The 144,179-nt window shown below is 36.7% G+C and overlaps 3 protein-coding genes across 5 annotated transcripts; 1 reads left to right on the top strand and 2 right to left on the bottom strand.

Annotated features, from left to right (window-relative positions):
• Nucleotides 1-2,703: 2,703 nt before the first annotated feature.
• Nucleotides 2,704-16,716, top strand: LOC128022093 (ETS domain-containing protein Elk-4). Of its 2 annotated transcripts, none has more exons than XM_052609332.1 (6): nucleotides 2,704-3,549; nucleotides 4,643-4,959; nucleotides 6,118-6,825; nucleotides 7,096-7,299; nucleotides 8,686-8,802; nucleotides 12,067-16,716. In XM_052609332.1, the coding sequence occupies exons 2-6, from the start codon at nucleotides 4,720-4,722 to the stop codon at nucleotides 12,121-12,123; spliced, it is 1,326 nt and encodes a 441-aa protein (XP_052465292.1). In that variant the 5' UTR covers nucleotides 2,704-3,549; nucleotides 4,643-4,719; the 3' UTR covers nucleotides 12,124-16,716. The 2 variants fall into 2 exon arrangements, with proteins under 2 accessions (XP_052465292.1, XP_052465291.1); XM_052609331.1 differs by having other exon boundaries at nucleotides 2,705-3,549; nucleotides 10,916-16,716.
• A 681-nt stretch (nucleotides 16,717-17,397) lies between these two features.
• Nucleotides 17,398-31,409, bottom strand: LOC128022092 (major facilitator superfamily domain-containing protein 4A). 2 transcript variants are annotated; one of them, XM_052609330.1, is made up of 10 exons: nucleotides 31,088-31,409; nucleotides 25,624-25,822; nucleotides 24,493-24,681; nucleotides 21,151-21,316; nucleotides 20,869-20,984; nucleotides 20,595-20,768; nucleotides 19,032-19,179; nucleotides 18,188-18,258; nucleotides 17,978-18,098; nucleotides 17,398-17,694 (listed from the first exon to the last, which is right to left on the bottom strand). In XM_052609330.1, exons 1-10 carry the CDS (start codon nucleotides 31,321-31,323, stop codon nucleotides 17,579-17,581), a joined length of 1,536 nt encoding a protein of 511 aa, XP_052465290.1. In that variant the 5' UTR covers nucleotides 31,324-31,409; the 3' UTR covers nucleotides 17,398-17,578. The 2 variants fall into 2 exon arrangements, with proteins under 2 accessions (XP_052465290.1, XP_052465289.1); XM_052609329.1 differs by having other exon boundaries at nucleotides 24,445-24,681; nucleotides 31,088-31,407.
• A 921-nt stretch (nucleotides 31,410-32,330) lies between these two features.
• On the bottom strand, nucleotides 32,331-97,238 carry LOC128022096 (cyclin-dependent kinase 18). The gene is made up of 16 exons (XM_052609336.1): nucleotides 96,900-97,238; nucleotides 72,381-72,516; nucleotides 56,851-56,978; nucleotides 54,908-55,033; nucleotides 53,461-53,517; nucleotides 51,403-51,517; nucleotides 49,709-49,803; nucleotides 49,462-49,524; nucleotides 48,451-48,574; nucleotides 48,132-48,252; nucleotides 42,946-43,043; nucleotides 41,833-41,938; nucleotides 41,592-41,634; nucleotides 34,425-34,515; nucleotides 34,209-34,286; nucleotides 32,331-34,033 (listed from the first exon to the last, which is right to left on the bottom strand). Exons 2-16 carry the CDS (start codon nucleotides 72,496-72,498, stop codon nucleotides 33,999-34,001), a joined length of 1,398 nt encoding a protein of 465 aa, XP_052465296.1. The 5' UTR covers nucleotides 72,499-72,516; nucleotides 96,900-97,238; the 3' UTR covers nucleotides 32,331-33,998.
• Between the last annotated feature and the right edge of the window lie 46,941 nt (nucleotides 97,239-144,179).

Below are 144,179 nucleotides of genomic sequence, written 5' to 3' on the forward strand. Positions count from 1 at the left end.
ATTAGTATGTTTTTTTTTTTAATGTTAATTTCATTTAAATTGTATACACATTTTGTCATATATATATATATATATATATATATATATATATATATATATATATATATACCGGTAGTTTTTTTGTTAGTATTTCTTTTTAGCTTTATTTTTATTTCAGTTGTATTTTTTAAGTCATTTTACTACAACTTATTTCAGTTAGTTGTTACATTTTCATTTAGACAATTTAAATGATTTATATCATTACAGCATTTTAATTCATTTTTTTTTTTTATATTTTCAGCTTTCATTTTAATTAGAATTTTTATGCTTTTGTCATTTTATGTTTAAATATTTCAAAATTAGATTTCAGTTCTTTTTCAGTTTTATTTTTTGTTATTTTAGTACTTCATATTATTTTATTTCAGTTATAGTTGCAAAGGCAACATTTATCCAACTGTATAGTTTTAGATTTATTTAACAATAATGATGCAAAGTGCAAAGATATCAGCAAGAGAGGAATTACGGTAGTTATGCGTAACCAGAAGCTTTATCAGCCTATTTTAGACAAAATTAAGACTAAAATTAAAGATTAATTAATAAACATTTTTGTATGTACAGGTGCATCTCAAAAAAATTGAAATATCACGGAAAAGTTTAATTTAATTAAAAAAAGCAAACTTTCTTATATTCTAGATTCATTGCACACTAACTGAAATATTCAATATATAAAAAAAATAAAAATTCAGTATCTCAATTTTTTAAAATATTTTTTCAAGATCAATCAAAAAATGATTTACATAACAGAAATGTTCAAGATCTCCAAAGCAGGTTTAATTATCTCAATACTTGGTTGGGGCTCCTTTTGCCCAGGTTGCTTTGATAGTGGTCTTCAGCTCCTCTGTATTGTGTGTCAGATGTTTCTTATCTTCCTCTTCACAATACCACATATATTCTATAAGGTTCAGGTCAGGTGAGTTGGCTGGCCAATCAAGCACAGGTCATCAAACCATTTGGAAGTGGTTTTGGCTCTGTGGACATGTGCTGAAGTCCTGCTGCAAAATGCAATCAGCATCGCTATAAAGAATGTCAGCAGATGAAAGCATAAAGTGCTCCAAAAACTCCTGGTAGATGGATAAATTGACTTTGGACTTGATAAAACACAATGGAGCACCACCAGCAGACGTCACAGCACCCAAATCATCTCTGACTTCAGAAACCTCACACTGGACTTTGGATTCTGTGCCTCTCCAGTCTTCCTCCAGACTCCAGACCTTAATTTCCAAGTGAAATGCTAAATTTACTTTCTTCTGAAAAGAGGACTGTGGACCACTGAGCAACAGTCCAGTTCTTTTTCGCCTTACCCCAGGTGAAATGCTTTTGATGTTTTTTCTGGTTCAGGAGTGGCTTGGTTCTGTGGATTTAACAGCAGTAGCTCTTTTCCTGAAGACGTCTGAGTGTGGTGACTCTTGATGCGCTGACTCTGACTTCAGTCCACCCTTGAATCAACTTTTCCTGACCATCTTCCCAAGGCTGTGGTCATCCCTGTTGCTTGTGCACCTTTTCCTACCTACCACAATTTTTCCTTCCAGTCAACTTTCTATGAATGTATTTCAATACAGCACTCTGTGAACAGCCAACCCTTTCAGCAGTGACCTTCTGTGGCTTACCCTCCTTGTGGAGGGGGTTGATTGTCTTCTGGACAACTGTCAAGTTCAGTAGTCTTTCCCATAATTGTGCTTGCATGTTCTAAACTAGCCCAAGAGAATCCCAGTATTTATACTCAAAATTAATCAAACTAATCAAGCTCAAAATGAAATATTACATTTTTTTAGATAATGATTTTTTTTATTTTCCTAAGCTGCAAGTCGTAACCATCAGAATAAAAAAAAAAAAAAAAAAACTCTTGAAATATTTCAGTTTGAGTGCAATGAATCTAGAATATGAGAAAGTTTTTTTTTTTTTTTTTTTTTTTTTTACTTTTCCATGATATTAATTTTTTGTAAATGCACCTGAAGTCACAGATGAACATTTCTTTAAAGAAAAACAAAAAACCTTGATGTTTTATGGAAAATTGTTTGTAAAGAAGTGATTATGCTTTTTATGTTTCCCATGATTTTCTTTTCTGGATAAAGGCTTATTGTTGCCATTAGCACTCTTTTCTGGAGAATAACTGTAAAGAATCATCCACAGAAACCTTCTAGTAAAAGCATCAGTCACTGATCTTGTAGGAATGCTGGGTTTGTGCCTGCACTTATTTCCCATGTTTTTTTCCCGCAGCACTGGAATCTGTTTGGAAGGTGTGGTGGCTGGAACTGGCACAAGGCTAAAATTACACTTTTAATCTGCCACTCTTTCCTACGCACAAGGCAAATAAGTACAAATGAGACAAAGTTATAAATAAATGACAGCGGTGTCGGAAGGTGTGGTAAATTTAAATCCAATTGCATCAGAAGAAGATGTTTACATGTGTATATGTGTTGTTAACAAGTGATCCCACATGTTTTTGGTAAGGACAATATTATATTTTATGACAAACTTGTTCTTCTGCGCTTGCCATTTTTTATTAACCTTTTAACTTTTTGTTACGTCTCTTCTAATCTATCTGTCTGTCTATCATCTACTTTGTGTCATTTATCTAAATGTCAAGTGTAATGGAATTGAATGGATGTTATATAAGAGTTTATTTTCACTTAAATAGTATTTTATATGTATTGATAGGTTAAATAACTTTATTGTGGTCATAGGTGAAATGAGACAGTCCATCTTGAGATGATCTACAGTGCATATAGAAAAGAATCAGCCCCCTTTAAAATAATCACATTTTGTTGCTTTGCACCCTGATTTGAAGACAGACACAGTTTTTGTTTTATCCAGCTGTATTTACTCTGTGCAACATATAACATCCGAGTAAACGATATAATACGGTTGGATAAATCAAAAACTGTGTCTATCTTTGTTTCAGGCTGCAAAGCAACAGAATGTGAGGGCTGATTCTTTCCTACTGTACATGCTTTCAATGCTCTTCTCTGGCTACCCTGCATTTCTCATGCTGAATTTACATCTGGAGGATATTAACGCGATTCAAACTGGAGGGACCTCACTGTTTTATAGATGCATAAAATCCGAGCCTTTGTTGTGGAGTTTTATTGCTCGCTGTTGGAGTTATAAGTATTTAATCTGGTGGGCTTGTTGCTTCCTGTTTTGTGTTATTGTGGTTGCAGCTAAAAATATGAGTACGTTACGTGATATGCAGATACTTTAGCGTTTCCTTTCCTCCTTCTCTGCCAGTTTTTTTTTTTTTTCGTTTACACTGTAACGTAAATAAGGCGAAAAACCGCTTTAAATAACGTTAGTCGAATTACTATCAGCTCATGTTTAATGAGTCTAGAATTCGCTAACACTCCGTTAGCTGGCGGACTAGCATGCTATGCTAGCTGACCAACAAATAATTTTACACGATGTAAACGTCCAAGAAAACAGTCAGCATTTTTTGTTTTATTTTTTATTTTTGTTATTAATCCGTCGAAAAACTCTTTCAGGACCGATTCTGGAGAGCTAAACGCTTCTCAGGTGAGTTTGACAGACATTAGCTCGATGCTAACGAGCGAATCTTATTATTATCCTATAACAGGTTGTAGCTTATCATTTTTGGACGTCCGATTATATTTTCAATCACGTTATAATTTGTTAACTTTATAAGTATTGTAGAGGAATTTGAAAAGTAAAACGAATGATAAATGATGTACTTTGACCAGTTTGGCTTTGGACAGTTAAATGTGGTCGAGTTGACGTGGAGGTTTGCATAAGTTACAGCAATCCACAATACATATAGTTTTATGTGATATTAAATGCTTAAATACACATTTAGGATTTATTATCACAGTTTTGATTTATACAGTATTCTATATGGATGAAATTTGTTCTGAGATGAGAACTACAATCAAAACCATTCAGATTTATTTGTACATTTATTTATTTATTATTAACGTGCTTCATTACCTTGTTTTGTACTTAAAGTGTAATTAAGGGTCATTTAGATCTTTAATAATTGGAGAGAAAAAAAATATGCATTAACAAAATATACATCAAATTGTAGCCATTAAATTAAAGATGCACAAGTTTCACATTTACAGTATGCAATCACTGTCATCATGCAACAGGCCACAATTTTGAGCTATATTTAATTCCTGATGATATCTATGTTCATTTTGTCCTGAACTTGTGTAGTTTGAAATTCCCAGACGTGGTCTCCTACAGTCTGAGGAAAGCTGTCATGTCTCGTCTGTCTGTTGTCTCTATATTTGTGTGTTTGGTTCTGTCAGATTGTATGTGGGAGACTTTTTTCGCTCTCTTTGGCAACTACCAGCTGGATATCGGATGAGTCAAGGCAGATTTATTTTTAATTTAAGCTTCTTACACACACACACACACACACACACGTCCTGCACTCTATGCATTGCCAGGATTACACTGTCCAGTACCATTTGGTTTATAAGATTGTGTGTGTGTGTATTTACCATGTTTTTATGAATTCAAGAAAGGTCGATCTACGTTTATTAAAAAGTAAATGATAAACATACGTGGTTGATGGTGGTTGTGTCAGGCAATGGCATGTATATGCACTCATCTAATTGATGGAATTGTATCTTGATTTTAATTTCAGCCTCTGTCGTGATATTAGCCGGAATATGGCGTGACGTGTCGGTCAGGCTGTGAGACCGAACAGGATCCCGTCAGGTAATGTTTACCCCACGTCTGCAGATAGAGAAGGATATGGACAGCTCAGTGACCCTGTGGCAGTTCCTGCTGCAGCTGTTGCTGGATCCCAGCAATGACCGGCTGATCTGCTGGACCAACGAGGATGGAGAGTTCAAACTGTTGCAAGCGGAAGAGGTGGCCAGATTATGGGGCGTTCGCAAGAACAAACCCAGCATGAACTACGACAAACTTAGCCGGGCTCTGCGTTACTACTATGACAAGGTGTGTTTTGTCAAGCATCTGGAACATCTCAGGAGCCAGCAGCATCTCATTCACTCACCCTCATGTGTGTCCAAACCATTACAACTTACTTTCCTGCATTTTGATGAATGTATAAGCCATGGATGAGTTAGTCAAAATACCATTATAAAGGTTATTATGTAATTCTGTAAGTCTTTTAAAGCTGTTTGACACATTTGTATGTGGAGCAGGCTCCCAGTTTTGTCAGTTTTCCTAGATAGTGATGCCTTCCATGATCTTTGCCTTGTATAAGAACAGTATTGTTTATCAGCTGACATTAGTGATTTTTTTTTATCATGCAAAATAGAACACATTTAATTTGTTTACCTTTTATTAGTTAATATATTAACATGAAAACTGTTTATACAACGTTTATACCATTTTATGCAGTTTTTTGTCGTCATGTAGCTTGGAGGAGAATCATACAAGTGTGAATGTTCTGCTAAACTCTTTTACACAATATGCAAATATTAATTAGAATTTAATTATTAAAAAAAATCTAAATAAATTTATTATATTGAGTTATATATAAATATAATATCATATAAAAACTATAAATTATAAAATAATTATAGATAATTTATTTTTTATTATTGGATGAACTAATCTTTTAGGCTTTTCAGATTTTTCCCGATAAACACTGTTGTGCTCGTATATTTAAATCGATGTGTATTATAATTGCTAGCTTTCAGTCCTCTCATCGCCCCCACACCCCTCCATAGTTTTGTTGTTCTAAACACACAATCAAGTCACTCTGAGTCTGAACTGAAGCAGAAGGGTCACTGAACCTGTTAGTGCAGTAAGGAAGTAATGGCTCTGCCAGGAGTTTATTCTCGAGTGGGAACCACGTGTTTGAGGTTTTAGTGCAGTAGCTTTTTAAGCCTCATCTTGGCACCACAGGGCAAGAGGTATTGTTTTCTGCATTCTTCCTGGTCTCTTAACATGGGTTCATTTACTTAATTGCATGTAATTTTCTGAGAGCGAGCGAGCATAGAGGAACGCAACAGACTGGATTTTAAAAATGTACATGCAAGGCATTTTAGTTGATTTCTTTGGGTGATTGCATAGATATTTTTAGTTTTATGTAGGAGAAAGTCAGCTAAAATAAACATGGATTTTCTCAAATTTTCTTCCTTGCAGAACATCATCAAAAAAGTAAATGGGCAGAAGTTTGTGTATCGTTTCGTGTCGTACCCTGATATCCTAAAAGGAGAAGTCATAGCCAGAACGGAGGGTGCAGACGGCGGCTCAAACGGACCTCTGCCTCTCTCTGACAAACCTGCAAACATCTCCAGGGATAAAGACGACAAAGCCATCCCAGACCGAGGTGCAGGAACACCAGCTCAGTCCAAATCGTCCAGCCGGAATGATTATATCCACTCAGGCTTGTATTCTTCCTTCACTTTGAACTCTCTGCAGTCAGGAACGCAACTTTTTAAATCCATTAAGATTGAAAATCCAGGAGAAAAGCTAATGGAGAAAAAGGCCGCCCAGGAGTCGCCCCAGCCACCCACCGTCATTAAATTTGGGACCATGCCACAGAACAGACAGGGCACTCCGTCTGTTATAGAGAAGCCTGAACTTCCGGCACAGCCCGCCCAAGCCCCACCACCCGCTCCGGCAGAACCTGAAGCCAAACAGACGGCCGTCTCACATGTAGTGTGTGCGTTTGTGGAGAATCCCACCTCGGAGAATGCCATGACGGGCTTCCCGCTCTCAAGAGTCTCTCCATCGCCGCTCCCTCATTCCAAGTCGCCCTCCTCTTCACCGATGACGGATTCCCAGGAGCTGGTGATTGACAGTGAAATCGAGTCCCTCTCCTCACAGCCCTCAGAGTTACAGCTGCAGGTATGACACTTAGTGCTGATGCCCTCTTCTTCAGTACTTCCACTGGGAAAATACAATCAAATATACATGATATTGGAAGGAAGGTGGTGGTTAAATCCTAGAAGATAAGCTAGCAGCGTTGAGGCCTTTTAAACTCCACATTTACTTTTTTTCTATTGTTTTCTGAATGTAGAATAATGCCCACCTTTATCCTGTTCAAATTCTACAATGTATTGAACCTCGCAAACATAGTAACATGTCCATCTTTGTCTTCCTTTCATGATCTGTCAGGACCAGCCCATCTCTGTTTTCAAGGACTCTGTAGCAGTGTTTGAGATGTCTGAATCTCCACCCCGCAGTCTCAGTGGAAAGTCGAAGAAACCCAAAGGCCTTGAGTTGATGCCGACGCTGGTGGTGACCAGCTCTGACCTCAGCCCTTTCAATCTGTCCAGCCCATCCCTCCCTACGGCTTCTCTCACCCCTGCCTTCCTGCAGGTCAGTCCCCTCCAGACCTCCACATTACACATGTACAATGCTGTCATTGATTTGTTAGAATCATTAGACCGTCAGCAGATTTGTGTCTGGGTCACATTTTCTGTCCGTCTCACTAGAGGCGTATGGTATCCTCTTGTGCAGTTATTTACTGCTGCCGCTTCATGTATTCAATGCTTGTTTCACACACAATCACCCAAAAATGATAAATTAATTTTAAAGAATGTTGGTAAACTAATTTGTTTTGTATTGTTATCCATACTATAGAAGTCAGTGGTTAGCGTCAACTGTTTGGTTACTAACATTCTTCAAAATGTAATCTCTTCTGTTCAACAGAAGAAAGAAACTCATACAGGTTTGGAACAATTAGAGGGTTAGTAAACGATGTCAGAGTTTTCATTTTTGGGTGAACTGTCTCTTTAAGATTTTGTGTTCAGAGTTTCCATCGGTTCAAAATTATTAATTATTTTGCAGACAAAAGTCAGCAAGCAAAGCATAAATAGGATAGTCTAGTGCAGGAGAAAGAAAAATAAGTGATTTTTGTTAACTGCAAGCTGTGATTGGACTTTTTTTTTAAACCTTATTGGCATTTGAAATTTGCATAGAGATACTTGAATGTATTCTAATGCATTTAATTCAGAAACATTTTTTTAAATATTTGCAACTTTTATGTCAAAATAGCTTGTGAACCTGTTTTATATGCATGCATAAAATGCTTGCAAATGTAAGCAGGCTGTTGTAAAAATACAAAAAAGAAAAAAATACCAATGATGATAAAAATAATCAGTGTCTCTGAGAGTGTGATGTTTAAAAGAAAATTATCATTTTACAACCAACATATTTTTTTTTTTCTTAGAAATGTGTGGTAGTCCTAAACGGGAATATGATGAAGTCCTTTTGGTAATTTGATTGCATTGATGTAATTTGAAGACTCTAGAGGGCAGTAGTGCACCTCTTAAACTGGTGATGATGTGCCTTGGAGACACTCATTGGCTGTTACATGATCGTCATCATATGGTGAGGTTTAGCTGGATGCTACTTTGATGGATCACCTCGTTAAGACTTCACAATCTTTGCATTTATGAGCACTCCAGAGGATCAACCTCCTGCTGTCTCTTCAGTGCGATGAAAGATGAAATATACTATAATTCAAATCTATTATTTATGGTTTTGGGGGGAATGCAGCACCCTTGGCCTGTGATTAATTCTTATTGCTTCTTAAAGTCTCATTAAGCCACTTTTAATTAAACATTTATATTTCAGGGTTATACCTCCTGCAAATGCTTTGTGGTGTGATGCTCACAAGTATTTTGGAAGGCATCTTTAATGAATGTAAGCTGGAAAGAGATTCACTTTGAGCAAAACTGAAAAAGTTCACATTTGTTGCAGACTCCCCTGCTGCTCACACCCAGTCCACTTCTGTCCAATATCCATTTCTGGAGCACACTCAGTCCGGTGGCACCCCTCAGTCCCGCCCGGAGACAGGGCACACACACCCTCTTCCAGGTGAGTCACTTCAAATGATTTACTAAGCTGATGGCCTGGGTCTAAACCCACATTTGATTCCACCCTACTTAAGATTACAATCGCATGTTATTATTTGGATTCAAATCACGTCATCTGTGAGGATCATAGAAATTATTTTTCACTCAGTATGGTGCTTGTGCTCATACTAGCCCACATTTCCACTGAATTGAGCAAGACAAAAATCATAAGCAACTCGATACGATGCTGTTAAAAATAATGGGAGTGATCTCTTTCAGCAAGGTTTTAAGTCGGTTCAGAAAGTTGTTTGGGATTCAGAGAATTGTTTAGGATTCCCACAGGCCTGGAAAAGCAGGAAACATCAGATAATTACAAAAGTTTGTTTTTCAAGCCTTGGGGGGGGGGGGAACAAAACATACTTATGTGATCTTATAGTAGTAATAGTAATAGTAATTTTAGTAATAGTAATTTTATTTATTTATCTTGTAGTGAAATTTGTTTTTATAACTAAATATATTATTTATATAAAAAAAAACATTTCAATATTTTAATTATAATATTTATTATAATCATTGCTTTAAAGTTGCTATTAAAATTTATTTTATTATTTGGTATAGTTATTGGTTATTAATTATTGGATATTAATGGATGATTTAATTGACGGCATCTTTCTTATCAACTTAAACTATTCACAGCAGAATCATTTGGTGTGAAAGTCTGAAAACTTGTTTTATATAAGTACTGTTTATATTTTATTATTATTATTATAGTATTTATTATAATTTTTTTGTTTTGTTTAATTATATCTTAAGTTTTAGTAACTTTGTTATATGCTTTTTTGTTTATATATATTTCTGTTTAGCTTTATTTAATTTCATTTAACAAACTTTATTTAATTCTCATTAAATTTTCTCTTAAGTTTTTCATTTAATATTACCTTTATTTCAATTAACAAAAACAATTTTAATAGTTTTATTATTAATTATTGATAATAACACAGGTGAAAACACCTTTAGACACATTGATTTGTTTACATTAAAGGGGTCATATGATGCTTTTTTAAAGATCAACAGAATATGTTGACATGCTTTAATGTTCAAAAAACACATTATTTTTCAAATCCTGTACATTATCGTAGGTCCTCTATGCCCCGCCTCTCTCAAACGCATCGTTTTCTACAAAGTCCCTCCTTCCGACAAGCGCAGTCTGCTCTGATTGGCCAACTGACCTAGTGCATTGTGATTGGCTGAACACCGCAAGCACTCGTCGGAAATGTAATGCCCCTTTCCATAATCGCGAGCTTCATCTTTCAAAATAAATGTAAAGACAGTTAATAATGTCCTTAGTTTAACCATCAGTTCATGCCCGAAAGAGGAACAGAGTCACGAGACAGACACAGTGGTGAAACTCCTATGTGTTTGCAGTACACAAGCCACGGACGGTTAAAACAGCTGACTCCACTGTGTGACCGTCTCTCTCTCTCTCACACACACACACACACACGCTCTGTCTCTCACTCACACACACACACACCACACTCAATGCGCTAAACTCAGCATTTGACCATTCAGTAGCAAATACTTAAACTAATATCAAAACATACTTACAGTTGCTGATCCAGAAGCGCCAGATTGTCGTAGCAAAGTCAGAAGTACCTCCTCTATTAGGTTCACGAAATAGTCATCCATAAAATTACTTCTGTTGTAAGTAATCTTAAAGATTCTTAAATGCATCTACTTTCGGAAGGCCAAATAAAGTGCTTTTGGTTCTGCCTCGATGCACACAGCATCTCCCTGACATGACTGCTTCAACACTAACTGTAGTTTCTGAAACCACGGCTTCTTTCTTCGCGCAAATATTTCCACATAGTGACGTAGAGATGTGCGGGTGTATTTGAATGAGCCGTTTAAGGGGTGGCGTGGCAGAATCTTAACTTTGATAAAGAATATCTCTTTGGATTTGAGACTTTAGTCTTTGCCACTTTACAGATCATCTTCATGTAACAATAGCTTGTAACATTCCAAAGAGAAAGGAAAAATTGAAATCGCATCATATGACCCCATTAAAATAACAATGTCCCAGAACGGATGCTTTCATTTTTTTTTCATTCTGTTTCTTTTTTTTATTTTATCAGTTTCCTTCTGTCCTGAGTTCCACCCAGTTCTCTGTTCCCGTGTATAATTTAGACGGCACCAACACGCCCGGCCCTCTCTCCCCCGACCCACAGAAGACATAAGAGAGGGAGAAAGACCGGCACACTTCATCTTTGCCTCATGTTTTTGATTGATAAACAGATCAACCTCATTCTGTTCACCTGATCTGACATCCTTGAGGTAACGAAGATTTGTGACCAGCCTTTAAGCGTCAAGAGCATCCGTTTGACCCTTGAACCTTTTTGATGTCCATACGGATGTATATCAAGCCATATAGTGTCTGCAGGACACTGTAAATCTTGTTTCTGTTTTTAATGCACTGCTCTTCAGGGATTGGCTGCAGTAAGACTGAAGCAGATGGCTGTTGATCTGCACAGCTGCCAATATGCGAGCTTATCGTAAAACAGCCATCGCTTGATCATTTGATTAGGATCCTGATTGAATTTCCTTGTGTTTTGCTTCTTGTGGAGTCTTGTGGACTTCGATCAGACACAGAAGAGATTCTCACATGACGTCGGCACCATGTGTTTGTATAGCATTGGATAAAGAGATAATTTTGTACATAATCCAACAAGTTCGACTCATTTTTGCCTTTTGTTTGGGAAGTCCTCAAACAAACCGGCCTTGCTAAGCTAAACCACCCCTTTGCCTTGTGATTTTGATAAAGGTGACCGCCGTTTTACCTTGTATCTTTCTTCATGCTGCACTTACTGCCATGTATTTCAAGTGTTCTGTCACAATAACCCTACAAACAGCACTTGGATGAAAACAAGCTGCACTTACTAGGGCTTTTGCGCCTTTTCATGTTTACTAGCCATGCAGATAAGAAGTAGTGAACTAGTTGGCTTATTTTTCAAAACTAATGTCACCCAGCTCTCTGGGACGCAGTTGTGTACATGCCAATTTTCATTCTATTATGTCTACATCTACAATTCAGTGCATCACCTAGTAAAGCTAGTTGGTGCAACCCTCAAAAACGTTCCTGACAACATTTTTAATGTTCAAGAGCCACATGAACGCAATCGCTTTATGTAATGATTGTGATCAGAGTCAGCAGAAGTCAAGTTTATTTTGTATAGCTCATCAAATATGAAAATTCTGCATGTCTTTCTATTTTTTCTGAGGAACGCAGTCATTTGGAGAATATCCATGCAATGGAAGTCAACAAAAGAACACTGAACCCAGCTGACCTTCACACCACATACATATTTTGTGTTGAACAGAAGAAACAAAGTTTTAGATATTTCATTCATTTTTGGGTGAACCATCTCTTAATGAATATAGAGGCTAACAATCAGGAAGCCAGGAACCTTTCTGGTGCTTTGACCATGATGCACGTATTTGAGAGGCTGTTTAGTAGGCTGAATTGGCATCATCCTCGTTCCAATGCTTGATGGCGACTGTCTAATGAAGCGTGTTTCCACACACGCCCCAACGCCATTGAACCATTACCGTAACACCACCAGATATGCCACTGCAGCCATGCTTATCATGCAGATCTACTCCTCTAAACCATTTCCCCTCTCTGAAAGACTGGAAGCCATTAGGAATGATTTCAGTTGAGTGGAAAAACCCAAGGACTTCCAATAGACTGCAGATTCACCATTATGCTGATGGAGCCTAGACAGCATAAAATGGAATGGAATGGCACCGGCTAAGTGCTTAAAGCCTCATCCCACCATTAGGATGGTCGGATTGGTGGAGATCAGTTGGATGTGTACCGTAACTGGATTGCTGTCTGTAGAGTCCAGGCCAAATACTCAAAACCATTCCTGCATTTGTCAGCTTTCCCAGTGTTGTGCAAGATTCAATCCCCCCGCACAATACAATCTACCTCGACAACAAGGCAAAGCTGTTTGTAATGCCCAGTCAGAAGTGTCTGTCCTTGTTGTAGCTGGTTTGGCTGGTTAGCATGGTCCAGTTAACACCTGCTGGTAGATTATAACACATATTTTTCTCCGTTTATGCTCACTCAGAACTGGCATGTGTTTTGTAAGCATCAAATTTATTTCCAATATAACTGCATTATGGTAAATACAAAGTTACATTATCATTTAAAAGTTTGGGGTCAGTAAGTTTTTTTTTTTTTTTTTTTTTTTTTTTTTTTTTTATATTAATACTTTTACTCCTCAAGGATGCATTTGATCGAAAATGTGAAAAAAATATTTATAATGTTACAAATTATTTCTATTTCAAATAAATGCTGTTCTTTTGATCTTTTAGTCATGATAGAATTTCGAAGAAATAAAAAATGTATTCCAAACAAATATTTAACTGTTTTCAGCATTGATAGTAATAACAAATATTATATTGGAATTATATTATATTTACAAATCAGAATGATTTCTGAAGAATCATGTGACATTGAAGGGTGGAGTAATGGTACTGGAAGTTTAGCTTTGTATCACAGGAATAAATTGCATTTTAAAACATATTAAAACAGAACATATTTATTTTAAATTGTAATTTCAATGTATTTATTTTTTTTGGTCAAATAAATGCAACATTGATTAGAATAAAAGACTTTCTTCAGAAACATTAAATAAGATTTTCTGACCCCAAACTTTTGCATGGTAGTGTTTCTTAAAAGATTAAGTGATTTATTTACCACAAAGTGTAAAGTAGTGTCTCTGATCAGGCATTATACTATAGATGATACCCAGAACAAGGTCTGGAATTCTTTTAGGGGCCAGTGGACTTTGTATTCTGCAAGAGAATTGAATATTGCACGACACTATCAAAGATTGCTAAATGTCTGAACCAAATTCTGCAGCCACTCTTTGATGTCAGTGCAGTATCGTTGTTTTGTCTTGTTTAAACCAGGTTAAAACAAGGTTGCACAACATAAAACCCTACCTCTAGGAGTCCCAAACTCAACAAGCCATGATTTATAGCTGACATGCATTGGATGCAAAACTGGAACAAGGCTTAATTGCGGACATTCATGTTGCAGAAACGGAGCTTTGTTAGTGTCTCTCTTAAAGTGCAATGATAAAAATAGAAAGGGATAAAAAAAAAAAAAACGTGTATGTATATAAAAACAGCATCTCAAATTCAGCTCTCAGGTATTGTATGATTACCCACAGTCCTTATCCTTTCACAGAGCTCTATGTTCATATCCACCAAACGGATCTGAGTAGAAGAAACGGTTCTTTCACATCCATACTAATGACATGGTGCCTTCTAGTCCTATTGTCTTTTGCCAGTAAAATTAAAAATAGGCAACAGTTAATTGTTTCTATTCAGAAAGGATATGTTTTGTCCTTTGCTACCAAAAAAAAACAACCTAAAACTTCAGCTATTTAAAGGATTGTTCTCGTTTGAAGATCTTTAATACAGGTTGAAGTTGTATTTAACCTAGAACATTCCTTCAGCATAATATCATAAACATAGATAATACAAGCTAGAATCTAAATTCAGATCCAGTAGAAAACGGATCAAATGAAATCGTTTACTCATACTTTCTAGTACTGTTGGGTTAATATTGTCAGTCTGCATGGGGACGTTTTATTCCATTTAATAGCTGCTGTTGTAGTGCAAAGTGTGTAAACAGCTAACATTAATTTTTTTTTTTTTCATACCTGCATGACAAAAATGGGATGTTTTGCTGAATGTCTTTTCCATACATAAAAGCAATTCATTTATAAGTACGATTTGTGCTTTTCTGAAACCATACAGATGGTTTGTGGAAGGAACAGACTGACATTTTTTACCCAAGATTTGAACTATGAACTACTTTTCATATAACACTATAAATTGAGTTTATGGTGCTTTTATGCTCTTTTTGGGCCTGTAAATCATCTGCTTTCATTGTATGGAAAAGAGCAGCTTGGACCTTTTGAATTTCTTTTTATTTTTTTTGTTTCATGGAAAAAAGAAATTCATATACATTTTTTGGGGGGTGGGGGGGTTCAAATATTCTTTTAAGTACATAAGTTCAAATGTGTCATTGTACATAGAGTAAGATGTGATGGGATGTCACTAGCGTTGTGCTGTTGTTGTTCATTTGCATTCCCGCAGAATTCAGACTGTGTTTGATTGCTCTTGCCTGTATCGTGAGCACTGCACGTGCAGTTGCCTTCTCATCGAGGGAATATTGAGTTGCTTAATGCCTTTTACAATTTGAATAATGGATTTGTGCAGTGTGCTATGTGAATTGTTTTTTAACCTGTTTCCGTTATTTTTGTTAAATGCTCTCTTACCCACTTAGTAGATTTAGTTTTTCATTAAATAGTCATTTGTTTTGTTTCTATGAAAATTCTAACTTCTCCCTGTAACTGATAAAATGGGTTTGTTATAAATGTTTAGCTGTTAAGCAATGATGTTATGTTTCTTCTGTTTGTTTGAGTTTGGTTTTTCCCATAACACATTTAACTATTGTAGCCATACTGAACATCTGTTGTATTTTAATGCGAGTCTCAAGCACTTAACTTCTCTCTTTTTCTCTCTCCCCTCATTTTGTCTCTTTACAGGCACTTTGTATTTTTTAGAATCTGTTGTAAAACTGTAAGTCTCAGCTTATTATTAGTGACTCCACCACCTCAAGCACTCAAATTTGGGTTTTGGATCAGCATTTGTAAACTATGCATTTAAACTTTTTGCTGCAAAGAGATTTTGTAATGAATTTTTAGACTTTCTGGCACCTACTATAAGCATTTTCTCTTAACTGAGATTTTTAATTCCAAAAAGTCAGAAAGCACTATATTTTACAAAAATTTTACTTTTTACGAATAGGGTATAAAATGGCAGTCCTCTTCCAATTGTATTTAATTCAAATTACCTTTTTTTATATTATTATTATTATTCTTTATTCAGTGGCAGGAACAGGCTTCCATACAAATCAGTCTTTAGCGAGAACTATTAAAAATGTTAAAATATTTTCTCACATGAAAAATAATTGATATTCAATTAAGTCTAGGTAATATGTTTTTTATCTGCATTCTATTTAGCTGTTCTTCTTTTGTCTGTAACCTGCCTATTCCATAATTTCCCCCCAAAAATAGCAAGTTCCCCTAAAATTTGTCCACCCAGAAAGTGGCATCATGTGAGCTCTTTCTTATAGCTAACAGAACATGAAGTTATATAATGTCATTCCATTTTGTAAATTTGCACACATTGTAATGTTAACTGTATTATTAACCATTCCATATTTGAGAAAAATTACTCGCAACCGTTTGTTACCCATTAGTGTATTTATTGCATGAAAACACACAACAAAAAATTACAAATCAGGCTTTTAACCCATATTCAGACTTTAAAACAGATAAGATATTTTTCCTTCTTCTTCAGGAACTCTATATACAGTAGAAGACTAACATTTTATATATCATAATATCTTGAATATTAATATATTTTGTTTCTTAAATATGCGGAATATAATAAATTCTTAAATATCGGAAGTTAATAAATTGCTATTTTGTACCCTATTCTTGGAAAGTGCAAATATTACAATTTTAAGATACACAAGATCTTCTCATCCTCTAAATGTTGACATGACTGCACTGCATTTTGAACAGTATTTTGTTTTTCATGAGTAAATTAGATTTTATTTTATTTTTTGTGGAAAAGGGATGATGATGATAATCAAAAGTGTGATAAATTCTACTGTTATGGTACAATATTGACATCAAATGTTTTAAATATTTTTGTGCAAATGTATTTTCAGATTGTCTCAAGTAGTTCAAATGTTTACGAATCTGTTCATTGGCGTACCTGTTGTACTAATCTCTGGATGTTGGAAGGGAAGGAATATTTCTATATAAAAAAAAAAGAAAAACAGTAACTCGTTTGGCTTCTGTGTCTTCATCAAATACAGCAGCAGAAAGCTGACCTAATTTATGCAGCATGTGATAACGTTAGCATGTCTGACACCTGCATAAACCAGAAAAACAAATAGGATTTTACCCAGGCCGAGAGAAATATGCTGACAGCGCAACCTCCAACGATCAGGATCACCAGGTCACTGAACCATCAGACCTGAAGCTGTACAACACAATACAAGGAAACTTTTCCAGGAAAACGGTGGGATGTCCTTTTCTGACCTTAATCACTTCACCACAAATGTGTTATGAGCACATCGGCCCTGGCAGAGAATTAATTAGCTACTGATTTGTGAATAAGACTGATAGCCAGCCCAGTAGTGTTTGAATGAGGCTGTGAAGAACAAAAGTAACACAAAGCATGAACCCAGTCCAATTCAGATGCATTCAAAGAAAACATCGCAGGGCTTTTACATATTCAAAAACATAATAAATACTATTTTTATGCTATTATTTTGATCCAATAAAACCCACTGATATTCCAATGCTGATTGGTCAGCGGGTTTCAAAAAATAAACACCATCTTTTCGAAATAAAATAAAAAACCATCCAATAAAAAACACTTTCTTTAAAACTTACTGTATTGCACACATCCATTGCAGCCACTGTAACTGGTTAAATTGGGACATTTGTGCACAAGATCATTCATCAAAAATATTTTAATACAAAAATAAACTCAACACTTCATGACATTTTTTTTTTAGCTCTGTCGATCGTCTATGATTTGTATGATTATCCAAGGATATATTTGATCCTTGATGTCCCTGAGTCAATGACACCATTGTCTCTTTGCTCCTCTCATATTTTCATCTCTGTTCTCCATTGTTACGGATCGAGGGATGTTTTCTGCTCTGACGTGTCCCATGAGTTCAGCACGGCACCAGAACAGGTCTTGATCCCGTTTTCCTCAAGTCTTTCAGCAGGGGAGTCACCAGGTAAAGCTGTATAAAAATCCTAGATGTTAGAAAGTCACGCATCTCACAAATGAATGAAGAAGTGTTATTTGAGCAGCCAATTAGTATTAGTTTTAGCTAAAAGGACAAGGCTAGTTTTATTCAGCTGGTAGAGCTTGGCACTCAGAATGCAGAGGTCAGAGGTTTGATTCTCAATTTAACACACAAATGTATATTTTGAGCTCAATGTAAGTTGTTTTGAATAAAAGCATCCAACGAATGCATTAGAAAAATCCAGCTTTAACAATATAAATTGAGAGAGTCGACGCACCTTCCATTAATTTTTTGTGACTTTGCTGGACGAAGAACAGCAGAATGAAGAAGGCGAATCCCAGGCAGCCGAAGATCATTCCACACAACAGGAAACTGAAGCTACCTTGATTGTGCATCACCTGAGGGAGGAAAGAGACTCAAATCAGCAATTACAAAAGTTAGACCATAACCGCACTTGCAATGCAAAATCCCAAAGAAGACACCTTACCAAACCCACAAGCACCTGGAGTAACATCTCACCCATCCCTGCACTGGTCACCATGACTGTGGTGGCACAACCTAGAAAGGAAACACAACACAGTCAACTCGGTTGCTTTTTTTCTTGTTTTTTTTTTTGTATATTTTATTTTAAGCTTTTTACATTCTAGAGAACAATCCCCATGCCAGCAAATAACTAATGACACTGTAATCAATGTGATCATGCATATATGCATACACCCACATATAATATACATATACACCTCCATAAACATACACTGTTCATACGTGTGTACTGTGTATCTACACATAAGCACATACAGCCGTCTCTAAATATACACATACAGAGTCATTCAGATCAACTCAGTTTCTCATTGACTATAAAATGCTATATATATATAGAAGTGCAGGATTCATATGCATTTCAATATCCTGTACAGTTAAATTAAATAACCAGTTTAATTCCCATCTACACCTGTAGGGACTCTAATGATAGGGTTATTTTCATAGATAATGACATTTTTTAATCAGTCTACCTTAACCCACCCCCATATCTGCGGCATACAGAAGGTGCTCAGTAATTAGCCATTGATTTGGAAATACTTTCTCCCAAAGGGTTTGACCGCTGCATTTATAAAGCCACAAGATCTGTCAGGCCAAACCTTCCAAAAGTCAAAGGCCAACTGCTTAAAGAATTAAAAGGGGCTGGTTCTGTTGCCTTCGGCTCAGCAGTAAACCTTGAATAATACTGAACTGCGAAACCACCAGCGGCTACTGTCAAATCAATGGAAGCAGTAAACAAAAAAGGCGATTTAACGATGCTGGAGACAGCTGCGGTCCATCTGCCGCAATACCTTTGTACTCTAGGATGTCTTCAGTGAATGCTAGCATGCAGGGGAAGATACTGCTTATAAATAGGCCGAGACAGCAGGTGCCGATGAAGAGGAACACACTACTGTTGGAGACGATTAGCAGCAGAAGAAGTGTGACTATCACACCCACCTACAAGAGAACAGAAAGGAGAGGAATTGCATCTGGACACGCACCATCGACGAAACCTTTGTTATTTGAGGTGAACACCCCTGCTTTATCTGCACAACAAAGGGGGAAATAAGATGCCTGATGTCATAAATGTTTGATGCAAATAAAAGTGTGTAATAAGAAAGGAGCCTTAGTCACCCCAGATAAACAGAAGTCCTGCCTGGTGAATGGACAGCGCAGAGCAGAGCAGAGCAGAGCAGAGCAGAGGCAGAACAAGGATGTTTGTTCCTCTCCAAAGTTGTCCTTGGTGCATTGTGGGTGACGCACCTTTTTTGGTGCAAACCACATGTATTGTACACCTGACTCGAGAGAGAGTTTGTAATGGACTGACAGACTCCACTGAGTCTATTTGTTCACAAGGAAAAACCTTTCCGTTTTGAGTATACTGTTGTTGTGTAAATGTGCCCTACATCAAACAAGTTTCACAGATCATCCCATAAGAATGAAATGAAGATTGCCTGTGTATTGATGAGCAAAATGGAAAATAAAATAAATAAATACCGTATTTTCCGGACTACAAGTCTCACTTTTTTTCATAGTTCGGCTGGTCCTGCGACTTATAGTCAGGTGTGACTTGTTTATCAAAATTAATTGGACTTGAACCAAGAGAAATGAACTAAGAGAAACATTCTCCAGCCGCGAGAGGGCGCTCTAATGCTGCTCACTGCTCCTGTAGTCTACACTGAAGACATAGAGCGCCCTCTCGCGGCTGGAGACGGAATGTTTTCTCTTGGTTCTTGGTTCTAAATAAATGCGACTTATAGTCCAGTGCGACTTATATATGTTTTTTTTCCTCTTCATGACGTATTTTTGGACTGATGCAACTTATACTTAGGTGCGACTTATAGTCCGAAAAATACGGCAATATATAAAATAATTATAAATATATAAATATTTTTTTTATTACATTAAAACATTTTTACTTTTTTATTTATTATGAAAATTAATTTCTGTTTATTTTCACAATACATTTTTTTTTATTAATGTATTATATGTATGTGGGTTTTGGCCTAGGTTACTAAAACCTTTACCTTAAGTTTATATATATATATATATATATATATATATTTTTTTTTTTTTTTTTTTTGGTAGAAATCATGATATACTACCATCCCTAAGTTTGAAATTATGATATTATGATTACTTTCATTCAGCAAGGATGCGTTAAAAAGACCAAAAAGACAGTAAAGACATCCTGCAAAAAAGAATCATGGGTTCCACAAAAAGTATTAAGCGGCAAATAAGCATTATTATTAAAAACTAAATAATATGCTTAATAACATTTGCATAGACTTCTGAATCAACAACAACTCTCTTTCTCTTTTTGTACATAATTTCCATAAAATTGGCTTTAAAACCAAATGGAAGAATCATACCTGACTAACGATGAGCAAGCGGACAGGTTTAAATCTGTAGGACAGAGGTATGGCTGACAGTCGGCCTGCAGTGATCGCCGCCCAGAAGACGCAGCTCAAGTATCCAGCGGTCTTGTGAGGTAGATTCATAGGGGGCTCCACTGCGTAGGTGTACACAAAGCCTGTGTATGAGCCCTGAGGTGTGTGAGATTAAATAATACATGAGTTCAAGTAATTAAGCTAATAGTGTTAAATAACAGAGCTGAAACGGCTGTGAAGTGCTAATCCTGCTTACCACTATACCGTCAGAAAAGAAGAGCACCAGACCCCCGAGGATATGGATCCCAAAGAAAGACAGCGGAAAGCTGTGCTTGTTGCCAAAGAGACAGCAGCCGAACAAGCCTTTATGGCCTGCAGAGACAGAAGAGCAAGTAGATTACAGAAACATCCTTTCTGGCTTCTATGCACATCTGACGCCATGTTATTTCTGACTTGTGCTTCAACACCAACTGTGTTTGTGTTCTGATCCCTAATTATTTCATCAGTGTCAGTGTTGCAGAAGTGCGTGGGATCTTACTTCTGGAAGTGTCTTTCTGATGTCCAGCGTCTTTGGTCAGACCTGTGGCTCCCCAGGTTTTCATCGCTAGCACGTCTCCATCTAGTAAACGTCGACTGGGGTCTGAGCCGCACACGAACAGTCGCTCACGATACATGAGGATTAGTATCGTGATGGGAACGGGAAGCTACAGAGAAGACAGAGTTATGTATGTATGAAGACAGGTTGATTCGTAAAGAAATTATTCTTTTGAACAGTTGAACCAGTTTGAAAAGCATTCTTAAAACTATTGTAAAGAAGACTTGATTGAAACTATATAACCTAAGAGAGCAGTATTTAGTAGTGTAAATGTATTTGACTATTAAAAATAAAAAATGCTAAATGAAACTTCCGATTCATCTCTGTCAGATCAGAATCATTGATGAATCATTTCTGAACAACAGTTCAGGAATTGTTTGCATCAACACTAAGATGCAACCATTTCTGTCTGGTATTTCATTTTTTTTTATACAAATAAAAACAAAAACAAATATTATGAATGTTTATTCAGTTCTATAATTTTGCAGCATTTTAGCTCTAACATGAAACATTATAATAATTATATAATAATTTATTCTTACCGGGGTATTTATTTATTTTTTGATAAAAAGTCTCTTGAGGTCATCAAGGCTTCATTTATTTGATTAAATATTACAATATATTATTACAATTTAAAATAACTGTTATCTATTTGAATGTATTTTAAAATGTAATTTATTCCTGTGATGTAAAGCTGAATTTTCAGCATCATTACTCCAGTCTTCAGTGTCACATGATCTTTCAGAAGTCATTATAATGTCCTGCTCAAAAAACATTACTTATTACTATCAATGTTGAAAACAGTTGTGCTGCTTAAAATTTTAGCATGAATCATGATACTTTTGCTGGTATCTTTAAATAGAATTCCACAAGATAAAAATCTTTGCTGTCACTTTTGATCAATTTAAAGCAACCTTGCTGAATAGAAGTATTAATTCACACATATTGACCCCAAATTTTTTGTAGTGTGTATGTATGTATCTCTCTCTCTCTCTCTCTCTCTCTCTCTCTCTCTCTCTCTCTCTCTCTCTATATATATATATATATATATATATAGAGAGAGAGAGAGAGAGAGAGAGAGAGAGAGAGAGATATACACACACAAACACACACATATATACAATGCCATTTAAAAGTTTGTGAACCCCTTGCAGAATCTATGAAAATGTGAGTAATTTTAACAAAATAAGAAAGATCATACATAAAGCATGTTATTTCTTATTTAGTACTGTCTTATACAGAACTATAGTATACTGTCTTTATATTTCACATAAAAGATGTTTACATTATTCCACAAGGCAAAAATAAAAAATAAAATAAAAAATAGCTGAAATTATTCAAATAACCCCATTCAAAAGTTTGTGAACCACTTAATACTTTGTGTGGTTACCTGGATGATCTGAGGCTGTTTATAGTTTTGTGATGGTCGTTCATAAGTCCCTTGTTTGTTCTGAACAGTGTTTCCTTCTGGACCATCAGTAAATTGTTAAACCTTTTTTAATAGTTGTGTTTGAGTCCCTCGATTGTCCTCAGTGTGAAAAGATGCAAAAAATCTGCAGGACCTGTAGGATTTTCCTGAAGGACAGCCGACAATTGAACTGCTCAGCACTAACAAGGGACTCATGCACAACCATCAAAAAAACAAAAAACTTCTCATATCATCCAGGTAACACACACAGTATTAAGAACCATATTAGGTTATCTTAATAATTTCAGCTATTTGATTTGTCTTGTGGACTAAACGTAAACATCTTTTATGTGAAATATCTTACTCAGGACAGTATTAAATAAAAAAGTCACATAAGCATTTTGTATGATCTCTCTTATTTTGTTAAAATTACTCACATTTTCACAGATTCTGCAAGGGGTTCACAAACTTCCCAGTGGCACTGTATAAATACATACTACAGAGACCAGGTGTTAGGTGTGTGTATCAGTTATGCTATCACTATATTATAGCAAGTGTGTAAATAGAACTGAGATTGAGTGCAGTTGCCAAGGAGACAATCTTGATTCATTTCTTTAATTCAAATACGCTCCCAGCTGTCCTTCCTTCAACATTAGAGCTGACTGAGCATTTACAGGTGCTGGTCATATTAATTAGAATATCATCAAAAAGTTGATTTATTTCACTAATTCCATTCAAAAAGTAAAACTTGTATATTATATTTATTCATTACACACAAACTGATATATTTCAAACGTTTATTTCTTTTAATTTTGATGATTATAACTGACAACTAAGGAAAATCCTAAATTAAGTATCTCATTAAATTAGAATATTGTGAAAGGTTCAATACTGAAGACATCTGGTGCCACACTCTAATCAGCTAATTAACTCAAAACACCTGCAAAGACTTTAAATAGTCTCTCGATCTAGTTTTGTAGGCTACACAATCATGGGGAAGACTGCTGTCTTGACCGTTGTCCAAAAGACGACCATTGACACCTTGCACAAGGAGGGCAAGACACAAAAGGTGAATGCAAAAGAGGCTGGCTGTTCGCAGAGCTCGGTGTCCAAGCACATTAATAGAGAGGCAAAGGGAAGGAAAAGATTAAGTAGAAAAAAAGTGTTCAAGCAATAGGGATAACTGCACCCTGGAGAGGATTGTGAAACAAAACCCATTCAAAAATGTGGGGGAGACTCACAAAGAGTGGACTGCAGCTGGAGCCAGTGCTTCAAGAACCCCTACGCACAGACATGGGTTTCAGCTGTGTTTTCTGAGGTCCAAAGTCAACTCAGCCATATACAAGGAAGTTTTAGAGCACTTCATGCTTCCTGCTGCTGACCAACTTTATGGAGATGCAGATTTTATTTTCCAACTGGACTTGGCACCTGCACACAGTGCCAAAGCTACCAGTATCTGGTTTAAGGACCATGGTATCCCTTTTCTTAATTGGCCACCAAACTCACCTGACCTTAACCCCCATAGAAAATGTATTGGGTATTGTGAAAAGGAAGATGCGATATGCCAGACCCAAGAATGCAGAAGAGCGGAAGGCCACTATCAGAGCAAACTGGACTCAGTCTGTGTGTAATGAATGAATATAATATACAAGTTTCTCTTTTTGAATGGAATTAGTGAAATAAATCAACTTTTTGATGATATTCTAATGATATGAGCAGCACCTGTATATGCACACTAATGTACACAACTTCAACATCATGCTACAGTAGTGTTCTGATGGCATGCCACTCTTAAAACTCAATACAAACTCAAAACAGATGGATCTTACATTGGCGACAGCCATGATCCAGAATGCATAGGAAACATTGGTCACCACCTCTCCGTCGGTGTGGAGGTGGACACTGGACACGTTGTGCACATGTCTTCCTGCGAGCTTGTTCCTCAGATGCCTTAATGATGTAGCATTGGTGCTGCTGTTCCCAATCACACAGCTGGTCTCAGACAGGAAGGGGTCAGCGATGAGGGGACTCACTAATGCCCCGAGACCCACAAAGAAGTGAAGGGCCTAGAAGAGAGCAAAGACATCCAAGATGAGAAGGAGAATCAGCAATGATGTTCTTTTTCTAAGACAAGATTGTTACGAAGCAAAAGTTTTTAGAGCAACTTTATAAATTGGATGTTTTCAGGAATTGTTTGAGTATGTTTCAAACACTTCTGCTCCCTTATTTGCTCTTACTTTGCACAATTCGCGTCTTTGAAAGCGCAGTTTTCTAGTGTACTTCTTTAACTTCTCAGGTAATATAAATGCTATGGACTATTTCAGATGCGTCTTAAATAATAACTACAATGGTAACATATATTTTATTGATTGGTCAAATTATTCCCAGGGACAATTTAGTAGTTGCCGGATACTGGTGGGGACATGTCCCTATAGAGTCCCTTCTTAATTTTTCCTTGGATTCTCTCCTCCCCAAAAATATGACTAAACACCAGCAATGATGACTTGCTTAAAGTAATCATTAATTGCGATATATTGAGATTTACTTAATAACTTAATGAGCATTAATGAGTGAAACACGTATTCAATGAGAACAAAACAGTGTAGCATGGGACACTGGTCATTTTCCGTGCTACGTGTTACAAAACACTACATGGTAATATAAAATAATAAATATAAAAACAACATAATAATAACTGTAAGCTAAGACATTTTAAATATTACAGAATATTGTGTGTAGATTGTTAGACAATATTACAATTTGTATTGTATTTTTGATTAAATAAATGCAACTTCTTTCCCCTTTCTTTTGACTGGTACAGTACTGTATTAGTTCTTAAAAACTCTTCTTGTGTTCCAAAGAGAGTCAAACCGGTTTCAAGGGGTGGGTAGATGACAACAGAATAGCATATTTCTGCCACAGTCTTTCAGAAAAACGCTTTGAGCCTATAATCATACAATTTAATGGTTAAAAATGTATTTTTTGGAAGTTACTGACCAGATACTGACCTGCAGGAAAACTGTGGAGTCTTTCTGGTAGATCTTGACCAGCTGTAGGTTAGAGATGGTGTCAATGATGCCCATGGCAAGACCAGATACCGCCATGGCAAAGGCCAACACGAGCAGCTTATGGCATAGTGGGATGATGGCAAAAACCACAGAGATGGTGAGGCTAGATACAGCCAACGCTGACAAAGAACTCACAAGCCTAAGAGAAACAAATGAGATGTGGTTTAGTTAATGAGACATTAAGAAAAAACAGATTAAAATAATATAGTACTAGATGACAGCACGTTCACATGTAGTCACATGTTATATACAAGAAAAATGCTGTGATGGTGCCTCCTTAGGCAGATTTTAATTTCTGGACATATCTGACTTTATTTTCACCTTGGCCCAATTCATTTCTGTTGACATGGCTTATCAAATGCTGCTTCTACTAATAACAAATGATACCAGTGGATACATGACTCTTGCTTACTTTCAGTGCTATGCTTCTCTAACATGCTATTAGAAATATCCTACTTCCCACTTCTGAATTTCCTACTGAATATCCCATTTCTGAATATCCTACTTCCCACTTCTGTAATTATGAGTTTATCGTGTTCAAGTGTTCAAGGTAAACTTAACTGTCACATACCCTGAACTCTTGGTTGATAAACCCAAACCTTTCTTACTTGAGGTATGCTGGTTCCATACTCAGAGTATGTTCACGGTTAACACACAAGACGTACCCAACAGAGCGACGAATCGACGAGTCACCACAGACACGAAGAAAAACTCCTGCTTCTTTCTTCTTGTTTTGGTTTAAAGGTCATTTACATACTTACTGCATATCTTTCGTTTAATCCGTTAATCACTGAGAATTTGAATTATATTGTTTGTTTGATGCTAATTATATAATAAGAAATATCACATATGTATTTTTATTATACACTGTAGAAAATGCAGACCCATGATGTGAGATGACAATAAAAATAATACATATATTTGAATAAAATAAATATGACCTTGTTATAATAGTGTTTTATAATGAATATATATATCATATCATTATATACGACAATAAATATAATAACATATTAGAATAATACGATCTTATTGGGGGCAGTCGTGGCCTAATGGTTTGAGAGTCGGACTCGCGGGTTCGAGTCTCAGGTCAAACTGCAATTGTTGGAGAGACGAGTGAATAACCAATGAGTGAATAACCTTGACTGAGGAGTGTGTGTGTGTTTGTGTACACTGTACTGTGTGCAGGGTTTCTGCAGGTTTCACAAAGTCAAATTTAAGACTTTTTAAGACCTTTTTAAGACCATTATGAATGAAATTTAAGACCTATATCACGACATAAAAAAACGTACAAAAGGAAACGCAGAGTCTCAAAATTACTTGCAAACTAAACATAGTACTGAAGACAGCTGTTGCATGCCCCATGAACTGGGATCCCAGGTATCTTGACTGCACCTGCCCGCCCTCCCAAAAACGTATGTGCAGGTCCAGCTGTTTCGTTTTGGTGGTGCGATTCAGACTTTCGTCGAACATCAGCACGAACGGTCCCGTGATTTTGGAAATTAGTTCTCTTTTTATAAAATCCGCTATTCCAAAGCGCGTAATGTATGACGTTTTATCTTTCCCGCACCTGAAGGATTTAGCGATCTCAGAGTCCGGAAACATCGTTTGAAACAATTCCCCGATTTCCTCATTCGCACTGTAGGACTGGTGTCTAGTCACCGTGTGGAGAACCCAGAGCACCTCCGCTTTTAGTGTTGGCTCTGATCCAAAAGCGACACGGAGGTCGATTGCGGGAGTTGCGGAGCTACTGTGTGGGCCTCGCCTAGGCAGTGTAGAAGTATTGCTGGAGCCGTCAGATACTTGCAAGAACTGGCTGATGGCTGTCGTTTGCTGGAGACCCTTCACAGCAGTTAGATGTTTATAACTTTTTGCATGAGACTCCAGCGCCCGTACACCCAACGTTCCCAATTTAATTGCTTTCTTGCATAAGATGCAGTAGGCTTCAAATACATTGTTTGCAACTGACTTTAACCAAGCACTAAATTCAGGTTTCTCAAGCCAAGTATCGCTAAACTTACACTTCCCCATAGCTGAATAAAAAATCCGTTTTACATCTGTCTGTGGTATCCAAGAGACTCGCGCCAATAACATGAAAGCTCAAAGCTGATTGGTGGTTGCATATTGGTCTATTTTGTAGTCGTAATACAGCCAATAGAGCTCGGGCGTAGACGTCATGGAATGGTGCATTGTGGGTAACGGCGGCCATTTTAGAGGTATCGCAAAGCAGGTTTGTAATAAGATAATAGCCAGTCTCCAGAAAAAGTTATAGAACGTGACAAAAAAAGTTGCCTATACCTATACGGACAAACTTAATAATGAAGCCAAACAACGCTACTTAAAAAAAAAAGAGGTTGTAGGCGGAATCGATCCCTATGAACACATGAAAGTTTACCAAGCCTCAGTTTCCCTGATAATTTATCCTACCGGGTCTGTGGAGTGAGCGCTTACACCTCCGATCAATTTAAAAATGTCACTTTCACTTTTTAAAAAGTCACTGGAGGCTCACCTGCAGATCATAAATGGATCTGCAAATTAAACGTGGAGAAAACAATATTTTTCACTAAGGAAATGTTAACATTAACCAAGCATCAGTGGTGACACACACACACACACTTATCAGATTCTGCGAGCTATGAAGCTTGTCTATGCGGGTTTGTTACACTTCAGGAGTAATTACTCACCTATCATAGCCTACTTGCAAAAATCCACTGTTTTCCTCCGGTAGTTCTGTAATCCGGTATAATATTGACGAACATTCACCTCAGACACAACCCACCATTCACCAAAACAAGACGCTTAACTTCCTATTTTGAAGTTCGTTCCAGTTTTTTTTTTTTTAAACAAGTTGTTCAAATTTGTTAAATACAGTCAGCACAAAAATATCAAAAAGCAAATTAAGTTCAGGATTGGGTCAAAAGAAAATGTTTAAACAAAAAATACAGACACTAAACTGACTCCCTTACTGGCCAAAAACTAGAGAAAACGTAATGTGTTTGTGTCTGAGTTTGTGTGTGTGTATGTGAGAGAGAGAGAGAGAGACCATACACAACATGTCTCACCATAACTATGTATTATAATATTATCGAAGGTGATGGTTTCCCTCCGTACAGTGGCGACCCAAGCCATCTGACGCCTCTTGGTGATTTCAGACACCTTGTGTTTTTTTTCCAAGTAGGAAAATGTTGAAAACTAATATGATTCACGAGGCGTTTGCCCTGTCGATCATGAAACCGATTACAGCAGTTCACAATACAGCAACACTGAACCATTTTCCAAAAAATAATCAAAATTAATGACCAAATGACCAACGTTACCTAATGCCTACTATACAGTACATCTACTTCCGTACCGCGATTCCCACAATGCATTGCGACGTGACGCAACGATCCCGACCTCTATTATATTTGGACTAGCGAAATAAGGAACTACAACACCACGGATTAAATTAAAAAAAAAAAAACATTCCAAAGCGCTGCGGGAGCGTTTCAATGAGATTTACATGGACGTAGGAAAATTAAGACCTGTTTAAAATGATTTAAGACCTAGAACACAATACTCCAGCAAATTTAAGACTTTTTAAGGCCTTAAATTGTGATTTGGAAATTTTAGACTTTTTTAGACTTTTTAAGACCCCGCGGAAACCCTGTGTGTGGTTTAAATTTCCGCGTATGGTTCACCATACTTGGTCACACGTCACTTCACTTCACTGCACTTTATTACTTATAAAAGTGCTTTATTATTAGCATACCATAAAACCCAAGTATCCCACATAACCTGTAACCTGTAAGAAACATACATTATTTTCTATTTTTTATTAAAGTCTAAATATATTGAAAATATTTAGTATCCAATGGATTTTGAATAAAATGTAGCTTCTCATTTGTTGACACCCATATAAACATTAATAACACTATTGTATACATTCACCAAGTTTCAATCAAATAAATGACGTTTTCACAGAGTAAAATATACAGAATATGCATTAAATTGTTATTTATATACATAAATAGACTGTAATGGCAAGAGAGAGCACTAAAACTAAAACAAACTAAAACTCAGCAGCATGCAATGGTTTTCGGCACCCTCAAACTTAGAATCACAGGCATAAAAATCATCTAAATATGACTTGAGGTACAATTATCAAGCAGGAAACTTGCACTAGCACACGAAGGCAGCATTAGGTTGCATGCCACAAACTGGAAAACCAATAGAGCAGAAAAGATGAAGGAAACATGGAGAATGAGATGTGGTTAAATATGTTAAACGGAGATAAAGATCTCTTACACGGGAACCATACCCACATCAACAAAGTAATACGATTATCTGTAATGAGAAAAACAAAAGGACTAGTGTGACCTTGAGAGCACAAGTTTCCAAATTAAAGCAATTAAAGAAGACCTCAGGGTTAAAACATGACTAAAGCCAGAGAAAGCCCGTTTTTCTGTTAATAGTACTTTTCCATGGTATAGTCTCCGAAATGAAGGGTTACCGGCAAAACAAACTGTAAAATAATATGAATATCAGTTTACTACACAGAGGAAATATTTGATAATTGCCATAAAAATCACTCAGTTCTTCCTTGAACATGAAGTCGCTTTAAATAACCCAATGTTGTTCCAAACCTTTTTGAAGCTACTTACAAAAATGAAAGTTAATTACTTTATCTGTCATGCAAAACAACAGCAAGGCAGTGTGTGCTTTTATGGCTCCCGTCCCAGATAAGCGAGACAGCACAACTTTAATGAGCACATGACCACCACAGGGTTTACACAGAGAAAGGCCACGGATGGGTTAGAAACCGATCAGTCCTAAGAAATCAGATAATGATATGTGTTATGATGATTAAAGGCTGATGATTAAAAACTAACGTAGGACACACTTAAATTGCTTTATCTCATGAGCAAGTGTAAGATACATTTCTGGGAGGAGGAAAACAAAAACTAAACTTGCTGTTTAATAGCTTTTACGGGCAACTGTATCAGAAAAAAAAAATGATTGAATAAGTCTAAGGAAAGTAAAACATAAATTGTTCATCTTAAAACAAACAAACAAATATGTTATATTGTGAGCAAAAAGAAGCTATGAACAGAGTGATACACAATATTTACATTATCAACATTGGTCTGAATAGCCAATATTGGAGGCAGATAATAAGCAGTTTTTTTTCTATGCCAGGATACAAACGTAAACAGTTACCTATCTTTTCTATTATATATTAATGAACAAAAACGATTATCACTATATCAGGAATTAAATTTTAATTACTGATATATAAAATTATCATTAATATCAGTATAGGGCTAAATAAATAAATTACTAGATAGAACTAAAAAATGACATGATAGATAAATAATCTTTAAAAGCCCTCTTTTTCAGTACCTTACTGTTTTGAAACACTTACGTTTTACTGAAGAATCCTCCAATGGTGCTTCCAATAAAGAGCAAGAACTGTTGGGAGAAGAAGACCAGAGTGATCTCCTGTAGCGTGGACTGAGTCTGACATCTCAGGTCCAGGATGGTCGGACCCAGAAAAGCGACGCAGAGTCCAAAACTAAAAAACACACTCCAATATGTGAGAGTTTGCTGCCAGTTACTGCGGAATAAAGCGCAGATCCGTTCATTAAGCAGCTGCTTCATGCTGGAGAAAGTTTCTGAGGTGTTTCCTGAGCATTTACGCAGTGGAATTCATCATAGCCACGAGAGAAGACTCGTCTAAAGTGAGAGTCGAGTGATCAGAGCGGTTTGATTCTCGAGCGAGTTGTTCATTCAAATCGGTTCTTTTGAATGATTCAATCTAAACCGACCTGTTTGGAATCTTTATCAGCGCAACTTTTGATAGGCTACAATTAAATAAACATTTTCACAGAATTATGAAATAGATCGCAATTGCGAATTATAAAGTCACAATTGAGAGATATAAACTCAAATTCTGACTTATTCCCCTTTAGAATTTAGAAAAGAGTAACAATTTCTAGAGTTTATCTCGCAAGAAAAAAAGTCAGATATAGGCCTACGAGATATAAACTCGCAATTGCGAGAAAAAAAGTCCGAATTGTGAGATAAAAAGTCACAATTACCTTTTAATTTTTTTTTTTTTAATTATTATTCAGTGGAGGAAACGGGCTTCCATAGACATCAGTAGCTACCACAGGTGTTACCAAACCAGGTCCTGTCCAAAAATAAATAAATAAAATAAAATAAAAAATAACACCCGCTTTATGACTCAAAGGAACCGTTAAATGATTCATCAAAAAGATTCAAAATTCCCAACAAGAAGAAACAGATCTTGTGTGTTGGTAGTTTGATCCTTCTACATAATTCGTGAATAACGCCAACACATTCAAGAGGGTAAGAAACTACGCACTATTGACTGGGGTGACGTGGACAGTCATATTTTTGACTGTTGACTGTTGTTTTACAGATATTTTCATGTTCACTGTACCCCGAGTGCAGGGTCCGACTAGTTTTTACACAAGTAGCTAATTTGTCGCAACTATGCTAACAATGAAACACAAGGTTTATCTGGCCGTCCAGGAGACGGAATGTTGCCAAGACCGAATCCTATCAAGTTTACTTTGTTTGTCAAGTGTATTAATGTCAAATAAGACAGTATTGTTTGAGACAAGGGCAGTCACATAACCATGCATGGTTCAACTCAACGTCAGCATTTATTTAATTGATTATTTCATTATTTTTGGCATTTTCGTAGTCACAATACATTCAGCTTCAGAATATCATAATAGAATAGAACAAATCACACAAAATATTTAATATTACATTTCATACAAAAATCTAAATCTTTTATAAAACATTTAGACATGATCTAAGATATTTTAATACAACAGTTTTTTTTTTCTTCTGGCAATAGTTCACTGAGAATAAAGAAAAGACTTTTCAAAATACATATATTTATATATTAATTATTTTCAATAGAGTATTTAAAATATTTTCATTTGCCACAAAACATAAATTAGTGCCGCTTCTTCAGTAATGGTAAACTAAATCATTTTAAGTCAATATATTTTCTTCTTTGTCAGTCATTCTTCATTTTTCTGTTCCCCGGGGGCCTTTAAATGATTAAGCTTTCTGTCCACAGTAAAACGAGCTTGTGCTCAGTGCCATTTACAATAAAGAATCTCATGCTTTTATCTTTGAACTACAAGATACAATAGGAGAAGGTGAACAATAATTAGGTTTCAGGTCCAGGACACTTGGATGTCATGTGCAAATACGGAGTAGCAATTAGCTTAAATGGCAAAACGAATATCTGCACGTGCAATTACTTGAAAGGACCAAGATAGTTGACCCCATCATCTCTTCCGGTCTGCAAAAGGCACCTCTTGATCATTGTGTAAATTAATAACTCGTCAAAGATACTGTAAGTGAGTACCACAGTTTTTTTTTTTTTTTTTTTTGCCAATCAGAAAGACTCTTTGGCTGTCAGTCATTTTGTGGACAGGACAGGATTTAGAAGAAAGGAAGCAGGCGGTCTAATTTTGTTAGCTAAAATCACTTGCAGCACCTTTAGTAGCCAAAGATCAATGGTATCATGACAGAATTCAAGTATTCTCTATGCAATGGCTCAAATAATTATGACAACTTACAGTTTTTATGTGTCAACCCCTCTCGATATTGAAATATCGAATGAACGCTTGTAAAAAAAACTGCAATATGAGCTGGTGCAATGACTCGTCAAACACATAATGCAAAACTAGTCAAACTTCAAACAGAAATTAAAGAAATTTCACTCCATGGGAAAATAATTAGCTACCATGTTTCTCGCACATTCACATACGCACAAATGAAAAATACCATGAACATCTGAAAATACTACTTGTAAGGCCTGGTTTCACAGTCAGGGCTTAGACTAAGCCAGGTTTAGGCTGTAATTCAATTAGGACATTTAGGTATATTTTATAATCTAAATAGAGAGAGAGAGAGAGAGAGAGAGAGAGAAGCATTACTGCATCTTGAGACAAAAATATGTCAGTGCATGTTTCAAGGCTAAGGCCTTGTCTGTGAAACCAGGGGTAAATGTTTTTAAAGATTTGAGCTTTAGGATCAGTGTGGTTTTTAGGCTTAAATGAGACTGCAAGAGAGATTGGATTGAGCCTCGGCCACACTTTTAACCAGCCAGTTTTATGACTGAGGATGACTCACTTCTATTGAATCTGTTTTCTGAAGGACAGACTAATAAATTGGTGTGTTCGTGAATGGATGCATGCATGTTTTAGATGGAGAAACAAAGCTGTCTGCTTCATAATGGTTTTGTTCTGGCGATCTTTTCATGCACAGTGCTTTGTTTCTTGTCCTCAGAATATGCTTTGTCTGCGGTTTTTGCCTCGACCTGGATTTGGAGAAAATGACCCATTGTTAGACAGATCTACAGGAGTGCAGGTGAGGTGAAAGCATTTTCTTAAAGGTTTACAGATGGGATTAATGTTCCTTGTGCATGACTAAAAATGATCAAGTTGCGCTGTGCAAATAGAGATGAGTGATGCCAAAGCAATGGAATTGAATACCTGGTGGCTGGAATACTGAGCTCTTGTGTCCCGGATCCTTCTGTAGCTGGATCTCCCTCAGTGAAAACACAGATGAGGCTAGAGAGAATAGGAGATAAGTGGCTGATGATTCTCGTTTGTTGTTTAATCAAGGGTGAATGACAGATGATAAAGCCCTTGTTGAGGATATTTAAGCAGAGAAATTAGATAATAGCGTAAATATTGGGATGAACTCACTGTCAGGTATGGAGTGGATGTTCTCGCCCAGAGTCAGGAAGTAAGAGTGTCTCAGAGCAGACTCGGCGGAAATCCTGCACTTGGTGTCATACTGAACAGAAAAAAAAAGAGGAGGGAAATGTATATTTTGTTATTACACATTATATTTGAATATAAATATTATAAACAATAATATTATGCATATTATACTATCTCAATATTTATATATATATATAAATATATATGCATACATACATTTATGTGATTATACACATTATTTAATTTAAATATAAATATAGGTTTGTCTATATATACCTATATAGGTTTATATCTATAGGTTTATCTATAGTTATGGAAGCCATCTATTATGATATATGACATATATTATTTTAAGAAAATCATAATGTTATTAAATTAAACACATTGGACATAATAATAAACCACAAACATAATAATATAAATTGAATATGTTTATCTAGCTGTGACCATAATATGCCATGTATTATTATTTTTACTTTAGCTATATTTATATTATATATTTAAGTTGATCTAAATTTACATAATATAAGAACAAATTAATATATACATACATACATATTAATATATACATATATACATACATACACACACACACACGTATTGTGTGTGTGTATATATATATATATATATATATATATATATATATATATATATATATATATATATATATTACAAGATATACTAAATATTCTGACCATTATGGAAAGATTTAATTAACTTGTTGTATAATGAAGATGTACTAAAAGCCAGAGAATTGCACTTTGATATTTTTAACACGTGTGCGCATGCGTCAACGCTTCTTTCTCTGTTTTGCGCACTTAATATATATATATATATATATACAGGAGCTGCTGAAACAGTTCTACTCCACCATCATTGAATCCATCCTCTGCACTTCAGTAACTGTCTGGTTCAGCTCAGCTTCTAAATCTGACCTCAGAAGACTACAGAGGGTAGTCCGGACTGCTGAGCGAATCATCGGTTCAACCCTCCCATCTATTCAAGAACTGTACTTATCCAGAGTGAGAAAAAGGGCTGTCAAAATCACTCTGGACCCCTCACATCCAGCACACTCCCTCTTTGAACTGTTGCCATCTGGTCGACGCTACAGAGCACTGAGCACTAGAACGACCAGACACAGGACCAGTTTCTTCCCTCAGGCAATCCATCTTATGAACAGCTTATAATAACGGCGGACACACTACACTTTATATTTATATACACACACACTTTATTTATCTAACACACATACTTAGTATACACTTAAATTTTGCACACAATATATATGTACATACATAACTTCATTTTGTAATATACTTGCCTACAATTGTCATTTGGATATTGTTATTCACTATCTACTTATTTGTATTTTTTATTCTTTTATTATGTGTTTTATGTTCTGTCGCTGTCATTCTGTTGTACTGCGGAGCTTCTGTCACGAAAACAAATTCCTCGTATGTGTACATACCTGGCAATAAAGCTCATTCTGATTCTGATTCTGATTCTGATTCTGATTCTTAAGCGCGAGTGCTGCCTGTGCTCTTCACTAATGACTCGATTTGAGCACAGCTCCCCTGACTTGTTGATCCCTGAGCTATAAAATAGTTTTAAATAATGAAGCACCCATCAACCTGCTCTCATCTCACACAAAGTTATCAAATTGTCTCCGGCGAAGTTTGGCAGTGCTTCAAACGAGCAGAGCGTTCAGAGCGCATTGTGTGAGGCTGACGGCGCGATCAGTCAGCGGGGTTTGATGAGAAACAGGTGCACGGTTCGGACTCATTAAGGCCGCTGTCACCATTAACGAATCGCGCGCTCTGCGGTCTTTCATCATAATGACAGGTCAGAGCGCGCTCAAGCTGCGCGCGCCATCAGAACGCACAAAGAGGAAAGAAACGCATTCACGCTTCTGCACAAATACCGCATTCTAACACACACAATCTTAGACCTCCCATGGACTATTCTATTGATGTTAAATTAAACGAATCATATAACTATTACAAATTGACCCAACCTCTATTTTACAGCCAAACAAAACGCTATGATAAGCATCGAGTCTCTGGAAGAGTCTTTAGACTCTGCCAGCCCTCTTTGTTCAGTCATTCCCCCAACATAATCTTGAACGATATTCCTCTGAAAGGTCCTTACTCTTGCCTGTACCTGAGCGAAGCGTGGGGTTGTCTGCGTTTGTTTACCTGTGTTTTGATAACGCTATAATGCTCCCTGCCTGTATCATACTAATTGGACCTGGAGGAGAGCAGGCAGAGAGGGGAAGCTGACACTGTAATTAGCTTCTGAGCGCACTCCGTCTCGGCAGCGAAAACCTTTAACAAGGGCCTTTTTTTCACCCAGGGGTTTGTGGGAGCTGAAGACTATTGCAGTTCCATGGCTTTTAACAGCACCTCGCTGGCCTCTGCAATTGTGCTGTGTGCTAGTTAGAAATCAAACACACAAATAATGTCTGATCCCATGCTAGAGCTTTAAAAAAAAAAAAAAAAAAAAAAAAAAAAACTCATATAGATTTTAATTATAATTTATTGATTTTAATTGATTTAGTATATATAACTTTTAATTTGTTATTCTGCTTTATTATTATTATTATTATTATTATTTAAATGTCTTAGTCTTGCCACAATAATTGATTATAATTAGACTGTAAAATACTATTTTTAAAGGGTTTTAAATTTTGAGATTATGCTGATATTTTATTAATAGTAATACTTTTGATTAGTACTTGATTTTTATGTATTTATCTGATTTTTTTAATAATTATTTCTGAATTTTCACTCAATTTATCATGATTAGGCTATTAGAATACTAAGGGGTTGTGTTAAAAATAAATTTGAATATACATTTTTGACCATTCTGATTGCAATATTGCTTTGCATAAAAATCATGGTCATAAATATTATTATTATTATTATTATTAATAATATTAACAGATATTGTTATTGTTAATAACAAAAACAATAATAATAACAGTATTAATACTTAATATAATAGTAAAAAACAACAACAACAACAACAACAAAAAAAAACGCTACAGGTCTGTATTTCACGTTTGAGAATGAAGGCTTTTACATCAATTATTGTATTTTGTAGGGATTTAAGTAAGTCTGGCGTAATGGCTTTGTTTGAGACCCACCAAATGGATTTCTATTAACCGATAGAAAAGAATGTCAGTATTATTGGTCTCTTATTATGCAGATGCAAACAGAATTGTATAGTTCATTATTGTTATTGTCTGTTAACAGAGCAGTGTGTTAACAATAAATAGACACTTTATCAGATTTATTGATAGTGACTTACTCACATTTTTCTACCAGAATAGACAATATTCCTGTTTCATCATGCTATGATACCAGAAATATTGTCCTCCTGCTATTGTGCCATATGTCATACTCGATGACCTCTCTCTACGGCAAGGTGTTTCTAAACACAGTACCACCACTGGCTAGGTGTGTGTGTGTGTGTTTTTGGATTATTCTCAGTATAGCCCTGCAGGGCTGTTGTTTTTGACATCTGACACAGACTGGCAAATCCTCATATTGCATAAATCTATTGTGTATATCTTACTGGCTCCTCCTTAGCATTCCAACAAATGGAAAGTTGTCTACACAGAACAATAAACCTATTGAAATAAAATAATATCTACAATACCCATAATACACCGATAATATTTATGTTTTCAGTAAGAATGTACACTATGCAAATATATTGCATGTCCATGCTTACTTTTCACATGTGCTCCTAATCAGTGCTTTAAGTTGCCCAAAAAAGGGGCTGGTACTCTATTATATATATATATATATATTTTGATGATTACCCTCATCCCCTGAGGTAACAACAACTATATTGAAGGGCTTTCATATACAGCAGTCAACAGGCAACCTTAATAATAAATCTTTTTATTAGTTTGTGGATTTGCTTGAGCTAGAAAGAACTACTGAACATAAATAAAATGTGCAAAAAAATACCCGAAATGACTCAAATGATTCGTGAACCCGCTTTGAACTCCCGAACTGACTCAAATGATTCACAAACCCGCTACGAACTCTCGAATTGATTCAAATGATCCGCGAAGCCGCTCCGAACTCCCGAATTGATTCAAATGATTTGCGAACCCCAAACTGACTCAATGATTCGCGAACCCGCTCCGAACTCCCGAACTGACTCAAATGATTCGCGATCCCGCTCCGAACTCTCGAATTGATTCAAATGATCCGCGAAGCAGCTCAGAATTCCCGAACTGATTCAAATGATTTGCGATCCCCAAACTGACTCAAATGATTCGCGAACCCGCTCCGAACTCCCAAACTTAAATGATTCGCGAACCCGCCACGAACTCCCGAACTGACTCAAATGATTCACGAACCCGCTCCGATTTCTCGAACTGATTCAAATGATCCGCGAAGCTGCTCCGAACTCCCGAACCGATTCAAATGATTCGCGATCCCGCTCCGAACTCCCAAACTGGTTCAAATGATTCAAGCTCCATACTCCAAACTAGGAAGAATTAGGAAGCGTGCATTGTGAAGGTCGCTCTGAAAAGCGGCAGTGAAGGCAAAGGATTAAAACCTCTATTAAAACAGATGTCCAAATGAACGTACGGGTACGCTAAAATCACGTTCTGGGTGCACGGAGAGGTGGTGGTACGCTCAAGAGCTATATTTGGAAGTGGCGGTACTGAGTACCTGTGCATACCGGCCCACTTAAAGCACTGCTCCTAATTTGAAACATTTAGAAGAGCATACAAACCTAAAAGTGCATGAAAGTGTATCGTAGAATTATTTTTTCCTTAAAATAGGGATACGATGAGACATTTACATGCAAAATTATTTAATTTAATTGAATACTAAAAGTACACTAGTTTTTTGTAAAGCATATGTTTCAAACTGAGTTTACTTAGAAAAGGTCACCCCCCCCCCAAAAAAATGAAAATTTGCTGAAAATGTACTCACCTTCAGGCCATCCAAGATGTAGATGAGTTTGTGTCTTTATTGAAACAGATTTGAAGAAATGTAGCATTCCATCACTTGCTCTCCAATGGATCCTCTGCAGTGTATGGGTGCCGTCAGAATTACATTCCAAACAGCTGATAAAAACATCACAATGATCCACATGACTCCAGCCCATCAATTAAAATCTTGTGAAGTGAAAAGCTGTGAGTTTGAAAGAAACTAATCCATCATTAACATGTTTTCGATCAAAGTATGAATCCTCTGTCCATAATATTCCTTTCTCCATTGGAAATGTTATTTTGCCAGGATCAGGAGAGAAATATGCACAGATCAAGCACCACTTAGAAGTGAAAACGGTCGAGAGCAGTATTAAACAAATGTTTCACTGGGTTTTTATTAGAGATGTTCCGATACCCTTTTTCTCTTCCCGATACCGATTCCGATACCTGGGCTCAGGGTATCGGCCGATACCGAGTACTGATCCGATACCTGGGTGTATATCTGTATATACAGCTGTATATACTACTAGCCCTGTGTAAATTGCTAGAATTTTTTTATGGTGTGCTTCAGACAGATCCCTCAATAAAACATGAACAAATACATGGTGAACTACTGTATTTATTACAGTATTTTTATTATCTAACATGAATTTGACAGTATTATTTATTTTCTTATGCAAAAAAGAACTTCAAATGCAGCCAAAAATCTAACACCGCAAACTAAAAAAGGTATTTAAGTTTTACAATATAACTGTATAAAAAAACTGCAACAAATAAGTCTAGGAATATAAAAAAAGATCTATTAATCAGATAATCTCTTTACAACAAAACAAGTAAAAAACAAGCAACCATCTAGGCATAATTATTATTATTATAGAGATGTATTATTATTACTGTAGGCTACAACAGTAGCTTTATATATTGTCAATTTACTCATGTAAACCAAACATTTATTTTAATGGGCTGCCATGAAGATCTTTGAGTGTCTGTGTTTATGATATGACAGTATTCTCAAATGAAACGGTAAATTCTCATGAAGTGGCGGTTTATGCGTTCGTGTCCTCATGACACACAGCAGAGACTACAAAACAGCGAGCTCTCGCGCATCTGTGCCAGTCACCCACAGAGATGTAGATTTTGCGGGAGTAATATTTAAATAGTATTTTGCAGTTTAATATTCACAGACACTAGTATATATTCGGCTACTGTCTGGAGCCCTGCGTTTTGACTTACACGGAAGCGACTGAACGCAGTTGCCGGTACTGAATATACTCGAGAGTCTGTAACTACCGGTACTACAAAGACATACTGCTAACCACTGATCTATAATATAGTAGCGGCTTCACTGTCTTTTGGCAGTTTAGAATGTGATGAGTGATCCAGTCATATATAGATAAGGGCTGCTAACGCGTTTTCATTTCTTCTTCGCTGCTCTAAACAGGGGTTGCTTGTGGCAACACAGCACAACTTCCTGTGTTTTCAATGCATTTTGAGCAGCGAAGAAGAACCGTGCAGCGGTTAGGCAAAGCTTGCGGTCATAACTAGGTCTTTTTTTAAGAAAATGGTATCGGATCGGTATATGGGTTCATGTACTCGCCGATGCCGATGCCAGAATTTGTTGTGGTATCGGAGATATTTCCGATACTAGTATCGGAATCGGAACAACTCTAGTTTTTATGTGAGAGGACAGCGTTATGGACTGTATTTTGTCTAGAAGCAATGGTTTAAAGTTAAAGCAATGGATTTGTTTTTACTTCACAAGATGTTAACTGATAGACTGGAGTGGTGTGGTTTACATGTGGATTATTTTATCAGATGTTTGGACTCTCTTTCTGACGGCACCCATTCACTGCTTAAGATCCATTGGTGAGCAAGACATGTTATACAACATTTCACCAAATTTGGTCTCATGAAGAAACAAACATGGCCAGAGGGTGAGAACATTTTCAGCCAATTTTCCATTTTTAGGTGACCTATTCCTTTAGACGTTGGACATTGTATTTTGGTTACATAAATGACCATTTAATGACGTTTCATTCAGATAACCAGAAAATAATTTTACATTTTGTGGGACTTTTAATTATAAACATGCCCAAAATACTCATGTTTGTGATTCATTGGGTGAGGGTTCACATGTATGTTTGCATACTTGTGTAAAGTGTTTTTTTTTTTTTCAGATTTTCACTCACCAACAATAGAGCCGTAAGAAGGTCTATTCCCTCTGTGTCAAGCCTTAAAACAAAACAAAAACACATGCCTTGTGTATTACAATATTCACCATCTATAATTCATAGCATGCAAAGTCTCCAAAATATGCTTCGTTGTTATTTATTTATAGATACAGGTTTGTTTTTGTTTGTACATTTCATTTAAAGAAGCCAAAAGCTAGTCCTGTTGCATGCAAGTTAGTTTGTGGTGTTCGTGCGGTACCTGGGCACATGATTAATGAGCGCTTGTGCTCTGTACTGAGGAAACAGGTAGGATTTGAATTCCTCATTAGCTGTGATTCTGGGCCAGCTCTCCTCAGTTGGGGTGCCTGGTTACGGAAAGAAGTGTAAGAATTTTAGTATGCGTCCTACAGTGAGATAATTAGACCCTCATTCTGCCTCAGACGGTGCACCCACGACCACCCACAGGCCGTTCACTGACCGCATTATCTATATTGCATAAAAAATGGCTGATGTTTTGTTGATCTGGCGAGCTCTGATTTGGTCGGCTGGCTTTGCACAGCTTCTGAATTGAATTGCACAGGTTGTCATGTTTACAGCTGGCTGCTGGAACGAGCGCTTATGAGGAGCATGTAATCACTCAATCAGAGAGTTTGCTAGTAAGTCAAGTTGTTTTCTGTGAAACAAGTAGTTTTGGATAAAAAAAAAAAAAAAAAAAAAAAAAAAAAAAACCGCAGCAGCAAAATCTGATTACAAGGCATACATTATATATATATAATGTATGTATTAGCATATCAGAACGATATCTGAAGGATCATGTGACACTGAAGACTGGAGTAATGATGCTGAAAATTAAGCTTTGCATTACAGAAATAAATTGCATTTTAACAATTGAAACCTTTGTAATTGTAATAGTATTTTGCAATGTTACAGTTTTTACTGTATTTTGAATAAAATAAAAGCAGCTTTGGTGAGCATAAGATACTTTTTAAAAAAACATTAAAAACCTTTCTGACCAACTTTTGAATGGCAGCGCATAGTTGTTCAAGTAGATAAATTGATCTAATTAAAATGAGAAATGTAACATTTAAATATGCAAATGCAAATGTAACCAGATTTTCACATTTGCCTAAGAAACCCCAAGGGGGGGGGGGGGGGATATTCATAGTGATGCCATAAGAGAACCATTTCTTTTTAACCTTTCAACAGTTCTGAAAGAATTTTTTTTAGTTAGTTATACATTTTAATAATAATAATAATAATAAAAAAATTCCACTATAAATAAAACCTTTTGTGGATTGAAAAGCTAAACGTTTTTCATGGAACTATAATTAAACCATTAATGACATAATTAAAATTAAAAAATCTCTCATACCCATGAGTCGAAATATCAGGTGTAGTTCCTCTTTGACAGTCGATCCAGGAAACATGGGACGGCCTGTGGCCATTTCGTACAGGATACAGCCCACGCCCCTAGTCATACAGAGACATCCATCATATTCCTGCTGCGTTATGATCATAAAGTCTGTTTTAATTTCAGTGCTGTTATTCTATATGACAAAGCTTTTAAATGAAGCCAGCAGACATTAGGGCTGCACGATTCTGGATAAATTAAGAATCACGATTTTTTGATCTGATATAGAGATCACGATTCTCCTACGATTCTTTATTATTATTATTACTATTAACATTATCATTATCACAAGTATATAAATTAATTATTTTATTTTGCAAGGATTCTTTAAATTGATCAAGTGTGACAAAGACATTTATAACAAAATATTTCTATTACACACAATTATTGTTCTTCTGAACTTTCTATCAAAGAAACCTGAAAAAAATCTACTCATCTGTTTTCAACATAGTAATAATAATAATAATAATAATAATAATAATAATGTTTTTTTGAACGGCAAAACAGCATATTAGAATGTTTTCTGAAGATCATGTGACACTGAAGACTGGAGTAATGATGCTGAAAATACAGCTGCACACCACAGAAATAAATTACATTTTAAAATACATTCAAGTGAAAGCAGTTATTTTAAATGGTAAAAATATTTCAAAACTTTACTATTTTTGCTGTACTTTGGATCAGATAAATATAGTTTGGTGAGCAGAAGAGACTTTAAAAAAACATTACACATGGTTCAAAAACTTTTGACTGGTAGTGTATATATAATATATTTAAAACCCCAGTTTTTTTAATATTAGAATGATGAAAAAGTTGTTTAGATCACTGATTCAACGACTCACTCATAAACCTACTACACTTGTTTCATTTCTGGATGAATCAGCGTTTTTGAACGATTCTCTTGGATGAAAAATTAATTCATTGACAAATAAATAAAGACACTTGCAATCGACACAAACGTTATTTAAAGCGCAGTACTTTCAAAAGGGGATTTGTTATATTTTGATCGCTGCCATATAGACATCAATGTTTATATTTAAACTATAAACTTTATCCCAGTATTTCTGTGATAATATAAATGACTGTAAGACAGATATAATACTGTGTAGTTGAAAAGACTGTTTGTGAAGATGTTTCTTAACCAAACATGGTAAGAGCTCTCTCTGTGTCAGCGGCAGTGCGCGCACGGATTTGAATGATCCGGTAAGACTTTGTCAAAGGTTTAACAGACTCGGGGAATCGTTGTCTTTTAGAAATGAGATCGAGAGGGTGTTTGAATCGAGATCGCGATCTTTTAACGATTAATCGTGCAGCTCTAGCAGACATCATTTGAACACATCAGATCAGGGCCGTCACACTTGTTTTAGATACAGTGTCTATTCTCCTATCACAGTTTGACTTCTGCTTGACTGGAGGGTAGTTTTGGGGAAGGTGCGAGGTGGAGATATGGGAAAGACACATGTGGCTGCTGTCACGATCGGATTGATTAGCCCACTGGACTAATCCTGAGGATTAAACACAACTGCATTTTTATCGGACAGGATGGCTTAGCTTTAAAAAGCATTTATGTCTGAGTCCATGTCAGCTATCCAAGGTTGCCTGAGGAGTGCGTGTCAGTGTGTGCATGTGATGTTAAAAGGTTGTGTCAGGAAAGACAGAATTCAATTTTCTAGCTTAATGTTTCTTCTGGAGGACTGAGCAACGGTCAAGAGCTCTTTGGCATGATCAAAATCCAGTTTGATGGATTATTTCATATAGTTCATAAATGGGATTTTCTTTTCTAAAACTAAAGGTTATGCAAACCCAGAGTCGATCCTCCCAATACACAAAATACGCAAGCTGCCTAAGGCCTGAAACACTAGGGGGCCCCTTAGCTCTCAAAGATGATTTATTTTTGTTTTTGAATTTGGCCAGCGGTTATGAAAACACGAATGCGTAGCGCTTTCGCCCTTTCTACATAAAAATAAGTCAAATCATGTAATGTGAATGTCGTACAGTCTTGCTCAAAAAAAAAAAAAAAAAAACGAGCTGAAAGTGTACTGACCCCCAGAAGAGACACTGTTTCTCAAGCAGTTTCCTCGAGACGGAGTGAAACATGGACAAATGCTTTTCTAATTTAAATAATGCATCTAATTTACATTATGTAATCCATGAATCTAGCTTCTTCCACAGCTAGCCATATATATATAATTTGTATATGTCAGTGTTTCAATTTGTCAAATGATTACATTTGTGCTATATAAACAGTTAAATTAGTCTAGTTTAAATGGTTAAATGTATATAATTTAAATGGTTAAATCTGTCTAATTTAAAAAGATATTTTTAAACACTTTTCACATTTGCCTTGATGTTGTTTACTAACCCAAGTCAAAAGAGCTCAGCCTCCAGTATATACAATGGTTAGTAATTTTAGATCATGGACTATTTTTGCCTTTTAGTCTTATGGGCATTGTACATGAGCAGTATTAATAGTTTTGCTCTAATCTTTCATAATGTTAGCAACACATTGTGACTAGGGCTGCAACTAACGATTATTTTGATAATCGATTAATCTGTCGATTATTTTTACGATTAATCGATTAATCGGTTTATGTACTTATATTTTAGTTTTTTCCATTTTTTCCCCAAGTAAATTATTAATAAAGGGTCTTTATCATTCAGCATAGATTTTTAAGAGATTTTAACCATTTTGCATTGTCATATCCTCATCAAAAATATACCTGGAGTTGTTTTATTATGTTAGTACAGGGTATATACAGCAATCCTTAAGTTAAATTTACTACTTTTTAATACCTTTTTTACTACCTTCAGAATATTTTTTAAAACCATCACGACACTGAATTGCAAGTGTTAATCAGCGACCTTTCTATAATTTACACAGATTTTTTACTTTTTACAATAAAAATAAAACCAATGCCATTCTTTATACTTATTGTGTTTAAAGTTTTTCTACAAGTTATATAATTATGAAAAACAGTAAACAAGTTTCCCCCAAATTTAATTTGTCTTTTAATTTATGAAATTTAAACATTTTATTTTTGGTAAATAAAGGGGATTTGCTATTAAAATTAAAACATGGAAGAAATATTGTGATTTTTTTATTCAAAAAATAAAGTTTTTTAATTTTTTTCAACAGTAGTAGCAGTATCACATACATTTTACTAAATAATAGTAATATTTCTACCGGAGAAACCGGTGTGTCTTCTGCTTGTTTGAAAATGAATATGAATAGTTCTAAATGAACTCAACAAAGAATAGTTTACATATAGCGTGTTGATTCAGCGTGGTAAGACTCTCGCTCTCTCTCTCTTTGCATGTGTGAGAAACAGCGCTATCAGTAAATCTGTTAGAAAACTTGCATTTGCCCATGAAGACGACGATGGTTGTCCAGTCTTTGAAGATATGCCTTGAAGCAAGTCTAAAATAAAACGGAAGCCAGCCACTTCTGTTGAGCGCGCAGTGTTCTGAGATGATGCCGAACGACCACTGAATATGACGTCAGCATCAAACATACGTTGAGACGGAGACGAAAGATCTTTGATTATCTGCCCAGATATGCTAAAGCCCATATTTAAACGAACTAACGCGAACGCAGATAAAATTTCAATCAGAATAGGACACCTGATAGTCTGAAAAAATAATACCTAATTTGGAAAAAAATAATACCTCTGAGACCACATTTAACACTTTTAATGGCCTTAAATTTGACTATTTTGATTTATCACTTTTTAATACTTTTTAAAACCCCGCGGACACCCTGTAGTAATCCTTTGTCGAACTCTTCTGCAATCAAAACACTGACCCATACTCTAGCAAAATTCACAAGGAGATTTCAAATATTGTTTTCACCATGGCAGTCCTTAGAGCTCCTAAAGTAGTTTAACATCCCAAACAAAGCTTAAGGAATCTTTGAGAACATATTTTCACGAAGTATAAGGATAAAACAGAATAAAATTGCAGTGCATTGTATTTTATTATTTACTGGGAAAAAGCTTTATAGCTTATGCTGTGAAATTGTAAACAATCCTTCGAAAAAAAAGTGCCAATGGCATGAAACCTGAATGGAACTCACAATTTAAAGTAAAATCCATCAGAAGGTTGTCCAGAAAAAAAAAATTGGGACACACACAAAAAACCTGCTGTGTGAAAAAGAGCAGTGAATACTTAGAAAAGAAGTGCATTTTAAATATACTCAAACATTTACCTCTCTCATTCAGTCATAATTAGGCTGCAAGTCTGAAATATGAACTGGTAAACGACAAACTGATCACATAACATGTTTGTAAAGCTTTAAATGTTAACTGTTAAAAAGCAATGCTATCAGCTTTTACGACTAAACATTTGCAAACAACCTTGTACTGGAGAATCTGCACAAATAAAATTCTTAGGGGCCGTTCACATATCGCACCTAAAAACGCGTGGAAAACGCTTGTCGCGCCGCTTTCTCCTTCTTTCCAAAGCACTCGGGCAGAAGCGCCCCTGAGGCGTCTGCCTTTGCTAAGTAACCATGACGTGCTCTCTCCATGACGTGCCCTCTCCATGAAGACCCGGAAATTTCAGCAAAGGATAAATGGATGCGGTGTGGACGCGCCTGGAAAAACGGGCGCATCGCACCGCGTGCGTGTCGCGACCGCGTCGCTTCCATTATGAGAGTGCATACTGCGCGCCTACATAGGAAATAACTAACTTGAGCACGCAAAAGACACGATATGTGAACGGCCCCTTAAACAGTTCAGTAGTGCAGAGTTTACAGGTTACTCTTCATTTTGAAGGCTCAAAGTAAAGTACTCCCACTTCCCGCTGAATGCTGCAGAGACGCTGTTCGGGAAGCACGTGACATAAAACGAGGCCAGCTATTGGCTATCGCTACTTCACCTGCTGTACTGGCTGAGTAAAACCTCCGGTGGCTCATTACTGCCACACTTTGGTCACCGCAGATTTGAAATATGCACGAAATGAGCCGCTTATGGCAAATAAAATTTATTTAGCGACGAATCGATTACTAAATTAGTTGACAACTATTTTAATAATCGATTTTAATCGATTAAATCGATTCGTTGTTTCAGCTCTAATTGTGACTGATGCCATACAGTAGTAGTATTGTGTTCAATGTTTTCTAGCAGAAGTTTATGGGATAAACATCTTACCACATGTCTATCGGCGTTGAGTACTCCGTGGAGCCCAGCAGGACATCAGGAGGTCGGTACCACAAGGTCACAACCTCATTCGAATAGGTTTTTGTTGGGACTGATTTTGCTCTGGCCAAACCTTAACAAGTACGATTAGACAGATAGTTAAGGCGAGGAACAAACATTGCTGGGTAACCCAGAATCTGAGCCAAAAGCTGATTTAAAATGGGAGTCACATGGGAGACCGCTGCTGGGTAATGTGCTAAAAAACAAGTCAGATATTCTTTGTACAGCACACCAAAGTAAATGCATCTGTGAATACTCAGTGAATACTCACCAAAGTCTGCCAGTTTGAGTTCTCCCTTGTCATTAATGAGCAGATTCTGAGGCTTCAGGTCCCGGTGGAGAATCTTCCTCTTATGACAATATGATAAACCACGAAGAAGCTGGAATGTGAATATCTACAAGGACAGAAAGGGGGATGTTAGCGCTTCTAAACCTAAATTACCAACAAGGTAATTTTAAGCATTTTAAGGCATACAAAATGTAGGCAGCCGCCTTCTAAGATCCCTCATTTTCGCCTAATTTAAAGACAACACCACACGTATCCACTGCGGATAACGCATTACGAAATACTTGAATGAAGAAAATTCTATATTTTTTTAATTCAATATGACAAGTTTAATTTAAATACTTATTTACCTAGTGTTCGCTTTACTATAAATCACTTTTCTTTTTTTTTTTATGAATACTATTTTATGCCTGACACTGTTTTATCCACCTACATAAAGTGACATGCAAAAAGCTATTAGCTGTTTAGTAGCCTAAATTCCTCATTATCATAAAACAAATGGGCTATTTCCAACTCATAAAGTGTTTGAAATGTCACTTTGAGATCTATATTTAATTTATATCTCATTTTCTTTAATAAATGGACTTATTAGTTAAACAAACTAATTAGTCAATTATGGCTTCCAATGCTCTAATTTCCACCGATGTTTTCCCTATAGGTAAGAAAAATCAGAAAAGAGGTCTCATTGCTTGGGTCTGCTGGGTAGCCCCGCCCAGCGAAATCTCATTGGTCCAAAATCCTGCTCTTCGTAACTGTATAACGAAACATATCTTCTGATTGGCTGTGACATTGTCGAGCAGCTTTGTACTCGTAATCGATTAACAAATTGGTTCTCATTGCAAACCTGGTGTTATTTAGCAACAGATAAACATGTCACGCTCAATCAGAATCGGTTGTCACGTCTCGAATTAGAATGTTGCATTAGAAGGTAGCTGTCTGTGTAGACAGCGCTGTTGACTTTTAATTGGGAAGCTTGTTGATGTTTTTTGCTGTTACCTTCACATTGTGCATGCTCATTAGGTTTCCACAGTTGTCGAGGTATTGCTTCAAGTCACTGTCCTTTAAAAACAATAGATTATGCCGTCAAAATGGCACTCAAAACAGACTGGTCATGTCACATTTTGAGGTTGCTTTCATAGTGCAAGAGAAAAATATGTAAAATAGCACCTCGATCAATATCACAAAAGTATTGTGGGAACCATACAGGCTGCTACTGTTTTCATAACATTCAGACGTGGCTTACCAGGTACTCAAAGACGAGGGTGAGACATCGGTCCGTATGGATGATGTCATGAAGCGTTACGATGTTGGCGTGCTTCAGGTTCTTCAGCAGTGACACTGGTGCAACACAACAAGAATATGATAATGAGCACCAACAACAATAACCTCCAGCAGGGTCTGCAACATTCAGAATGGAAAGCTTTTGAAATTCTAATCCAGTTCCTGAATTTTAATGAAGCCAAACAGGATGCAGAATTGTCATTCAAATTAGAAAATGGCTCTACGTGTTGTTTTGTTCTAATTCATATACTGAAAAATTAAATATTACCCAGAAACAGCCAACATATATGCTATTTATGGAAATATACAATATTTATTGGTATATATTGTATATATTGGTTTTATTTGTTAATGAAATGTGCATTATATAATCTATATATTTAAATATTTTACCTGTGTGTAAATACTGTATTTAAATATTTTAATCACTAATCAGTTACTAGGAAATTAGCCCTAATAATATTCTAATGCACTTTACTGCTCAGGACACATTTCATATTATTAGTTATCTTCCAAAATGTTTGAGCTACTTATAATTTGTGTGAAAACAGTGATCCCCCCCCAAAAACAAATCTTTAATTAATAGAAAGTTTGAAAGAACAGCATTATTTGAAAGTTTTTTATAACATTATAAACGTCTTTACTGTCACTTTTTATCAATCAAATGTGCCCTTTGCTGAATTACAAAGAACCTAGACTTATAATATAATATTAAAAAAAAAAAAAATATTAGTTCTAATTTATATATATATATATATATATATATATATATATATATATATATATATATATATATATATATATATATATATATATAAAAATCTGAAAATTACCTAATGTGTATATATATATATATATATATATATTTATATATACATTTAATTTAATTTAATTTAATTTTAATATATATATATATATATATATATATATATATATATATATATATATATATATATATATATATATATATATATATATATATATATATACACACACATTAGGTCATTTTTAGATAGATAGATAGATAGATAGAAAAAATGTATAACCATACTTATTAAAAACCTATAAAATGTATCTAGATGTCTTTTAATATATTCTATGATGAATATATATTATAATTTTACATCTAATGATATAATATTATTTGTTAATTAATTAATTTATTTATTTAAAGAATGAATAATTTCTGGATTTGTAAGAATGCTCTAATTTACGCCTCATTTTAAGTCTTTTTTTTTATGCGACAGGAAAGAATGAAATATTAAAGTGAGAATGACTGGACACTTTTACTGAGGTCTTTGGCACCTCAGATTTTTCTTTAGAGAAAGGGCTCCCCGTAACATTAAATCTGAAACGAGCTGATGCTTAAATGAAGTCTTTATAGAGTTATAAAAAATCCTAACTCTGAGGTCTCTTGGCATGTTTTGTAATGCAGTCCCTCAGCGGGCACTGGGAGGCAGCCTTGCTTCACGTCAGCATTTCCATTAGCAACCCCGCTCACGTACTCCATCTCATTTAGATGGAGTGATTCAGGCTGGGTGAAGAAGACGCCTGTGGCTTGCTAGTTTAGAATGAATACTCTTCGTGACAATCTGGGTTTTGAACAACTGGGGAGCTGGAAATCATAGTTATGTCAGTGAGAGAGGAGGACAGCACCTTCCCGTATGGCCGTGCACGGGGCGCCCTCTTCATGCTCCAGACGAATCTCTTTCAGGGCCACCAGGTTTTCTGTGAGTTTGCTGCGACCCTTGAATACAGTTGCGTATGTGCCCTGTTTGACAGACAGGAAATCAAAAAAATGTCAATCATCTGGGAAACAGGAGTGTTGCAGAACAGATTAGGGCTTCACAACTGGTTTAACTTGAAGATCCAGATTTGACCTTGGCAACCCAACATACAGCAGCACCAAAATGATGTATTGTATAAAAGCAGAAAGAAATGTCTTGAAATCAGACCGTACTATAACCATAAACTGCACAAGGCCAGCAAGATACCAAATTAAGAATATGTTTGGTTCTCAAATGTCTCCTGAATCTGAGTGGACTGCCCAAACAAGGTAAATCTCTAATTTAGTCTTGTTCTACAACCTGTCCGTGTCAACATCTGTCTGATTTCACAAGCTTGTACCAAATGACAGATTTATTTATGATAAAAAATTATAGAGATTTACTGGAAACATGGTCACTGATGTCAACAGCAAGATATATACAGTAGTAGATAAAAACACATGCACAATTATATGTTAAGTTGCATTGTATTTTTGCATTCAACATTGTTTTTATTCTTGCTTTCCTAAACCATATCAGACCTGCAGTCCATCAGATGAAAACCACTGGATTAGAACAGTATGAAACTTCAGACAAATCTATAGGGTTGTTCATCTAGTTTTTGGTAAGAGATTTTGGTCTATAACCACAACAATGTCAGCTGGGACAAGCTAGAAAATTCAAACTGCTCTTTATAACTGCTGAGCTATTGTTTATGGAAGTCATTTCATATTGAGATTACTCATATGTTGGCTGATGATGTGCATAGCTAGAAAAGTGTTTAAAAATAACATCTGATGTTTTTATGGTACTTTTTGGTACTTTGTTGCAAGTGGATGATAGTGATGAGTAATAGTGGATCAAAATGTTTCTTACTCTATTGAAATATAACAATTGAAACGATGTTTATAAAAGTCTCCTATCTCACCAAGGCTGCATTTATTTGATCACAAATACAGTAAAAATAGAATTTAAGAGTGTTTTCTATGTGAGGTCTGTATATTATAGAATTGTATATTTCCTGTGATGCAAAGCCAAATTTTCAGCAGTTATCCAGTTACACATGATCCTTTAGAAACTTTTCAAGATAAATTTTGAAAACACTTGTGCTAAATATTTTTGTGGAAATGTTTATAAAAAGTTCCAAAGAACAGCAGAACAGCCCTTTTTTAAATCAGTTTTTATTTTTAACATTATAAATGTCTTTACTCTTACTTTTGATCAATTAAATGTGTCCTTGCTGGATAAAAGTATTAATTTCTTTAAAAATGATATTGCTTCCAAGCCTTCGGTTAGATCCATGAACTATATCCCATTATTTACTTAGCAAGACCATAGATTCCTCCAAGGTGATTGTGCTTTTATAATTGATAATCCTTGTAAATTCACAAAAGATACTAACACAAAAGATACTAACTAGAATTAAGCCATAGCACACTTTTCAAGATTTTATTAATTTCCCTGACTTTTCCAGGCAGAGCTAAAAGCACTTTTAAACATTAATGAAACATTTATAACTGCTGACACAAAGATATGAAACCCACTTTACTGTTACTTGTTTCTTTATTGAGGTGAATTCACTGCAATCCTTGTCCAGTATTTTTTCCAATACTTCAGGTTTTTCTCAAACAGTCATTAGATACGGTATTCCTTAGGGTTGTATGTAGTTCACAATTTGCAATATGCATGCTTTGTTGCACTTAATGGAAAATTGACGGGCTAGTTGCTGTACAGCTTTGAGCATATTAGAGACTGATGTCTCTTCATGCCAAAAAAAAGCTCATTAAATCAGAATCCACATACAACACGACTCATATTCACTGTAATTGCCTGCGGGGAATCTCGTAATGAACACATTTGGTTCTTCATTTCGATGGCTGCTGTTTTACGTTTTTAATTTTTTGCCTATAGAATCTATTTATTTATTTATTTTCTGAAAACATCTTACCTCTCCTAGTTTTCCCAACTTCACATATGTCTCCAGTTTCCCAAAGCCAATGTCCGACTGGAAAAGAATGGAATACAGTGTGAGCAAAGTGTCTTCAGTTTATTGAAATAGACCGTTGACAACATTTATGATTGTAAACATTGAGCTGTAAACATTGTGTGGATATCAACATGTAAATAAGCACATTTAAGCGCTAGAACTATAAGTGAGGCTGTTGTTAGGGTTGCTAGTATTGTTTAATGTGAAGTGGAGCCAGTGAAGGGCATTATGTAGGAACCAATGGGGTTTTTCTGTTTGTAGCAGGACATGCTGAGTTAGACAAAAAAACATATTCTACTCAAACATGCAACCAATGCTTTAAAAGCATGTAAACCTGTTGTAGCATGTTTTACAATGCATTTTGTTAGAAAGCGGCATTTTGTGTATTGCACTATTCACAATCATTTTGAACACTATAATATGACAATAGTTGAACTGCCTATTTGTTTCTTCTTAATATTTGTATGAATAAGATGCATATTGTGCAATAAACTGATTATATATATATTTATATATATTATATATATTCTTTAATCATCATCTTTAAATCAATAATTAAAAAAAATATTTATAGCATTTTTATTTTGATTAAGTAATTCACTTTGCTTCATAGCATTGTAACTCTATCCTACATTAAAGCCGTTTTTGTCTATTTGTCTGATTTGCATTTGTTTTTTGTTTTGCATCCAATCAAAGTTTGTAATGTTGTGATTAGCCTCATAACTGGTTGGTTTAGTTCATGCCTTTATAACTCATATAACTTATAACTTTCATCTGTAAGTCGCTTTGGATAAAAGCGTCTGCTAAATGAAAAAATGTAAATGTATAACTCTTTAAAAGGGGGAAAATTAAAGGGAACAGTACCTCTAGACCAAGGCCACTGAAAAACTGTGACAGAATAACACTGAACATTTATGTTGCATTATGATTAAGCACATTTTTATGATAGAAAAAAAAATTATAAAAAATGTTTTGGTTCTCAATATATAATGTGTATATTACATATAACAATATATACTTTTTAAGTTATTTTTTGCAGGGTATTCTGGGATTGCATTATCTGCAAAAACAGTTTTTGCTCAAGATTTTGTAAAAAACAAAAAACAAAAAAACATTTATTAATTAATTAATAAAAAATAATAATAGATATCCGTGTACTATTATATGGCTGTAATGCCTAAAACATTGCCTGGGCAGTAAGCTCTGGTTTAGGAACAGAATGTGTGCATATGTAGACAGTTTTGTTTCAAGAAATTCACTTTTTTATTATTATTGTAGTTATTCTATTTTAAATGCAAAAAGGTTAGTGGGATTAGGGTTTCGTTTAGTCTGTAGTTATTAGCCTTAACTTAAACTATGATTAGATTGCATCAGTAACTGTCTAAGCGTGTTTCGTTTGGTTACTAACCAGTGAGGCTCTTCTGGACATGCGGCTGAGTGGTTTGCACGGTGGAGGGTTTTCCATCTGTAACTTCTTCAGAAACTCTGGTGGGAGACGGATGTCCATGGGCAGAGACATCCTCTTAGTTACATCCTGCACACACATCAAAGAGCTGTCAGCTATTAGCGTTCAGCTAGCACACTTATGAAAACACAGCGCGTCAAGGTGAATATGACAGCTTTCTCCACCACGCAACACAATTTTACTCCTATAGGCAGAACCGACTATTCTTACCATGATGAACTCGGCATGACAATGAGAAAACCTGTCACTTTTCTCCAGTATGAAGACTCTCACTCAATAAAGAATTCTGCCGTAATCTCAACACGCCAAGGCAGGGCAGTACAAATATTGTATCTTATGAAGAGCTGAAGTTTATCCAACAATTTTCTCGCATCTAAGAAGCTCTGATGGAGTTGGTTTGTAACTGGATTCACTGCCCAGAAATAGCAAGGCAGTGAGGGGGGATCTTATGTGCTCTGAAAAATGACAGCATTCCCTGTGATTCCTCCAGCTTTGCCTTGTGGCTGAGTTTGTACGGTCATGCAATAAAACTAGCTAGCGATTCTCAATAAAACCAGGGAATAAAAAGTCCTCCTTTCTCCTCCGCGTTCTCCCGTCATGCCGGTGGGAATAAAATAAGGGTGCATGGTGCAGATAAAAGGTTTGCGAGAGCAGAAAAGAAGCCGTTGGATTTGAAAATGGGAGAGGGCATTCATTCCAATTTCCCCCCTATAGATTCATGGCCACTGAATAAGAAAGCTGACAGCCGAGGCAAAGAGCACTCCGAATGCGCAGTCAGTCTTTTGTGGGGCCGGACTAACTTACAGGTAATACTTCCACTCCATTTAATGATGCACTCCATCTTTCTCATGTGTCATGAGGCTTTTCTCTCATACAGATACTTAATAGCATATAAACAATTTGAGAAAATTACTTTTTTTTTTTTTTTAATTTCCAAAACTCTTCAAAAGGTGCCTTGATTAAAAATAATAATAATAATAATAATAAATATATATATTTCACAGTTCTGTGAGAGCATTGCAGTGACCATGATTGAACAAAAGGTAAACTGTGATGGAAACACATTTACAGAATCATTATACCAATGTGCAAAAATAAGTAATGTGACTGAATAATTAACCTTTTTATTTATAACAATTTGCATTGTGAAATTCATTTTAGAAACACATTAGGAATAATCATTTAAAAAATAATAATTAAGTATTGCATTCTCCCGAGAAACTTTGTATTCTCTTGCAAAAGTAATGCATTCCCTCCGAAAACCTTTACATTTTATCGCTATTTCCGCAAAACCATTGTTGAACTTTGCATTCTTTTACAAAATGTGATCCCTTGTGAAACGTTGTGTTTTTACACAAAACTAGTACGTTTCTCTGAGAAACTTTGCATTCTTCGCAAAACTGTTGCATTCCATCAAGAAACGTTGACGTCACTCGTTAAAGCACTGAAATGTAGCTTTTCTTCCCACCTCATATCATTTCATATAACTTGCGAGCGAATGCTAGGTTTTTCAGGGAAGCACAAAAGGTTTGTGAGAATGCAAAATTGTTAAAATATAATTTTCCCCATTTAATATTTGTGCTATCACCATGTCCCTTTAAGGCCTCCACATAAGAGGAAAGGAGCATTTTATGGCAGTCAGGCAAAAACGTATCATTGCTTTAGTACTTGTGGCTTTACCTAGTCTCACCTTAAAAAGAAACAAAGCGTTTGATAACGAGGCTTTAGTGCCTCTGGCAAGGACTTTATTAAGGACTCAGACAAGATTAGCAGAGCAGAGCTTGTGTTGTTCTGTTAGGATCACTGGGACTCCATCAAAGCTTCTGGAAAGGACACTTGGCTGGGCTTAAGCATGGAGAAGGATGAGATGATTAAACGTGACTCACCTCCATGGAGAATCGGCGGTGCGGGACTTTGTTGCAGTACTGCAGTTGTGTAGGAGATTGAGCCTGGCTGTCTGGAGCCACTGGACTGGGTTGCAGGCTGTGTAGACCCAGACTACTGGGCACCACACCTGTAGGACACAATCACATTAAACATACTCCAGTAATCGGTTTTATTTACAACTTTGACACATCTTTTTTACAGTCTAGATGATTCTTCTACCTAGAGTTCCCTAGGTTTATATCTTTGATTCACACAACATTATATGCCAGTAGTTTTGAGAATGGTTATAGAGGTGAACACGAACGAAAATGTGCCAGTTGATGTAATAACTATGAATTTGAAGTAATTATAACAGTAGTATAATAGCTGTGCTAGTATTTTCTGCCTCATAATGATTGATATTTCTGAAAATATAAAAAAAATCAGTTAACAAAGCCACTATGTGTGTGTGTGTTTATAATTGTGAGTAAATGTTTGTAATTTGTAAATGTTTAATAATAACATTGTTATAATAAATATATTGTACTAATAAATAATTGTAAAAGTATTTTCTGTCTCATGATCATGAACATTTCTGAAAACAACATTAAACATAATTTATTATTTAAATTAAATTACCTTTCTTTATTAGTTTAAGTAATTGTGCTATTGTCCATCGTTTCACTCTGGTTATATTGGTCTGCAACATTTTATAGATGAGTGATGTACAAAATGTGATTATTCTGTCAACTCTGTAAGGATTTTCTGTCTGACTGTGGTGCAGTAGATGGAGCTGATAGTCAGACACCTTCCTGTAGTCTCATCTCATTCAGTATTAATAATAAATATTTGACAGTATTCTTGTAGCTAAGGGTATTGAGTGATAAGAGAGAAAAAACACATTTTGTGAGCAAACGGTATCGGACACTTCTGAACATGCTGAACCAAAAAAAAAAAAAAAAAAAAAACCTCCTTGATATATACAGTAAACTTAAACTAAATATACAGTGGGTACGGTAAGTATTCAGACCCCCTTACATTTTTCACTCTCTGTTATATTGCAGCCATTTGCTAAAATCAGTTATTCAAGTTCATTTTGTTCCCTCATTAATGTACACACAGCACCCCATATTGACAGAAAAACACAGAATTGTTGACATTTTTGCAGATTTATTAAAAAAAGAAATATCACATGGTCTTAAGTATTCAGACCCTTTGCTCAGTATTTAGTAGAAGCACCTTTTGATCTAATGCAGCCATGAGTCTTTTTGGGAAAGATGCAACAAGTTTTACACCTGGATTTGGGAATCCTCTGCCATTCCTCCTTGCAGATCCTCTCCAGTTCTGTCAGGTTGGACGGTAAACGTTGGTGGACAGCCATTTTCAGATCTCTCCAGAGATGCTCAATTGGGTTTAAGTCAGGGCTCTGGCTGGGCCATTCAAGAACAGTCACGGGGTTGTTGTGAAGACACTCCTTCGTTATTTTAGCTGTGTGTTTAGGGTCATTGTCTTGTTGGAAGGTGAACCTATGGCCCAGTCTGAGGTCCTGAGATCTCTGGAGAAGGTTTTCGTCCAGGATATCCCTGTACTTGGCTGCATTCATCTCATCTCAAGGATGATCAGAAGAAATGGACAGCACCTGAGTAAAATATGTGTGAGGGTCTGAATATTTAGGACCATGTGATATTTCAGTTTTTCTTTTTTTAATAAATCTGCAAAAATGTCAACAATTCGGTGTTTTCTATCAATATGGGTCGCTGTGTGTACATTAATGAGGAAAAAAATGATCTTAAATGATTTTAGCAAATGACTGCAATTTAACAGAGTGGACAATTTAAGGGGGTCCGTATACTCTCCATACTCACTGTATGTATATATGTATATATATTTATTCATATAGATTTTTTGTAGCAATGTAGCCTGTTTTGTCCCCACACTCAATGTCTATAGGCCATGTTTTAGTGATCCCGCTGTGCTGGGTAGTTGCTTCTATTACTCTGAAAACTTCAGTAGCAACTGTTGCATTCATTAGGTCATAAGAGTTGTTTGAAGAGCGTCAACAATCTCTTGTGCCTCTCTCGAGTGCGAATGAGCTATAGACGTTCCACCTCTTCTCTGATTAGGCTGCTAACTCAATAACCATGAGGTCAGCTGTGGCATATGCTGATGACGGCATCATTAATCAAGCCCACCGCAGTTAGCGGAGCGATCGCAATTATCATGCCGAGTTTCATGCATTTATGATGTGGCTATCTAAGTGGGTGTCAATCCAGCCACCCCAATTAATAATGTCTATGTCAACAGACTGTCAGCACAAATCCAATTACGCCCCTATACGGCACATCCGACAGGGACCCACCGATGCCACAGCTGACCCCCTTCACAAGTGCACTGCAGATGCACACCGCACCCTGGCATTGTCACTGCCAAACCGTGTTTTAGGAGGTGAGAACGAAAATCAAAATGGCTTTTCTGCTCCATCAGTTCAATTTGGACGAGGGGGCTTGAAGGGCCTCCGGAGGCATCGAGGTGGGAGCCCCCGGACCATTTCACAACGCCGTGGTGGCATAATTGAGATCCACCTCATTATTGGGCCGAGCCCGGCACTGAATGAGAATTGCCTGCCAGGCTCATCCGTTCTCATTTAGGCTGGTCTCATCCTCTCCGGACCGCACAAGTGAACTCTTTATCAGAGCCATTTAGGCGAAACACAGCAAAATGTCACATCTGGCAGAGATGGTCAGTCAACGCAGTCGCATTACCCACTGATGTCTTTATCCTATCCGAGATGATCGTGACAACTGTTTGTTACGTGTACCTGTTATGACTCTGAGGGCCTTATCATAAACCTGGCGCTGCATTGCAGTTGTCATTTTCACGTGTTGCGTTATGTTGTTTAAATAGCAAATGCATTTGCGCCAATTGGTGTGCTGGTCTGAAAACGAGGTGTGTTCAGCCGCATTGCTGGCATGTTGCTATTTTAAGGCAAATTAAATAGACTGTGCAATTGTCCAACAAAAACCTTGTCCCTCATATTGTAGCTGGTTAGCCTGTGCGCATTTGTTTCAGAGTAGGCATGGCTTTGCGAAATGTATTTATGCAGGGAGGGTGGGATCTTATGCTTTCAAAGCTAGCTTGCTATTTTAAGCCTTTCCGAAATCGCCTACCCTGCTTTTAATACAGTCAAAAAATTACATAAGACATATAGTTTTTCCTTTGTGTTGTCAAGAGTTGACTTCCCTATTCTCATAGAATTAGAACGATTTTCAAAACGTTGTTTATTGTTATGGTTATCGTCATTGGTCTGTTTTCTGTTGAGGCATGAAAAAAGCCTCACTAAATATTTTTTTGTAGTGCGCCTGCCAGCCAATAATTTCAACAAGTTTTGCACCTATGACAGCATGGAGCAAATGTGAACTGATCATCTCTTCCACTTTACTACAATAGCATGAAATAAACATGAATGAACACTGTACTTGATATATATCCAAATGTATCAAGATCGCAATCAAGAGATTGTGAATCGGAATCAAATCGTGAAACCTGTGTCAGTTGCCAGGCTTATACCGAATCTATAATGAATTGGATTAATACCCTGCAGTCGCCCATCTAATAGATCATTTGAATTCCTTGTGGTGCACACTGGTTAATATCAACGGCTCTAGCCTTACTTGGCATTTGCTGTTGTCCAGAGTTTGTGCAGGGATCAGAATCCCTCCCTCCTGACAGGCCAGAGGGGTATTAGAGTCCTGACCCCAGAGCGTGTGCCGACAACAGGGTCAGAAATTGGATTTGAACTGCTTGAGCGACTCGGGCCCACACCAAACATCAAAGCCCATCTCATCTGATCCAGGCTGGCACACAAACTGATCACTGTACCTCTCCGCTCAGGCTAACAGCGACGTGATGAAAGGAAAGGATGACCACCTGCATCGACTCGCTAGTGCAGACTGTCACCACACACAGTCATGGGTTTCTGTAATGTCGAACGCAGGAGGACAGATGTGAAGCTTTGAAAATCATCAAAGCTGCATGAGTGTGTGAAAAATCCAATTGTGTAGTTGTGTTGGGTCACAGATGGAAACTGACAAAGTTTGGGACAGAAACTCACGTTTCGTTATTAGTAAAGGCACCTTTTGAGACGCAGATTGTTTTCAGAAATGTAAATAATTAAATTAAATAATTAAAATATTGTTGTCTTAATTGTATAATATATCAAGGTATAGCGCTTACAAGTACATCAGAAAATTTCATATTCTGTGAAGAAAAAATTAAATAAATAAGATACATTTAAAGTTGTGTGTGTGTGTGTATAAAATACAATATTGTGTGTGTTTGCAACAACTTGGGTGAGTAAATGATGAAGGAATCTTCATTTTTTGGTGAATTATCCCTTTAATGCTCGCACAGTCAGTTCAATTAAGTTTGCAAACTAGAAAACGTCCAGCAACCTTATCTACACGTAGGAAGGAGATCATCATATTTGGGTGGCAGACGTTGTCATTGGATCAAGAAAACCCCTGGCATAATTAATCATAATCTCTGCAGCAGTGAAGGACAAAATGTCGGTCCACGAAACAGCTAAACAGTCATTATGAATATAAATAAAGCGAATAGCTGACAGATCGCCCTATTCTCCTTTTTACTCACACTTTCATTTGTTTTGTAGTCTTTTATGCCTCTTCTCATTCTCTTTTTAAAACCCTTTCTAGCCGCACAAAAGATCACTAATGCTCCTTTATGTCAAAGACAGCCTTGAAAGCAGGAGTAGGTCTCGCTGGGTGATCAAAAGCCCTGTCTCGCCCCCTCCTTCTCCGTACATAATGAGAGCAATGCTTCAGCCCTTTATTTCAGTTTCCCTTCTTTATTTGGCAAACCCGAGTATCCACATTAACACGATGAATTGTGAGGATGAATCACCGATTCTGTCCAGCTATATTTGATGTTTCAGGTAATAAGCGCGGCTTAGCACTAGCATATTCAAAGGCTGTCATACTTGGGTAATTTGTTTTTTCAATGGCAGATCATTAGTAATAGGATTATAACTGTAGAGTGGACCCTGAAGGCTCTTGATTTTTTCAGTATCAGCACCACTCAACACATCGTATCAATGCATTTATGTGGATGTTTCCTAATGCACGCTCAATAGTGTGGTTTCTCAATGAATAACACCAAATACCTCAACCAATCATGAGTCTGCTTTAGGTTTTTTCATACTGAGTACAGTATGCAGAACACTTCATACAGAAACTTATTTTTTTGATAATGATAGACCTGCCATGAGCTGTGAGGGTGGTGTTATGTGCTGATTGGATCTTCTGTAGTAATTTCAACTTCATTAAATTATGGTTAATAACCAAATATGCTTTGAAGACCTAATGAGATATTGACCAATCAGAAGAGAAGGTGTTACCATGGAAATAAAGAGCTTAGCAATGACCAGACTTTTTACAGCAAATTACATAATCACTCGTAACATCTTTATGTATTTTGCAATATTTCGTTTTTAAACTTTTAATCAACTATAAGTTGATGGCTTTTTTTGTATCTGTCAGATCTGATTCAATCCTTAACTAAACCTATGCAAATAAAATAAACCTTTACCGAAATAAAATAAAACCCTTAACTGTATTTCAGCTAATTGCCAAGGCATTAATAATTAAATAAAAACAGTATCAACATTTTGTAAAAAAAAAAAAAAAAGAAAAAAAAGAAAGAAATTGAATAAAAATGACAAAAACATAAAATTACTTCAACTAAAATTAAAATGTAATATAACATTTAAACATGAATAAAAATTATACTAAATATTCTATAACAGTCTACTTCAATATTTAATATGTTGTTATTCATTTTTCTACAAGTGGTCTGTCTTCTCATAAAAATAATTAGAATTAATAAAAAAATCAGATTTTCATGTAATTTTTAGCTTGAAATCAGATGTTTGAATATTGTGATTCATTTCAGTGCTGGTAGATTCGTTCAGGGCTGTATTGGAGATGTTTTTGAAATGCCTACGGAGAAAATGAATGGGAAAAGGATGAGGTCACTGTTACATATACGTGTTGCATGTGTACTTTACTAAACTAGGCTTCAAGCTCTTATGTATTGTGAGATGTAGAGTGCACTTCAGCACATACACGGCCTTTGTCTACCATAACATTTTTTTCTCTCTCACCCTGAAACGTTTTTCAATTCCGCGAGTAATCACACGCAGCCGGTGTTTTTTCTTCCTCTATTGTTCGACGGCATGAATCTCAGCTTGTCTCTGATGTTTAAATGCATGCTGCCATTTAATTGCTCGTTGCTATGGCGATGCAGACTGTTAACAAAGGCAACGTCAGGATCCGTATAACAAGAGATAGCTATTCTGTCTCTCAGGTAGCCATCTGATTCATCAATATTTATATAACATCCTGCTTTTCAGCAGATCTGAAATTCAATGCAGGTCCCCCACACAGCCTTAGATGTTTGCTCTCTCTCTCTCTGGCTTTTTCTCTATCGTTCTCATATTGATTTAGTTCCATTGGAAAGCTGGTTAGTGTTGCATTTCACAAAAATTGGTTCTAGTGCTTTAGTTTTTTGAGTTTAACTCGAATAGCTATTTAAATATTGGTATTTCCTACATAAAGGTATCGTATGGGATTCGAAATGTGGTTCATGAGTCATATGACCAACTTTCATTATGCATTATGGTGTTTTTGTGTCCTATTTATTGCTCCACGTTCACTGAATGTGTCCGAGTATACACGTATTCATGCATTCACACATTCACACATTTTTATTCAATAATGATTATTTTCAAATCTTTGCTACTCTTGACAGTCTATTCTTGAATAATTCTAGAGCAGTAGATTCAAAATTTAAATTAATTACACAATATGCTGATTACATATTTTTCCCTTAAAAGATACGTTAAAACGATTATGGCAGATAAGTAGTAAATCATTGAATGGACGTTTCAAAAAAATGGTTTTAGAAGTGGATATATAGTTTTACTTGTCTGTACCTTCTGCGCCGTGTTCCTGCTGACTTCTCACTTTCACTTTTTCTTCTGATAGTCTTAAAGAGACAGTACCAGTTTACTGCTTGTCATGCAAATCAGTGTAATCTCAATGCACATAGCACAAATGATGCATGTAAACACTAATGTATCATTTGAATGACAATCATACTTTCTAAAATATTTTGACTTTATAAAAATGCAAAAATGTATTAAACAGGGTCCTAGAGTTTCATTATTTTCAGCGGTAGGTGAAAGAGACTGTTCTGTACCGCTTTCAAATCCCGGCACAAAGGTGCGGTGAATGAGCGAGAGAGGGAGAAGCCGGCGGTGGGCCTTGCTTTCCTTCATTTGCAGATATGAAAAGCGAGGCACTATCCAGGCTCATCATTTAAATATCACAGTGGCAGCGAGCTCTTTGATCTCCTCCGTGGTAATTGGGGTCGTTGCAGGCGAGGCATTTTCTGCTCATTCTCGCTCCCGCTTTCTCTTTCTGGTCCTCTTGCGCTCTGCCTGAGAGATTTTCCTCACCAGGAAATCCAGCCGCTGTCTGGACTCCCCACCAATCTTTCATATTCATCCCAAACCTTCATCTACTGTACGTGTCAAATCACATCCTGGCCTTCTCTAGTGACACAATCCAGATGCGCCGCTGAAGGTTTGAAAAAAAAATAGCATACGGCGCGAGCAAATATAAGGGGCTGCGCTCAGGAGATTTGTCTTTCCTTCTTATTTGAGGAGTCTTGAGGAGGGATTGCGTAAGCTGTGAATATTAGAGATGAAAGCGGAAGGGTCATGATGGTCGGACAGTTTTTTCCTTTCTAATTTGTGTTAGCTTTAATATTTTTAGCTGTGGTGCTTTAAAGGGATGGATTTATAACCCAGAGAGGGTTTTCACGTGCTGACTGCATGTTGTTATTCTGTCAGTATGGTAAACGCTCTCCATAAAAATGCATCTCTAAATTCATCAGTTCTAAAGCACTGCTGTTTCCGTTTGTAACAAATCCACTGTCATCAAAATATATATATATATATATATTTTTTTTTGTGTGTGTGCATTTATTTTGCATTTATATTTATTGAATGTTTATCACTTACTTGTCTTTGCATTTTGTTGGTGCTATTTTTAAGTGTTGGTTTATGTTACGTACATATAGTACAGACAAATGACATTGTTTTAACAAGAAACTTCTCAAAACTCCTGCATTCTTTTCCATTTTGGTCCATCGTTTTGATTTGAAAAATCTGGATTTTCATTCTTAGAATTTCAAGATTGATCTTTAAATGTATGTGAATCAGTCTAATGGGTTTGTTGTTAGAAAACAAATGAATACATTTAAAATGTATAAACTAAGTCAATTAATACATAATCTATATTCTATCAATTTAAATGTATAAATACTGATAGTTTGTATTTATCTATAATGAAAATACTAAATATAAATATTATAAATAATAAAATATTCAAATATTTATAAATACAAAATATAAATTGTATTATTTGTCTGTACTATAAGTACAACATATTACATATTTAATTAAAATAGGAATAATATAGAATAAAAATATTAAAATATAAATACAAAATATTATATGTAATGTTTATCTGTGCTGTAAATACAAAACAACTATAGATGTTTTTTTAATATACTCTTTGACTGAATAAATAGAAGAATTGGAAAGTGAAATATTTATAGGCTATGTAGTCTTTTGAAGAAGAGTTACTGTTGGATGAAATACTGAAGTAGAAAATGGAAGCAAAGCCCTTTAGTTTGACCCTTTGTAGTATCTCCCGAGAGTCTGTGAAGAGGTCACAAGGAATAATGAATAGGTCTGACAACATCTTCATACAGCTAACTGTTTGAAACCATCAGTTTCCAGCGCTCTTCCCGGGACCTGCACTAGTATTTGTACTTGCCCTGTCAGTAGGCTGCTGCCGACCCTGGATGTCAGAGTATGTGTGTGTCCTATTTCTTAGAGGCCTCGGGGTTCAGACAGCCCTCTGCCCAGACCGCTTTCTCCCATTGGGCTCCAGCAGAGTCTGTCTGCACATCTAAACACACGTATCAGGTCTATTAAGAACATTCCTACATCTCTGTGAACTTCCAAGAGCTCAAACCTTCCTTGAGGAATTATATCAGAGGCTTATATCATGAAGAACCTCTAACATCCATGGAACACCAAGGTTAATTATAGTAGAAAAAGGTTCTTTAGATTATTATAATGGTCTTTACGCTTAGAAAAATTCACTGAAAGGTTCTATTTGGGACCCAAGATTGGTTCTTCTATGTAAACACTGCTATACCCCTCCTTTTGAAACCAACATTTCAACATACATACTACTTTTAGGGGAAGTTGTGGCTTAATGGTTAGCAAGTTTGACTCCTAACCCTAAAGTTGTGGGTTCGAGTCTTGGCCCAGCAATACCACGACTGAGGTTCCCTTGAGCAAGACACCAAACCCCCAACTGCCCCCCCGGGCGCCGCTGCATAAATGGCTGTTTATGGTGTGTGTGTGTGTGTGTTCACTGCCGTGTGTGTGGACTTTGGATGGGTTATAAGAGTATGGGTCACGATACTTGGCTGTATGTCACTTTCACTTTCTGTCACTTGACAGGCATGTAGGACAGCCTATCGTAATCCTTGGATCGAATAATATGATTGGACCAACATTTTATAGTCCTATGCCTTCCACATACAATATAAATAAACTTAGACCACTTAACTTATTGATTGCTATTGGGTTCTGAAGAGACTTTCAACCAGCATACCAAAAATATCTTTTCCCATGAATCTTTTAAGAGTATATGATTGTTTTACCTGTAAATAACATCAGGAGATGTTTTGCAGAATTTTCACGCAACCCTTTTACAGACAATAAAAGAATATAATGAAACATGGCTTTGGATCAATGTGTTGTGACAACATGAGAGTGAGTAAATTATGTTATAAATGTAATTCCTTTAAATAAAGGAAAGGAAATATTCTTTCTAGGCCTAACTTCCTTTTTCAAGTAGACATTTCCTGTTCAGAGATGGAAGCTCTCAACACATTAATAATGCAGAGAAATCGAGCTGTCATTGAAACAAAGGTGGCTCAGCGGTTGAGGTGAATGACTGATAAGCCGTGTTGCTGTGCCCTTGTGGTTTTGAACCTCTCTCTGGGGTTGTGATTAAAGATCTGGGCTGGTAACTGGAAGATTTGTTGGTTTGAACCATGAGACCGCTTGTAAAACTAATTTTACTTTTGATATTTCGCTTTATTATGGGGTTACAGGTGGGCACACATCCTGCTAATTATACAGAATAGATTGTAGTGTCCAGTTGTAAGTAGGTCATCAGATATTAGGCAAATTGTGTGTCATAAGGCTTTGACCCACTCCGACTATAATTGATTATGCAGAAAACTATTAGCACTCCTCATTTACAATTGAATTAATAATAGAACGTGAAAGGCTAATCATTTGACTAAAGGCCCCTTAATATGACTGCTGTCAAGTCTTCAGTGCATCTCCCAACACAAACATAATGCTCTGTTTTAGGGCTGTGCAAAAAATCGAATGTGATTTTAATGCACATCTCATCAGTAAAGACGCTCCTGTGATTAGAAGTATATCTCCAGCACGTGCGTTCAGATCAGGGTTGCCAGGTTTTCACAACAAATCCTTCCCAGTTGCTTCTCAAAACTAGTCCAAAACTAGCCCAATTGCGCTTCCAGAAGGTTCCCCGATAAAAAAATTGCTTCCCGGGGTTAAAATATATGTTTTTTAGCAGGGTTGCCTTGGTAAAATTCACATTTTAGGGGCTAAATATCACGTTATTTGTATTGGGGTCGCTTTGACTCGCAGACATGAAAAACAACCACAGACTTGGCAACACCGGTTGGCATTTACTACACTGAGCCGTAATTCACTGACAATCTACACAAAATCAATGTTAAAATCGCAGGCGATTCTTTGTCGATTTTGAAAACGATTTTGTGTCAGTTGTCGGTAGACTACGGCTCTGTGTAGTAACTGCGCTCCACCTGAACCAGTGTTGCCAAGTCTGCAATTTTTTTTCATGTCCGCGGTTTGAAGCAACCCCAATACCAATAACGTAATATTTAGCCTCTAAAATGCGAATTTTACCAGGGCAACCCTTCCAAAAAATGTATATTATAACCCGGGGAAGCAGTTTTCATTGGGCTAGTTTTGGACTAGTTTTAAGAAGCAACTGGGCAGGATTTGTTGTGGAAACCTGGCAACCCTGATCTGAACGCACCTGCTGGAGATATACTTCTAATTACAGGAGCATCTTTACTGATGAGATGCGCATGAAAATCGCAATCGATTTTTTGCACAGCCCTACTCTGTTTAGACCTCTGTTTGTAAAGTCATGGAAGACGGAGTCTGTGTACTGGGAAGGTAGCAAGTTCAATTAGTACAGCTATTAATTTAAAACTAGATAACATTTAGAATTTTAAAAAGGATTTGATTTTTGCAAATGAAAAGCAAACTCTTTCTGACACCCAAATTTAAAACAGTGTATTTATTGATTGATTGATTGATTACCATAGGTATTGTTAATAATAAAAATAGCCAACTAATGCCAACTAGACTTTCAAACAGTTCCAAGATAACATATAGACTTAAATTTTACTTTTTTTTTTTTTTTTTGGTGAGACATAAATACATAAATCATATCAATACTTTTTTTAAGATGAGCCCTTTGAGCAAGGCACCGAACCCCCAACTGCTCCCCGGACGGCATAGCAAAAATGGCTACAAATACACCTCACTTGGCTACACCTCATTTCACATCACTTTTTTCTTTTCTTTTTTCATCTGACATGTGTGCTTGAATAAGTTATTTTATGTGCACCTGAACACCTGTTTCCTTGTTGTGGTGCTCGTATGATTTTTTTGATTCGAACATCCAAACACAAAACCATCCAAACACTGTAGTCCTTGCCGTTTTTCATCTGAAATGAGCACACTTCTCATTCATGCCTAGCCAGAGGGCCACACGACAGCTGGTGGTTTTTCGATGGCTGTCTCTAAATGAGATGCCTCTTCATTCAGTCCTGCACAACACACACTACATTCACCCTTTGCGGTATAAACTCCTCAATGAGATTTAGTGTGCTTAGAAAAGCGATGTGTGCGTATGTGTGTGGGTGTTTCTGGGTCTGTAATTATGTTCGAACCCTCCAAGGAATCTGTTGAAAAGCCATTTTGGAAGCATTATCATTAAATATAGCTTACATCTTTGTGGTAATCAAGAAACACTTGTTAACCAAAAGACTGCTGCCAACATTTGCGTGATGGCTCCATCATGGGCTCCTCTCCATGGAGAATGACTCGGTTGCATCTCGATCAGCGATTCATCACAAATATAATGAGATAATGAGGTAGACGTGCTGGTGGGGAGGAAATATGAGGTCAGACTCCCAAACGTGACTCGGATCGGTTTCTTCTACATTAACCTTGCAGTAATTGAGTTCTAATAATCATAGGTGTAGGTGGGTAAATTGGAACGAAGTGTTCCATTTCTCAAGGCGTTTCCTGGTCTTTTTCCATCCCGACCCACAGACATCTCTCCCGCCACTCTTGGGTTGGAGGTTCATTTGCAGCTGGAGGGAAGGGGACGGGGTAAATAGAAAAAAAGCACTCTTGCGTCTCCTCCCCGCCTGTCCTCATAACGGCTCCCTCCTTCCAAACTCCATCCTGCTCCAGCTGTCTCCATCGCTGCCGTCTCTCCCGGGGGGGGGAGGAAGTTCCATCCCTTTAGCCAATCGGAGCAGCTGGTTCATGGTGGGGGAAAAATGGGGCGATGTGCAAACAGCTGCCTCAGTCAGACAGCTGAGGAGCCTGATTGCTCCCCAAACAAATGGTTTGTTCCCAGCATTCAACCAGATCCAAGTCCCCATCCTGCCATGGACAGAGGGTTAATCGCCCGATTTGGCTTCTTAGAATGATTTTTATCAGTCTTTTTAGCCAGAGTTTTGTCTTTCAACAAAGTTTTAAGCACCTTAAAACTTATTCTGACCAATAAATGCTAGCTCGGACAGGAAGAGATCATCGGAGTGACCGAACACTGCTATTTAGCGGCAGATTAAGGGCATCTATTTTGATGCTACTAATATTCAGCTTCAGCTCAAAGGAATTTTTAGATCTGTAGGATGTTTGTACTTGGACAAAATTCTTAATAAAAAAGCATTTTCTTCTTGATTTGATTTGCTGCATTTATTTGATGAAACACACAACAGCAACAAAAATATTAAAATATTAAAAATAACTACTTTCTATTTTAATATATTATGTAATTTATTCCTGTGACCCAAAGATGAGTTTTTGGTCTCATTATTCCAGTATTCAGTCACTGATCCATCATAAATCATTCTAACTCAGTATAAATCATTCTAATATTTGTGGAAACCACCTTGAATAGAAAGTATATTAGTATTTGAAATGGGAATCTTTTTTTTAACATCATAAATGTCAATTTTGATCAAATTGATATGGAGAGACACAGAGAATACTGTTGTCGTTATTTTGGTTTTCTTCACTTACAAAATGTATTCTCATCACTTCATTATGTTATGGTTGAATCACTGATGGCAGATGGACTATTCTGACGATGTCTTTAATAGTTTTCTGGACCTTGACAGTGTTACTTACTTGGCAGTCTATGGGACAGTCTCAAGCCACCTGGTTTTCATCCAAAATATCTTAAATTGTGTTTTGAAGACGAATAAAGCTTTTAGGAGTTTGGAACGACATGGGGTAAGTGTTTAATGACAATTTTCATTTTGGGGTGGAGTGTCCCTTTAATTGTATAAATCTAGACATGAAGAGTGAAATTTTACAGGTGTGCAAAAACCCTCTTAGATATTTGACAGTGTCTTAAATACTTAAAGGAAAATGCCACCATATTCCACTATGTTCTTCTTTCAAATTAGATGAGTTGATATGTACATTTCCTCTCCAATCTCAGTACGTGCACTCAATCGCTGTAGTGCACAGCACCGCTATGCTAGTGTTTAGCTTAGCACTATTCATTCCCATGGTGGAAGGGCACTTCGCAGCACTTTGACCTCGGTGCAGTAATATCCTCACTCTTCTGGAGTGAGGATATTACTGCGCCGAGGTCGAAGTGCTGCGAAGTGCCCTTCCACCATGGGAATGAATAGTGCTAAGCTAAACACTTACCCCATGTCGTACTAAAATCGCTTAGAAAATGCTACATGCTAGCATAGTGGAGCTGAGTGCTATAGTGATTGAGTGCATGCAGAAAGAAAATAGGGAAGAACATAGTGGAATATGGAAAAATGTTTTTCCTTTAAAGTGGTCTTGCTTATAGTCTCTCCCTTGAAATCCGATTTAATATTGACTTGAGAGGCGTTAAGATCATAGAGCCAGACAGCGGAGCAGAATTGCACTATTAGCACTGCATTAATAATGTAGGCACAAAGATAAGCACCACTGTGAATGTGCAAGGACGCTGGAGGGTCAGAATCCCGTTTCCTCCTCATCTTCTCCTGAGCTGTTCTGACCCCTGAGGTCCTCGCAGGCAGCTAGATGCATCTCTCTCCAATCTCTTGGAGAGATGATCAAACTCTTAAAGGGCTGCGCACTTTCCCAGCATCTTGGTGAGATCTCATTCCATTTGAGAACAATCCAGAAGACTTCAAATCGAGAAAGGTAGCCTTAGCTGACTGTTGGTGATGCTTCAAAATTGACAACATTTTCTTCCTTAATAAATGTTCTAGGTGGTGTTGCGTGCAATTAATCAGTAAACCAATTCCATAGGATGATTTTGTTTGGTTGAATATCCTGTTTCACTGTTTTAGTTTTATTGTTATGGTAGCTACCAACAGCCATCAACTTTTTAATATTGAGTTTCAGATGTAGATCCATCACGTTATGCAAGATTGTATGTGAAGTTTCATGTTCTTTTTATGAATCTAAAATTTGTACACTTTTTCAGCGAAAAATGTCTCTAGATATATTAAATTTAAAAGAAATACAGAAAAAAAGAAAGAAAACAAACCACAAATGCCCAAATAAGGATTAAATCTAATTTGTTATTATACATTCTTGATTATGCATGAAATTAATGAAAGTCAAATAGTTCATGTTGTAGAATTAGACTAAAGTCCTGTTTGGATGGGACTAGTTTTCCCTCAGGAGGTCAGGTGAATGTGTGTTTCACACAATTTATATTTGTATTATTGTGTTCAATCTTACATGTCTGTTTTTTTCAATCTGTCTCAGTCATCCTCTGAAAAATCGAATCCACCTGGATAGGACGATCTGTGATTATGATATATTATTATTCTTCTCATTTGTTTTGACCTTTGTCGGAAACCAATTAAACTATATTTTGCTTTATAGATTTGAACCACATTTCTGGATAAAATAGTTGGTGATTAATGTGAATAATGTGAAAGCTCCGGATCACTGTAGTAGCAGCATCAGATATGTCTTTTTCAGTGGGTTTCATGATGCTCACAGCAGACTCGTGCTTTTGAATGAAAGATGTGAACGTCAAGAGTAAAGCCATACCGTCACTGCAGCAGATGTTGAGCTGGTTTATCTGTTCTGTAAACTCGTTCTCCTCTATCGTCTCTGTTCGTGGCACGGAAAGTGAGAACCGCCTCTTGAAGTTCTTCATCTTATTCATGTCGCTGGACCAGAAGTCCTGCGGAGGATGCAAGAACAGTTTGAGTTAATGTGTTATTTACGAACATGTGATTATGACATTTGTTTCATTGTGCTCTTAGATGAAATCTGGCCTGATATTATTGGGTTCTCTCTTGTGTTTTTGTCTTTAAGAAGTTGAAGAATCTGAGATTAAATGTTTAAATTATGCTGCTTTTATGCTCTATCAGGGTGCCAAGTTTGGTGTTGGTTACAACAAAACTCCAATATATCAAGTCTGCAATCAAGAGTCAAAAGTCTGCAATCAAAATTCTTCCTAAAACAAATGATCTAAGCTGCTCCCTGATGTAATGAGTGATTCATTGAATCATGCAGTGAATGCTTTTGACTCGAGATGTGTGTGTGTGTGTGTGTGAGTGTGTGTGTGTGTGTGTGTTTTGTGCAAAGTTAGTACATAATGTCAGCTCCGACTTTGTTAAAACAACAATTATCATAGACGATAAATATCGCACACCCCATGTCCAACATCAGTGCTTTCTAAAGAGGTGCAAGACATCAAATACTATAATTCTCTTCACTACATTATGTCCTTTTTAAGTGATAAAGTGGTTGCTTTATGCATATGTACTAACACTTTGTTAAAAGACAGATTTAATGGGTTTTTAATAGTATAACATTTCTCCACAGCTGAAGTTCAGCTCAGTCTCACTAGAGCTTATCAAAATCTCTCACATTCTCTTCCTTTGCGCTCCTGCGTTACCAGGCAGAGCGGTTGCTAAGGGTTCCAGTGCTGTTCGTTTAAGTCTGGTTGTCAGATCGCGCTGTGTGCTTTACTAATTATTTTGAAAGTGGGAGACTAGCCTCTACTCCCATTGCCAATTAGCATCCGCTCCCCCTAAAATAACTGGGTCTCAGAGGGCCATTGTTTCTCAAATGACTCTGAAACAAAAAAATAAAATAAATACTAATTGTGCTAAAAAACTCAACAGAAAAACTTCCCTTTTCAGCTGTGGTGATGGTTTTATTCCCTCTCCTCTCAAACTTGTTTTCCGCCTCGTGTCCTCTCCCTCTCTTTGATTATACTGGTTGTTTCTACTAAAGATAATGATTTAGTCTTCCTGTCTTTGAAACATGACTCTCATAAGACGATAATTGCTCCATGCAGTCCAATCATAGGGCTGATGAAACACAGCATCTGCCTGAATAATCTTATCATCTACATCGTTTTTATGGAACGTTACTGGTTCTAGTATGGAACAACGTTAATCAATCAATCAATCTATATCTATCTATCTATCTATCTATCTATCTATCTATCTATCTATCTATCTATCTATCTATCTATCTATATTATATATATATATATATATATATATATATATATATATATATATATATAATATATAAATATATATATATATATATATATATATATATATATATATATATATACAGTAAAGACCAAAAGTTTATGTTTTTGAAAGAAGTTTCTTCTGCTCATCAAGCCTGCATTTATTTGATCAAAAATACAGAAAAAGCAGTAATATTGTGAAATATTATTACAACTTAAAATAATAGTTTTCTATTTGAATATACTTTTAAAAAAATAATTTATTCCTGTGATGCAAAGCTGAATTTTCAGCATCATTACTCCAGCCTTCAGTGTCACATGTAACATCCAGTCGATCACATGATCATATAAAAATCATTCTAATATTCTGATTTATTATGAGTGTTGGAAACAGTTCTGCTGTCTAATATATTTGATGAATAAAAGGTTAAAAATAACTGCATTTATTCAAAATAAATAAAAATCCTAATAATATATATTCTAATAATATATTTTCTTTACTATCACTTTTTATCAATTTAACACATCCTTGCTGAATAAAAGTATTGATTTTATTAAAAAAAAGAAAGAAAAACAATTACTGACCAGTAGTGTATATTGTTATTACAATATATATATATATATATATATATTTTCAACTTTGATAATGAATCATCATATTAGAATCATTTCTAAAGGATCATGTGATAAATGCAGGCTTGATGAGCAGAAGAAACTTCTTTCAAAAACATAAAAAATAGTAATGTTTCCAAACTTTTGGTCTGTACTGTATATATATATATATATATATATAGATAGATAGATAGATAGATAGATATATTTATATGGTATATTAACAATATTTTAATGTATGAATATTTTATATATATAACAAATATTTTAAAATATATGTGTGAATGGGTCTTTTTGAAAGAAAAATCAAGCTATTAGTGTCACTGAGATGAGTCTAAAACTGTCGGATTGAAAGGGCAGCATATTAACATGATTTTTAAAGATCTCAGTATCTTATAGCTTCCTAGCCTTAATTACACAGTGGACATATTTTATTGATATTCTCTCCCGCTTCCATATTCACTCTGATTGAATCCAACATCTCTTCCAAGTGTAATTACATCCCAAACTCCTGGGACCCTCCAAAGATGTGAGGGTGTCATAAGCAGATGTTAACCAAATCATCCGGAGAGGTGACCTTATATTCTCTGTCAAACTCTCTGTGGTTACTGGTTTTTCCTTCTGTAATTTATTCTAATTCTTATTCCAACGGAGAATTTCATCTCTGCAATGTTATTGCTGATAAAACTGAGTTTTTGTCTGACTTTACTAATGTGCTGCCAACTTACTGACACCCAAAGATTCCTCATGTACTTCAACTAATTTACAGCCTTCTCGTCTCGTTTGACCGACCCCGTCCATCAGCCACCGCCTCGCTGCCTTTTGCATTTGCTACGTGCCTCAGTTCCTCAGGGATCGCGGTGACTCAAAATAGAGCCACCTATCCTCCACCGCGATGCTATCTCCTCCAGACGCGTCTGAAGAAGCTGAAGGGATTCTCAGCGTGACTCATTCGGCACTCTGTACGCACTACGCTCCGTGGGGACGTGACTTGTCTTTGACAGGGAATCTATTAATAAGGTGTTTTTGGTTTGGTCGGTGGGCTGGTGGCTGATGTACACTGTGTTCCTGGAGTGGACCGCTTTCTGTTGAGACGCCACAGACCCCAGAGGGGTTTACAGGAGCTGCACATGCTGAAGTCATTGAAGAATAAGTAATAATGGAGAGCCGTGCAGCAGCCAGAAACACTGAATTTATCAAGGGTTTGTTGGATATATTTAAAACAATGGTGTCAGCTCACTGTAGAGCTGGAAGTCAAGCATTACTATTGCTTTTGTTGTTTAAATTAACAATTAACCGTCTTGCACTTTAATCTGGCCCTAATTCGTGAGAAATACATCGAATAATAGTAATAAAAAATATATAATAATAATAATAATATTGAATGAATGGAATTTGATTTGTGGCAGTTAAGTCTGGAATGTCTCCATGCAGTCGCTAGGAAGTTCTGAGTCTTGTGTAACTAGGGTATTGTTTAGAATGTTGCGATGCAGTTGCTAAGGTGTTTTGTGATTGTATTTTTCTGGGTGTAGTTTAGAATGTAGGTCTGCAGCACACTAGATTGTTGCTATGCAGTTGGTAGGGTGTTCGGAATCTCATTTAGAATGTTGCTACACGGTTGCTAGGATGTGCTGAGTGGTTTCTAAGCACATAGGTGCTCGTAATAAACAAAGTCAAGTTTGATGGCTAGCTTTAAATGCAGTGATGGTCTGTTACTGGCACTAGCTGGTAAAGCTGCTTCATGTAAACCAGTGTGATCTGCCAGAACTAGCTTGATTTGGGACATAAAACTTTTTATAGCTGTAAGCAGCATATTAAAGTGCTCAAGACAGTTGGTGTGTGGATTTCATGTTCATGTAATCATCTGTAACGGCGTTCATTAACTTGGATGTCATATAAACCAGCAGATTATGATTGCTCCATAATCTGCAGTCAGCAGTCAACTCTTTTGTTCTGTGGCTAAAGCTTTTAATTGGTGATATGGATGTGGGCTCAATACCATCGTCAGAATTAAAAGACAATTAACATGATTGTCCATTCATTTTCAACAGACCAGTCAGGCCAGCAGTGTAGAAACGTGCAGTAAATGTTTCGAAAAGCTCCCATTATAATCTATTGCATTACCTGCTTTATTTTATTTACTCGTAAGAAGTGTGTTTATATTTATAATTTAACAATAATATAATAATTTATATATATATATATATATATATATATATATATATATATATATATATATATATATATATATATAGTGTACTATATGTTTCATTAAGCGGTGTGTAATATCTATTGTCTACAATAATACCATAGTTGTTATTTAACAATGTGCATGTTGACATTATCAAGTGTTTAAGAGTAAATAAAAATATTATTACTTAACTATAATACATTTTATAAATATATATATTTAAAAAAACATATAGAGATATTTTTTTTACTTTCATAAATCACACAGTGACAAAACATGTATTGAGAGTCCAAAAGTATTTAGTGCGTGATGAAGCCTATTAGAACATATTATTGCCCCTATATTTCAAGTCATTAATGATTTATTTAACTTTTTAACGTAACTTTTTATTAAGTAAGAGTGCCTTTTCCTGAATATCAGTGCATGAGCGAGATCACAAATGTTGTATTGAATTTAGTTCAACAAATAGATATAAGTGAGTTGCATTTTAGACATAATATTGTACGTTTTTCTGTTTCGGCAACTAAAATAGTTCCAAACAAGTTTAGATCAGAGCATTGCTGCATCTCAGGGAAACACTGCTGTTTCTGTCCTGAATCAATCACTTTTGAATGAATCTTTTGAGTCAATAGCACACCCTAGTTTTATTTTATATTAAATTTAGATTTTCTTCTCTTTAGCTTTGTGTTAATATTAAGCTTTAGATGCCTTATTAAATCCTTGGATCAGGGAATACTTTTCTCATAAATTTTCTTATTTTCTTTAATTATTAATTCTATATGTATATGTGACCTGAAGGCCTCTGGTGAATGAAATTAGTTAACCACAGTATTAATGAAAAAAGTATGAAATTCATTCATTATTATAATATAAGCTTCTGAAGGACATGTTGTAAATACAGCCATGCAGTTTTCATGGGTGACGTTTTGTCAAATCTGACCCTTGAATTAATATAATATCAGAATCACACTCTATTGTCTTTTTAATTGCATTATTCACCCCTCCTCTCCTTCCAGTTTTTCGGTTACTCTATACATCATTTTCCCTCAATCGTGTTTATCTCTGCTGAGCGCGTCAATAGGTGGTGGTGGTCTTAATTTAGCTCTGCGCTGATAGCAAAGCAGAACACAGCAGTCTGATCTGTATTGACCTCTGAATGAGTCCACCCTCCACCGAAAAGCCCCTGCTGTCCTTGACTATCCCTCTCCATCTCCCGCCAGACGCCAAGATCAAAGATCACATTAACATTGGTGAGATGTGCAGAGGCACTGGATGTTTAACCTCTCTGTCTGTGTGCACTTGTTGTATGCCACAAAACAAGGCACAAACAGCAGATAAAAGTCAACTTTTAGATTTCCTGAAGAAAATTTAAGTGCAAAAGTCACCACCATGTACGCATGTGCGATATTTATTGTCTATGATATTATCATAATCTATAAAATCCAAAAGCATTCAATGTGTAATGAAAGCAAAAATATCCCTGCATGGTTTTTGTTTTTAGATTTGAGATATATTATAGTTAAGTAATATCACACAAGCAAGAGTGACGTTTTGAATGAACTTCATACAACAGTTTTAAAAAAATAAGTTAATATTGAGTGAGTTACATTATAGCTCAACATTGTCTGATTTTTCTGTTTTGCCAACACAAATAGTACCAATTAAAGTTGGAGCAGAACTTTTGTTCATCTCACAGCACACCTGAGGTGTTTCCAGTGTTAATTTCGTTGACTAAATATTTTCGTCATTATTTTCGTCACGAATATATTTTTGCGGACGAAAACTAAACGAAAACTAAAATAGAAGGCACTGATGAAGACTAAAACTATGACTAAATTGATTGACATTATCGTCAACGAATAAAGGATGAGACGAAAATAGGCTGTGACGAAAATCAAATCAGCAGACGGGAGAGATGCGAGGAATGAGCAAAAGAACCGGCAAAACGGAACAGGCGAGACTGCATGAGAGAAGAGAACCAATCCGAGCCTGACTTATTGAGACGTGAAGCGAAGGTTTTCAGTTTTTAAATGAGCTCCCGGGAAGTCGACATTCGAAGAGGTGATGTCTAAAAAAGCGACAAAATGTCCACAGCTCACTTCACGTTTGACGACGAACAAAACAAAACAAAGTGTAAAGCACGCAGAGCGCTCATTCGTGGCAAGAACACAACCAATTTGAAAAGACATTTACAGACGAGCCACCTGGACATTTTCTCAAATGTAATTTCACAACGATGTTCTTTTGTTTATTGAGCTAAGCAAAATTGGAAGACTGCAGTGCGTAGATGTTGTAGCATTAAATATTACGAACTGAAAAGTACTGTAAAATAGCCCCTTCTTCCAGTTAGATGAGAGCACAATACTAATACGTAATATTATGATACATACATTTGATTAATACCAATGTTTAGTATATTTTATAATGTTCTACTTGTTGACAATATCACAAATATTTCTTTATTAGTCATGTGAAGCGTGAATGTTCAAATCCTATCATTATACATACTAATCTAGCAATATTGTAGTATTTAAAACATACAATATTGCTAGACAAATGAATACCTTATAAAATCTTGTTACTTTTTTTATCCACCCAACTTATTAAATATTTACTTTAAATGTATGCACTTATTGTTCAGCTCAGCTGTAAGCCTTAAGGTCCTGGACCTAACTTTATTTTTCTTTTATTGATGGTCAGTTGGCAGCTAGTTATTGTTTACATTATCATGACAGTGTTTGTTGCTGCATAAAAGCTTTTGAATCGAAATAAAGACACAGTTGTGTTGAAATAAAGTTGAATTTGTGTTTTATATATTTTGGTTAAGTTGGTTACCTATACCAGCTGTAAAAAATTGTCTAGTAAATCTGTTATTGATTTTAGTCTTATTTTAGTCGACTAAAATACCAAGCAATTTTAGTCGACTAAAATAAGACTAAAATTAAAACAAATCAGATGACTAAAACTAAAAAGAATTATAGTCAAAAGACTAAGACTAAAACTAAATTAAAATTTCGTGTCAAAATTAACACTGGGTGTTTCATTTCTAATGAATTTGTTTTTGAAGGAATGATTTGAGTCAATGATTCATAAAATCCATTCATAAAGAGAGCCACTTGCTTCATTTCTAAATGAATCAGGCATTTTGAAAGAATCGTTTGAATGAATCACACTTTAATCGCTCAACAATGGACTGACCAGCCACCTACAGGCCGTTTTAGATACATAATTATTTATCAATGACAGGCCTAAACCAGTACCAGCATAAAACACACTCATCAAAATATCAGTTATCATTATCAAAAATTTACAATATCTGTGGTTGTTAGAAGCATTTTGGGACAGTTCACCAAAAAAAGGAAGAAAATTGTCTTCATTTACTCACCCCTCAATATATTTTAAAGATGTTTGAATTTCTTTCAGCTGTTGAACATAAAGAAAGATATTCTGAAGAATGCTTGCAACCAAACAGTTGACTTTTAATGTGTGTGCAAAATACTGTGGAAGTCAGTGGCTATTGTTTGGTTACCTAAGTTCTTAAAAATGTCTTAACCAGTCTTAAGTGTCAAATTCCGGAAATCCAGAAAATAATCTGAAAGCTGAATAAATATAAGCTTTCCATTGATGTATGGTTTGTTTGGATAGGACAATATTTGGCCGAGATACAACTATTTGAAAATCTGGAATCTGAGGGTACAAAACAATCGAAATACTGAGAAAATCGTCTATAAAGTTGTCCAAATGAAGTTATTAGCAATGCATATTACTAATCAAAAATTAAGTTTTGATATATTTACGGTAGGAAATTTACAAATATCCTCATGGACCATGATCTTTACTTAATATTATAATGATTTTTTGGCATTAAAGAAAAATTAAGAATTTTGACCCATACATTGTATTGTTGGCTTTTGTTGCAAATATACCCCAGCGACTTATTTCTATATATATATATATATATATATATATATATATATATATATATACACACCCAGAATATATTTACTTTCCTTGAATGAGCTATGCCTTTAAGCCTCTGTGATATTCTGGTCTCTTTGAATTTTTTTTTTTTTTACCATGCGTCCATCTAATATTAATATTACGGTTTATGCAATAGTAATTCAATTCCCTTTATAAAATAGTGCACAAAAAAGACACTTTGATTTAAATCCACCTTTCTCTCTCCGCTTGCACTCTTAATTGCTCTTTGCCAGAAATGCATTCCAAATCAGGATGCGCCCCATTTGTCTTCTTTACATACTACAGATCTAGCTTTGCACGGACCAGAGAGCACACACTGGCACATTGTGCGCCCGGCCAAAAGGCAAATATCCATGCAGGTCTCATTCACAGCCCCGCATACAGAGCAAAAAGTGCAACCAGAACCCCTGCATGGCAAAACACACCGAAAAACAAACCCTAATTTAGCTATTCACAGACACTGTAGACCGGACACTCAGCGGGGTACGGCGGTTTTGATTGGGAACACGACTTCCCACATGAAAAGATGTGAGAAAATAATGAGAAGATTCTGATCTCTCTGACAGAGTTTGGCCGCCATCATCAAATGGCATCTGCTTTCGTTCTTGTGCCAGATCAACTTGGCCCTCGGCTCTGAGCAGAAAAACCCATCATTTGGCAGTGGGACACCCTTGATGGTGCAACAGTGATGTCTCAAGCTGCTTTCTCTACGGTTGTGTGTCAGAATAATTCGCCTTTTTCTGTGTTCGTCCAAACTAGAGAGAAAACATAAAGGCATTTTTGACTCATCTGCCTATTAGATTCCCACTCATGGCTACGAGAGACAGTCGGATGGGGTTTGATTCCAGGTTGGACCCCTTTTTGTTTCCCCAAAGAATCATCCAGCCGCAAGGTCATCGTCACAGGGCTATTGTTCAAAGAATGGAGCTCAAATCCAGTTACAAGTCTGGTTTTTGAATGTGTTAGGAAACTTTTCAAGCTCTCACACACCCTGCAGAGATTGTTTGCGACATTAAAAACAATGTTTTTTCTCTCATCTGGCTTTGCTGCTGCAATTACAATACTGGCATTACTGCACAGATGTCCATCCACCAAGTCCATTTATTGAACAATGAGAAAACAACATGACATTTTCTTCTGGCGAACACGTCTAAGCCCTCAAGCCGAGCCGCGTCAGTGCATTGTGGAGGCTGGGTACTGACGTACAGAGAGGGAAATCATTCCACCTACACTTTAATTGATACTTAGGCACCCATGGGTTGGCTTCATTCAATACCGTGGCTGCTCAGACGCTAGTTTTCGTCCAGGGAGAGAGCATGCAGAGAGGCTTCGAGGAGATCTCGTGGTGCTGAACAGTATTGTGATTTGATTCGAAGGTGAAAAAGGATATCCTCGTCTCATGCACAATGAAATGACAGCTTGTTGCTTGTAATTGTACAGAGGAAATGTCATTGGTAATCAACAGTAGCGCTGAAGTTTTCAGCTTTCTGTCAAATACCAGGGGATTGATTTGGAAAATGATATATATGTAAGGACATGCATATTAGGATATTTCCTCCTCCGATTTCTTCCTCTGTTTCACTGTTTTTATAGACATTGGCTATAGTTTACTGGGTTTGTAAGACACTTTCCCCAAAAAATATAGAGACAATGTGCTTCTTTATGGCAAAATGTTTATTATTTTAATGTACTCTAATTTGATGTCTTTATCTGCTACCTGTTTGTCTCTATTTTTTAAACATACAAATATTTATTTTGTGTTTATTTTGGTGGTTGTGTCTTATGTCTTACATACTTCTTTAAATCTGCAAATAAATAAATACATTAATAATAATAGAGGAACTTTTTACATTTTGGTGCACAATATATGTTGATTATTGGGTGATAATAGATTTTTAGTTTATTTAATTGTATAATGGCTGATACAGAATATTTAAATTTTTTTGCATGCTTATTTCTGCTAATTATTGCAGTTTTAGATTTTTTTGTTTCTAGCGCTGACTTTAATTTAATCTTAAATAATAGTTTAATAATGAATAATAAAATATTATACAAATATTATGATTTCTAAATTCACTTCTAAATAAAAATATATTTATTTGTTTATTTTGCACACAATAGTATTTAATTTTAACAGCCATAATATAATAATATTTATTTTAAAATTAAAAAAAATATATAAAATGTATTGATTTTTAATATCAGGGATTTATTGGTTAACAGCCATAATATAATAATATTTGTTTTTTAATTAAAAAAAAAAAAAAAAAAAAAATATATATATATATATATATATATATATATATAAAATTGATTGAATTTTGATATCAGGGATTTATTGGTTAACATCACAATATTAAATAGCTTGTCATTATCAGCTATCATTCTGATATCAGTAATACTTAATTTAGTTTTTCTTCCTTCTTAATTTTTTTAAAAGACCAGATTTATGTGTATACAGGTGCTGGTCATATAATTAGAATATCATCAAAAAGTTGATTTATTTGACTAATTCCAATTAAAAAGTGAAACTTGTATATTATATTTATTCATTACACACAGATATATTTTAAATGTTTATTTCTTTTAATTTTGATGATTATAACTGACAACTAAGGAAAATCCCAAATTCAGTATCTCATTAAATTAGAATATTGTGAAAAGGTTCAATACTGAAGACACCTGGTGCCACACTCTAATCAGCTAATTAACTCAAAACACCTGCAAACCCTTTAAATGGTCTCATTCTTGTTTTGTAGGCTACACAATCATGGGGAAGACTGCTGACTTGACAGTTGTCCAAAAGATGAACATTGAAACCTTGCACAAGGAGAATAATAAACGTTTGAAATATATCAGTTTGTGTGTAATGAATGAATAAAATATACAAGTTTCCCTTTTTGAATGGAATTAGTGAAATCAACTTTCAAGAAAGAAGGAAAGAAAGTAGGAATATTTTGTATGTCATGTGGGATCAATTTCAAACAGAAAGAAAGAGAATGTGATTCATGCGTTTGACATATTTTGTTTAGATTTGCTCTGAACATACTGTATTGCAGCTTTTCTAGAAAACAACTCATCCAGAAACAGTCATCATATTTTGTACAAACCCTTGACTCTCTTAATATGTGTCCGTAAAAAGATGACCTAGATCCTGTCAGACGCTCAGGGGATCGACTGAGTCATTCATCTGGAAGTGCACTCCTGTAATGTCGTCTCAGGGGGAATAAAGGTGCTAGTCTAGTAAGAGGAAAAATCCAGGAATCCGCCATTCATCATGTCCAGAGTCTTTTGCATTAGCTTTCATATTCCCATACCGCTGCAACGATTTGTTGAGACATTGCTGTTAAAAGTCCTGAAACCATTTGGGCCTGAAATTGCGGGGCTGTTTTTAAAGCTGATAATAAAAGGCAACAGATAATGACATGTTTTACCTCCAGATTTGCCAATATTCAGTATAAAATGAGTGAAAACAATGGCCTGCATTGCACTTTATCCTTGCAGTTGTTTGAATTAATCAGTAAAGAGAGGAATGACTAATTAGGGATAGTGTTTTAGGAGAAAACACAGATTGCTTTCTTTCTCTTTATTGCTCTGTTTCAGTGCTAGTTTTGGGGAAGTTGTGAGGACACAGTGGAGGTGGAATAAACATGACCAGTCGGGGGTCTAGACAGATTAATGAGGACAAGAATCCCCTTCACCTGGCCCTTCGACACACAATAAAACAGTGTTTTACTTTTGTTCTGGCATTTTAATGAATCATGATCTCTCACAGAGCTGTGGATAGTTTCTCTGTATTAAAAAACAATAATATCTCAGTCTCAGAGGCCTAGTGGGTAGAAATATGAGTGTGGAAATGGCCTGAGGAGAATCTGATTGCCCACAGGTGACTCCTTCATAGATCAGGGTACATCATTTTCTCAGATAAGTATCCTTCTCACAGATTTTTCTCCTGAAATTAACATAGGCACGAATGATTGAATAGTTGACGCATATTAGGAGTGTTATATATATATATATATATATATATATATATATATATATATATATATATATATATATATATATATATATATATATATAAAATTGTTTTTTTAATAATATATATATATTTTATATATGTTTATAAATATATATATAAAATTGTTTTTTTAATAATATATATATATATATTTTATATATGTTTATAAATATATATATATATATATATATATATAAAATTGTTTTTTTAATAATATATATATATTTTATATATGTTTTTTTCTAAGGAATAAATCTTTAATATTAAACATCCTTTTTTATATTATTTTATTTTATTTATTTTTAATAATTTGCTTTGAAATAGATTTGCTTTCATATTGAACAATTAGATAAGAAATATTTTCTTTCATATTGAGCTTGCTGTTGTTGTCTAGAAGAAAGTGAGATACTGAAAAGATGATTTGTCATTTGTGATTTCTTTCCCATAGGTGATTCCAAAGATAATTTTCTTATCCGTGCATCATATTAGGTATATTTACAACTGATGCACGTATAGGTTCTATCTAATCTAATGTATTAAATCAGCCTACCTGTCGATCAGAAGATTCATGTCCATCATCTAAAGATGGTTTGCCACTGCAATAATGCTTTTATGGCTGCATTAGGAAGTAACCTAGATTTTCAATTCTGATTCAAACCCAAACCACATAAAGACTCAGGGCTCAGTCCTGTGGTCAGATTAGTTTATGCCTCAGTGACAGGACTGCTTGTTCAGATGCATGCTTCAGTGATGTTTGCTACACACAATATGTTGTGTGTAGCAATACAAAACGTTGGCCTTGTTTTTCAGAATGGCACCGCTACAAGCATTTACACTGGATTCCTCCTGGAAAACACCATCCTTCTGTCCACCAAAGCCTGTTCTTTTAGGAAGCCAAAATGAAAAGAAATAAAATCTGAATGGTTATTTTTTTTTTTTTTTTTTTACTATTGTGTTGTCAGTTGTCAGGGCTAAAGAATGCGAATAGAATATTTACATATTTGTGGTAAAAATATACATTTATATTTGCTGTGGACAGGAAAGTTTTATATGCATTGATTTTTTGTGATTTGGTGAGGAGATGTTAGTCAATTTCATCTTTAGAGTGTGCACTGTGTTCAAGATTCTGATTCTCAAACAAAAGTGACTCTTATGAACAGATTCTTTTTAATGAATCATTCTCAAACTTACAACTACCCGTATTTTCCTGCGACTTATAGTCAGGTGCGACTTATTTATCAAAATTAATTTGACATGAACCAAGAGAAATGAACCAAGAGAAATGAACTAAGAGAAAACATTACCTTCTCCAGCCACGAGGCTGAGGTTTCTAAATAAATGCGACTTATAGTCCAGTGCGACTTATATATGTTTTTTTCCTCATCATGACATATTTTTTGGACTGGTACGACTTATACTCAGGTGCGACTTATAGTCCGGAAAATACGGTATATTGGTTTGAACTGGTCTAACAAATGACTCAATGAAGTCTTATTTTCTCTCAGTTTTTTGTCATATCTGATTTGATATGTTTGTTTTGCAAGTTTAATCACCAACTTGTGTCAATGTGTAGTTAACAACAGAGAAACATGCACAGTAGATCTTTGTTGTGATGACTGGTATTGCAATTACAAATATCAAATAAGTGATGTACTGGCTTTTGTTTAGTGGGTTACTGGCTTTTGTACTGGCTATTGTTTAGTGGGTTATTTAAAAAATATGTGAAATGTATGTAGTTTTTTTTTCAGATAGAACTTAAATTTGAACTTAACTGCATTTAATCAACTGAAATGGTGTTAATATTTTTTATTAATTATTTTGTTTTGTTTTGACAGGATTTAAGCTTTGATATTGAGCCTCCTGTTATTTTGTTTTGTTTTGTTTTGTTTTGGAAGGAATTATTCTTTGATATTTAACCTCCTGTTATTTTATTTTATTTTACTTTACCTTTTAATACACTGACAACCAACTTAAAAATACAAAATAATGCAATGAAGATTAATTTAACAACATAAGATGTAACGTAAAACCCTAATGCAAAATTACATGTAATGCCTCATTAGATCTATTACAGTTTTACACCATAGAGTAAGGGAACATTAGGTTTTTACCATAGAATTTACCATACCATATAAATTGCAATTATTTCTTACAGTGTATCCTTAGGCCCAGTTATAAGGTTGAATTTACTATAAGGGAGAACTTTGCTTCAGAACAACCATATATTATATTGAGAGATTATGTTATTTGGCAATGTAAATTCTTTTGGTTCCTAAACGTTTCATTTTGGGCGCCAGTGGCTTTCTAGCCATTTTATTATCTGGAGCCAACGGTTGATTGAATGCACTGTAACTGACCTCGTACGACGGGTCGTCTGGCCCCAACGGTTGTGAAATTGAGATGTCCCCCTTAAGATGGATGGCGATACCTCACACACGTATCGCCCCAATACAATATTCCTGCCTGTCAAGCTGAAAATCCTGCGATTAAACTAAGACAAATGGCTTCCACGGACGCGAAGACAGCTTAATATTTGGCATAGCTGAAAACGACATGACAGAAAGAGCTGTTTGTCACTGCCTTTGGCTTCATGGCATGTGTGGACATAGATAAAGATGCATATTACTTTGACTACCACATTAGACTGTCATTTTCAGAAAGGAGTGAGCTGTGAAAGATGCATTAGTAATGTTGTTAGTGCCGGTGTCATATAATTTTCCCTCATTTGCTCGTACACTTTTCATTATATGAGTAAACACTTGACATGGGTCCAAAATGCACATAAATCTGGAGGAGGGAGTGATTATATATTTTTAGAAAGCCTAGCAGCAATAAATGCCTGTTGTTCCCCGTCCCATTTAGATGAAGCAATAAAGACGACCTTTTGTTTTCACTGTAAGCATCGCTATAACCAGAGCCAGAGATGTCATGTTGCACTACAAGAAGCTCTTTCTTTAGTTATGTAGATGCACAAACCAAAGAAATGTTCAGGAGTCGAGCTAAAACAATGGCTCTAGTGTTCCTCTCATTTAAAAAAGACAACAAAACACAACCACACATTATCAACTAAACATGTTTAATAGCTGTGCTAGTGTTTCGTTCAGCTGGCTCACAGTTACGTGAAACCAAGCCTGGTGAGAAAGAGCAAACTGTTTTTATCAAGACTACACGGCCATTCTGTTGCTTTTTTAGACATATCCTGCTGTGACGATTGCTAGCGGTCCCTATATGTTGTCAAAAATTTGAGCGATCCATAAAAACAGCATTTTGCTTTTGTTTTATGTAAAGTCAGTATGTTGCCCTTTTAATGAGTAACTGGATAAACTTGAAATGCTGGGCAACATTCCTGTGAAGACCTTCCTTTATTTACTGCAAACAGCAGGCTAGCTACTGTAAACATTACTGGGAACGAGCTAAGATGAGGCACACATGAGCGTTAGCGCTTTTGCTAAGCTCTCGCTCTCTTACTACTTTTATGTAACCTGTCTATCTCTGATTGCTTTAGGATCAGATGTTGCTTTTTCACAGTTCAAGAGACTTTATAGGCTTTTGGGCAATGCTTATGCATCTGTGTTTCTCCTCAAATTAATTTGTCTTTTTTTTAAGGCTAAAGCTATAAACAAAATATATGTGGAAATTAACTTAGTTTGAATATTCATGTTTATGTTGAGATCATTGACTTGATTTCAGACTTCTGAAACCAGGAAATGTGTGATTACTGTTTTTTTTTTTTTAGATTATTTTTTATATATAATTGTATAAATATTTATTATTTTGTAATATAATATTATATTGATTAAATGAATGTTATCTTGGAAGATTTTAATGCAAGAGAGTTTGTAGAGTTTATAATGAGATTTAATTAATTTCAGACTTCTGGAGACGTGTTATTACTAAAAAAAAAATATATATATTATATAATCTTGGTAACTTTATATTATATTATATTATATTATATTATATTATATTATATTATATTATTATATTAAATTTTTTATCTTGGATAATTTAATAGATGTTTGAGTTTATACTGATATAACTGACTTTTTATTGCAAACTTTTGAAACTATATGAAGCGTGATTATTGTATATCAAATTTAAATTATATACATTTTGTTGATTTTGATAAAAATTTGATATGTTTGAGTTTGTATTGTCTCCTCTGACTTTTGATCGCAGACTTATAAACTATTAGAGATGTGTATATGCTCTATAATATACATGTTATATTAAAATATATTTAAAATATATTGAGACCTCTTTTGACTGCAGATTTTGGTATCTTGGCAAATCTGGGCATAGTGTGAGATATTACAGAGATCTAAAACTCTTTAGAAGATGTGTGGTTTTGTGGAGCTTTTGGGATGAGAAATATTTGTGAAGAAAGAGACCAATGCAAGAGTCTCTGTTTGAGCTAAATGTTGCTCTAATTTGTGATTTTTCTATTCTATATTACCATAACTAAAAAATGAGTCTGTCACTGCTGAACAGAGTCCGTTTAGGCAACAACACAGATAATAAAGACATACAGCTAAATGACTAGCCACATGTGAAATATGGTTTTCTGTGCAGGATTTAACACGTCAGTATGTGCTGTGTTGAAAGGAACCGGACCCATGCAGGTTTGCTAGAGGCTGCACAGAAGCTATGACCCATAAATGGCCCCAACGAGTGATAATTTATAGAAAAAAAGTGTGTTTGACAGGGTAACTACCTCAGAGCTGCTGGATGACTAGCTCTGTTTGCACTGTGGGTGGCACATCCTCACCCTGATTCACCGGGATAAGACTGATCTGAGAAAAGTAGTTTTTTCTTTAAAATGCCAAAATGAAGGGGTTAAATGACCACAAACAGCCACATGCAACACATGCGGGACTTTACAGTGACTAACATGCATTACAGGTCTTATGCGTCATCCCACATTCCAGGGGTCACTTTAAATAATTCAGATGTAATGAAATTGGCAGAAACCTTGCCAGAACTACAGGTGCTAAACATGCACTGCCAGAAAAAAGGTTCAAAAGCTGTCACTGGTGCAGTACCTTTTCCAAAGGTTTATATATTATAGGTACCTTATATTAGGTGCTAATATACATGCATTAGGGGTAAATAAGGTACCTTCTGAAAAGGTACCACCTCAGTGACAGCTTCTGTATCGGTTGTATTTTCTGAGAGTATAGTTGGCCGATATGTACATATTCCACACAAGCCGAAGCCAAAGTTCTGTCAACTGTCCCTGGACTCGGAAATCATTTTCAAGCCCCAAAGGCTTGAGTCCAAGTCAAGTCTGTGACAAGTCTGAGGTCATTAGAAGTTGTACTCGAGACCGGACTTGGACCAGTGTTTGTGTTTTTTTTTTTTTTTTATGTGGTTGCCAGGCTGTTCTGTGTGTTTTTATTGTGTTGCTATGCAATTGCTACACTGTTCTGAGTGTTATTTGTTGCTAGGTAATTGCTACACTGTTCTGAATTTTTTGTTAATGTTTCTACAGTATGTGGTTGTTTTTGCTACTGTATGCGGTTGTTACTGTATGTAGTTCAGATTATTTTTATGTGGTTGGAAGGTTTTATTTTTAGTCTGTTGCTGTGCAGTTGTCTGCTAATTTTAAATGCTTTAAGTGTATGGGTTTTATTGCGTTTCTAGGCTTTGTGTGATTGTGTCTTTACTTTATAGGGTGTTCAGTATGTTGCTGTGTGGTTTCTGGGTTTGTGGGCATTCTGGGTGGTTTAAGTCTGTTACTGTATTATGAATGTTTTTTAACGTATAAACATTATTTAATGTATGAAGTAAAAAATAATCTAGTAATATATGGAAGCATATGGGTAGCATTATTCAATTTGGGATGTAATATGCAAAATGACAATGCAATATGTAAAATGGCAATGCATTTCTGTATTTACATTTACATTTTCCAATACATTTGTGCAACGTTTGGTGCAAAATGAAAATGAAAATTAAATTACATAATTTTCATTTGCCATTTCCTACACCAGTTTTAATATGTAAAATGAATATTAATTTTAACGCTTTATAAGTTGCAAAATTAAAATGAAAATGTATTACAGAAATTATTAGATATGTCTAACATGTTAAAGCAAAAACTGTGGCAAAATGATCATTTAAATGCTATTTTTCTTAAATGCATTAACACTCACAGTCAAGACACTTACCGATTGCATTTTCATTCGGTGTCCCGCAATGAATGTAGCAAAACTCAATGTACACATTGAAAATGCATTCCGAGCCGATCACATGTCCCCGCCCTCGCGCCACGTCAATCATTGTGTGAACAAGGCGGGGCTTGCAGAAGGTCAAGAGACTCAAGTCTCAAGAAGAAGATTCAATCAAGTGAGACAACATGGACAAGACAGTTGGTCCGTGTATGTTTTGATCATTTCGGTTTATGGCTTCAATATTTCATTCGGACTTGTGGGCGGAGCTGAAACGCTGCTTTCATCTGATTGGTCGAATCGGATCGGTTTTCATTTGACAGCCTTCAGCTCGGTCTTGTCATTCTTTCAGGCAAAATAAGAGTCAGTGCCAGTGAAGCACTGAAATGTCTGAAACTACGCTCACTGTTAATTAGCATAATATTTGAATCAGATGTAGCTGGGCACATAATTCGTGCTGCTGAGACCTGCAAATTATTTCTAGGTTGTAGTATTGTATGATTATTGTCCCACTGATAAATACAGTGCAAATAGTTCTGTCCCTTTGGATAACAGTGAAGTGGAAATTAAAATCAATAATAGACTGAACAGTCCCATGTCTTTAACATTTACCACTCTCATCTTTTAAGTCATAAGGCACTAGGTATGTGTGTGTGTGTGTGTGCGTGTGTGTGTGACATTAATAAATAATTGTAAAAATGAATATAGTTACATTTCTAAATAAAAATAGTAAAATTAGCTCTATGCTGCTCAGTGCTCCTGTAGCCTACCTCAGAGCGCCCTCTCGCGGCTGTAGACGGTAATGATTCTCTTGGTCTTGAATAAATGTGACATATAGTCCAGTGCGACTTATATATGTTTTTTTCCTCGTCATGACGTATTTTTGGACTGATGCAACTTATACCGAAAAATACAGTTAACATTATTATTATTATTTATTATGAGAGTAATTGACACAGACTAGAACTTTAATGTTTCACCCAATTCAGCTCATATCTTTAGACTCGTCCGACTGGTGTTGCTTGTATAACTGTCCAGACTTACCTTCCCAAAAAATCCTATTTAATTTTATTTCATAAATTTAACTATATTTATTTCCACTTTACTGTTATCCAAAGGGACAGAACTATTTGCACTGTTTTTATCAGTGGGACAATATTCATACAATACTACAACCTAGAAATAATTTGCAGGTCTCAGTAGCATGAATTATGTGCCCAGCTACATCTGATTCAAATATTATGCTAATTAACAGTGAGTGTAGTTTCAGACATTTCAGCTGAAGGCTGTTAGATGAAAACCGATCCGATTCGACCAATCAGATGAAAGCAGCGTTTCAGCTCCGCCCACAAGTCCGAATGAAATATTGAAGCCATAAACCGAAATGATCAAAACGTACACGGGCCAACTGTCTTGTCCATTTTCTCTCACTTGAGTCTCTTGACCTTCTGTAAACCCCGCCTTGTTCACGCAGTGATTGACAGGGCGGGAGGGGGCGGAGATTTGATCGGCTCGGAATGCATTTTCAATGTGTACATTGAGTTTTGCTACATTCATTGCGGGACACCGAATGAAAATGCAATCGGTAAGTGTCTTGACTGTGAGTGTTAATGCATTTAAGAAAAATAGCATTTAAATGATCATTTTGCCACAGTTTTTGCTTTAACATGTTAGACATATCTAATCATTTCTGTAATACATTTTCATTTTAATTTTGCAACTTATAAAACGTTAAAATTAATATTCATTTTACATATTAAAACTGGTGTAGGAAATGGCAAATGAAAATTATGTAATTTAATTTTCATTTTCATTTTGCACCAAACGTTGCACAAATGTATTGGAAAATGTAAATGTAAATACAGAAATGCATTGCCATTTTACATATTGCATTGTCATTTTGCATATTACATCCCAAATTGAATAATGCTACCCATATGCTTCCATAGTAATATAGTAAAATGAATAAACCATAGCTGTGTTAAATCAACCCCTTATGCTGGGTTAAATAAACAACCTAATTTGCTGGGAAAAATTAACCCAAGATGGGTTCTGTCCTATATTTACCCAGCCCTTGGGTTAATAACAAACCAAACTGGTGTATTGTTGAATGGTTTCAAAATTATTCGTACCAATTAATTGCTCTGTAATAGAATGTTAAGAGTGAATTATATTGTGTTGATGTGCAGTCGCTATCATATTTTGTCTTTTTTGTCTTTTTTGAAGGTATTCAACTGTTTTAGGTGGTTTTAGTGTGTTGCAGTTGCTGGGGTTTTTATTTATTAATTTTTTTCTATGTTTGACTTGGCAAATTTGATTAATAATTCAATACTGTATATCAGATCATTCCTTTTATTTGAAAACATGCCTTTGTTCTGCAACAAAAGCAGCTCTGACATTGACAGACAGACATGGTAAGCTCGTGGTAAGTGAATATACATATAGAGCCAGAGCTAAAATACACAGTACAATGGATAACCTTTCACGCAGTAATTAAACAAACAAACAAAAAAAGCACCTGTGTCTCTCTGTGCCATATGCCGTGTAATAAAGAACTGTAGCAGTCGTGGGTTAAATTATGAGGGTCTAATTACTAGTCTAGTTAGCAGGCCATTCATTTCCTGTAATCACTAACAGATTTATAGTGATGTCATCAGAGTGCTGAAACCACACTCGATCAATAAGCACTCAGTCCTATAAGTTATTTCTAGTAAATCAATGGGTGCCCTATTGAGACCTTAAACAGAATAATTAGTCTGTGCAGATCAATAGACTATCTCTCTTTTTTTCTCTCGCTCTTTCTCTCAGTGACTATTCAAGGTGCGAGCTATAAAAGGCAGAAAGCGAAGGCAAGGCCAGAAGTTTCTTCATGTTTACAATACATGATTATATTAAATACTTATACTTTTACACACAGGCTAGTTTTTGATAAGTGTTTTCAGTCTATAGTTGTTAGGGTCGGGTGTGTCAGTTGTTTTCAGCACTTTGTATTTAAAAGTATAGTAGTGAAATGATCACCGGTTGTAATCTAGCTGTGCTTGGTGCACCAAAAGACAAATTAGGTTGTGTGAAATTCCTTTCTGAAAGTCATTATGCAATTTGCACACCGACTGTATTTCTACAATAGAGCGTGTGTCTCTCTGTGAATGTAATTAGTTGAGTCTTAATTACTCATTATGTTAATTGCACATGATTTTAAGTACTTAAGCTTACATATCAACATGCAATTTGCTGATTAGGGCAAACAAGGGCTGGATGGTGTGAGGATATGTATCACGTGGTAGAGATTTACAGACTGGTAGAGATTCTGCTTAATGTTATGCCAATCATGGAGTCCGTGTCAAAAATACAGCAGGACGTGCCCCAGTTTAGATATAAGTTTGGTCGTTTTTTGCAACTTGCCTCATTAATATAGAAATGCCTCATTCAGACAGAATAAGAGCAAAACATTTGGTAAGATTAGTTTAATATTGATATTTTTACTTAACTATTATATAACATGACTTACGTTCATTTGTTAAGAATCATTGTTTTTTTTTATGAATAATCTTAGGTTTTGCTTTGCATCCTTCAAGTTAAAAATAATTAGTTATAATACATTATATATCAAATATATAAAGCTAAATTACATTATTTTAATTTTAAGCTTATTTTATTTTATTTTTTTTCTTTTAATTTGAAACTTGAGGGAAGTTCATTATAAGACCTCTTTCATTTAATAACTTTTTCCTTTTTCATGCAAAAATATCTACATTGTGATTAGCGATATGTATACCATAGTGTAAATGTACTCATACTGTGATTAAGATTGTGGTCATTTCTCCCATGCCTGATGCAAACTTGACATTTCTTGACATAAGTTCCATTAGTTCATTGACATCCACCAACATCCAGCATCTTGTTTTGGCCAATAAATCCATCAGTGGTGTGAACGTTACTGAGAAACGCTGGCTAGCGGTGTGAACAGAGGTTATTGCCAGCGAGGCGAGAGATTGCTAAAGGGCAGATGGTGAAGAGGTTGGGTCAACCTTGTTCTCATCTTCTTGTCACCGTCAAAGCACAGCAGCTCTTTTTACCAACAAGAATCACCCAGAAAACAGGGCAGTGTTTGTGCATATTCATTCTCCCCATGTGTTATTTCTATGTAGACAGGGAATTTTGTGTCATTTCCATTTCAAAGCCGGAGAAGAAAGGCAAAGAGCAGTTCTTTATAATCACAGGGCTCTGAAATTGTATCCCAGCTTGGATACAAACAGCAGGGACATTCTTGGAGGCACTGTTCTTGTTTCCTGATACTTTGCTCACTTACACCGAGCCATTTACATCACCGGATCCAAGCACATGATACATGAGATGTTTTGCTTAGGACATTTTTGTGTGCCACTGAACCTTCGCAGTCGTCACTATATATATATTCGAGATGATATGAGCAATAAAACCTCTCATTTGGTGCTGTTTTCTTAGGCTCAATTGCGTAATTATCTTCAATCGCCTTCTCAAGGTACAGCTTCACAACCAAGGAAGGAAATTAACTGAGTTAGAAGACCAACAAACCACGATTGCTCCTTCTAAATAGACAATTTATCTTTGAGAGGAAATGCTGGCTGTCTAGACTGAGGTGATGATATCTGTCATATTCTCATCCTATAAAGGAACTCATAACTTTACATAATGCCATTGTCTTCGCCACATCACAGGTTTGTCCTCATATTATCTCCGTCTGTTAAATTAGGGTTATCTTCCACATGTGGAATCAAGTTTGTGGATCAAATCATGAGGAAACTGACTGGTCAAGATGAGTAACTGATAAAAATATCCATTTCTATTATTGTTTCCACACACACATATACAGGCTTTTTTAATGCCTCAGTTGTTCCTTCTAGACAGTATTTAGATGAAATAGAGACTTTTGCCATTGCTTTGCACTCATGTGTCACTTAAAGTTCAAAAAAGTTCTCAAATTTGTAAACATTATACAAAAAAACTGATTGATCTGATCTGTATTATTTACATTCATTTTATAACACGCTAAAAACACAGTAGTTTCAAATGTAATTTCTCCTAAAGCATTTTAGAAGAAGCACCTATGATAGAGTTGCTACTTAATGCAATTACTGTAGAGTTCATTAAAGTTCTGTGAGAAACATTTAGCCAGTCCCAAAGTTATTTTAACATTTTCATAAAAGTACTTCTCCCTCAAGCAATCTTAAACATGATTTGTATCTTTCCACATGCCCTCAATGGATCATCTTTGTGGTCACATGAGCTTTCCAAGACCTTCAAATCTAAAAATGTTGTGCAAGTTCCCTATTAATTCATGCTTTCTCTGTTGACAGAAGACCAAATCATGGTGTGCTAAGTTTAAAGTTTCACAAATAACTTTGGACTCTCTTCTTGTATAGGAAACCATCAGATAAGATCCAGAAACCTAAACACTTATTTACAGACCTTAATCAACAACTTTTTACTCTCATAAACACCATATTGGCAACTTAAGAACTCTACAGAGCCCAAAACGGCCTTTGATAGGATTTACTTTTAAAAGTACAGCCACATCCATTGGGCTGTTTGACTTCAAGATGCATGACTCGAGTATTAATATCTTCTTTCTGCACTAATAAACCACTGCCAGCCGCCTGTTGTGGCTTCACACTAATGTTATTGACCGACTCTATTTGTGCATTCGAGTGGTGTGCGTACGGTCAGATAGGCTGCAATAAGCAGGCGTGTTATGTACACATTGTAATGTGTCACTTTAAAGCATCTCGCCACTCTCAGGAAGCTCTCCACAAATGTATAGTCCCGGCCGTACATGCAGCCGTGAATCATGTGCACATCAAAGCCCGCGCCGCTGAACACGTGTGACCCTGAATCCACATATATTACGTCAGCACACATCAGTGTGTGGGTTTAGAAAGATGAGCGAAACCTGAATGGAAAGAGTGTTTATGGCGTTATTCCAGTGCTAAATGTACTGTAGATGTACAGGGTTTCAGCTTCGGTCTATATCGAAACAACAACACGGTCAGAATCATCTCAAACATGTCATAAAGTCAGAACAGTTCATGTCACAATACAGAGACGGTTGCATACTCACAGGAGTGGTTGGAGTCTGCAGGAGGCAAACAGAAGACCGTCTCTACTCTTCCTTCAGTGTGAAAGGGAGGAGAAAGAGGAGGAGGAGGGTGGCCTCCAGGTCTGGAGGCAGTCAGCGCACAGCCAGACAGATAATCCAACACTGGAGGTGTCTTATTTAGTCTGCAGCATGCATTGCATGCGTACATGCAGTAGAGAAAGGCACAGGCGTTTATCTTGCGTCTCTTTCTGCGCTCCCTCCTGCTTCTGCTCATGAGAGACCCTTCTGACAGGAGAAGATGCGGGAAAACATAACAGAAAATAAATAAAAAAATAAAAACATACAGGAAGCAAATGTGTCTCTCTGAAGGATTTTATAATCATGCTGGGTCTCCACCCCCACTTGGCTGTCTCTCCTCCCCTATTGTTATAGCAACGGCCAATCAGAGCGCTTCATCACACAAGCCCTCTCTGCCTGCCGAAAGACTGTGATTCTTTCACACCGGAGCTTGTTCAATATGGCTGAGGACCAATAGTGTGTGTGTGTGTGTGTGTGTTGTGGATGCTGTTAATTATCTGATCTGTCTAGTGGAAGGTTAAACTATTTCTCGCTGTACTGAGCTGTCAAACCTTTTTTTTTTGTTCTGCTTTGTGGTTTATGACCCACCGTTATTAGCATGTGCTCCGAAGAAAGATATCAAACACTTTGGTGTAGACTAATTAGGGGACAGCTGCGCAAAAGTGCAGGTTTTCACTAGAGAATCAGTGGTTGGTTTAGTTCAATGAAGTCAAAAGTCTTCATTAGAGGTTATTATATGCTGATAAGTGTTCTTAATCTTAATGAGTGGTGTTGTCCTGTTTTACAGTTTAATTGATAAAAGACAAGATAATTTACTTGAGGCAACACTGTATAAAGACGTAAATTTGATATTAAATATAATATATTTACTGCACTGACAGACTTATTCCTGTTTACACTTTAAGAAGTTTCAAGATATATTAGTGTAGTACCAAAAACACTAGTGTTAAAGATACATTCTTTGAAAACAATTCTTTATATTATAAGCATTGTTGCTTAACGAGTAAATTGATCCCGTTGTAAATATATATACTTTTTATTTTACTTGGAAAAACCAAATCAAAACAGCATGTAAAACTCAAGAACTCAACAAGAACTTTTTTTCGTGTGTTAAACACAAAATGAGATATTTTGATGAATGTCCAAGTTGTACTTTTCCATATTATAAAAGTGAATGAGAATGGACTCCGTCAAACTCAAAAACTGGCAAAAAGACATATAAGTATCATAAAATAACCCATATGACTGTTTTTTTAAGTCCTCTGAAGCCACTTGATAGGCTTGTGTGAGTAGCACACTGCTTATATATTATATATATATATATATATATATATATATATATATATATATATATATATATATATATATATATATATATATATAATTAAAATAGATGTTATATTTTTATAAACATATATATGATTTAAATAAAAAAATATTCTATTTTTCTTGCTTAAACTGGGGCATTTACTCATTTCTTCATTCAATGTTTATATATTTTTTTTATATGAATATAACAATTTTTGGAGCTGTGTGTACACTGTATGAAAAACTTCCCTTTTTGTGTTCCACCAAAGAAAGCCAGTCAAACCGGTTTGGAACAACATGAGGGTGAAGAGAAGATGATAGAATTTTGGTGTTTGTCTAAATTATTCCTACAGTTTAGTTCTGCTCCTTTAAAACACTGAGGGATGGTCAAATGCAGCTGTGAACAGAGAAAACCATTGTTAGATGTTGTGTGTCTCACAGCAGTAACACAGTCAAAGCTCCTTTTCATTAAGTGAGCGATTCAGATGTTCAAACAACTTTCAGCTCAGTTTCAAACACGAGGTTTGTTGATGTTTGCGTATCTGTGTGTGCCTTTACCCGCTGTATACGCAGCACACTACATATAGCAGGAGATCTCAGAGCCAGTGAACCGGACGGCTGCAGAACGGGTGCAAGGCATCCAGCTTTTCACACCTGAATTGGGAAATTCACTGAAATGAGGTTCAGAGAACCATGGGTACAGCAGAAATTGAGGCAGCAAAAAAAGTGTTGAGCCCCTTTCACACATTTTCTTCTGAAGCATTACAGCAGATTTTATTTTTTAATTTAAAATCAGTCAATAATCGACAGTGATGTTTACAGGAGACCTACATGACTAAAGTTAGTAGAAAGACTTTCTGTACTTTTCAGTACTTTATGTTCTGAACACAATTATTTTTAATGAAAGAGTGGCTTTCAGTAATGGATAATGTGCAGTTAGACCATCATTATCGCAAAAAATAAACCCTCAACCCTGATGGGAAGTGGAGCGTAAATAATGAAGACCTTAATTAACTAACTCGCAACCTTTTGTTTAATTGCACTTAAAAATCTTCTCTGCTGTTCTGCACTTCCTCTTCTGCTGTAGAAATGTATTATTGTCTGTTGAAGTTTGGTCCAGGAGCACTTCTGTTATTGATTTCTCTCTTGGATTCATTAGTTCTGTTTGTATTGTCCTCTTTCGTCACTTTGGATATAAGCTTCTGCTGAATTAATAAATATAAATAATGTTTTAAAGTAAGCATAGGCCCTATGTTACTTAGCAGTTCATGTGAAGTTTAATTGATAACATTTATAAATAAATTTAAAACCGCATTAAATTGTAAGTAATTCATAGAAGTACTTTTGTTCTCAATGCATGTGCTTAGTTTTTTTTCTTAAAGTAAATATAGACTCTGCCTAGGGAGCTGCCCTGCTGTTTACTGTCTACAAAGGCAGACCTTCCCTTTTAAGTGTATATTATATTATATTATATTATATTATATTATATTATATTATATTATATTATATTATATTATATTATCCATTTCAGTTATGATTTAAACAAAGAGTAAAACTAATGTGACAATTATTTATTTCATTTTTAACAATAATGACAGTTGAAATGACATCATTTCCACCCTGACGAGTTGCTGTAGGTGTTTATAGGGATGCTCCGCCATTGTTTCCAAAACAGATTCCGATACCAGAGACTCAGTATTGGCTGATACAGAGTACCGATCCGATACTAAAGTAAAATATTAGTGCTGAATTACCCTAATAAATAGTATACATCGCTGTGCAAGGCATCAGGCTTGACAAAAATTTCTACCCTTGTAAAACAAAACAACAAACACACAATTTTATGTGAATTATTTATTAAACCAACACCAGTGCAAAATGTGTTAATAAAAGTTCACTAGCTTGCAATTAACATTCAAAATTAAAGTGCAAATAGGAAAGTAACATCTAATACAATAATAAAAAAAAAAGCTGTATAAAACAACAGCTTCTCAAAGAGACAACAGTGTCAGTGAAGAGCTTGAGATGAGACATCTTCAATTTCTTTTGAAGAAATCAAAAGAAACATCGAGGTAAATATCACAGAATATTGAATTGTGTGTCATTGTTAACCAAGCTGTAATTATGATCATGCAAAACATGGGGAAATACAGTATTGTTTACTTGTGTGTATTCAGGGACACAACATGCTAGTTGTGAAATTCTGTGAAATGATTTATGCCTTCAACATTTTTATTATTATTTTGATGTGATATTAGGATTGTTTGCACATTGACAGCTTTCATAACTCTGATGGTTTATCAGCTTCGATGGTAATAGTAGCGTGAAGTTGGCTGTTAGTGAACCGTTCAGATGTGTGGCCCTTCTGAAGCCCCCAGACGCCTCTGTGCTGACAGGACTGACAGGATGATTGAATCACATGAAACTACCAGCACACATCAAACAGCATGATCAGAGCTTGTGTTTACCTCTGAGAGCCGTACAAATACGTTTTCTATGCTGGAGAATTTCGAATGGAAATAGCAGTGAGGACCTGGTAGTGAGCTGTTTCTGTAAAAGATTCAAACTGAAAGGCGTTAAAAAGGGACCAGTGGCCTTTAATTGGTCCAGAAGCTTGTAATCAGCTGATTCTGATGATGCTTATTAGATTAATTGGTTTGAAATACCAACACATCCGTCTTTGATTTCATAGCTTGATGATGAATAGCTTTGAAGAAACAATAACTGTGTTATATTTGAAGCCATGCAAACCTAATTTATCTGTCCTTTGTTTTACTCAATCTATTACATTTATTGTAAGTTTTGCTGAAAGCACAGAATATTTGAATATGCATCTCTTTTTTTTATATAAACTTCAAAAGACCTTGATGAGAATGGAGTACTTCTAGACATATCATAGCTTTATGTAAACTATACATATTATACATAATTTGTAGTGTTTAATAAAATTCTTTGGTGGAAATTATATTTTTATCAACATTCCTGGAATAGAGTCATATTTTTTGCATAATTTGACAACATTGCAGCATGATTTTGATAATGACCTTGATCTTTCTTTGTTTTCTTCATATATCATGTCTCATATTTCATCTCAATTACACTGTTGTCTCCTGGATGGAAATCAAGATGTAAAAATGAAACTAAAATGATCACTTTTGCATGTTTTCCCCCACAAATGTAAAGTTTATTTCACTCTGTTTTGTTTACAAAGACCCCAACAGTCAAAAGTTTGGAAGAATTCATATATTTTAAAATGTTTTTATTGGATCAAAAATGCAGTAAAAATTATATCGTACAATTTAAAAGAGCTTTTTTCAATTTTAACATGTATAAACCACATTCATTTGAAATAGGCATTTTTGTAACTTTATAAATGTTTTCACATTTTATGGTTACTTGCTGAATAAAATTATTGATGACTTATTTCTCATAAAAATCATTTGAATGGTAGTATTTTGGACTGGTTTGGATAAGAATAGTTTCTTGAGAAGGAAATCAGCATCTTAGAATGATTTCTGAAGGATCATGTGACACTGAAGACTGGAGTAATGATGCTGAAAATACAGCTTTGCATCACAGGAATAAAATACATTTTAAAACATATTGAAATAAAAAGCAATTATTTTATTATGATACTATTTCACACTATTTTATTGTTTTACTATATTTTTGCCAACATAAATGCAGACTTGGTGAGCATATGTTTCTTTCAAAAACATTTTAAAAATCTTTATTGTCCCAGATTTTTGTGTGTGCTTATGCAAAAGTTAACAAGTAAGTCATTTTTTTTTTATTTGATGTCAAATATTAAATTAGCTCATTTTCTAGATAACAGTTTTATAACAAAAAAATAAAATAAAGATTAATTTTAATGTGCAAAAACAAACCAAAGATTCTGTGAAATTACAGTGACAGATTCTTTTAGGTTTTTACACTGATCTGAGACTGTATGTAATTGTACTTGACTGTCAGTAATCAACATATAGATTGAGTATTTTGTTAGTGAGGTGTGTTGGTAATGTCAAGCCTTTTCTCTTGAGTCACACAGAACTGCTGACAAAGAGACAGAATCGGTCGAGTGACCTCGAAAGAGAAAGAGATTGAACAGAGTTCTCTCCTCACAGGCGACGCACTGAGATCTGATTAGATCAGCGATGCCCTTCACAGTGGACTCAGAGCTGAACGGGGCCAAAAATTAAAATCTACTTCAGCGAGAACGAGCGGGGTTAATATTTAATGAACAAACAGGAGTGTGATGCGGTGGCAAGCTGCAGGACCCGCCGTGTTTGCACAAGAACGATCCGCAGCTTTTTTAAAGAGTGGCAATGCGGTGAGAGGAGACACCCTGGGAGAGTCAGTGCTGGGAAAACACAGAGTCAGCGCATTGACTGGATAACAAGACTCTTCATCAAGCTTTCCCTGTGAGAGAACTCCTTTCTGTGAGAGCTCTTCTCATCTGGCAGTGTTTCCTTTGTGATGGTGACTGAAGGGACGTCAGAACTTCTGTTTAAGACCTTGCTTTGTGCATTACTTTTTTAACCCTACAGAGCTTAGTGGAACATATTTTATACACAGATTTCTAAGGCCTCTACATGATCAATGTGATAAAACGCTTTCTGAACAACCTGCTGTACACAATCTTCTCCATTCCTTCTGTCCTCAGATTGATTCTTTTTTAGGAATTATAAAAAAAAACTTCAGGTTGTTGTACACAGGTATTTTTCCTGTGAAATCTTTACTGGTTTTTATAAAGTAAATTTAAGAATAGAATTAGAATAGAGAGTGCTAGAGTTAGAGTGTCAAATAAAGATGGAAGAGAGACTTGATCCATGCAACATATATTTATATATATTTTATATTTTTAGGAACCTTTATTTCTAAATCATAATTTTATTGCATTGCATTGTTAAATTCCTTTCTTTGACCGATATCATAAAATTACTTTATATTCTGATATACAAATCTTCTTCCTTATTTTCTTCTATCTTAAAATTGCTTCTCCTTCTTTTCTTCATCACCTCTTCCTCCTCCTTTTTCTTCTTTTTCTGTCTTACAATTGCTTCTTCTTCTTCTTTGTCTCCTCCTCCTCCTACAATTGCCTTTTTTCTTCTTCGTCTATCATACATTTCCTCCTCCTTTTTATTGTTTTTTTCTATCTTACAATTCCTTTTCTTCATCTTCCTGTTCAACTGATATTATAAAATAACGTTATCTTCTGATATGCAATTCCTCCTTTCTTCTTCTATCTTTTTTTCTGACATTTCTTATTTTTCTTCTTCTTCATCATCATCATCATCATTTTTTTGTTTTAGGATGGTTGTAAGCAAAGACGTTTTTGAGTATGTCACAAGCCTGCCAGGTTTGCCGAAAACTGATGTAAAAACTGACCCTATTTTATCAGTTCACTCTATTCTGAAGAAAAACACTTTTTTTCCACAATCTTTCATGAAAATATATTAAGGTAAAAAAACCATGTCATGGTGCAGGATTAAAATGCGCCCTGCATGTTTGACTGTTGAACTGACTTTAATCGTGCTGCTGTCATTTATCAGAGAAGGGCTGGTTTATTTACTCGTTGATTAGAGGGAATGGGTGGATTGGCTGCGCTCCGTGGTACAAGAAATATAATCACTCCACAAGGTCAGAAAATAAGAGTGATTATTCTCCTGGTGGAAATTCCATCTGAACCCAGCCGTGAGGTGAGCAGAAGACAAAGGCACAAACTGTGTTCTTGAGATTCGGCTCGATTCATCTCATTGAGATCTCAGTGAGGTTAATTCTGATTAGTGATGCTCTTGTCGGTGGGCCGCATGCACACCGCGTTCAGTCAGGGCCAATTGCTAGTTTTCTGATGACCTTGGTGGCAATAAAAGCCCCATTATCAGACCGTGATGTCATCGTTCAGTTACACTGGCTGAAGATGATATATTGTCGCAGGCTGGAACAAAAGAGATTTCACAGCGAGAGCGACTGGTGACCTCAACGTTCTGGGAATACACTCAAGCTTGGACAGCGTTTTATTTCTTTCTCTGAGGGGAAAAAAGAACAAATCTAGCCTTTGAATAAATATCCCCATGACCTTCAGGAGGCATGAAGGAATTTCACTTAATGATTCTTGGCCCAAGGGGGAATATATATATATATATATATATATATATATATATATATATATATATATATATATATATATATATATATATATATATATTATATATATTATATATATATATATTTATATATTTATATATATATATATATATATATAGAGAGAGAGAGAGAGAGAGAGAATTTTTTGAAGAAGTTTCTTATGCTCATCAATAATGTTTTTCTTTTTTATTATTCTTTAAAATGTAATTTATTTGTGTGATCAAAGCTGCATTTTCAGCTTCATTACTCCAGTCGTCAATGATCCTTCAGAAATCATTCTGATATGCTGATTTATTATCAATGTTGGAAACAGTTGTGCTGTTATACTTTTTACAGGATTCTTTTATGAATAAAAAGTTGAAAAGAAAAGCATTTATTTAAAACAGAAATCTTTTGTGACATTACACTGTACAGTACACCACCATTCAAAAGTATTTTTTTTAAAGAAATCGATATTTTTATTCAGCAAGGAGGTTTCAAAAAAGACTTCTTGTTAGAAAAGTCTTATTGTTTCTATTTTGAATAAATACTTCCTTTAAAAAAAATAACATTTTTATTTTATAAATTTGTATCTTTTTATTTAAAATTATATATATATATATATATATATATATTTTTTTTTTTTTTTAATTTTTTTTTTATTACTCATTCATATAATAGAATAAAATTGCTATTTAAAAAAAAAGTTTTCAAACGTTTTGTACGTTTTAGAATAGCATGTAAACAAGACAAACTACTAATCGGTCAAATCTTTGGTTATTTTCAGCATAATTTAATAATTGTAATTTATTTTTATCATAATTTCCTGTAAGAAATCAGTATCATCATCTTTGTAAATGATTAAAATGCAGTTTTATATGAAAGGCTCGAGTTTGGATAACATAGACTTATCTCCACTCAACACCATCCCAACTCCACTCAAATCCAACACAGCTATTGCTCTGGCTTTCCCTTGCTGTCTTCTCTCAGAAGAGCGTCTCTCATCTGTCTCATTGCACATTGGGAAAGCGAGAGCAGAACAGCAGAAAATCCAGGTTTCACCACAGCAGCTCGGAGACGCCGAGGGATGAAAACGCTTGCCTCTCTCAACAAAAGCATTAGACGGCCTTTGAATTATGTAAGTTCCACACTTAAAGGAGCTTCAAATTGATATTTCTTAAGTCCAAGAACAAAAGAGATGAAAGGCAAAGGCGTCCCTGTGAAGACAGACGGACACTTTCATTAAAACTGTATATTCATTCAAAGAAGAGGCTCGTCTTGAGACAATATGGAAGTCAATGGATAATGTCAACTGTTTGTAACTGTTTTTTTTTTTTTTTTACATTTTACTGTCCCATAAGGGCTTTTTACCAAAAATCAGTATGAAAAAAATGTATCTGAAAGTGAATGTGTACCATCAACTGTATGGTTACACACATTCTGCAAAATAATAGCTATATTTTGTGTTCAACAGAAGAAACAAACTCATACAGGCTTGGAGCAACTTGGAAGTTGAACTGTCCCATTAGTTGAAAAGCAAGCATATGATTTACTGTAATGCATCTTTAAGGATTTTTAGATATTCTAACTGCAAAATAAGTCTTAAATACTCATATCGAACAGGATTTGTTTGCAATGCACAGCCTAATTTTCATTTATGCCAATCTAAATAATGCTGTTTACTCCAACTACAGTTTATTGTGTCCATTTTGACACATTTCACACAAATGGCAGAGGAACTGTACATAACCAGCATGCACATATGGTAACCTGCAAAAACTCACACGATGGTTAAACTTGCATTTGCAATTTGTGCTCACCTGACACTTATTTTAACAGACATGTGCTTGGCAGAGTTATCTTTAGGGTTTAAATGGAGTGTGTTTATGCATGTGTGCATGTGTGTTGGCAGCAGTCCTCTCATTAAGCTGAGAGAAGCTCAAAATAGTCGATGCACACACCTCTCCAGCAGTGAATTGCTTTTACACTGAGATAATTATGCCTGTTTTCAGTGGAACATTTGTTGGATTTTTTCCCCCCACTTTTATCTGTGGGGAAACGAAGCAAGGCCTCGGGAGATGCCGAGACGTTTATTTCGCTCTGTAGAAAGTCTGTAGAAACTAAAAACAACTCTGAGTAGATATTGCTCGCTGGGAATAAACTGCATTACAGCTAGTTTGTCTTCATCCTCCCATTCCATCATTTCGACTGTCACTTTGCTCTTTCTTGTTTCATGTAACGTATTTACACCTCGCGTTGTAATACATGTGTTCTTTAATGCCTTGGGGTACTAAACGCACTTGTGCAATAAATTTGTGATGTTTTATGCATGCTTCTCTTTAAGGCTTCCAGTGCGAGCGGTTCCTCTGTGCATTTAATGTCCTAGATCACATCTCTTTTCCTCAAGCCTTGTTTTCCTTTTCTTTTTTTTTTTGCTGGATTTTTTCGGCAAGACACATTTTCATTTATGATTACTGTTTTTTTTTTGTACAAATAATGATTGTTTCTATTATTAGTGACATGAAATGAAGAGAAAAATGAGATGTTTGTCCAGTTTCAAAGAAAAAGAGCCCCCTCTCTCTCTCCTTATTTTTTTTAGGAATAGATCTGTGCTCAGATTTGCCAAGATATTAAAGTCTAATTTCTCATCAGATTTCCCAAAGAAAATTTTTTTTCTTTCAAAAGAAAAGTTGGATAGTTTAACGTTTGAAAATTAAGAAATAAATACATAAATATACATATTAGTATTGTAATGTAAAATTTGTAATGTAAAATTATTGTTATACTTTTAATATTTTTTTTTATGTTTATTATGCATAAAATTTACAATGGTAATTTTTTTTATTTGTTTAGTCATTTTTATATCTTTATTTTTTTAATATTTATAGTATTATTAATGTATATGCCATTTAAGAAACTAAGACAAATATAAATATTACTATTATAATTTAAATTGTAATGTAAAAATACAATTATAATTTTAAATACTAGTTTTATTATTCTTGAAATACACAGTAGTAATATTTAGTAATACAATTAAAAATTAGAAATGTTTTTAAATACAAATGTTTCATTATATTGTAAAAATGACAATACTAAATTTTATTTTGTAGTAATAATTTATATCTTTATATATTTTTATATTTTAGATATGTTTGTATAATTTTATTTATTTTTACTATGTTATTATTATTATTATTACTTTATAGCCACATTTTCCCCCTCATATTGTGCATCCCTACTCTATGTTTTTATTGTTTGTTGACTATTGTATAATTTTATAATTTTCTCCGGAATTTTTGGAAAAACAGAGTTGAGATTTAAAGGTGAAGCGTGTCATTTCTGCACTGCTTTTATAACATTAAAACAAAGCAGAAGCCTTTAGGTCTCCTGTGCTGTGAAAAAGCAATGTCAGAGCAATAACATGTTCCTTTAAGCAGTGTTGCACTATTTCTCTTTATCTGTCCTCTAAATACACGTCTGTACCCCCTTCATGCATCGGCAGGCTTTGAGTTCTCCCGCTTTCTCTCTCTGTCTCATCTCTCTCCTGAAACCTCTCTCCTCCACGTCTCAAACCCAATCAACAGCTCTCGCATCAAGCCCACTAGCAAGATGTCTGAACCTCAGAGAGCGAAAGAGAGAGAGGATGAGAGGAGTGATGAACAAATGATAGAAATGAGGCAGATGTTGAGAGTGGTACATTGATATCAGAATCAGAGAGAGAGAGAGAGAGAGAGAAGAAAGGTTAGCAGGGTTTGGAAAAATCCTGGAGGAGAAACCGGTATAAGAGGAGAGATGAAACAAGCTGTTAGACTGGAACAAACAAAAATCGACTTACAAAAGACCTTCAAAGTTACAAAGACAGAGGACAGGTAAGATGTCCTCTAGACTAACACATCCTCTAGAGGTGATTTAGAGGATTCCTCTTTAATTATCAACATCATTCATAACTATTATTTAATATGAAGCCACCGAGAGACAACATTTATCATCAAATATCTTACGTTACAGTGTCATGAATGAATAGATAGATGGATGTGATAGATAGTCAGAAGGATATAGAGATGGACAGTCACTTAGAAGGATGGATCGACAGACAGACAGTCTTTATGAGTGGATGGATGGATAGGTGAATGGAAAAACAAATAGATGCATAGATGAATAAATGTATAGTTGAATGAATAGATCTCCAGATAGACAGTGGATGGATGGATGGTCAGATAGACAGATGAATAGATAGATGGATAAATGGATGGATAGTCGGATGAATAAATATTGAACAGCTCTGTAATACATAAATATGGCAGGTTTACAGTATGTAAAATATATGTGGCATCTGAAGTGCCAGAGATGTTGTGTTGAGCTCAGTGTGAGCTGATGTCAGACTCCTCCACTAGATGGCAGACCAGTGTCATGAGCTTTTCTTTATGGAGCAATTCAAGCAAAAGCCAATGTATATTACATATATATGGCAAAAGGCCATATACCATCCCACTCCTATAAAAGCCAGTCATATTGTCTGTATTAGTGTGTACAGAGATATTGGAATTCCTTTTTTTTTTTTTTTGGTAAAAAGATGTTGCGGTGCATTTCTGATGATACTGAGTATAACAGTACATCTTTCCCATAAAACCATGGTAGAGCAGAATATGTAGCCTGCAGACATTATCTTGAGCCTCGAGGTGATGTATAAAAGATTTGAAGAGCCTCTTTTATGTGTTCTGTGTGTCTAAAGATAGAACAAGAACCGAAATAAGAGACAGCACACATCGTATATCAAAACTCACTGAAAATCGCCAATGTGTTTTTGATCATGCACGGGCGCCCTGCGCTTTTTCTGGGCACGGGGCAGGAAATTGCGGTTTGAAATCAGGAAAAAAGTCCTTTGATTCCTAGAGATGCAGAGGTCAGTGCATCGCAAATAATCTTCCGACAATAGGCTTTTAATGAAGAGTGTTTCCAGCTTTCTGCACAGTTGGTTGTAAGATTGGATATCTAATAGTGCCACCCCCACTTCTCCATAACCATAACAATTCTCAACTGTCTGTTTGAATCATTTCAGGGGTGTAGCATCTCGCTAAAGGCTATTTAATTTCACAGCGTATTCTCTGTTTGAAATTGATTCATGAGAGGAGCCAATCTGTGTGCGGGAATACAAATGCAGGCTTTTGGCTGCCGTCAATAGAGTGCCAGACTAATTTGAGAAGAGCCGTTTCATTAAAACAAGAAATGTGAAAAAAAAATCCCTGCCACTTAATTCTTGGAATCTACCGAGGCTTGTTGTGGGATTATTAACTAACAGATGAGAATTAAGAGCACCGGGATGCATTAATGATGCAGTTCGTGGATGGTATTTTCAATATGTGAAAAGTGTCCATCCAGAGGAGATTCTGTTGAGATTCGGTGAAATCTTTAGATATATTTTATGTAGGTATCAACTTCGGATCAGGTGTTTCTCAGAGAAATAAAAATAACAAACAAATGAAGCCGTTTTAGACATAAAAAATGGATGTGGATAGCATAGCTCAGAAAACAAGAAATGTTGAGTTCATATTGAGATCTCTGATTCTGAACACAGTGTGAGGTGAACACTTAAGAATAGGGAACACGCTCACGATTAAGATTTTCTCTCAGTTATCTCCTAGTTTGCCGCTGACTGATAGTAAGTACAGTAGCTGTAGTTGGTAACACTTTAGATTAGGCAACTCACTATTAACAAGTTACTTAGAATGCACATTACTAGCATATTGGCTGTTTATTAGTACTTAATATTAATGCCTTATTCTGCATGAGCATATTCTAGATGCCTTAACCCCTAATCAAATACCTAAACATAACTACTACAACAACTAGCGTACTATCAATAAACTGCAAATAAAGGGTTTATTGAAGGAAAACTCTTAGTTAACAGTGATTATGGATTTCCTAATCCAAAGTGGATCGCACTTTAGTTTGAGGACCAATTCTCACTATTAACTATTAACTATGACTTTTGTCTCAATAAACTCCTAATTTGTGGCTTATTAATAGTTAGTTGTTATGTTTAGATATAGGGCAGGATTGAGGGATCTAAATTATAGTCAAGCATAATAAGTCATGAATATGTGATTTTTTAGTACTTTTAAACAGCCAATTTGGGTAACACTTTAGTATAGGGTCCAATTCCCACTAATAACTAGTTGTTTATTAGCATGTCTATTATTAACATATTGGCTGTTTATTAGTGCTTATAAAGTACATATAATGCATTACATCCATAATCCTACCCAATACCCTAAACTTAACAACTACCTTATAAACTATTAATAAGCAGCAAATAAGGAGTTAACTGAGGCAAAAGTCATAGTTAATGGTTAGTTAATAGTGAGAATTGGACCCTAAAATAAAGTGTGACCCCAATTGGTTAGTAATATGTATTCTTAGAAAGCAATGAGTTAACAGTGAGAATTTGTCCCTAAACTAAAGTGTCCACTTTTGAGGAGCACTTTTGACCAGGACTTTTGAGAACAATGTATTCCACAGGTAACGACCCTTTCTCAAATCGTGGTATCACAACCTTTATTGCTTCAGTAATCACCATTGTATTATGGCTCCATAAACAGCACTCGAAGAAAGTCTGTAAACACGGTTTAGAGTACTGTGTCAAAATGAAGAATTTCATGAACTTTTCACTAGTGTTTTACTCATATTTTGGTCGCACTGTATTTTAAGGTCCAATTCTTGTTATTAACAAACCATTAACTAACCTTTAGAATATTCAGCCTACATTCTTAAAAATGAAGGTTCTTTATTGGCATCTGTGGTTCCATGAAGAACCTCTAACATCCCATCTTTCCATTCCTCAAAAGATTCTTAAAGGTACTTTCGGTTCTTCTAAGAACTGTTCACTGAAAGGTTCTTTAGGGAACCAAACATTTTTCTCCTATGACATCACAGCAAAACAAACAAACAAAAAAAAAAAAACTCCTTTTGAGACCTTTATTTTTAAGAGTGCACATGATATCAAAAAAAGAATAGTGTCAGATGCTGAGTAAGAAGAAAAAGGTTTCATGTTGAATGTAAAGATTGTAAATAACATTTCTTGGATCATATCCACTGTGCAGGTGTTCTTCTGTGAAAGTAATTATGTTCAATCAAGTCAACGCTCCAAGTTATGGAGAAACACAGACTGTATTCCCACGAGTCCACAAACACACGCTCACTATTAACCCCCCTTCATATTCACATATTCATCCACAAAGCCCAGCCATTCAGAAGCCACCAAACTCACCTTGTCTGGCTGAAATCCAGTGACATTTGGGGCCGGTGGCCACGTCATTAGCAGCTCGACCTCTGTGGGAGCAGGTGGAGGGGGTAGACTGCGGCTCTGAGTCAGTGTCAGGGGCAACACCGTGGGCAGAATTTTAATAAAGCAGCTCGCCCATGTGTCACCGGCGTCCTTCGACGTATTCTCTCCATCACACCCGCTGAAAAAAGCTATGACACATAGACGAGTGTCCACATGTCCCTGTCTGAGCCCGTCCCTGCCTCCCCTGCCACCCTCGGATGCATACGCTCATCTGGCAGTGAAAGTTTTGTCAATCCTCTGAGAAATCTCGAGGTCTAAAAGCTGGAGCTGTAAGCTAGTCACATCCCGTCTGAGGGCCAGATCCTCAGAGGGTCTTACTCGACTTTTTTCTTTTTTTTCAAAAGCTCAGTTGCAGTCCAAGCGTAAGTCGCCGTGTTGAATTAGAAGTGAGAGGAGACCCGTCAAGTGAGATCTGTCACGTCAAAGCCACTCGATGTGAGTTAATGCTGATTAATGGAGCCCTTCTGCGTGCCGGTTTTGATCCATGAAATGTTTGCTTCACACAGACGCATTGCTTTCCCCCGACTGTCATCCGTACTGATTAAAACACTCTGAATGGAATTGTGGCTCGTTTCAGCACTGAACGATGGTTTTCTAATGTTTCTCCAACAACAACTGAGCAAGTTTTACACAGTTTTGTCCGAATACTATAATAACTGTGACTATTAATGGTCAAGGTTTAGGTGCTATACATTGTGTAACTTGCTGATCACTGTTTATGGACTTTTTTTTTTTTTTTGCCTGGCAGGTGCTCAGATCCTCTGGACTTGCACTGGAGGAGACACGTAAGCTAGATCTAGAGACTTGGGAGATGGGCTCTTTTGATTTGAGCCAAGAAGTCATGCCAATACCAAAGAGTTCAGAATATGTAAAACTCTTGCAGAGCTTTTTGTCATTTAAGTGATATTTTGAATGACACTAGTGAATTTTATTGTAACAATACCTATAGTAAGTATGATATTTTAGGCAAAGCTATGATTGGCTTGGTAACTAGTGGTAAGTAAAAACTATTTCTAGGTCATCTTGGGGCTTGGATTTTCTGAAATTGATTTTGGTCGGAAATAAATGGAATGTTTAAGTTGGATTCATATCTCTTTCTCTCTTTATCAAATAGTGACAATCACATAGTGACAAAGACAGTAAGCTTTTATAGCATTGTAATTTATATTTTTATCGTAATTGATGCCTTATCTGGATTTTATCATTTTTGTGCCACTACAAAGAATGGACTTTTTCACACAAAACTGTGTGAGAAGCAAACTGACACATTAATTCTTGTTTTGGGAAAAAAAATTATTGAGTTTTTACTTGAAAAAAAATGTTTTCCCTTAACCCATTGCCAGATAATTTTTCTTTTGTTAAGACATTTACTTGAAAAGCAAAGTAAAATATTTAGTCTTCAAATTGAATTGAGTCTTTGCTAAAAAACAAGAAAAAAATATCCTACCAGTGGGGTAAGAAAAGTAATCTTGTTTTTTCTTTGAATTAAGTCGAGTGACCCTGCTGACAGATATTTTTCCTGTGCTAAGCAAAAACACAGAAAACAAGTCATTTTGCTGGAATGTTTAAATATTCATACTAGAATTATGACCTGTACCAGTTATCATCCAATATTTGTTAATAACACACCCCCCAACTCGCAAATAAAACCACATCCCTCCAGAACCTCATGTTTCTTTTGTAAATATGATCCTTCCTTAAACCTCATGCCATTTTTCAATGGTAAAATACTTTCTCCAATCCCAGTTTATGTAAAGATACAGCTGGCAGGACTGTCTGTTCATTTGGTTGGCAATGCAAGATTGGGTAGGTGTTCAGGAAATCACTCATTATTTTTGGAACAGAAATTGCATTTCATCTTTAATCATTGTAAAATATGATAGCATGATGATGGCAGTGTATAATATTGTACACTCAAAACGCAAGTCAGATAAGGTTGTGTCTTAGGGATAGTGTGATTCTCAATACATCCTTAACCCCGGGAGTTATACCTCTAAAGTTTCACTTTGAACAGTACAGTAAGTTCCTCTGTCAAAAACTTAGTACCTCTCTGACAGACACTGCAGCCCAAAGCTTTATATAGAGTGGAGAGAGTAGAAACATTCTGCTCCGCTCCGATTGTCTGGATAACAAAGAGAAATGGCAGATGGTGTCAAACTTCCTCACAGCTGCCACATGATAACTAGTGAGTGAGTGAGTGTGTGTGTGTGTGTGTGTGTGTGTGTGTGTGTGATATGTGTTGCCCCAGGTCACATGTCAACATGTCTATCACACCAGTAAAGTAGATGTTCTATTCTGCACCTGATTCCCTCCTATAGAGCAAATGAAATCCTATAAAACCCATTTCGTAGAGGACACACTCTGATAACACAGTAATCGCGCTTGCTGAGACGCGGCCTGACTGCAGACACATAATTTGAATGTTTTTTGTTGTTGTTGTTGTTTCATTTGATAATTTGTCATCTGCGAGCACATTCTATACATCGCACGACTCATCTTAGCTGTCAAAAGATCTTCGAAAAAAGCGATGAGACATCTGTCTGGGTTTTGACATGGAGGAAAAAAGGGGGCGGAAAAGTAGATGGAATCAGAGATATTGGGGAGAAAAGTAGTTCCTTTCTGCGCTCAGTCCATCAGAGAGACAGAAAGAGACAAGGAGAGATAGACACAATGAATGGACGAGCTGAAAGGGCAGTGAGAGCGATAGATACACGGCTTTAAAAGACAGAATGTGTGTGGGAGAGAGATAACACGAAACAGGGATGTCGCTGAGATGGAGAGAGGGATAAACATGAGCGAGGACATATGGAGACAGAACGAAGGTTAGAGAATGTATGCACACTTAAAAGAGTAGTTCTCCTCTTGAAAATGAAAATGCTGTTGCCCACAGGCCTAGATTGGGGTTTAGCACTGATTATTAAAGTCAATCAGATTATACAGATGCAAATATTTGCATATTAAAGGTTTTGCCATCTGTAGTGTGTGTATATAATACATAGATGTACTGTATGTAACTTCCAGTAAGCACAGAGAAGTTGGTAACACTTTCGATTAGGGAACACTAAGAGTTTTGTCACAATACACTCCTAATTACTGCCTACTGATAGTAAGAAAGGTACTTGCTGTTGTAGTTATGTTTAGTCATTGTGATCATTAATATGTGCTTTATAAGTACTAATAAACAGTCGGTATGCTTGTAGTATGCATGCTGATATGTAACTAGTTAATAGCGGAAAGATTTCCCATAAAATACATTGTAACTGACTTTCTTCAAAAGATCTTTTTATGTATAGAAAATGTCTAATATTATTCTAATAAAAAAAGTGGTTCCACTTAACATAAGTCATGACATAACAGTAAACAATATTTTACAGTATTAAGGTTCATATTAATTTCTAAATAAACATTTGTAAACTTTCAAGCTGTTTAGTTGTAAAAAAATTAAGAGATTAATAAAGTATGCATTATCAATATTAACTTAACTATAAAGAATAAAATAGTTATTTAATATTTTATAAATAAATACATTATATATTTAAGAAATTAATTAATATTTAGAATTATATATAATATTATACATACAGGTATAATAAATTAACTGTTAAAAAGTAACTAGCAGTTAATGTAGAGACAAACATGAATTAAAAATAACAATAGAATATTTGGTCAGATTTTAGCTTGGGAACTGTTAAGTATAAAATTTGCCTTAATGAACTCCTGCTTATTAATGGTTAATAAGGTAGTTATTAGTTTAGGTATTGGGTGGATTAAGGATGTAAAATATCGTCACGCAGAATAATGCATTAATATTTTCTACCAAGTACCAATACCAATAGTACCAATAAACTGCTAATATTCTAGTAATATGCATGCTAATAAGCAACTTGTTAATAGTGAGAATGGGTCCTTAAAATAAAGTGTTATCGAATATTTTAAATAATAATAAAAAAAAACTCAGTTCTCAATGCCTAATGCATAAATACATTAAAAAAATTGAACTTTCCTGTGAAGTATTACCATAATAATACTACATTTAGGATTACGCATTTGTATATATGCATCTTAGACTGTAGACAATGTGAATAAGTATTAGCAGAGAAATGCATGAATTCGCTTTGGGGTTCTGTTATAAATTCCGGAAACATGACCCAGAAATTGCTTTCAAAAACAAATAATAACATCCTGAGACACTGAATATTGTATGAATAATTCCTTTAAAGTAGATGCTGGTATATATATAGTCTCTCTTCATGTGGGGGATGCAGGAGGGAACTTGAGGTGTTTAGCAGGATTTCATCGCTTCGAAATGTCGAATGTGTGATGTGAATGTGATGCAGGTCTTGGTCACTTCAGATAGAGGTGAGGGTCAAACAGACAGCGGGTGAGCAGGGCATCTCGCTGGCTGTAATGAAAGCAAAGGATTCTGGGATGGACTGTGCAGCGAGGGGTAGAAAGAGAAAGATGCGGAGATATGTTATGATTGACAGCGAGGGAGAGAGAGGGGGGGGGGGGGGGCTTGATTCAGACTGATTCCTGCTGTTCTGCCCGCTGCACGTCCTCAGCCTGCCATATGTGCACGTGTTGAGGGGGATGTTGAATTCATTCACCCGGTGCTCGCTCGCGTTCACGTTACTCATCGGCCGTGTGTGTGTGTGTGTGTAGTACGGGGGCTCCTGCATTCAAACAGGAGATTCTCTCCCACTGTTCGCTTTCCATTAAAAACCAACTCCCACTGCTAAACGAGTGCCACGCGCAGTCGAGCGAGGACGTCCAAGTGCGCTGTGTCTCTAGACCGCAAGATTTTGACTCATTTTTGAAAAGCGGGCAGTCTGCCACCATACCCGGATAGCACACGTACGTCTGCAAGATGTCTGTTAAAGATCTCTTCATCTGGAAAACATCTGCTGTGTACAAACATCTGATAGACAACTATAAGATGTCAGTTTTACATCCATTCTAAATCATAAACATTTTAAAGACTTCTTCTAAACGTCTGTTTGACATCTGATAGGAAATGTCCTAGAGACGTATTGCAGATGAGCAAGCACTCTAAGAAATACATCTTGCAGATGTAAATGCAGACGTCTCCGTGATGTACATGTGCTATCAGGGATATGTGTGAATCTAATCTCTTGTAGTCGTTTAATAATCAGCATAAAGTCTGTTTTCATTGCAGGTTATTGAGAAGAACAGATCATCTGACTGATGCATAACTTGATCAAACGCTGGTTGTTTTAATATGCCGGTTAGGGGTTGAAATGCAGTAATGTGTTGGCCTGGAAAAATATTGCATTTGCAATATTGCATAACAGTCTTTGCAAACATGATACAGAAAAGTGTAGACTTGGTGATCAAAGTTTCTGTCTGTTCAAAGTTAATGAGTACTTTAATAAAGTCAGTTCACTCAGCGGACATATTATTAACACCCCCGGCAACTATTACAACTTTATAAAATGGGTAAAGATTTGACTGTTTGTCGATATTCTGTTTTAATAATATCAGAAATAAATTCTGACAGCAATGGTACCATAAATTGTGTTTCTTTAGTAGAAATCAAAAACTGTTCAAAAGTCTGGGGTTGACAAGGTTTTTAACTCTCTTTTTTATGTTTTTGAAAGAAGACTTTTATGCTTGCCAACACTGTATTTGTTTGATCAAAAATACAGTTAAACCAATAAGAATGTGAAATATTATTACAATTTAAAATAGCTATTATCTATTTGAATAAATATCTCCAGACATCATTCTTCTGATGAGTTGCTGCACAAGAGACACTCAAAACAGTTGTGCTGCTTAAAGTTATTGTGAAAAACATAAAAAAAACATTTATTTGAAAATTAAATAAATCTTTAATTTTAAATTCGATGCAAAATCAATAATCTTATTGACCCCAAACTTTTGAGCTGTAGAGTATGTGCATTAGAATATTACAGTACAATACATTATTAATATTATTAAAGTAACTAAACCGGTGATTGGCGTCTACAGCTGCCATATATCGAGTGTTATGTTGTCACCAGTTATTTTTATGACTATTTTTGTTAACCACCATTTCCTGGAAATATACAGTATATTAAATAATGTGAACTATTTATTGCTGTGGCAGGTTGTTTTGCAGTCATAAGAAACTAAACTTTGCTTCAGACTGTGTCTAAAAAATAACTCATAATATATCTGTATTTGTGCATGAATTAATGTTTCTTTGATGGTGTCTGTTAAATAATATGCTCACAGATACAGTAGTTGCACCATTTTTCCTGTTAAAATATCTAAAAGTCCATGACATGACAAACAACACCCCATAAGAACTGGAGACTAGTTTTTATATAAGTGCATGTTTTTCTTACTCAGTTTTTTCCCCCATTGCTTTTATGTACAAAACAAAACACACTTATATTCAAATCTCAAGATAATATACTGTGGGCTGTTGTGTTTCACCTAAGTGCTTCTTATTTTAACAACATTTTTCAATATTTTTTTACTGAAAAACAAGTCAGAAAAGATTTATTAAGAAGTGACTTCTTAAAGACCCCCTGTGTTGAAAATCACAGTTGTTAGCATGTCTGTCCGGTCTATGCTTAAAAACAAACCATATGTAAATTCATCAGTCAACGCTATTGCTGCGCATTTTCTCCTTAATACTGCAGCGTACCAACTACGGTCTCAAAAACGTGGTTTAAAATACACCTGTTTCCTACCATCGCAACCATGTAACCAATCATGTCAATTTGTGGGTGGAGCTTTTCATATCATTAGCAAAGCTTTTCTACCTAAAGATGTTGATTTTTAGAATGGAGCTGTCTGAGATTGCCAACAAGAACATGGTGTGTAACATTAATAACGCAATATTAGCCAAAAGCTAATGAAATCAATTACCGTTATGTCTCCGATGCTGTAAAAAGCTATATAAAATGTATTACCATGCCGATACATCGACTTGTAGACAACCCTGTATAGTTCACTCATCCTCTTCAGAATCAATTTCTGGTTCAAACATGTACAGTATGGATAGATTGATTAAATCATAGTCAACTTGATTCATATAGTTTGCGAAAAACCATCCAATGAGACTGAAAGTGGCAATTTCAGTCAGCGCTTGCTATTTTTCTTTTCCCAGGCGGATGGGAAATAGATGTGAGGTTCTTGGACACAGCGTCTGAGGTTGTATCTAGAATCTGGCTTGCCCTCCGAGACAGGTTTTTGTTTTTGCAAACAGCGTGTGAGTCGGTGCTGTACGGTATACGATGCCCTTTTGAAGTGTGTAGGCTAGTGTATGTTCTGCCGCAGGCTTACCCACGCTGCCTCCTGTGTGTCATCAGTGAATGAAAGGCCCTCGTCTCATTGGAAACATGTGAGGGAAGAGTGTGTCAGATCTCCGGCAAGCTCTGGCATCAATTATACAACTGACACTGGAGTGAAGCGTCTCTCTCCATCTCTCCCCATTGCGCACGTAGTTTACAAGATATAATGAGTCATCCGTCTTAATTAAAAAATGAATGGTAGAGCGTCAGGAGCGACTGTCACGCTTGTTTACGCGCCATCTTGCCCTGCTGAGTTTCGCCTTTGTGTCAAAGCAAACACGCGATATTGCCGACTCAGAACTCCTGTCACCCAATTAGCTTTGAATGATTGTAGCGGGAAAAACGTAACGGCGGCGAACACTCCTGGGATGAGTCGAGCAAAGAAGCGTCTCTCTCTCTCACGCACCTTTGTTCGGTCCCTCTCTTGTTTTCTCTTCAAGGGTCCCCTCAGGGTTCCCACGTTGCTTTTTAAATGAATAGCCTGTCCTGATAAGGACTGTTTGTTTGTTTGCTGCGGTTTACTAATGTGCGCCTGTCTATTCAATATCCATTAGGGGCCGGCGTGAGGCGCTTGGCATCCAAATGCAAAGTGACAAAAACACCTTGATGTGGAGTTTGTTTTCTCTCTCCCGGCCGCCGCTTCCTTTTGTTTGGCATGGAGACAAGCGTCCATCTTTGTTAAGGCGGCTAATTGCTTCTCTGGTGGTGCGGCTTTAGCTTTGGCTGTCTGGCGGCTGATAAAGTATTGATCGTCTGTCTATGAGGAGTGTGGAAGGGGTTAGAAGGGGATAGAAAAGGAATTAGGTTCTTTGCACCTACTTCTACCTGTGGCACAAAAGCGACCTGAGTTCACTTGAGAAAGGACAAAAGTGATGACCATTAGCTAGCTTGTAGGGTATAGTTTTATAAGAATGCTATATTACGAAGACTTTTTGCTCCACCAAAGCCTTAGAAAGAGTTGCGTTGTGTCTGGAGAGAGAAATTAAACGCTAATAAGCTCCTCAAGCTTCAAACGTCTGCCTTCGCATCAGCTACTGAAATTGCATTGGCTGTAGAGATAACGCCTTTTGACCTGAAAGAACAATTGATTTCAGATTCACCCGAGAAAGCATTGAGAAGGCACGTCAAAGCAGTTAATGAGGTGGTTATCTTAGATTTGTGCAAAAAATAGAAAACAAAAACAACAGACGTATTAAAACTTTGGTTTAGGGACCAGTTCTCACTGTTAATTCTCGCTATTAGTAGTTGCTTATTAGCATGCATATAACTAGCAGATTGGCTGTTTATTAGTACTTATAAAGCCCACATTATAAATAATCCTAGGTTATTTTTTCAAACTAATGCTGGGTTCAGTGTTTTGTCTCTTGGGTCAGACATAACCCAGCCGTTGTGTTATTAGTTTTTTTTTTTTTTTTTTTTTTTTGCCCACTTCAGGTGAGAGCAGTTCTAAGTGCCATCGAATTGATTCATTTCTTCAGTAAAATACAGGTTTGTGTACAGTACATTTTATATATAAAATATTTATTGTGCTGTACATCATTCAATTATATACAAAGCATCATGACATTAGGGGTGCGCGATAAATATCGGCGATAATTAATGCGCATCTCATCAGTAAAGCCGGTTCTCTAATCAGCGGTAAATTCCATCAGGTGTGTGATTTCACAACGAGCAGCTGTTACTACACAGAGCCGTTGTTAACTGACTAGCTGCGCAAATCCACGTTCATTATCAGCGTTTATTTCCGCAGCTAGTCACACATCTGATGGAATTTACTGCTGATTAGATAACCGGCTTTACTGACGAGATTGTGCATTAATTATCGGACGATATTTATCGCGCACCCCTACATGACATACAGAGTGGTGTTAGTGACACTCTTTTGTGTGATGGATAGACCTGATACCTTGCATAAAATAAATGATTTTATTCATAAAGATACATTCTGTTATATAATTCCTTTGGATGTTAAAATAGGTCCTCAAATCTGTTTGTTTACGGGCAGGTTATGGAGTCAGTGACAGCATTTTACTGAAGTTAGCAGTTCCGCCACGAACACGATTTCCGGTGGAAACAGGATAACAGAGACTGGTCAATTACACGTGAATTACTTATAAATGTTGAATGTTTACTTATAATTTTTTGTTAAATTAGTTTTAATATAGCCCATATGTATGGCCTATGTATTAAACATTATATAAAATCTGTAAATGATATGATATGATATGATATGCTATACTGTAAATATGATATAAATAAAGTAAATTAAAAGGAAGTTATCATGCAAACCAGTGGTTGTGAATTTTTAAATCTTGAATCTTGGTTGTGTGGAGTATTTTACAAAAGTTTTTAGGATTTAGGTTACATCTGTATAAATTAATTGATATATGAAGTGTCAAATAATTCTTCAATATTATGCTGGGTTAAATAAACGACCCAATTTTCTGGGTAAATTTAACCCAACATGTGTTCTGTCATATATTTACAAGGCCCTTCAGTTAAAAATAACCCATTTTGGGTTGTTTTTTAACCGAGTGTTTTTTAGAGGGCATAATTAAGGACCATATTTAAGATCCTTAATCCACCCCATACCTAAACTAACAACTACCGTACTAGTAATACCTAGTAATAAACAGCAAATTAGGAGTTTATTGAGGCAAATATTGTAGTTAATAGTTAATAGTTAGAATTGGTCCCCAATCTATAAAGTGTGAATACAAAATGCAGCTTAAATCAGAACTACATCTACACAGTTAGTTTTTTATTTCCTTTTTTAATGATTCTGTCAAACTGATTCATGTGATTTTGTTTGGGAGTAAAACTGCGGTGGGTGGCATGAATCATAAGCCATTAACCAAATATTTAAAACAATTTCTAAATCTTATGGCATTATGTAACTTGCAATAAGTTTTGTGTGCTTCATTTTAAATTCAGACATAACTTGCAGTTTAATAAGTGAGTCAGATGATGATTCATTAAATTTTATTCAGTGAAGGATTGAATCAAAGCTATTGATTAAATAAGGCTTTTGCTTCATAAGAATCTTTTGTGGAAAGTTTTCCACATGGTCTTTTCATCAAAACAATTTGGACCGCAAGCTCTCAACTTGGGTAAAATTTAATTTAATTTGCTGTGATACTATAATTTTGGTAACGCTGCTGAAAAGCATTGAAGGAAATATAGATTTGTGCCTCTGCACTGTTATTTCAGCTCTTTTATTTTCCCTGTTTGTCTAAATTATGATATTATTATACGTATCAGTTTATCACTGCTTGAATTGTATTTGTTTTATCTTCTGACCCTCATATTAACTGGAATGTGTAATGGCAAAGAGATGCTGAATCAGTTTACTTAGTACTCAAAATAAGGAGAAGGACTCATAAACAAAGATAGCAATGTTTTCAACCCCCTTTTTAATAAGTATGAGCAAGAAATAGTAGTTCTTGATTTATCAAACGCTTCACATAAAAATGCAGCAAGAGATTTCTAAGAGCATTGCTGAGTGATGAATTGGTTTTTTGAACTGATTCATTGAGATAAACGAAGCGCTTCACTAGAATGCATTGGACTTTCGAGTGCCGATGTCAAATATCAGTGACATGATTAAAATCTAGTTTGGACCGGCAGCCTTTTAGCCTGTGTGCTTCACTGCAGCTCATTTGCTTCATCTCCACTTTGTTAGATATGAAGATGGCCTCAGACCCAAAATATCAGTCTGAGAGAGGAGAGGAAAACAGAAAGAGCTGGAGACACCTCATTTTTACATTCTGTGAAGAAATTGTAGTGGTGCTTTCGCATGCAAAACTAGTCACTATGATGCTAGGGGTGTTGTAGGTGGTTGTCCGGGTTTTACTCTGTTGTTGCTAAGGTGTTTTGAGTGTTTTTATGTTTTTAAAAGGGTGTTCTAAATGTCTTTTAACGTTTACATGTGATTGTTAGGATTTAATGTGAGTGCCATCAAGGCTGAGAGGATGCTAACATTAGTAGTACATCAAGTCCAACCCTAAGTGTTTGATACCATCTATATGCATGGTCACATTTATGCATTTGTCAGTCAGTGAAAATGCAAACCTAAAACTCAGCTATACCACTTTGACCATTATTAAGTGAATTTATATTTGGTGATTAAAAACAAAGTTTTGGACCTCTGCTTGAATTGAACCTGTGAGTTGTCATAGCCTCAACATGCGCTTCTTGTCCAGTGGGTGAACATTATATTTAGTTATTGTGATTGGATAATAATCAAGCATTTGAAACTAGAAGCAAATACAGTCTTAGAGTGTACATACAATAAACAAACATATATAATTTCTATGTTAAGGTCTTTGTAGATGTAGATATTTGAAAATGGCCAGGGTGTCAATGCCAATGAACAATATAATTAATATTATTATTTTTATTACATTCCAAAAAGTGTTGTGCATTTTCGTGGTTCAGTACAGTTTTTGTTCTGTAATAAAATTCAGGACAGTTTTTGTTTTCATCCAGTATCCTTTTTAACTCCTTCCTTGTCTGTTTTAATTTTTTTTATAAAAAAAAAAAAAAAATCATGGCCCCCAGACTATTTTTGTTTATGAATATCTGAAAATGCAATATGTCAAAAAGAAAGAACATGGCCTTTTCAACAAACAAACGTTTTAATCTAGCTTCATGCATTGTTTTTATCAACACTGTAAATGTGTAAGTTTAATAATAATAAAGCAACATTTTAAACAAAAAGCTGAGAAAATCATGTTTGATGGAGTAGAACTTATAAGCTTACAGATACTATGTGGAGGTTAGGGATGTAAGTTCATCAGATCTTAAAGGGATGAGACCTACATTATCAGCACCTCCCTGCCTCCACACACAGGTACAGGACACTCCTCTCAAGCGATGTGATTGCACTGATGGCTTTTTGTTTTGTTTATGTGTTGGTGTTCGGGTCAGTCAAAGTTAGTGCTTGTGAAGCTGACATTAGCGACGGGAAGGGAACCGATTGTTTGTTTGAGATCAGTAGTGGTCAGTGGCATTTGTCTAAGCTGTGAGTCAAGGAACAGCATGACGTTGGTGTTGCCACGGGGATGAAATGACCTTACAGAGCCCATAGATCAAGAGTAATAGGAAACACGGGTGTCAGTAGAACATTATATACTTCCTAAAAGAGCAACTTGTTTGAGCTCAAACGTCATTGCATGGCTTTATTAGTGTGGCTGAGAACTGCAGAAGCCTGTAAGGTATATCAAGAAACAGGTTTGAGGGTTTACCATTAAGGTGTGGAAGAGTTTAGGGCTTCAGATCCGGTAATCATGTGCGTGCGTTGTGATGCCTTGCAAACATAAATTATTTCAGATATACTAAACATTTTCTATATGTATTTAACAGTTATGCAATTTCAAATGTCATAAAGGTAATTGCTGCTATGACATAATCATCTGGGTATTATATACGTAATGTAGGTTTTGTGAAAAAATTATTGTAAAATTTTTAATTTAATATTTTGTTATATTTGTATTATTGCATTATTTTTAAATCCACTTTATTTGAATATCACAACATCGATGTCTATCAAAAAATTACGCGCACAATACGGTGGTATTTACGAGTCAGTAAATTCGGTCGAAGATGATACAGTAACACACCTAATATATTTTTACTAATGCACGTTTGTATAAATTTGTTCTGCACTCGCTGAAATTGAATCTGAATTATATTAACAGCTACCTACTCTAGATATCTAGAACGAGTCCTAACTAGTTATAACTCATTGTAACTTTTTCCATATAGTTTCAATATTATAAAACCATTTTAATGTCTATTTATTTCTAATCGTAACAATTTGTTAACTAATTGCTTTATATATTATTGTCACGGTTTTGGTAGGGAGGAACTCAGGTGCAGACAGGAAGTAACTCAACACAGGATTTATTTAACAAAAAGGGGAAAACAAAACCCACGAGGGGGAAAACAGGACTAGGGCAGATACAACAATAACTAAACAGGACTGATTAATCAAGATAAACAAAGACTCAAAACAGGAGAACACTAACTACAAATAACACTCACGGTTATACAGGATACAATATCTCAATCACAGGTGAGGAACACACAAATCACATCAGAGGTACAATGAACCGACGAAAGACAACGCACACTAGGAGATCTAAATAGGGGAACTAATCAAGACACGACAGGTGTTACAGATAGGACAATCACGACACGACTAGGATAACAAGGGGGGCGGGGCAAGGGAACGAGACAACAAGCACATGGCCCAAAGGCAAGGCCATGTGCTTGTACACAAAACATGGGTCTGTCATGATCCTGCCTCAAGACTAGGAAAAATCAAGGACACGAGGGCAGAATCATGACAGAACCCCTCCCTTAAGGAGCGGCTTCCAGACGCTCCTCAAGGGAACATCAAACATGGGACATGACAGACTGGGACACAGACACAAACCAACAAGACATGACAAATAACAACAAAGGCAAACATGAGTACACAACGGCAGGGTTAGGGTGACAAATCAAAAAAAACAAACAGGGAAGGGGAGGGGGCGGGACCACAAAGTTCATGGGGGACAGACCAGGGCGGGTGGGTGGGGTAGGAATCTTAGGAGGACAGGACGAAGGCTGACGACGGGGGGTACGGGCAGGTCTGGGTGGTGAGGGGCGGGGAGGGGTCTCAGGACAACTGACAGGGGACATGGCAGGAGAGGTCACAGGACACGGGGCCACATCTACAGGACGAGGGGCTACATCGACTGGACACGGGGGGACAACAGGACACGGGGCAACATCACTGGGACACGGGACTACATCAGCTGGACACGGGGCAACATTTGCTGGACACGGGGAGACAACATCTACTGGACACGGGGGGACAACATCGGCTGGACACGGGGGGACAACGGCTGGACACGGGGGGACAACGGCTGGACATGGGGGGACAACGGCTGGACACGGGGGGACAACGGCTGGACACGGGGGACTTCTGGGGACAGGGTCTGGGGACAAGACAGGACTGACTGGGGCTTCTAGAATCCGGACAAGACTAGACAAATAATCTGAAAAGGCTTTAGCCGCTAAGAAAATTGGCATCTCCTTACGAGATGAGACACACTGTATTAGAGTCTTTGCTGCAGAGTCGGCCGCGGCACTCTCCTCCGCTCTCACGACTGCCGACTTGCATACAGCCCTCTTTTTTGCCGGCTCGGGCACGCGCACGCTCACCGCTGCTGGCTCGGGCACGCCAGCGCTCTCCACCGCTGGGTCGGGCACGCTCACCGCCGCTGGGTCGGGCACGCTCACCGCCGCTGGGTCGGGCACGCTCACCGCCGCTGGGTCGGGCACGCTCACCGCCGCTGGGTCGGGCACGCTCACCGCCGCTGGGTCGGGCACGCTCACCGCTGCTGGGTCGGGCACGCCAGCGCTCTCCGCTGCTGGCACGGGCACGCCAGCGCTCTCCGCTGCTGGCACGGGCACGCCAGCGCTCTCCGCTGCTGGCATGGGAGGAGACAGGGTCACAGGACCGGCAGGCCCCCTCTTCCTCCTCTTCCTCCTTGGGCGCGGTGCAGAGGCCACAGCTGGGTCAGAGGCGGGTTGGGGGGGTTTAGTCTCGGGCAGGGCAGTCTCGGACGCCGAAGACTCTGAAGTTGACTCCCATGAAAACCGTCTCCCTCGTTTCATGGGGAGACTGCTGGCTGTGGAGGGCACCTCAGGACTCTGGGAGGGACTTGCCTGATCCCCCAGGGTTGCCACGGCCAGGACACGACCCTCTGGAATTGTTGGCAGGTGGGTAGGTGGAGGGGACCTCTGTGACTCCTCCTCTCGACCGCTTGCTCCGGAGCGACCTCCCCTGGTCCCCCGGAACACCACTAGGCGAGAGCCCTCACAACCCTCCCGCTTGCTGGCTGATGACAACCAGCATTGCCTCCTGTCTGCTGAGTTCCATCTTGGTCGGTTCATTCTGTCAGGGTTTGCAAGGGAGGAACTCAGGTGCAGACAGGAAGTAACTCAACACAGGATTTATTTAACAAAAAGGGGAAAACAAAACCCACGAGGGGGAAAACAGGACTAGGGCAGATACAACAATAACTAAACAGGACTGATTAATCAAGATAAACAAAGACTCAAAACAGGAGAACACCAACTACAAATAACACTCACGGTTATACAAGATACAATATCTCAATCACAGGTGAGGAACACACAAATCACATCAGAGGTACAATGAACCGACGAAAGACAACGCACACTAGGAGATCTAAATAGGGGAACTAATCAAGACACGACAGGTGTTACAGATAGGACAATCACGACACGACTAGGATAACAAGGGGGGCGGGGCAAGGGAACGAGACAACAAGCACATGGCCCAAAGGCAAGGCCATGTGCTTGTACACAAAACATGGGTCTGTCATGATCCTGCCTCAAGACTAGGAAAAATCAAGGACACGAGGGCAGAATCATGACAATTATATATACCATATCACCAAAGCTAAATGGAAATTGTTTATGTTTTTTTCAGGTAGATTACTTAACTGTTAAACCATTGAAAAAAAAATTTTTTTTTGATTAGCGATAACTAGATTATCACATAAAAAGTATTTGATCCGGCGAGTTTGGTTTGTACTTGTTAAAACTGCTGCTTTTAAACTTGGTTGTAAAATAAGATTGTCATTCCTGTAAACAACCAAATTCTCTCTGTAGAGGATAGCATGAAGCGAACAAAAGAGTAGTGATGGCATGAATGTGGACATAAAGATGAAACTGGACTGATGTTCCTGATGTTCTGTAATGAAAGAGATTGGGTGATGATCTTATCCATGTAAAGCTTTGATGGCATAGGTATATGCCATCAAATATATATATTGGGCAGTACTATCTGATCTTTCAATTTTAGTGTTTCTATATAAAACTCTCTCCCCAAAAGTGCCTAGTTAGATTCCCATCAGAGAAACAGGTCAAGAGGGTCAATATTTACAGCGTCAAGCCCAGATTGCAATTACCTTCACGGAGGCAAGGCGGCGAGGAGAGGAGGCGGCCGCAGAGCAGTTTAGGATGAGCTGTGATGCGATCGCAACCCCAAACCCTCCCGCCCCCAAGATCCCTTCTCTTCTGATTGTGTTGCTCCCCAGCCTCCAGTGTGGCAAACACTTGTAGAAATTACCTGACAGAACCAATTTAATGTTATTACCCAGCCACGTGCATCCAGCTGTCTCGGAGAGAGGCATTCATCGAGATATTGGAGCAGAGTCTCCCCCTCCCCAATTTATTTCTCACAAATGAAAATGAATTATGCATTTTCCAGTGTCACTCTCGCACATAAATGCAGAGAACACTTTTGGCTGCTTCTATTGCTTGCAAAGTCAATATGAGGCAGATACTTGTTGAGATGATGCTGTTTAAATCTATAAACTTGCTATCGGTTTTGTGAGCTAGGGGCTGAGGTAATTTTTCAGTTTTTGGTTGACCTATACACTATCCAGTTTAACTGTCCTTTAATTCGGTACCACTTTATATTAAGTGGCCATACATACTTACATTTGGTACAATGCACTTATTGTGTACATACATGTTTTTACATTGTACTTTTTTTTAAATACCTGCATGTCATTACATCTGTAATTAATTTCTGTAAATACATTTTTAATTACCCAGTTGACCCTTCACTTACACCTTAACCCACCCTTAAACCTTAGGTCATTCAATAAAAAGTGGGCCCTTAATTCAATTTACATGTATGCATTTGCCCTGCAAACTCAGTCATTTGAAAATCTGTTCTATATTGAAGATTGTTACCACAAATGGTACTGTTGAAATAGTAAAGTTTAAATAGAAAATCATGGTGTTTGCAACATCAAGCCTAAGGGTTTGATTCCAAATGAATCCAAGAACTTACAAAACTTGAATTCAGTGCAAGTCAGATGCAGTAATGTGATCTAGCTGGAAAATATAGATAATACAATGTTACAAACTAAATATTAAAAAACAGGTATTTATAATATTTATATCTTTAGTAAAAAACAATTTAATTATATATATATATATATATATATATATATATATATATATATATATATATATATATATATATATAAATAAATAAATAAATTGGGATGGTGGTGTTGGAGCAGTGTATAAGAGACCCGGGTTTGAATCCACTGTGAGACACCAATGTGTCCCTGAGCAAGACACTTATGTATATATATGAAAAATAATTTTTTATTAAATTATAATATATAAAATGTAAAACAAATGATAACATAAATAAATACAGAGCAACTAAAAATCTGAGTCTGACGTCTGAGCCTCATTGTGGAGCACTGTAGTAAAGACTGGGATAATTACATGCTTGTTGTATACATCTGCATGTTTATATAGTCCTTACAGTACTAACATTTTAAATATAACAGAGGCAATTAACATGCACACATGAGCTACATAAACAGTGCAATGTTTATGGAGTGACAAATGCATTTAAAGCAATAGTGAATTGACAAAATATTGCTTTATCCGAAGGACTTGCATTGCATTTGCATTGCATCAGTGCATGCATTCCCTGGGAATTGAACCTATAACCCTTTTGTTGTGAGTACCATGCATTTCTATTTGATCTATATGCTATTGGCTGTATTATATTTGGGTTTGCTATTAAAATCATCTTCCAGGAAAAGAGCAAAGGTGTATGAACTCAGAATAGGCTGCATTAATGTCTCCACATTTCCAGTTCTCTCACACATCGCTCATTAGAAATGGCAAAGCTCCATTGCTCTCATCAATATGAGCCTGATATTCTCACATGAATGCGTTATATCTATAACCGTTGTCTCCCTGTTGCAAACGGCCGTCCTTCCTGTGTGTGACAAGGTCGCCCACATCTGCCAACTTAAGAATTCTCCGCACAATCTCGCTAATCCTTAGCATTTGAGCTGGCAATACAAACAAATTTAACTCTAACACCCAGCGGAGTGTTTAGTATTCTAGATATCATCCATCACTGCATTCCTATTCCCTATGCTGTCCTTTTTGTACAATACTGTAAGGAAGCGGGAAAGACTAGCATGATAACCATACCCATGAACAGAGAAAAATAAGTTGGCCTTTCTTTTCTAGCCACTGGATCGTGATGCTTGGAAAGCTATTATCTCCCTCTAAGCTGCATGGGACGCCTGCAAACCATCGTGATGGTGATAAGAGGAGCGTGAGATGGGTCCTGTGTGTGCTCTTGCAGTAAGTAGCTATTAGGGCGATGACATTTTAGTGGGGTCTTATTGACCGTGACATGCACATGGATGAGTTTGGCTAATGGGTGTCAGGCCCACGTTTTGGCACCCTACACCCAGAGGCCTGTCTAACAAAAATAATAGCCCATAATATCCTGCTAAATCTTCTCATTTTCCATCGCTCTTTATTTTCAGCTCGAGATGTAACACAAATTTGGATTGGAAAGAATGTCAGAAAACACGATGCTCCGGATGCCCTAGACAAAGTCTTGAGAATTCTTGAAAATTTTTGCAGAGATATTGTAAATAGTGGCAGATTTCATAAAGCAAATACTTTGATTTATGTTAAACATTTATATTCTTATATTTAAATTTAAAACCATGAGACTTCCTCCTCCACCGTTCACTGACTTCTTGACGCACTCAGGGTTCAGTCTTTCCCCAGTTTGATGCTGAACAAAATGTTTCCCATCAGACACAAATAAATTAAACTTGCTCTCATCACTAAAGTCAACTTTCGGCCAGTTCCCCTCTGTCCACACAACATGCTCCTCAGCCAAGGTGAGCATAGCCTTTTGATTCTTTCTGCTGATGAGAGGCTTGGCCACCACAGAGTGTGCTTTCAGTCTGACTTCTCTTAAATGTGCTAAAACAGACCCTTACCCTGTTCAGCACTGAACTGTCAAGCAATTCCCGTTGCAGCGTTGATCCAATTCTCCATTGAGAGTCTCTGCATTATCCTGTCTTCTCATTTGTCTTACGTCAAGTCAGTTCTACATTTTTCACAACCCTTAACGGAGGTGTCTTATTGCAGAGGTTGAGGCCAGAGGGAAATTGGTGACAGGAAAGTCCCGGCACGGTTGCTTTCCCCCCGTGTGCCAGCAGGAATGGGTAGTGTAGTGGCAGTGCCACAGGCTATTGAAGTGTGAAATCACGCAGTGGTTATCCCATTACGCTTCATTTCTCGATGCACCACGCCATTCCTCACTTTTGACAAGTTTCTTAACTGCTTGAAAACAGTCATGGGGCATGAGGCGGGTGAAAGATGGCTCGTGCACAGAGGGGGCAGGGGTGAAAGGCTGTTGTGCCGCATCTGGAATGGGATTCATATAAAGCCAGGCGCTGCCATGGAAACAGGAGGAGAGCCACCTCACATCTTCCAAGCAGGGAGAGACCCCAAGGAGCATCTCTCTCTCTCGTTCTGTCTTCAAGCGTGGCAAATGGCCCAGTGCCTCCTACCAATGCAGAAGCAGGCGCCTTGCCAGCAAAAGGGGGCCAGATAAGGGTGCGTAAAATTAGCTGTGGCTTCCAAAAAAAGAGGGGGAAATGTGCAACCTAGTCCCCCATGAAAGGAATTTCACACAGACGCCTCTATCACATTTTCCCGCTCCGCTCACCGTGACTGCCAGTCCCGCAGTCAGACGTCCGCAGGGTGAAAAAGACGAGTACAAAGGGTGGACCGTGTCTGCTGCGGGTTCAGGAAGCAGCATGCTTTATGGGATTGGGTGGCACCGGTTCCAGCCTCCTTTTCCCAGTTTGCTGCATTAAAAAAGGTGTCACTTGCACCTGCCAGGATCCTTAACAGATTACTGGCCGATTCATATGGTTAACTCGTGTGCCCAGCTGCATTCAGACAGCGCATCTTCTAAAGGAAACCCAGAGTTCTCCTCTTCTGTTTCTCGCTGCTGCCTTTCAAGTGACACCAAACTGATGAAAGTGGAAGAAAAAAGAAGACAGCAGTGGTGGGGGGAGAGAGAGAGAGAGAGAGAAGGAGTTGCAAAATGAAAGAGTTGACTTGTTTCCCTCGAGGGGGGTTTCCCTCAGCCGGCGTGTGAAGTGATGCCCTCAGTGATTCATGGGAAATTTACACATGGAGTGTGAAATGCCCCTTGGCTCGCATTTAAGATTGGGTTTTAATATCTGACTAATACAAAGCCTTAATAAGATCCTTTTTTCTGCCCCCTTTCCTGCTTTCCGTGGGTTTATTAGGGAATTGATGAAAGAAGCAGCTGGCAAATGTCTGGCTTCATATTTATTCACAAATGGATTTGAAAATTGCCTGTATGCAAATGGCTTCATACAGCAAAGCTTAATTCCTCTTCTGAGAAAATGCAGGAATGCTTCCATATAGCCCTCATCTGATGCAACCGATGGTGAGCTTCAAAAAATAATTGTTTACTTCTGACCGCTCCTCTCTGAAAGCCTGATTAAAGCAAAGAATATTCCATATGTCTCCTTCCATTATCCATTTCATGATAGCTCCCCTTTGTTCTCCAAGTTGTCTTGGAGGTCAGTGGAAACCACATGTACCTCTGTCCCTCATTCAGGTTTACAGGTCTCATTGTTCTAAAAACTTTATGCTTTATCACTGCGACAAACTTCCTGCCCTGTTTTCATTCCTCCATGAGGGAAGAACTTTGGAGACAGTCAGACTGACGGAGGAAGACAGTGGTTGATTAGCTCCTGCTGAGCTTTGATAATTTGTAGCAAGGGAAGCACAACAGGAAGTTTGTTAATATTCAAATACATTCTTCCAAATTATAAAAGCAGATACAATAGATAACAGTCTGACTTTACCTAGAGTAACAGGGCTCTTTTTAGTCCAGATGTTGCAGAAACTATGATTATCAGTACTTTTTGTGCCCTACTTAGACATTCATTGCTTATCTAGACACTGCCTTGCCAGCTATTATGGATGTTTCGTGGGCCCTGTGGACTTGTTACATTTGTCTACTAACTATGTTTAATAACATACTGATATTATATAATGATAACATATAATGTTTATAATATACTGTATAATAGTATTTGCACACTTTTTTGTAATTTCCACAATTACAGCAGAATGCAGAAATAAATAAAAAAATTTGGTTCACAAGTGATATGAACCTTGATTTTTCTGTGTTTTCTTCACAGTTCATGTCCCTCAAGCCCTCCACTAATACTATTGTCTCCTTGGTAACCGAATGAAGTACACTAACTTTTGAAAAACTATTAGTGGCAAAACTTTTTTTTTTAAAAAGGACACCACAACTGAGGAGCATTTATTTGTTTGTTTGTTGTTTTAGAATTATAGAAAGCATTTACTTTGCATAAAATAAATATTGTATAATGAAAACGCAACACTTTTGTTTTTGCACCTATTTTTCATGAGCTGAACTAAGAGATCTAAGACTTTTTCTATGTACACAAAGCCTATTTCTCTCAAATATTGTTCACAAATCTGTCTAAATCTGTGTTAGTGAGCACTTCTCCTTTGCTGAGATAATGCATCCACCTCACAGGTGATAAGACAAGACTGATAAGACAGCATGATTATTGCGCAGGTGTGCCTCAGGCTGGCCTCAATAAAATGCCACTCTAAAATGTACAGTTTTATCACACAGCACAATGCCACAGATGTCATAATTTTTGAGGAAGTGTGCAGTTGACATGCCGATGGCAGGAATGTCCACCAGAGCTGTTGCCCATGAGTTGAAGGTTAATTTCTCTACCATATGCCGTCTCCAAAGGCGTTCAGAGAATTTGGCAGTACATCCAACCGGCCTCACAACCACGTGTAACCACACCAGCCCAGGACCTCCACATCCAGCATCTTCACCTCCAAGATCATCTGAGACCAGCCATCTGGACAACTGCTGCAGCAAGCGGTTTCCATAACCAAAACACTTTTGCACAAACTGTCAGAAACCGTCTCAGGGAAGCTCATCTGCATGCTCGTCATCCTCATCGGGGTCTTGACCTGACTGCAGTTCATCATTGTAACTTTGTATATTGTATATATATATTTGTCATTGTATATATATATATATATATATATATATATATATATATATATATATATAAAACATGTTTTCAAAAGATTTTAGTCTGGGTAAAACAATAAAAAAATTTTATAAAACCAAAATAACATTTCAAAAATAAATTCTTTAGCATTAATAAAAATCACTTCCTAGGGTATAAAAGTGCTGTAATCGAAGAAACACCCAGGTACAGATAATATTAGCTTGGTAATTCAAAGTTTCCTTCACATATGGCGAATCTAACACTTCATTCACTTTTGTAGACCCACCATTGTGAAATCCAGTAACCTTCACCGAAACACCAGAAGATGTAACCGCTCCACTGAGATGGAAAACGCTAGAGCGTATGATTGCATTCATAGAAGATGCGTGGTGAGAAAAATCACAAAGATGAAGTGAGTTAAGACCCTGTTTTAGGCAGTCGGTGGACTTTCATGATCTCTGGCATATATTTGACACGCTCAAAGGCCTCTCGTTCGTAGGAGCTCATCATTCCCCCTCACTGTGACTGTGGCATCCAGCGGTAAAGTGGAGATGAAGTGTAGGATTACACTGATGCCTTTCATCAGCACGTAACCTAACAGCAGTCGCATGAAAGGGAATACAAGGTAGAGCTCTGGCGTCTGGAGACACTGCCAGTTGGCTCCAAGTGCGTGGGATGGCTCTGTGATGTGTCCTTCCCAATAATCCTCAACGATAAACTTTGCTGAGGGCTCAGCCGACGGAGGTGGCAGCTCTGAACCGTCTCATTCCCCCCCCACCCCTCTTTTTTTAATTGCTTTTATTACAGAGCCATTGATCGAGGCTGCGTTGGCGTGGAAAAAGAAGAAGAGGGATCCTACGGTGGCACTTTGTTTACTGTGAAGAGTGATGTGTCGAGTCTTTGTAGGTGCTCTACCTGTCAGCTAATTTCCTTTTCATCAGTGCTGTGATGGCTGTTCGCTTGCTGGTACGCAGCGCGAAAAGTCAGAGCGGATGAAGACAGAGTTCTCAAATTAGTCAGAGGACCGTGTGCCTTCAGCATTGGATTGTCTAACAAGAGTCAGCTGTAAACAGTCGTACTGTCACGGTGCAGTTGAAACAGGACTGTGTAGTGTGTGTGATTACCGGCTGAATCCCGGTTTAATTAAATGGGGGTTAGGTGAAGGATGTCGATGCACAGATGGTGTAGGTGTGGGAACTGGAAGTGTGTGCGGGCACCTTAATCGCTTCCTGTGGGAATCAAGTCGAAGAGATGGCCGCGGTCTCCGAATGACAGTTTTATTGCATTTATAATGCCTGTATACACAGCAGCACATAGCGAACTGTGAAAGAGAGGGAGACAAAATCATTGGCTGTCACTCTCCGTTCCCTTTTTTCCCCTCCTCTCGGCTCTGGCCCCTTACTTCTGTCAATCATATTTGTGAAAAGGGCACTGGCTCTTAATACGGTGAATGACAATGATTTTTTTAAATAATGATAACCTGGATCCGCCAGAGAAGCAGGTGAGGGCATCCCTTTATATTCTGACATTTAAGATAAGCAAACTTTCTCATAACGTCAACACGGCTAACAAATACCTTAGAATTGAGCACAGTTGCCCTTTAGTGGGATTTGCATGGCTAAGAGAGTTTGAATCCATCTAATAATGGCAAGTATAAGCATCACACTGGTCAAACTTCCTCTCAGACTTCGCTGTGAGTTTAATTAACCAGTGAAGCAGTGAATCATAGCTTTGCACAGAAACTCACGTGAAAATGGTCTGTACTGTTACAAAAAGGACAAACAGTATGGTAACCCGTAGTTTTCAGACAAATGTTATTGTCATAGGTTGCTCTTTCTCAGTTATTTGTCATGTAAGCTTTAACCGTCTTTAGGAGGAATAAAAACAGGCAGAAATGAATCAATTGTTGACGCACAAGTAAGAACATTGAGATATAAAATAAATGTGGATAGCAGCTCTAGATGAGAAATGTTGGAGTTTTAATTGCGAACCTGAGCACAGTTTAGGAAACTGTTGAGATTTCTTCTAACGGTATAGAGGAAATGCCTTTTTATCTTGAAGTTGGACTGGCCTTACGGAAAACCAACTGATTTATGCACCAAGGTAAATATGAACATTATTCCAGAATTGCATTTCAGTAATTCCAATTTAACTTCCTGTGGAACGTGGCCAAATCAAATATGATTAATCATGACCAGTAGGGAACCACCAAGTAAACCTTTGAATATCCCAGTAACCAACTGGAACAACCATGTGGCAGTGAAAAAAAGGTCAAGATTTAGTTGTTTAAATGTATATACTTGTATTATAATAATAATTATACCTATGTTTGGTGTATTATTATAATGCATAATAAAAAAAACTTCTTAAACCAAGCTTATAATCTTAAACCTGTTCAAGTACTACACAACTATGAATATAAAAAACTATGACCACCAATTGTAAAGTTTGATGTGGATAAAACCTCTAAAATTAAGTATAGGAACTACAAAACAAACGGTAGTAAAAACTGCACAACTCACATTTTCTTCAGAATATACAGATATCTAGATTTACTATAGTAAAATTTACTATTCCTCAGAGTGGAAAAAAAAACTACACAATTGCTTAAAGTTTTGCCTTTGTAAAATCGAGTTTAAAAACTACAAAACTTGTAATACGTATTGACTTCCTATTACAGAGCCGTTCACAAGGACCGTACTACTCTAGCCTTGAGTGAAGTGTATCAAGGCCATTTTAGAGAGAGACTAACAAAATAAAGTGGAACGGCCTCTTGAAGGGCTCGGCTTCTTTTTACAGACAGATGGAGCAGAAAGTGAGAGAGAGGACACCTGCTGGTCCACAGTGCTGCCCCCCTTTGCTTCTCCTTTTCTCTACCTCTTTTTCTCACTCCTGCATTAGAATTCAGCATCTATTCTGCCTCGTTTGAGTGAGTGGGTTACTGAAGCGTGTCACAGTAAGAACCAGTGAATGATAATGAACCGAGCGTGTGCGAGAGGGAGGGGAAGAGGGAGGAGATCCGAGAGGATTCCTGTAAGCCGGCTCTCTTCTTGAATCACGGATAGGGAAAGAAACAAAGTGAGCGACTGAGAGAGAGGAGGAACGAGGTTGTCGACTGAATCACCACCTCCTCCACCACTTCACCACTCCTTTCTCTTGGCATGGGGGAGTGAGTGTGGGACTGGATGCTTTACACGATTCCCTCTCCCCGATTCCTGTCCTCCACCAGCAGACCCACTTCTCCAAATGAATTCATTCATCTTCTTCCCTCCTTTTGTCATTTTCATGTCAACCTCCCTCCGCTTTATTATTATTATTTTATTTTCTCTCCTTCTCTCCCCCCTTGTCTCTTTTCCGAGCTCTCCCACACATAGCTATCCCACTCGTTTTGTCACAGCCAAGGAAGAGAAAATGATCGTCCGGCAAGCCGCAAGAGCTAAGGAAGTGCAACGGTACGAGGAGGGCTCTGTCCGGGCTTGGAGCTCAAAGCCACAAGAAGCCGGTCCCCTTCTGATGGATTATCCCAAGTGGAAAACCAGGAATGCTAGAGATAAAAGAAAAGAGCTGTGCTGAAAACCTGAGGGGGGGAGGGGGGTTAAATCATTCTTGTTCTTTTCTAACATTCAGATAGTTCTCAACTCATTCGCCGTTGTTTAATTCGATCTCTAATTTTTCTCTGAACCCCCTTCCCACTCTCTCTCGGCTCTGATTTGGGATGATTTGACTGTTCATTGTCAAGAATTCTTAGGACTCTGCTCTGAAAGGCACTTTTCAATCTAATTAATTCCTTTCTGAGCTGAGACTCGAAAAGAAACCTTTATTCCGTCTTGGTCTCCCTCCTTTTGAGACCTAAATAATTGGAGCCGTGGACTCCACTGTAACTGTGCCACAGGAGCAAGTTGGACCAATCCGCACACAACACAGTGCAGTGTTTGCCGGAGGAGCCATTTTCCCCCCTTCTTCAAAATCACTTTATTATCTCTGGGAGGGGGCACAACCACCCAAGCCTTCGGCCTTATTGATCCGGATATGCTGAGGAAGAAATGGAGAAAGAGAGACCTCCAAGGAGATGAAAGCCAAAGCGAACTCAGTCTACGAGCCCAAATCCAAGATCTTAATGAATCTATCCTAAAAAGAACCGAGAGACCATTCTGATCTTGAGACACTTGAGAGCCTTGAGTATCATCTCCTCCCTCAATTTTTGTCTTAACCTCAGGCATAGAGTCAAATTTGAAGGAAATAAGGAGATTTGCCACAATTTTGGCCTCAATTCCTAGGCTCTGAAGAAACTTGGACAAGACTGGGAACCCTTTTTCGCGATGTTTTGTACTTTTTTCCCAGCCTTTTCTTTGCCACCGCCCCCTCTTTCTACGTTAAGTCATTCACTGGGGCACTTTTGCTCCCCCTCCTCCTTTCAGTAGCTGAAAGCCGTTGATCGCTAATCCACGGCGTTTCATCAGATTCTTGCACTGATTTCTTCATTGATTGGCCGTCTACTTCAGAAACTCTCTGGCTCCCTCCTCTTGCTCTTTCACTCTCCTTCATCCACTTCTCACTCTCTCATCCCCCTCCCTCTCTCTCTCTCTCTCTCTCTCTCTCTATTTCTCTCACCCTGCCTCATTGTCTCTGTGTGCGGCAACACTGCTGCTGGAAGCCAGTCCTTTTCACTGCTCGCCAGAGAGAGGAAGGCAGAGGTGAGTCCCGTCAAATGCATCCCAAACGCCGTTGCCCACCCTGTCTCTGACATCGCTCTCTGAATGTGAACATTAACCATTGTGTTTGTGTTTATTTGTTCTCAAAGTCTCTGTTGTCATTTAACACAAGAGGGATTTTTGTGTATTTCCTGTTTGGTTTTGGAGGTGTGTGTGTGAGTAAGTGTGTGCGGTGGTTGGGTTCTAGCTGGTGTTTTTTGGTGGTCGGATGCATTTTTGGGGTGGTTACTAGAGCGGTTGACTGATTGGGATGCGTTGTCGCTCTTGGAGCATTGCTGTGGCTGCCTTATCTCCAAGTTCAGGATACAAAAAGCCTTAAAGTCTGAGAATGAGAGAATCACTGACCGGCGCCTCAGCTTACTTATATGCTTTATGTAGTGCTACTGTATCTGCATCCTTGCATACCCACAGGACTCGCATTATTAAACGCATACATACGGTATGCATATATATTAATATGTAGTTAAAAACTTCTAACTGTTATTCCCAAACACACTCTCACACAACGTGTATTTCACTATGGCAAATTTAGGTGTATCCCTAGGGCTGGACAGAAATAGATCTTAAGCTAAATCAGGACAAGAACCAAGGCTCCATGGAAAAAAGGTGTTACACACAACCAGGCTTCCGTGTAAAAACTGAAACTGAAGTAAAATACAGAGTTTTAATGGTGACAAAGAAAAGACACACTGAAAGCAAGCAAAGGTGGATTTAAATGGTGCAGGTTTTGTGTTTTTACCGTATTTTACCGCCATCTCTACATTTGTCCCATAAAAAGCTGTTACCTCAGTATCCCCTTATCCCTAAGTCGGATCACCCACATATTGCACCAAGATCCTTATCTCTTATTGGATGCTAAAATATGTTAATATATATATTTTATATATATATTAATATATATATTTATCATTATTACTTTTCGTTCAGCATGTAACCGTTACCGTCTGTAACAGCCATGTCTCTTACCATTACATTAAAATTTCTTTGTTCTACAGATTGCTATAGAGACCTTGGTCTAGCATTGTTGCTTCAAAGTTGTTTGGCTTGGGCACTGGGGTTCCTTGCAGCAGCTTGGACGATTTAACTTTATCTTCACGGGCACAGATACAAAAGAATGCCATGTTTCCTTATTACCTCTCACAAAATGTCAGCAAATGTAGCTTAAGCTCATATAAGAAAACAAATGGAACCGTAGACGGTAGTGCAGAGTCAAAAGACATCATAAAGGGGATTTTTCACAGCTAAACAGGATTCCCTCTACATTCAGGGTTTCCCTGCCGCTTCGAGATGGAGAGTATAATGTGTCTGTGTGTGTGCTTGAGCGAAAGGAAGGGGAGGGGAGTTGGACACACATGCTGCAAAAGACGACTGACAGTAGCTAAATTGGTTCAGACACATTATGGTTGGATTTATCCCTTCTATGCAAGCAGGGAAGGACACATACAGAGGCTATGAAATATATTGTAGACTCCAAAGCAGCAGGTCTTCTGAATCCTGTCCTCTCGTTTGAATACAAGTCTACACGAACAAAGGGGTCCAAGAGATTGAGGGATTGTTGTACGCATCCTATGTGACACAAAATACAATCCAGTAGTAACAATAAACAAAGCGTAGTTTAAAAAATAGTGATTTCTGTGTTAAAAATACCAAGAGTGGCAGAGTGGAAGTGCGGAAGCGACAGGGTCTGGCGGTCTCACTGAGATGTCGGTGTCCAGAGATGGCAATTCCTTCACACCTCCGCGCTCGGATACTTAAGATGACACCTCTGACAGCCCCGCTGTCACTATCAGACTCTGCAGAGAGATTATCATCCGCCTCGAACAATGTCTCAGAGACCCCTATTGTCCTTTCCACAAAACCCCCGCTGCGTTCATTTGGTTTCCTATGCTGGTTTTCCAGGGAACTCAGTGACCCTGAGGACAAGGTTTCAAGATGCTGCCCAAGTCCTAGGTGTGTAAACTTTAATTCAGAGTACATGTTCATTTCATTGGTATAGGTTGCAAGAAATCGCTCAATGTTTTTTTGCGATTATTTCAATGATTTTGAAGTATTGAATTCACTATTTGTCGATACTTAAGTATAAATGATTACTAAAAATGGTTTGAAAATAAAAATTTGGTTCCAATAGTCAAACAACCATTACGTCATTCTGTAGCCTGTTGCTGTAGGCGTCACCCTTTTAGGAAGGTTGGCGTGACTCTTCCCGTCCCCCATCCAATCGCTCTTTACACCGGTTAAGGCTAGATGGCATACAGCAAAAACTACTGGGCATGCACACATCAGTATAGCATAATTTTTCTCACACTGTACAACAATAATTTCTATTTTTGCAATATTGTAAGGGGTAGATTTAGACATTAATAAAACACTTCTAGACACAAACGTTTGCAGCTACTCTGCCCAGCTGCATGTTCAGGGCGTGGCACATTCTCTCTGACAGCCGTCATTTTGTCTGTTTTTGTCATTCGGCTTTTGAGGCAAAGAAGTTAAAGGTTTTTTAATTTTTCTATCATTAACTCAACCTGCTTGTGTCGTTCCAATACTGTATGACTTTCTTTCCCCTGTGGAACACAAAAAAAGCAAAATAACTTTCAAAATATATTTGTTTGTGTTCCGCAGAAGTCACACTGGTCTGAAACAACTTAAAATTGTGTTGTTGAGGGGGGAACCCTTCCTATTGCAGCTGCCACTCTCATATCGAAAAAGAGGGGGACAGTTGAGCATCCTACATTTGAATGATGAGAGCTCTTTAGCGTACACAAGCGTGGTCATACTGGGGCCCATTCACTCTCTAATATTCCCTGGTTCTTACTCATTTTCTGGGCAGAGGGACACATTGCCCACCAGCCTCCTTTCAATGCCGCCATCCACCGTTTTTATTTATCCATTCTCTTATTTTCCTGGGAATGATTCTCTCCCGTCAATTAGGCTAACCTGTCGCCAATGCTCCTGAGGTTAATGAATACATGACGATGACTCCCCTGCTGGCCCCCTTCTCCTGGGAGGTGCGAAGGAAAAAATCAGTGCGATCTTGCAGGAGAAGGCATTTGCCAGAGATAAAGCTAATTTAATCCGATGAAATGTGACATTTGGCGGCGGATGCTCCCACTCGGCCAGAGTGCAGGTGCTGCATCAAGATTAATGAATCGCCAACAGCCCATCCATTCGCACAGAGAGAGAGAGAGAGAGAGAGAGAGAGGATGCAGGGGGTAGGGCTGGCGAGATAGACTGAGATGGAGTGAAAGAGAAAGGTAAAAAAGAAAGAAAGAGAGAAAGAATCATTGAATGCAATAGAGGACAGTGGTTGGTGGGAAGTCAGGTACTCTGTGAGAGGAGGGCATTGAGCTGCATGCTGTGTTTTGTCTCTGGGGACCTGCTGCGAGAGATTGAGAAGGCGGCTACCTTGATTAGAAGTGAGAGTTCTTGCTCCCCATCTATCTTTTTTTGTCTTTCTGTTCCTCCTCTTCATTCCGTGATCCCACTGCTGTTCCGAAACGACTTGTATGAGAGACCGTGGCTTGTATTCGTGTCTGTGCGCACATATGCGCTAGTATGTTTACTTGCGTAGTTAACGGCACCCACGGTTGGTGGGGAATTTCCTCGCATCGAGTGCACAGCGCTGCCAAATGAAGCAGATTGGTACTTTCGACACATGCCAGTGCGTAATAAATACTTACTGCCAATCACGATTACTTCTACTCTGAATTTCATTAGGGAATCAGGCCTATTAGCTCTAAACTGTTAGCTTTTCAAGTCAAAATTGTAATTGTGAATTTGAACTAGTTGTAGAAATAAGCAAATTAATTATGCATTTCATGTGCATTATATATATATATATATATATATATATATATATATATATATATATATATAATTTTATTTTTTTAAATTATTATCATAAAAGTAATATTTTATTATTTAAATTGTATTGTTAATTATTTTTACAATAATTAAAATATTATTTAAAATTTTATTAATTATTTACAATTTATTATATTATTATTATATTCTGTGAGTAAATAATATATATATATATATATATATATATATATATATATATATATATATATATATATATATATATATATATATATATATATAATATTATATTATATTATATTATAAATAATTGTATGTGTGGGTGTGTGTATTTATTAATTTCTATCAATACATTAATATAAAATTATATAGTCTAAGGCTGTTTTGCAATCTACAAAGTAACTTGTCACATTAATGTACAATTTGCAGTCACAACAAGTGTGCACTTATGATTTTTAAGGGCACTGAACAGCTTATCCAATCAGAATGTTGTAAGCTATCCACTATCTTTTTATAATTGAAACTTCTAAAGACTTTGGTCCCATTATGGACAGGTAGCAGGTGAGAAGGGCCTTCATATTCCACTTCCGTTTCTTTCAACATCACTTTGACCTTCCTGTCTCCCAATTGGGAGGGTGACAGGATGTCCTCATTAGAAGAGGGAAAAGAGGGCGTTCTGCATTCACCAGGGGACTTGATTACCATATAATGTGACAGTGTACAAAAACAAAACGGTAATATGCAGTAGGAATCTCAACTTTTGACCTTGATAAGAGATATTTTGTTGCGAACTGGCTACATATTAGCTTGATGCTGAATTATAGTTCCCAAGAGCCATCTGTATCCACCGAACCGGTAACAGTATCTTTTTCCTATGCAAATAGAGCATTTGTGCGGAAATGATAACCAGAGGAGCTACAAAACCTGCTGTTTGCAGGAAACTGCACCTCCTCTGCAAACACCAGAGGATTCTGTTTTTTCTTCATATTCCTGTGAGTTTCTTACGAATGTATATACGTACAGTCCTGAGATACTGCATTGTGTTGCGTCATAGCAACCTAGATCGACATCATATATAAGGAATAATATACAATCAACCGTCTTAATAAACACACAAAAAATCTACATGAAATAACTGATTTTGTGTTTAAATGAGAGAGACTGCTGGAGACAGCACAACTTTTAGGGCCTCGGCTGCCTGGAACAACATTTCATTATGCAAATAATATCTGACTGGAGGGTTCTATGATTGGCCAATCAGAATCAAGAATTCCCTAGAGCCTTGTAGTGATCAGAAATCTCTCTGAATCAGATTCACTTACGAATACAGACCTTCTTTTATACTTGACCCCACCCCCCACCCCCTTGACATCCGGCTCGGCTTCACCAGTCATGTGGTGAAACTCTGAATCTGTGGCATCTCTGTAAAAGCGTTGTGACCTTTTCTTTCCCAGTTACGCTGCTTGCTTTTGTACCTGGTTACTTGAAGATAATCATCCGGGGAGCAAAGCACAACATCACTTACCCACACAGCACTGTTTTTATTTAAGGCCGATCAGATCCAGCATCTCAGACGCTCTCCACAGGGAGGCAGAAATAGGCTTACGTCCACATTT

Source organism: Carassius gibelio, chromosome A11 (assembly GCF_023724105.1).
Source record: "Carassius gibelio isolate Cgi1373 ecotype wild population from Czech Republic chromosome A11, carGib1.2-hapl.c, whole genome shotgun sequence".
NCBI lineage: Eukaryota > Metazoa > Chordata > Actinopteri > Cypriniformes > Cyprinidae > Carassius > Carassius gibelio.

Coding starts and splice junctions, on each gene's coding strand:
- LOC128022092 (XM_052609329.1), bottom strand. CDS start 31,323: ATGAAGCAGCTGCTTAATGAACGGATCTGCGCTTTATTCCGCAGTAAC. Junction 18,259..19,031: donor AGACATCCTAGAGTACAAAG/GTATTGCGGCAG, acceptor TTTCCTTTCTAG/GTTGTGCCACCACAGTCATG. Junction 18,099..18,187: donor TCCAGGTGCTTGTGGGTTTG/GTAAGGTGTCTT, acceptor TTCCTCCCTCAG/GTGATGCACAATCAAGGTAG.
- LOC128022096 (XM_052609336.1), bottom strand. CDS start 72,498: ATGAATAAGATGAAGAACTTCAAGAGGCGGTTCTCACTTTCCGTGCCA. Junction 55,034..56,850: donor ACCGCCGATTCTCCATGGAG/GTGAGTCACGTT, acceptor ATGTGTGTGCAG/GATGTAACTAAGAGGATGTC. Junction 51,518..53,460: donor AGTTGGGAAAACTAGGAGAG/GTAAGATGTTTT, acceptor TCTGTCAAACAG/GGCACATACGCAACTGTATT.
- LOC128022093 (XM_052609331.1), top strand. CDS start 4,720: ATGTTTACCCCACGTCTGCAGATAGAGAAGGATATGGACAGCTCAGTG. Junction 4,960..6,117: donor TGCGTTACTACTATGACAAG/GTGTGTTTTGTC, acceptor TCTTCCTTGCAG/AACATCATCAAAAAAGTAAA. Junction 6,826..7,095: donor CCTCAGAGTTACAGCTGCAG/GTATGACACTTA, acceptor ATGATCTGTCAG/GACCAGCCCATCTCTGTTTT.